The 144179-nt window shown below is 45.5% G+C and overlaps 1 protein-coding gene across 1 annotated transcript; it reads left to right on the top strand.

Annotated features, from left to right (window-relative positions):
- The first annotated feature begins 40694 nt into the window (after positions 1–40694).
- LOC121005600 (membrane-spanning 4-domains subfamily A member 4A-like) lies at positions 40695–139175 on the top strand. Its single transcript, XM_040438379.1, has 6 exons — positions 40695–40961; positions 77977–78087; positions 92437–92493; positions 110853–111029; positions 136240–136362; positions 138499–139175. The coding sequence occupies exons 1-6, from the start codon at positions 40695–40697 to the stop codon at positions 138649–138651; spliced, it is 888 nt and encodes a 295-aa protein (XP_040294313.1). The 3' UTR covers positions 138652–139175.
- Positions 139176–144179: the final 5004 nt, after the last annotated feature.

Genomic DNA, 144179 nt, shown 5'->3' with positions numbered 1-144179 from the left:
CCCTGTGATGATGTCACTACTAGAGCTGGGAGGAGTTCTCACTACTCTGTTTACTTTTGGTTTCTTTCACCACAGCTGTCCTTCATGTGTTTGATTTTCCTCTCTTTATATCACCCCTCCTCCTATGATAGGATGTGGATTATAGTTCTCACTTCAGTTGTAGCTCTGGCTTTAGTTTCTTCACTTGTAGCTATCAGTTCACTGGACCTGTGTTCTGCTGCAGCTAGCACTCCGGATATTGCCAGCCTGTCCTTGGATCCGTCTTCTCTGCGGCTGCAACACCGTCAGCTAAGTGTGCAGACATTGTTGTGTTCCTGTTTATTTTCTGACTGGATCTGAGGTGGCCACGGTTCCCTCCATATACTGAGTAGGGCACTGGTGGCCGTGCCCCTTCCACTATTGTAGGGGTTACAGTGGTCATTAGTCTTAGGCACGTGGGCATGCCTCTTTCCGCCATTTGGATCCGGGCATGTGCTTTAGCAGAATAGGGAGAGCGTTGAGGGTCGGACAGGGGTCACCCGTTATCCTCCCTAGTTCTGGGTCCAGTCAGTAGCTCTGTACTGTGTATTACTATTGTTGCCCACATACAGCCGTGACACCATCACCGCTGCCACCCCCTCCTGTTGTCGTGGATGGTAACCTAGAATTTCAGATATCCAAAATTGTTAATTCTCGTCGGGTCCGCCGCTCTCTTCAATATCTGGTGCATTGGAGAGGTTACGGTCCCGAGGAAAGAATGTGGGTTCCTGCGTCTGAGGTAAACGCCGACAGGTTAGTTCGGGTTTTTCATGCCTCTCATCCTGAGAGACCTGGTCCTGAGTGTCCGGAGGCCCCTCGTAGAGAGGGGGGTACTGTCACGAGGGTGTCGAGGACCACGCCTGACTCCGTTATACCCGGGGTCAGGAAGTCGCAGCGGTTGGCTGCTCGCTCTATTTAAGATAGGGCTGTTTTCCTTATGGTAGCTTTCTGGGTTTGCTTAGCAAACCCTTTTGGCTCACTCAGGGATCCGTAGCTCCTTCTCCTCAGCTGTTCCTTGTCCAGCACTCCCAGACCTCCTTATATTTCTCTCTCACACTTCTCTGGTTGCCAGATATAGAGCTTCCTGCCTGGACATCTATTCTGACCTTCTGGAGCTGTGTTGCTGCGTTCACTGGTAGTTGGTCCAGTACGCTACCCTCCAGATCCCTGTTGTACCTTTTTGGTTTATTGTGGTCGCCCACCTGGGTGTATGTGTTTGTATGTTTTGTCTGTCCTCTCCCTGGTGTTTCCCTCTTAGTGATAGTGGTGTGGACTAGCGATCCCACCGGCCTGTTCACTATCCAGGGCTCATATTAGGGAAAGCCAGGGTTTAGGCACGCGATCGCCGCACGGGTGAGGAACCCGTCTAGGGACGTCAGGGCAGTCAGGTGCCAGCCGCAAGGTGAGTTAGGGGTCACCACCTTTCCCTCTCCCTTGGGCAGGGCTTTTCCTGTTTTCCTCCCTGTGCGTGTCGTCGGTCATTACAGGGAGACTATAAAACGTGGCCATAACCGGGTTCCTGGGGTACATAAAGTCAAACTCGTCTTGTGAAATGAGGTTCTCTGCTCTGCTCTGCCTGCCAACAAAATCTCCCTTAGCTCAACTAAGTATGGTGCTCCTACAGACGGTTACTCCAAATGGTCTCAATGAACAGCTGAATTATTGCTGTTTCTTGTAGACAAATGCCTGTTCTTTGTGACCGTCACCACCAGTTTATTGGCAGTATTTTGTCTGTAATGCCCCTTCCCTTTAAGTCGGCAGCAATCTGCCTAGGGCCTTTATCTCTGACATTTATTTGATATTGTTTCATTGTATCATTTTTCTCACGATCTATTATGTCTATTGGTCGGTAACTAACACTTATTAGACCTTTCCTTAGATATAAATTTATCTCTGGTATTGACTCACTGTGACCTGTCTCCTTGTTTGTATCATTGTACATGAGTCGATTTTATCCAACACTGAATGAATAGCCTCGAATATCTTCAATCAGAACCGATTGTGGTTCAGAATATTCGGGTGTATTTTCGAATGTCCGATCGTTTTTACACCATCGAATATTATGAAGCAATCGACATTATAGTTGCTTCAGATTATCTTTGCTGTCTTGAATAGCCTCCGCGATCTCGCGATATCTAGTACGAGACCGCGCATACGCAGGAGTGCTATGTCAATCAGGCACTTTTCCTGCGCTCCAGGCCTCGTCCCGATGTTGCGATGGACGCATGCGCTGCGCTTAAATGCGGGCGGGCGGGTGCGTTCATTGGCCGTGGATTTTACAGATGGCAGCAGCGGGAACCAGGCATGTATTTATTAAACGAGGAGGGAACACCAGGTTAGTTGGCGTCCCATATGCAGCTATATTTACCTGGATACTGCATTATTCCTTCACCTCTTATCTATGAGGTAGCCCACGGAGGACCCGACCATCTTGGCGTACCTCAAGACCAGCTGACTGAACGTGTAATTTCTGGTCTGCAGGTTTGATCATTTCATCTAGGGATCGATCTGCTTGATTTTCTTTCATCTCCCCTGATGAACTTCCCCATGTCCTGGCAGTGAAACATGCGTGTAGGGATTTTGTTCATGCATTTTTAGGGACATACAGCATTTCAGATTGAGGGACAGGTTCCGGACGGGGTCGTCCTTATAAGGACGAGTGCCCTATGGTCAGGCTGCTACCATACCTTTAGTATCAGGGCTGACTGGCTAGACAGCTATAGGGACCATATAGGGACCCTGCACACATGTGTTTGACTGCCAGACGTTTGTTTTTCCCTGATGTTTATCCGGATATCCATACAGGATGAACAACTATCAATACATCGTGTGGTGTAGCATCTGACGACCGTCCCTGGGTACCGGTAGGACACGCTGGTTACTCAGTGCCGCCGTGCACTTTAAATTACTGTATCTATGTTTTGGGATAATCATTGGCATCATTGATTAGTGGTTATTAACCGTGTATCCCAATGTTCATCTTCGCACATTATATTTAGGATTTTTATTGGCATACTGAATTAAATGTTATGTTTTAGGATTATGCTTTCTGATTTACACTATTCCACATTGTTGGAATATATCCCATTGTCAGGTCCATCCTAGGGTCTGTAGGAGGCACGAGACAGGGGATCGCCCCTACCGGGGCGGCTATTCCGTTTGCAGGTAGGGCGGCAGAGATAGGGACATTATTAGGGATATTACCCCACACCCTATACTAATGCTATGTCTACTATACCCACCTACAATCATATGAGATCGGAATAAATTTAGCTTTATTTATTTATTTATTTTTTCTTTATTGCATATCTATATGGGTGAAATAATATTAAATAATGAATTAAAGGTTATGTTTTAGAATAGTGGTTTCTCAGTGAGTCCAAATAACTTTACCACTTTCAAATATAGTTCCCTTGGACGGGTGTTAAGTCCACTCTGTGAATTTTGAAATACACACAGGTAAGATCGTAAAGGTGGAGAAACAGGAAAATTCAGTTTCTTCTACTTTCCATTGCAATATGTATATTATTAACCATTAAAGGGTACTTGAACCTTCACTCAAAGCCCAGACGGCGTAGTAGTGCTTCTCAGAGTGCTCTATACCTTAGGCCCACATAGGCTCTGCTCTGCTTTTGCAGCATACAGAGTATGGATCCTTAAGACTTAATTTGCATATCAGAAAAATCGCTTTTTCATCTGAATGAAAAGTTGAATAAAAGAAAGAGGACACATGCAGGAATGAAGGTACTTTTTGGCACATTGCTATGTTAACAGTATTATAGGCTCAAAATAGGTGACAGATTTCCTTTAAGGACTAATATTCTGTGTGGCAGAAGCAATTTATATTTTTAGCGCAACCTGCGCTAAATTGCTAAAACTTTACAGACCCAAAAGTCCTTTTAAGGACTGTTGTGTGTGGCAGCAATATCTATGTTTAGCGCATCTTCCGCTAATCAGCGTGCAATAATTAGGCCGCTGGTGACAGCGACATTATCTGCGCTACATCTCCATTCAGTTTAATTTTTTTGCTGCTGGTGGCATTGATATTACCTGAGCTACATCTCCTGTATAACGTTAGCGCATCCGAAATATCAGTGACATTCAGTGTAATTCTTTTCGCCGCTGGTGACAGCGACATTATATGTGCTACATCTCCTGTGTAACGTGTGTGCAGGCTAAAAATATCTGTGACATCCAGTGTACTTTTTCTGTATACGGTGTCCTCTGCGGACAGTTACATTACCTGCGTTACATCTCCTGTATAACATTTGCGTATCCGAAATATCAGTGACATTCAGTCATTCCTGTGGTGGAGAGGACGAGCAAATTGGTGCAATACTAGAAGGTCCTTGTGGAAAAATTGCTCCAAAAATTTCCAGTTGACAACGCTGGCAGCAGAGTAGGTAGTTCCTTGGGCAACCGAGGAGGGGGGACGAGGGGAACACACAGCAGTACCAACAGAGGCAAGACAACACTCTCCAAGGCCTGGGACAGTTTCATGACACCCGACCAGCACCCTCACCCTGATGTGCAATCACAAGGAGAGAAAGGTTTTGGAAGATGGTGAAGGAGTACGTAGCAGACCGTGTCAGCGTCCTCAATGATCCCTCTGTGCCTTAAAACTACTGGGTGTCCAAGCTGGACACGTGGCACAAACTGGCGCTCTACGCCTTGGAGGTGCTGGCCTGCCCTGCCGCCAGCATTTTGTCAGAGCGGGTATTTAGTGCTGCTGGGGGCATAATAACTGATAAGCACATCCGCCTGTCAACTGAAAATGCTGACAGGTTGACTCTTATAAAAATGAACAAGGCCTGGATTGCCCCTGACTTCTCTACTCCACCAGAGGAAAGCGGCTGAACATAAAGGCACTTTAAATGTGTGTTTTATAATGTACTGAATACACTGTATTCCCATGCACCCGCTCCACCACAAAAAAGGGTATATGGTTCAATCTTCCTTTTCTCGTCCTCCTCCTCTTCCATCATATCAACATTCTTATTAGTCTGCCTTCGCTCCTAATATTGTAGAGGGTTAGCTCACCTGCAGGCCCTCGCATATAATGTTTTAGAGGGTCATCTCACCAGCAGGCCCTCACCTACAATCTTTTAGAGGGCCAGCTCCTCTGCAGTCCCTCGCGTGTAATGTTTTAGAGGGTCAGCTCACCAGCAGGCCCTCACCTACAATCTTTTAGAGGGTCATCTCACCTGAAGGCCCTCACATATTATGTTTTAGAGGGTCAGCTCACCAGCAGACCCTCATCTACAATCTTTTAGAGGGCCAACTCACCTGCAGGCCGTCACATATAATTTTCTTAGAGGGTCAACTCACAGGCAGGCCCTTGCATATAATGTTTTAGAGGGTCAGCTCACCAGCAGGCCCTCACATACAATCTTTTACAGGGTCAGCTCACCTGCAGGCCCTTGCTGTCACCGCCAGTTCTGTAAAAAGGTCTGGCAGACGTTCTTCTCTACCTCTTGTATGATGTTCTTTGTTTTGGTTTCACTTTCTCATCTCCTTTCCTTCTGCCAGGTGTCACTTATTTAGACTAATCGTCTTCCTTTATATTTCCTCCCATACTCCCTCACTTTGTGGTTTATACTACTTCCTGGATGAAGTGTTCACTGCTGGAGGGTGCTTCTGCTGTTTTCTCAGATAAGTCCTTTACTTTATTGTGTTTCCTTGCTGGCTTGATTCTAGGTGACCCTGACTCCATCCGTATTAAGTGCAGGGAGCCGGTGGTCGTGTCACCTCACTATTATAGGGTTTTCAGGTGTCACACAGACTTAGGTACGTGGGCATGCAATTGTCTACCATCGAGACCCTTGCATGTGCATAGCAGTCAGGGAGAGCTCTTAGGGTTTTATAGGGCTCACCTATTAGCTCCTTAGTTTGAGATCAAGCCAGTCGCTCCTTTATTCATAAGTTCCAGCTATCTGCAAACTTCACCCGTGACACTTGCATATAATGTTTTAGAGGGTTAGCTCACCAGCAGGCCCTCACCTACAATCTTTTAGAGGGTCAGCTCACCAGCAGGCTCTCACAGGTAATGTTTTAGAGGGTCGGCTCACCAGCAGGCCCTCACCTGCAATCTTTTAGAGGGTCAGCTGACCAGCAGGCCCTCACATATAATGTTTTAGAGGGTTAGCTCACCAGGAGGCCCTCACCTACTATCTTTTAAAGGGTCAGCTCACCTGTAGGCCCTTGATTGTAATGTTTTAGTGGGTTATATCACCAGTAGGCCCTCACCTACAATCTTTTAGAGGGTCAGCTCACCTGCAGGCCCTCGCATATAATCTTTTAGAGGGTCAGCTCACCAGCAGACCCTCACCTACAATCTTTCAGATGGTCAGATCACCTGCAGGCCCTCACATATAATGTTTTAGAGGGTCAGCTCACCAGCAGGCCCTCACCTACAATCTTTTAGAGGGTCAGCTCACCTGCAGGCCCTCGCATATAATGTTTTTGAGGGTCAGCTCACCAGCAAGCCCTTATCTACAATCTTTTAAAGGGTCAGCTTACCAGCAGGCCCTCACATACAATGTTTTTGAGGGTCAGCTCACCAGCAGACCCTCAACCATAACGTTTTACAGGGTCAGCTCACCAGCAGGCCCTCGCCCATAATTTTTTTCATGGTCAGCTCAGCAGCAGGCACTCACCCCTAATGTATTAGAGAGTTAGCTATGCATCAGACCCTCACCCCTAATGTTTTAGATGGTCAGCTCAGCAGCAGGCCCTCGCCCGTAATGTTTTAGAGGGTCACCAGCAGGCCCTTGCTCCTAATGTTTTTGAGGGTCAACAGCAGCCCATCAATTATAATTTTTCAAGGGTGTATGATGCCCTCCTTTATGTGTAATAAAGGATGTATTGGAGTGACGGTTCCTTGTAATTTTTGGAAGCCCTTTCACTTAGTGCCTAGGCTTTATGAGTGTAGGTGTCCAACTACCTGAACAATTGGACCACAATATAATTGAGGCCCTCCATTATATAATATACAGGTTCTATCGGAGTGACTCTTCCTTGAAATTTTTGGCAGCACTTGCACTTTCTATACAAGTAAATATATAGGAAAGAATGTTTCCTAACAATTTTTCTCTAAAATTGATTTTATCTTCGGTTTTGTGTGTATTAGTGTCAGTCTGTAAAAGTGGCGTACTACTCGGAAAACATCGTTCCCAGCAGCAACCTGGGAGTCCAAGATGCATCCAGACATCCTCCCCATGCTGTTCCCGAACCATTTCGGTGGTGTTTGCATCAATTTATGACCTTTTCGTATGAACTAGACACCCTCCTCTCTTCAGAGCAGGGGGTGCCTGGTTTAATGCTCACGTTCTACCATTGACTTCCATTGTGCTCGGGTGCTCGGTAGAGCACCCGAGCATCCCGAGGTGTTCGACCTATGCACCCAAACACCCGAGCACTTTGATGCTCGATCAACACTACTGTGGGATCCATTGCTGGTTCATTTTAATGAACGTGAGCTTGTCCACATTGGCTGTGGACAGGCGGCTGCGCTTGTCTGTGATCACCCCCCCCCCCCGCCCTGCTAAACACACGTTCGGACAATACACTGGCCGCAGGGCAGGCCAGCACCTCCAAGGCGTAAAGGGCAAGCTCAGGTCATGTGCCCAATTTGGAGACCCAGAAGTTGAATGGGGCAGACCCATCAGTCAGTACGTGTAGCTGTGTGCACATGTACTGTTCCACCGTGTTGCTGAAATGCTGCCTCCTGCTAAGACATTCCGTATCAGCTGGAGGTGCTTGTTGTTGTGGTTTTCTGACAAAGCTTTTCCACATTTCGGCCATGCTAACTCTCCCTTCTGAGGTGCTTGCGGTGCCCCAACTGCGTTGGCGACTTCTTCCTCCTCCTCTGCCTTTACCTTGTGCTTCCACTGAGCCCCCACTATCAGGTGGGAATGCCATCTGCAGCACATCTACCAGCGTGCGCTTGTACTTGTGCATCTTCTGATCACGCTCCAGTGATGGAATTAAGGAAGGCACATTGTCCTTGTAGTGGGAATCCAGCAGTGTGGCCACCCAGTAATCAGCACTGGTTAGAATGTGGGCAACTCTGCGATCGTAGCACAGGCACTGCAGCATGTAGTCGCTCATGTGCGCCAGGCTGCCCAGAGGCAAGGACAAGCTGTCCTTTATGGGAGGTGTATTGTCTGTGTCCTCTGTATCCTCCCAGCCACGCTCCAGTGATGCCCATGAGCTGCTTTGGGTGCCACCGTGCTGTAAACATGTTTCCTCCTCCTCATCATCCTCCTGCGGCGACAAAGCCACTGTTACGCTGAGCGCTCCGGGTCCCCTGCTGGTCTCGGAGCGCTCACAGCGTATGTCCCCAGGCAGCACTCCAGCGTCTCGGCGTGTGCGTCCTCGCTCTCTAGGGCGCGCGCGCGCCGGGACTCTTAGATTCAAAGGACCAGTGCACCTGTGCACTGCCCATTTATACCTTCTCCTCCCACAGCCTTCTGCCGGATCTTTGTGCCTTGTGCCTCAGAGAAAGTGTTCCCTATGATGTTAGTTTGCCTTACCTGTTGCCGTACCCGTTGCTACCGTCCACTCGCCTTTGAACCTTTGCCGCCTGCCCTGACCGCTGCTTCGTCCGACTACGCTCTTGCCTTCTCCCTGTGTACCACGCCTTATCAGTTGCCAGAGAGGTCGAGTTGTTACTAGGGGACACGACCTGGTAGTTACTGCCGCGGCAAATCCATCCCGCTTTGCGGCAGGCTCTGGTAAAGACCAGTAACTGCTTAGAACCGGTCCTCTAGTACAACCCGCGCCATCGCCTCTCTGGTGCAGAGTATTCACTACCTGTCCTGCCGGTTCGTGACAGTAAGATCCGGCCATGAATCCCACTGATGTTCCCCTGCCAAGCCTGGAGGACCTCACCACCATTGTGGCCCAGCAGGGTCAACAGCTGGCCCAGTTGACCGCTATGTTGCAGCAGCTCCTGCCTTCTCTGCAACAGCCAGCTCCTCCGTCTGCTCCTGCTGCATCACCTCCGCCTGCAGTTACCACCGGTTCCAGAATCCGTTTGTCCCTACCAGACAAATATGACGAAGATCCTAAGCAGTGCCGTGGGTTATTGTCGCAGTGCTCTCTCCACCTCGAGCTTCTGTCCGACCAGTTTCCTTCTGAGCGAGCCAAGGTAGCCTTTATTCTCAGTTTACTGTCCGGGAAGGCCCTGGCCTGGGCTACACCACTATGGGACCACGCAGATCCTGCCACCGCATCCGTCCAGAGCTTCTGCCTAGAGTTCCGGAATGTTTTTGAGGAGCCTGCCCGGGTTACCTCCGCAGAGACTGCCTTACTAAATTTGACCCAAGGAGGTTCTTCCGTGGGTGACTATGCCATTCAGTTCCACACTCTGGCCTCTGAGCTGAACTGGAACAACGAAGCCCTTTGTGCCACCTTCAAGAAAGGACTTAACAGTGAAGTAAAGGACGTTCTGGCTGCACGTGAGCTTCCTTCCACTCTTTGTGACCTCATCTTGCTGGCCACTAGGATAGACAAACATTTCGCCGAAAGACAGGAGGAACTCCTCCTTGAAAAGGAAAAAGCTCGTCCTAGACGCTTTCCTCGTCTGGCTCCCGTTTTTCCGCATCCACCTCAAGCCGCTACTGGGTTTTCCGCCGTGGAAGCCATGCAGGTGGATCGGTCACGCTTGACTCCGCAAGAACGAAGCCGCCGCAGAAACGAGAACCTGTGTCTGTACTGTGCCAGTACCGAGCACTTCCTTAGAGATTGTCCTCTCCGTCCACCGCGTTCGGGAAACTCGGTTCTACTCCACCTCGGGGCAGAATTTATCCTCTCTCACCTCCTCGACTCTTGCCATGTCCGACTATATACGTGAGAACCTACAGAGAGGATTCATAAGAAAATCTTCTTCTCCTGCAGGGGCCGGTTTTTTCTTCGTGACAAAAAAAGACGGCTCCCTCCGCCCCTGCATTGACTACAGAGGTCTTAATAAAATTACCATCAAGAACCGTTACCCTCTGCCTCTAATCTCTGAGCTATTTGATCGTCTCCGAGGGGCTAAGATCTTCACTAAATTGGACCTCCGAGGGGCCTATAATCTGATCCGTATCCGTGAGGGAGACGAATGGAAGACCCCCTTTAACACAAGGGACGGCCATTTTGAGTATTTGGTGATGCCCTTCGGCCTCTGCAACGCACCTGCTTTCTTCCAGGAATTTGTCAATGACATTTTCAGGGACTTACTTTACACCTCCGTGGTCGTATACCTGGATGATATCCTCATCTTTCCCTCCAATTTGGATCAACACCGGGTCCATGTGCAACAAGTTCTTACTCGTCTCAGGAGAAATCGCCTATACGCTAAACTTGAAAAATGTCTATTTGAACAGACCTCCCTGCCTTTCCTGGGATACATTATTTCAGCCCAAGGACTTCAAATGGACCCAGCCAAACTCTCGGCGGTTCTGGATTGGCCACGTCCCTCTGGTCTCCGAGCCATACAAAGATTTCTGGGCTTTGCGAATTACTACAGGCAATTCATCCCTCACTATTCCACTCTGGTAGCTCCTATCGTGGCCCTCACTAGAAAAGGAGCTAACCCCAAATCCTGGCCTTCCCAAGCCGAGGAAGCCTTCCAGTCCCTGAAATCCGCCTTTGCCTCTGCACCCGTTCTCTCTAGACCAGATTCCACCAAGCCCTTCTCTCTTGAAGTGGATGCCTCCTCGGTGGGAGCCAGAGCCGTCCTCACCCAGAAGTCTTCCTGGGGCAAGACTTCAACTTGTGGCTTCTTTTCAAAAACATTCTCTTCCGCAGAGAGAAATTACTCCATTGGGGACAGGGAACTGCTGGCTATTAAATTGGCACTGGAGGAATGGAGACATTTACTCGAGGGCGCCACACATCCTGTGTACATCTTCACGGACCACAAGAACCTGGCTTATCTCCAGTCTGCTCAGAGATTAAATCCCCGTCAGGCTCGTTGGTCTCTGTTCTTCGCCCGCTTTAACTTTGAGATCCATTTCCGTCCGGCTTGCAAGAACATTAGGGCAGATGCTCTGTCTCGCTCCTCTGATGTGGTGGGCGACGAGTTAACACCTCAATATATTATCCCTCCAGAACGCCTTATTACAGTCGCTCCCGTGGACCTGCGCCTTCTTCCTCCTGGCAAATCCTACGTACCTCCACGTCAGCGGCTGCGAATTCTCAAGTGGGGCCACGCCTCCCCTTTTGCCGGTCATCCAGGGGTGCTAAAGTCTCTCCAACTAATCTCCCAAAGGTACTGGTGGCCTTCTCTGGAGAAAGATGTCTCGGACTTCGTCCAGGCCTGTATGATTTGCGCCCGGGATAAATCGCCTCGCCAGAGACCAGCGGGTCTCCTCTTGCCTCTACCTGTTCCTGAAGTTCCCTGGTCTCACATCGCCATGGACTTTATTACTGATCTTCCCTCCTCCCATGGCAAGTCCGTTATTTGGGTCGTGGTGGATCGCTTCTCCAAGATGGCTCACTTTGTACCCCTGCCCGGTCTACCCTCTGCACCCATGTTGGCCAAACAATTTTTCCAACACATCTTCCGTCTCCATGGCCTTCCCAAACATATTGTCTCGGATCGTGGGGTACAATTCGTCTCCAAATTCTGGAGGGCTCTATGTGCCCAGCTCGGGATCAAATTGGACTTTTCTTCTTCGTACCACCCTCAATCTAACGGCCAAGTAGAACGGGTGAACCAGATTTTGGGTGACTATCTGCGTCACTTTGTATCCTCTCGCCATGACGACTGGCCTGATCTATTTCCCTGGGCAGAATTCTTCTACAGCTACAAACAATCCTCTGCCTCTAACAAGTCTCCTTTCTTTGTAGTTTTTGGCCGTCATCCTCTTCCACCGCTGCCGCAGTCTCCCACTCCTTCTTCTGTACCTGCCGTTGACAGTCTTGTACAGGATTTTTCCTCCATCTGGCGAGAAACCCACGCTGCTCTCCTCAGGGCTTCCGCCCGTATGAAGGTTCAAGCTGACAAGAGACGCAGATCTCCACCGGAATTTCGCCCGGGTGACAAGGTGTGGCTCTCCTCTAGGTACATCCGATTTAGGGTCCCAAGTTACAAGTTGGGCCCTCGTTTCTTGGGACCCTATAAAATAAAGAGTCGTATCAATCAATTTTCTTATCAGCTCCATCTTCCTCCCTCCCTCCGAATCCATAACTCCTTCCATGTCTCCCTTCTTAAACCTGCTATCTTTAACCGTTTTTCTCCCAAGCTTGTTTCTCCCACCCCTGTCGCCGGTACCTCCGATATATATTCTCTGTCAAGGAGATCTTGGCGACCAAGATCTCCCGGGGGAAAAGATTTTTTTTGGTCGACTGGGAGAGCTGCGGTCCTGAGGAGAGGTCATGGGAGCCGGGGGAGAACATCCTGGACCGCAGTCTCATCCGCAAGTTCTTCGGTACCAAAAAGGGAGGGAGACCAAAGGGGGGGGTACTGTTACGCTGAGCGCTCCGGGTCCCCTGCTGGTCTCGGAGCGCTCACAGCGTATGTCCCCAGGTAGCACTCCAACGTCTCGGCGTGTGCGTCCACGCTCTCTGGGGCGCGCGCGCACCGGGACTCATAGATTTAAAGGACCAGTGCACCAGTGATTGGTGCCTGGTCCAAAGGGGTTATTAAGGGTTAAGGTTGTGAGAGGCAGTGCTGACTTAATTAAGCTGCACCTGTGCACTGCCCATTTATACCTTCTCCTCCCACAGCCTTCTGCCGGATCTTTGTGCCTTGTGCCTTAGAGAAAGCGTTCCCTATGATGTTAGTTTGCCTTACCTGTTGCCGTACCCGTTGCTACCGTCCACTCGCCTTTGAACCTTTGCTGCCTGCCCTGACCGCTGCTTCGTCCGACTACGCTCTTGCCTTCTCCCTGTGTACCACGCCTTATCAGTTGCCAGAGAGGTCGAGTTGTTACTAGGGGACACGACCTGGTAGTTACCGCCGCGGCAAATCCATCCCGCTTTGCGGCGGGCTCTGGTGAAGACCAGTAACTGCTTAGAACCGGTCCTCTAGTACAACCCGCGCCATCGCCTCTCTGGTGCAGAGGATTCACTACCTGTCCTGCCGGTTCGTGACAGCCACAGGGGTATAGTGGTTGAGTGAGTGTACTAGTGATGAGGTGTCGGGGATAGTAGTACTCACAGTTAAGTTGTCCCCTGGGGCCGGCGGGCAGTGGATGGGAAGACACCACTAAATCCTCCAGGGCACTCTCAATTGCAGGGAACACCAGCCAGATGGAAGTTGAGGTGCCCTTGATGGTGTAGGTGTTTATGGTGCTTTGGTGGCTGGGCTCTGGTGTTCGTGATGAAGAGTCAGTCGTTGTAATACAATTGAACATTTACTTGAATCAATAGTCTCAATGGAGATGTTACAGTCCATCAATAAAGTGCATTCATATGGCACCAGTAATGATTCAGATGTTAAGGTAATTGTAATCCTTATATCAGTTTTATGCAATTGTCAATGGAGGGATTTTCTAATGCTGTTACTTGACAGGAAAAGACTGAGTATTTTTACTTTAAGTCCTAACTATAGCATTCTGGTACTAAATATGCTGTTTTCTACTTATCTTGAGCTATCCAATAAGGGCGTTCTCCCTCGTGGCAGGCATCAGTCTTCTGCCACATTATTTGCAGGATGCTCTCCTGAAGGATTCCGGTTTTTAGGTTTCCACTATATCCCGGAAGGGTTCTATGAATAAGGACAATTCTGCGCACTAATTATCCATTCGTGTCCCGGCACTTGGAAAGTTACTCTCAGGCACTTGTGCAGATGAGGTTCATTTAGCTAGGTTCAGCTGTAACCCTCACTAGGCTTGCTTCATATTTAGACATAGACTTATGGTCTTGTGCTTGGCTTCTATAGATAAATGTTCGCTGTACTCCCTTAGCCTGGCCATGACCAAGGGGTAGAAATAGGAATAGTAGACTACATGGTGGACGATGCCTGTTTCTCTCCTCCATACACTCTCCTCTGATACACACTCTGTACTAACTAAATTCACTTCCTGTTAACGCTCCTCCAAGATAGCACACCCCAACTATATATATTATGTGGTGCCAACACCACAATTACATTGCCAACCTGATAATAGGAAATACCATACAATGCAAATAAATACATAAATAAGCAGATGTTTAAAGTGCCCCATTTACACACAGATGTAGGACGCTGCACTCCTCATCCTCCAGAACTGTGTCCTGGCTGGATAGTTGTGTATCTGGACTCTGTTGGTGCAGGAACCCACCCTCCGAGCCCCTTGTGAATGACTGGCCTGATAACGGTGGAAATTATCCCTCTTCCCCCTCCTCTTCTTCTTGTGCCACATCTTCTTCCATCATCGCCCAAAGTTTTTCTTAAGGAGACATAGCTCCTGCGCGGTGTGGGGTTTTCCCCCCAAACAGATGAGTTTCAAAACAGCCTGCTGTCGTTTCCCCTGGCTGTGCTGAAGTTGGTTGTGCAGGTGTTACGCTGACCGGATGAGGAGGCGGTAGAGGAGGAAGCGGAGTAGAAGGAGTAGGCAATAGGAGGCAATGAGAAACGTCCTGCAATCCTTGGTGGCAGAAGGACATGCGTCAAACTACTATCTGCCTCAGGCCCAGCCGCCACTGCATTTACCCAGTGTGCAGTTAGGGAGATATAACGCCCCTGCCCGTGCTTACTGGTTCACGTATAGGTGGCTATGTGGACCTTGCCACAGATGGTGTTGCGCAGTGCACACCTGATTTTGTCCGTCACTTGGTTGTGCAGGGCAGGGATGGCTCGCCTGGAAAAGTAGTGGTGGCTGGGAACCACGTACTGTGGGACAGTGTAACAACCAGACAGCTGAGAAGCTCTGACAGGAGCCTTCCAGATCCTCCTCCTTGAGTTTCTTTCTTTTGGCTTCAGTTCCTCATCTCGTTAGTCTATCTCAGCTGTCATGCAGTTGGACTGATTGCTTCCCTTTAAGTTCCTCCCCATAATGCAGTAGTGTACGGCTTATACAACTTCCTGGAGTGTGTGTGCATGCTGTTCCTATTTCCCAGTCCTCTGCAAGATAAGTGCTGTTCCTTTATTTGTGATTTTATGTCTGCTGGATTTCAGGAGACCCTGACTCCCTCCGTGTCTAGTGTAGGGAGCCGGTGGTCGTGTCCCTTCACTATTGTAGGGTCTTCAGGTATTAGATAGCCGAGGTACGTGGATATGCGCCCATCCACCTTTGGGGTGTTTGCATAGGCTGAGCAGTCAGGGAGAGTGGCAGGTCTCATGCAGGGGTCTCCCTTTTGTTCCTTAGTTGTGGATCCAGTGAGTCATTGATTATATTGCATTGTCTTGTTTCCTGTACACCAGCCGTGACATTATAAGCTGCCAAAACCGTCTCAAGCATGGATCCGGTTTCACTTTTGGCTGAAAGCTTCCAGGGTCTTTCATTGGAGGTAGCTGATCTCCGTAAGACTTTTTCTCAGTTTCAAGTGACCGGTTCAGCTTGCGTTCATGGAGTTTGTTCTGAGCCTAAGATCTCGCTCCCGGATACGTTCTCCGGGGGTAGTGAGTATTTTGTGCGTTTTAGAGAGGCTTGCAAATTCCATTTTCGCCTTCTTCCCAATTCCTCTGGTGATGAGGAACGGAGTGTGGGGATCATTATATCGCTGCTCAAGGGTAACGCTCAGTCCTGGGCCTTTTCGCTGCCGGAGGGGGCACGGCCCCTCCGTTCAGTGGATGAATTCTTTTTAGCCCTGGGTCAGATATATGATGATCCGGATCGTATTGCTCTGGCTGAGTCTAGACTACGTCTGTTATGCCAGGGTAAACAATCCGCAGAGATATACTGCTCAGAATTTCGGAGATGGGCAGCTGATACTGGTTGGAATGATGCTGCACTCCGAAATAAATTTTGCCATGGTCTTTCAGAGGGATTGAAAGATGCATTTGCCTTTCATGAGAGACCTACCTCCTTGGATTCTGCTATGTCTCAGGCCGTTCGTATTGACAGGCATCTTAGAGAGAGAGGAGAGATCTCTCCTTCCTGTCATACTCAGTCCCGGGATAGTGCAGCGGTCTCATTCTGTGCTCAGGGGTCTCAGTCGCTGTTAGCCCCTTCTGAGCAGGAGTCCATGCAGCTGGGGTTGATTGCCTCTGACAATAGAAGATTCAGCCCGCATGGGAGGGTTTGTTTTTGTTGTGGAGGTATAAATCATTTGGCAAATGTTTGTCCCTCTAGGAGATTCAGGCAGTCTTCTGGGAGTAATAAAGAAACAAAAAGGAAAAAATCTTTTAAAAATGTTCAGTCTGTTACTATTGGCAGGGTTGAGGCGGAAATTGAAGGTTTTCCGTTTGCTTGTAGTTCCCGTTTTGTCCTGCCTGCTAGGGTGGCGCTAGAGAGCAAGAGCATTTTTTGTGAGATTTTTGTGGATAGTGGAGCAGCTGTCAATCTCATTGATCATCAATTTGCAATAACTCATGGTTTCCAGGTATGCACTTTGGGAAAGGATATTCCTGTTTTTGCTATTGATTCCGCTCCACTTTCTCAGAAATCATTAAAGGGCATAGTTCACAATATCCGTTTAATTGTGAGTGATGCTCATGTTGAGGATGTGTCATGTTTCGTCCTTAGCGGTTTGCCTACTCCTCTAGTGTTGGGGCTACCCTGGCTCACTAAACATAACCCCACCATTGATTGGCAAGCGAGGCAAATAAATGGTTGGCGTGACTTTTGCAGAGAGAATTGGCTCATGACATCTGTTTCTGAGGTTTCTACTAAGACTGTACCACCTTTCCTCTCTGAATTTTCGGATGTCTTCTCTGAGAGTGGAGTTCAGGATTTGCCTCCGCACAGGGAGTACGATTGCCCTATTAATCTCATCCCAGACGCCAAGCTGCCTTAATCTCGTTTATACAATCTTTCCCAACCTGAGAGGGTCGCTATGCGTGCTTATATCTCTGAGAGTCCGAGAAAGGGACACATACGACCCTCGAAGTCACCTGTTGCCGCTGGTTTTTTCTTTGTTAAGAAAAAAGATGGTTCTTTAAGACCTTGTCTGGATTTCAGGGAGCTGAACAGTATCACTATTCGTGACCCTTATCCGCTTCCTCTGATCCCGGACCTGTTTAACCAGGTTGTTGGGGCTAAAGTCTTTTCCAAATTAGACCTAAGAGGGGCATACAACCTGGTCAGGGTCAGAGAAGGAGACGAATACCCCTAAGGGCCATTTTGAGAATTTGGTTATGCCTTTTGGTTTGATGAATGCCCCAGCCGTTTTTCAACATTTCGTGAACAGCATTTTTTATCATTTAATGGGAAAATTTGTATTAGTGTATTTGGATGACATTTAGATTTTTTCTCCTGATTTTAAGACTCATAAGGAACACTTACGTCAGGTCTTGCTCATCCTGCGGGAGAATAAATTATACGCGAAACTGGAAAAATTTGTGTTTGCGGTTCCAGAAATTCAATTTCTGGGGTTTCTTCTCTCCGCTTCTGGTTTTTGCATGGACCCCGAGAAGGTCCGCGCTGTGCTTGAGTGCTTGAGTGGGAGCTTCCTGAGAATCAGAAGGCGCTGATGTGTTTTTTGGGCTTTGCCAATTATTACAGGAAATTTATTTTGAATTATTCCTCTGTTGTTAAACCACTCACTGATATGACCAGAAAGGGGGTAGATTTTTCTTCCTGGTCGGTAGAGGCGCGTAAGGCCTTTTCTAATATCAAGGAGAGTTTTGCTTCCGCTCCCATCCTGGTACAACCTGATATTTTGTTACCCTTCATAGTTGAGGTTGATGCTTCTGAGGTAGGGGTGGGTGCGGTCTTGTCTCAGGGTTCCTCTCCTGCCAAATGGCAACCGTGTGCCTTTTTCTCGAAGAAACTCTCCTCCGCAGAGAGAAATTATGATGTGGGAGATAGGGAATTGTTGGCCATCAAGTTGGCTTTTGAGGAATGGCGCCATTGGCTAGAGGGAGCCAGACACCCTATTACCGTGTTTAGTGACCATAAAAATCTGGCCTACTTGGAGTCAGCCAAGCGTCTGAACCCGAGACAGGCCAGATGGTCTTTGTTCTTTTCAAGGTTTAATTTTGTTGTCACGTTCCGCCCTGGAGTTAAGAATGTGAAGGCAGATGCCCTGTCACGTTGTTTTCCGGGAGGTGGGAATTTTGAAGACCCGGGTCCCATTTTGGCTGAAGGTGTGGTGGTCTCTGCTCTTTTTGCTGAATTGGAGGCAGAGGTGCAGGCAGCCCAGTCAGAGGCTCCTGATCTTTGTCCTCCTGGGAGGTTGTTTGTGCCTCTCGCTTTGAGACACAGGATTTTTAAGGAACACCACGATACGGTCCTTGCTGGGCACCCGGGGGCAAGAGCCACACTGGATCTCATCGCTCGGAGATTCTGGTGGCCTGCGCTTCGTAAGTCGGTTGAGGGTTTTGTGGCAGCTTGCGAGACTTGCGCTCGTGCCAAAGTCCCTCATTCACAGCCATCAGGTCCTCTCCTTCCCTTACCCATTCCTTCCCGTCCTTGGACACATCTGTCCATGGACTTCATAACGGACTTGCCTCGTTCCTCGGGGAAAACTGTGATTCAGGTGGTGGTGGACCGTTTTAGCAAAATGGTGCATTTCATCCCTTTTCCTGGTTTGCCCAATGCTAAGACGCTGGCGCATGCATTTATTGACCACATTGTCAAATTGCATGGTATTCCTTCAGACATAGTCTCTGATAGGGGCACGCAGTTTGTTTCCAGATTCTGGAAGACTTTCTGTTCTCGCTTGGGGGTTCGGTTGTCATTCTCTTCTGCTTTCCACCCGCAGTCGAATGGCCAGACAGAGCGCGTCAATCAGAATCTGGAGACATGAGGAGGATTGGTGTTCTTTTTTGTCTCTTGCTGAGTTTGCTTTAAATAACCGTCGTCAGGAGTCCTCTGATAAGTCACCATTTTTTGGTGCATATGGGTTTCATCCGCAGTTTGGGACTTTCTCGGGAGAGGGGTCTTCTGGTTTACCTGATGAGGACAGATTCTCCTCGTCTTTGTCATCTATTTGGCAAAAGATTCAGGATAATCTAAAGAGCATGAGTGAGAGATATAAGCGTGTGGCAGATAAGAGACGTGTGCCTGGTCCGGACCTGAATGTTGGTGATCTGGTGTGGTTGTCTACCAAAAATATCAAATTGAAGGTTCCCTCCTGGAAGTTGGGTCCTAGGTTTATTGGGCCTTACAAGATCCTGTCTGTCATCAATCCTGTTGCCTACCGTCTTGATCTTCCTCAGACTTGGAAGATCCATAATGTTTTTCATAAGTCCTTATTGAAACCTTATGTTCAACCTATTGTACCCTCGCCTTTGCCTCCTCCTCCGATTATGGTTGATGGAAATCTTGAATTTCAGGTCTCTAGGATTGTGGATTCTCGTCTTGTCCGCGGTTCCCTCCAGTACCTCGTTCATTGGGAGGGTTATGGTCCTGAGGAGAGGATGTGGGTCCCAGTGACGGACATTAAGGCCACTCGTCTCATCAGGGCTTTCCATAGGTCCCATCCTGAGAAGGTGGGCTCTGAGTGTCCGGAGTCCACTCGTAGAGGGAGGGGTACTGTCACAACCAGACAGCTGAGAAGCTCTGACAGGAGCCTTCCAGATCCTCCTCCTTGAGTTTCTTTCTTTTGGTTTCAGTTCCTCATCTCGTTAGTCTATCTCAGCTGTCATGCAGTTGGACTGATTGCTTCCCTTTAAGTTCCTCCCCATAATGCAGTAGTGTGCGGCTTATACAACTTCCTGGAGTGTGTGTGCATGCTGTTCCTATTTCCCAGTCCTCTGCAAGATAAGTGCTGTTCCTTTATTTGTGATTTTCTGTCTGCTGGATTTCAGGAGACCCTGACTTCCTCAGTGTCTAGTGTAGGGAGCCGGTGGTCATGTCCCCTCACTATTGTAGGGTTTTCAGGTATTAGATAGCCGAGGTACGTGGATATGCGCCCATCCACCTTTGGGGTGTTCGCATAGGCTGAGCAGTCAGGGAGAGTGGCAGGTCTCATGCAGGGGTCTCCCTTTTGTTCCTTAGTTGTGGATCCAGTGAGTCATTGATTATATTGCATTGTCTTGTTTCCTGTACACCATCCGTGACAGACAGCCACCGCCATAAGGTTTTTAAAAGTCTCTGTCTCCACCAGATGGAATGACAGCATTTCAAAGTCCAGGAATTTTGAAATGCTGGCATTCAGGGCCAGGGATTGCGGGTGGGTAGGGGGGTACTTCCTCTTTTTCTCCAGTGTTTGGGGGATGGACAGCTGAACGCTTCCATGGGACAGTGTGGAGATGCTTGGTGACGGTGACGGTGGTGAAGGTGGTGGTGTTGCTGCCACATCCTCTGTTTGAGGGGTGGCAGGTGCCACTGTCACTCCAGAGGGGGAGGAAGAGGCTGAGGCTGCAGCAGAAGAGGGAGCAGGAGGAGCCTGAGATCTTTCATGGTTTCTGAGGTGTGTACTCCACTGCAGCTTGTGTTTTGCATTTAGATGCCTGGTCATGCAGGTGGTGCTCAGGTTGAGAACATTTATGTCACCCCCTGAACTAACAGACGGATTAAAAATTTCCCTGTTACGGATGCAGTGCAGGTGTACCTCACACCAAAAATGGGTACATGTCACCGAACGAACTAACAGACGGATTAAATATATTAGTTTCCTTGTGACGGATGCAGTGCAGGTGTACCTCACACCAAAAATGGGTATATGTCACCCACCGTACTAACAGACAGATTGTGTCAGGGGTACAAAAATCGCTATAGGTCACCAACGGAATTAACAGCCAGATTAATTATTAGATTTCTGTGTAAGGGGTGCAAAGATGGTGCATTGCACCCACAAAAGATCGCTATAGGTCACCCACAGAATTAACAGCCAGATTAATTATTATATTTCTGTGTCAGGGGTGCAAAGCTGGTGTATTGCACCCACAAAAAAAATCACTATAGGTCACCTACAGAATAAACAGCCAGATGAGGTTACTAACACTCTCCCTCACTTCAGCTGCCTGCTTCCTGTCCCTGCACTACTCAGAGCTGATGGGCAGTGCTACACGTGATCCAGCTTGTATAGAGGCTGGGTAACATGATGCACCGGCCAATCACAGCCATGCCATTACTAGGCATGGCTGTGATGGCTTCCAAGTGCCCACAGCTTAAAAGCTTGTTGATTTGCTGCCCTGCAGCCCTTCAACAAGCTTTATTAAATGCCCGTAGACCGAACTCGAACCCGAACTTTTGCTGCAAAGTTCGGGTTTGGGTCTGGGTACCCGAACTCGCAAAGTTTCAGGTTCGCTCAACACTATTTATTACCTCTTAGTAGTTTAGAAATAAGGGTAAAACTGGCACAAAGTGAAAGTACCAGTCACGCAGTTAGAAAAACAGTTAACCCTTTGTGACTGAACAGCTCAATATTTTTAATAAAGGCCAATTGAAAATATGACTTTTAGCCAAAAATAAGTTAAATGCGATCATAAAAAAATATTGACTCCAAAGGTGTACATAGCCTTTAACCTCTTAAGGACACATGACGTACCGGTACGTCATGATGTCCTGGTACTTAAGGACACATGACGTACTGGTACGTCATGTGTTGTTCCGATCACTGCCGCCCGGCCGGCAGTGATCGGAACAAGGTGCCTGCTCAAATCATTGAGCAGGCACCTAGGCTAAATGCGCGGGGGGGTCCCGTGACCCCCCCATGTCGGCGATCGCAACAAACCGCAGGTTAATTCAGACCTGCGGTTTGATGCGCTTTTTGCAGTTTCTGATCCCCGCGGTCCCTGACCGCGACGATCAGAAACTTTATAATGCCCAAAATATATCTGTATCCCCCCCCCCCTGCACCCCTGAGTGGTTTTAGCCCGGTGGGAGGTGCAGGGGGAGGGTTACGGGCGGTGCGGGAGGCGGGCGGTGCGGCAGGCAGGATCGCCATCCCCCGCCCGCCTCCCCTTGAATGATCGTTGGTGGTTAGTGGGTATACCAGGGTGCCAGCACATTGCTGGGACCCTGGTATAAACGGCTGACATCGGTGATGCAATGTCAGCCGTTTAACCCTTTCCATACCGCGGTCCGTACGGACCGCTGTATGAAAAAGGTTAACAGCTCAGGGAGCTCCATCCCTCTCCGATCAGGGGGCTGCTGTGCCTTTGCAGCCCCCCGATGGAAGAGGGAGAGAGCTCCCAGACAGCCCCCCGACAGCCCTGTCCTTACCCTTCCCCGTCTGCGAAGTTCTGACCAGTACTGAGCAGACGGGGAAGGTTCCCATGGCAACAGGATGCTGTCTCAGGCATCCTGCTGTCCATGGTGCTGAACAGATCTGTGCTAAAGGCAGAGATCTGTTCAGACAAAGTGTAAGTAAAATACAGTACAATATATATTGTACTGTACTGTATTATACAGACATCAGACCCACTGGATCTTCAAGAACCAAGTGGGTCTGGGTAAAAAAAAATGTGAAAAAAAGTGAAAAAAAAAGTAAAAATCAAAAAACACATTTATCACTGATTAAAAAAAAAAAAAAAAAAATTCCCTACACATGTTTGGTATCGCCGCGTCCGTAACGACCTGATCTATAAAACGGTCATGTTACTTTACCCGAACGGTGAACGCCATAAAAATAAAAAATAAAAAACTATGATGAAATTGAAATTTTGCCCACCTTACTTCCCAAAAAAAGGTAATAAAAGTGATCAAAAAAGTCGCATGTACACCAAAATTGTAACAATCAAACCGTTATCTCCTCCAACAAAAATCATACCCTACCCAAGATAATCGCCCCAAAAACTGAAAAAACTATGGCTCTTAGACTATAGAAACACTAAAACATGATTTTTTTTGTTTCAAAAATGAAATCATTGTGTAAAACTTACATAAATTTTAAAAAAGTATACATATTAGGTATCGCCGCGTCCGTATCGACCGGCTCTATAAAAATATCACATGATCTAACCCCTCAGGTAACCACCGTAAAAAATTAAAAATAAAAACGGTGTAAAAAAAGCAATTTTTTGTCATCTTACGTCACAAAAAGTGTAATAGCAAGCGATCAAAAAGTCATATGCACCCCAAAATAGAGCCAATCAAACCGTCATCTCATCCCGCAAAAAATGAGACCCTACTTAAGATAATCGCCCAAAAACTGAAAAAACTATGGCTCTTAGACTATGGAGACACTAAAACTTACATAAATAAATAAAAAAGCATACAGATTAGGTATCGCTGCGTCCGTGACAACCTACTCTATAAAATTACCACATGATCTAACCTGTCAGATGAATGTTGTAAATAGCAAAAAAAATAACTGTGCCAAAAAAGCTATTTTTTGTTACCTTGCCTCACAAAAAGTGTAATATAGAGCAACCAAAAATCATATGTACCCTAAACTAGTACCAACAAAACTGCCACCCTATCCCGTAGTTTCTAAAATGGGGTCACTTTTTTGGAGTTTCTACTCTAGGGGTGCATCAGGGGGGCTTCAAATGGGACATTGTGTCAAAAAAAACAGTCCAGCAAAATCTGCCTTCCAAAAACCGTATGGCATTCCTTTCCTTCTGCGCCCTGCCGTGTGCCCGTACAGCAGTTTACGACCACATATGGGGTGTTTCTGTAAACTACAGAATCAGGGCCATAAATAATGAGTTTTGTTTGGCTGTTAACCCTTGCTTTGTAACTGGAAAAAAAATATTAAAATGGAAAATCTGCCGAAAAAGTGACATTTTTAAATTGTATCTCTATTTTCCATTAAATCTTGTGCAACATCTAAAGGGTTAACAAAGTTTGTAAAATCAGTTTTGAATACCTTGAGGGGTGTAGTTTCTTAGATGGGGTCACTTTTATGGAGTTTCTACTCTAGGGGTGCATCAGGGGGCTTCAAATGGGACATGGTGTAAATAAACCAGTCCAGCAAAATCTGTCTTCCAAAAACCAAACGGCGCACCTTTCACTCTATGCCCCGCTGTGTGGCCGTACAGTAGTTTACGGCCACATATGGGATGTTTCTGTATACGGCAGAGTCAGGGAAATAAAGATACAGTCTTGTTTGGCTGTTAACCCTTGCTTTGTTAGTGGAAAAAATGGGTTAAAATGGAAAATTAGGCAAAAAAATGAAATTCTCAAATTTCATCCCCATTTGCCAATAACTCTTGTGCAACACCTAAAGGGTTAACGAAGTTTGTAAAATCAGTTTTGAATACCTTGAGGGGTTTAGTTTATAGAATGGGGACATTTTTGGGTGGTTTCTATTATGTAAGCCTTGCAAAGAGACTTCAGACCTGTAGTGGTCCCTAAAATTGGATTTCTGAAAAATTTCAAGATTTACTTCTAAACTTCTAAGCCTTGTAACATCCCCAAAAAATAAAATATCATTCTAAAAAATAATTCAAACATGAAGTAGACATATGGGGAATGTAAAGTCATCACAATTTTTGGGGGTATTACTATGTATTACAGAAGTAGAGAAACTGAAACTTTGAAATTTGCAAGTTTTTCCAAATTTTGGGTAAATTTGGTATTTTTTTATGCAAAAAAAATAATAATTTTTACTTCATTTTTCAAGTGTCATGAAGTACAATATGTGACGAAAAAACAATCTCAGAACGGCCTGGATAAATCAAAGCGTTTTAAAGTTCACCACTTAAAGTGACACTGGTCAGATTTGCAAAAAATGGCCTGGTCCTTAAGGTGAAATAAGGCTGTGTCCCTATGGGGTTAAAGGGTTTGTCCGGGTTCAGAGCTGTTCAGGGCTGCCAACGTGCGATTGTACTCGCGCATCTTCCTATCACGCTCCAGTGCAGGAAGTAAGGTGGGCACATTGTCTTTCTACTGGGGATCCAGCAGGGTGGCAACCCAGTAGTCCGTACACGTTAAAATGTGGGCAACTCTGCTGTCGTTGCACAGGCACTGCAGCATGTAGTCGCTCATGTGTGCCAGGCTGCCCAGAGGTAAGGACAAGCTGTCCTCTGTGGGAGGCGTATCGTCATTGTCCTCCGTTTCCCCCCAGCCACGCACCAGTGATGGGCCTGAGCTGCGTTGGGTGCCACCCCGCTGTGAACATGCTTCATCCTCATCCTCCTCCACCTCCTCCTCATCCTCGTCCTCCAGTAGTGGGCCCTGTCTGGCCACATTTGTACCTGGCCTCTGCTGTTGCAAAAAACCTCCCTCTGAGTCACTTCTAAGAGACTGGCCTGAAAGTGCTAAAAATGACCCCTCTTCCTCCTCCTCCTCCTGGGCCACCTTCTCTTCCATCATCGCCCTAAGTGTTTTCTCAAGGAGACAAAGAAGTGGTATTGTAACGATGATAACAGCGTCATCGCCACTGGCCATGTTGGTGGAGTACTCGAAACAGCGCAACAGGGCACACAGGTCTCGCATGGAGGCCCAGTCATTGGTGGTGAAGTGGTGCTGTTCCGCAGTGCGAATGACCCGTGCGTGCTGCAGCTGAAACTCCACTATGGCCTGCTGCTGCTCGCACAGTCTGTCCAGCATGTGCAAGGTGGAGTTCCACCTGGTGGGCACGTCGCATATGAGGCGGTGAGCGGGAAGGCCGAAGTTACGCTGTAGCACAGACAGGCGAGCAGCTGCAGGATGTGACACGCCGGAAGTGCGCACAGACGGCCCACACTTTATGCAGCAGCTCTGACATGTCGGGGTAGTTGTGAATGAACTTCTGCACCACCAAATTCAGCACATGCGCCAGGCAAGGGATGTGCGTCAAACCGGCTAGTCCCAAACCGGCTAGCTGCGACGAGATTTCGCCCATTATTGCACACCACCAGGCCGGGCTTGAGGCTCACCGGCAGCAACCACTCGTCGGTCTGTTGTTCAATACCCCGCCACAACTCATGCGCGTTGTGGGGCCTGTCCCCCAAAAATATGAGTTTCAGAATGGCCTGCTGACGTTTACCCCGGGCTGTGCTGAAGTTGGTGGTGAAGGTGTGTGGCTGACTGGATGAGCAGGTGGAAGAAGAGGAGGAGGAAGCCGAGTAGGAGGAGGAGGCTACAGGAGGCAAAGAATGTTGCCCTGCGATCCTTGGCGGCGGAAGGACGTGCACCAAAGAGCTCTCCGCCTGGGGCCCAGTCGCCACTATATTTACCCAGTGTGCAGTTAGGGAGATATAGCGTCCCTGGCCGTGCCTACTGGTCCAGACATCTGTGGTTAGGTGGACCTTGCCACAGATGGCGTTGCGCAGTGCACACTTGATTTTATCGGATACTTGATTGTGCAGGGAAGGCACGGCTCTCTTGGAGAAGTAGTGGCGGCTGGGAACAACATACTGTGGGACAGCAAGCGACATGAGCTGTTTGAAGCTGTCTGTGTCCACCAGCCTGAATGACAGCATTTCATAGGCCAGTAGTTTAGAAATGCTGGCATTCAGGGCCAGGGATCGAGGGTGGCTAGGTGGGAATTTACGTTTTTTATCAAATGTTTGTGAGATGGAGAGCTGAACGCTGCCGTGTGACATGGTGGAGATGCTTAGGACTGAGGTGGTGGTGTTGGTGGTACATCCTCTGTTTGCTGGGTGGCAGGTGCCAACGTTCCTCCAGAGGCGGAGGAAGAGGCCGAGGCAGCAGCAGAAGAGGTAGCAGGGGGAGCCTGAGTGAGTTCCTTGTTTTTTAAGGTGTTTACTCCACTGCAGTTCATGCTTTGCATGCAGATGCCTGGTCATGCAGGTTGTGCTAAGGTTCAGAACGCTAATGCCTCGCTTCAGGCTCTGATGGCACAGCGTGCAAACCACTCGGGTCTTGTCATCAGCACATTGTTTGAAGAACTGCCACGCCAGGGAACTCCTTGAAGCTGCCTTTGGGGTGCTCGGTCCTAGGTGGCGGTGGCCAGTAGCAGGCGAACTCTCTTGGCGGTGGGTGTTCTGCTTTTGCTCACTGCTCCCTCTTTTGCTACGCTTTTGGCTCGGTCTCATCACTGCCTCTTCCTTCGAACTCTGAAAGTCAGTGGCACGACCATGTGGGGTCTATGACCTCATCGTCCCCTGCATCGTCTTCCACCCAGTGTTCCTCCCTGACCTCCTGCACACTGCAGAAAGACGCAGCAGTTGGCACCTGTGTTTCATCATCATCAGAGACGTGCTGAGGTGGTATTCCCATGTCCTCATCATCAGGAAACATAAGTGGTTGTGCGTCAGTGCATTCTATGTCTTCCACCGCTGGGGAAGGGCTAGGTGGATGCGCTTGAGAAACCCTGCCAGCAGAGTCTTCAAACAGCATAAGAGACTGGTGCATAAGTTGAGGCTCAGACATTTTCCCTGATATGCATGGGGGTGATGTGACAGACTGATGGGCTTGGTTTTCAGGCGCCATCTGTGCGCTTTCTGCAGAAGACTGGGTAAGAGATAATGTGAACGTGCTGGATCCACTGTCGGCCACCCAATTGACTAATGCCTGTACCTGCTCAGGCCTTACCATCCTTAAAACGGCATTGTGCCCCACCAAATATCGCTGTAAATTCTGGCGTCTACTGGGACCTGAGGTAGTTGGTACACTAGGACGTGTGGCTGTGGCATAACGGCCACGTCCTCTCCCAGCACCAGAGGGTCCACTAACACGACCATGTCCGCGTCCCTTACTAGATGTTTTCCTCATTGTTACCGTTCACCACAATAAGAAAAAAATTATTTGGCGAAATGTATTGAATTCAAATTCAAGCCTTTTTTTTACAGGCACCTAACACTATCTGGCTATCTATTTAGGTACCGTATTACACTAATACAGGCACAGCAGAAACCACTGATTTAGGGAATTGCTAATTTGGGAATTGTATTTCAACCCAGAACAAAAACTGTGCTTTGACGGACACTAAATAACTTGACCAGCCACAGCAGTAAACTGGGATTTAGCTGAATATAAATTGTAGGCCCAGTATTTAGGCCATGGATGGATGACAGGTATCCGTTTACGGACAGAATTACATTTGGAGATGCACGGTAGTGTGTGAAGTTATTGAGAATGACCCTATCAGCGCCTTCAATGTAATATACCCTTTTATGGATAGATTTAAACTTGGCCTGCTACAGCAGAAACCACTGATTTAGGGAATTGCTAATTTGGGAATTGTATTTCAATCCAGAACAAAAACTTTGCTTTGACGGACGCTAAATAACTTGACCAGCAACAGCAGTAACCTCGGATTTAGCTGAATATAAATTGTAGGCCTAGTATTTAGGCCCTGGATGGATGACAGGTATCCCTTTACAGACAGAATTACACTTGGAGATGCACGGTAGCATGTGAAGTTATTGAGAATGACCCTATCAGCACCTTCAATGTAATATACCCTTTTATGGATAGATTTAAACTTGGCCTGCTACAGCAGAAACCACTGATTTAGGGAATTGCTAATTTGGGAATTGTATTTCAACCCAGAACAAAAACTGTGCTTTGACGGACACTAAATAACTTGACCAGCCACAGCAGTAACCTCGGATTTAGCTGAATATAAATTGTAGGCCTAGTATTTAGGCCCTGGATGGATGACAGGTATCCCTTTACGGACAGAATTACACTTGGAGATGCACAGTAGCGTGTGAAGTTATTGAGAATGACCCTATCAGCACCTTCAATGTAATATACCCTTTTATGGATAGATTTAAACTTGGCATGCTACAGCAGAAACCACTGATTTAGGGAATTGCTAATTTGGGAATTGTATTTCAACCCAGAACAAAAACTGTGCTTTGACGGATACTAAATTACTTGACCAGCCACAGCAGTAACCTCGGATTTAGCTGAATATAAATTGTAGGCCTAGTATTTAGGCCCTGGATGGATGACAGGTATCCCTTTACGGGGACAGAATTACACTTGGACATGCATGGTAGCGTGTGAAGTTATTGAGAATGACCCTATTAGCACCTTCAATGTAATATACCCTTTTATGGATAGATTTAAACTTGGCCTGCTACAGCAGAAACCACTGATTTAGGGAATTGCTAATTTGGGAATTGTATTTCAACCCAGAACAAAAACTGTGCTTTGATGGACACTAAATAACTTGACCAGCCACAGCAGTAACCTCGGATTTAGCTGAATATAAATTGTAGGCCTAGTATTTAGGCCCTGGATGGATGACAGGTATCCCTTTACGGACAGAATTACACTTGGACATGCACGGTAGCGTGTGAAGTTATTGAGAATGACCCTATCAGCACCTTCAATGTAATATACCCTTTTATGGATAGATTTAAACTTTGCCTGCTACAGCAGAAACCACTGATTTATGGAATTGCTAATTTGGGAATTGTATTTCAACCCAGAACAAAAACTGTGCTTTGACGGACACTAAATAACTTGACCAGCCACAGCAGTAACCTCGGATTTAGCTGAATATAAATTGTAGGCCTAGTATTTAGGCCCTGGATGGATGACAGGTATCCCTTTACAGACAGAATTACACTTGGAGATGCACGGTAGCGTGTGAAGTTATTGAGAATGACCCTATCAGCACCTTCAATGTAATATACCCTTTTATGGATAGATTTAACTTGGCCTGCTACAGCAGAAACCACTGATTTAGGGAATTGCTAATTTGGGAATTGTATTTCAACCCAGAACAAAAACTTTGCTTTGACGGACACTAATTAACTTGACCAGCCACAGCAGTAACCTCGGATTTAGCTGAATATAAATTGTAGGCCTAGTATTTAGGCCCTGGATGGATGACAGGTATCCCTTTACGGACAGAATTACACTTGGAGATGCACGGTAGCGTGTGAAGTTATTGAGAATGACCCTATCAGCACCTTCAATGTAATATACCCTTTTATGGATAGATTTAAACTTGGCCTGCTACAGCAGAAACCACTGATTTAGGGAATTGCTAATTTGGGAATTGTATTTCAACCCAGAACAAAAACTGTGCTTTGATTGACACTAAATAACTTGACCAGCCACAGCAGTAACCTCAGATTTAGCTGAATATAAATTGTAGGCCTAGTATTTAGGCCCTGGATGGATGACAGGTATCCCTTTACGGACAGAATTACACTTGGAGATGCACGGTAGCGTGTGAAGTTATTGAGAATGACCCTATCAGCACCTTCAATGTAATATACCCTTTTATGGATAGATTTAAACTTGGCCTGCTACTGCAGAAACCACTGATTTAGGGAATTGCTAATTTGGGAATTGTATTTCAACCCAGAACAAAAACTGTGTTTTGACGGACACTAAATAACTTGACCAGCCACAGCAGTAACCTCGGATTTAGCTGAATATAAATTGTAGGCCTAGTATTTAGGCCCTGGATGGATGACAGGTATCCCTTTACAGACAGAATTACACTTGGACATGCACGGTAGCGTGTGAAGTTATTGAGAATGACTCTATCAGCACCTTCAATGTAATATACCCCTTTATGGATAGATTTTAATTTGGCCTGATACAGCAGAAACCACTGATTTAGGGAATTGCTAATTTGGGAATTGTATTTCGACCCAGAACAAAAACTGTGCTTTGACGGACACTAAATAACTTGACCAGCCACAGCAGTAACCTCGGATTTAGCTGAATATAAATTGTAGGCCTAGTATTTAGGCCCTGGATGGATGACAGGTATCCCTTTACAGACAGAATTACACTTGGAGATGCATGGTAGCGTGTGAAGTTATTAAGAATGACGCTATCAGCACCTTCAATGTAATATACCCTTTTATGGATAGATTTAAACTTGGCCTGCTACAGCAGAAACCACTGATTTAGGGAATTGCTAATTTGGGAATTGTATTTCAACCCAGAACAAAAACGGTGCTTTGATGGACACTAAATAACTTGACCAGCCACAGCAGTAACCTCGGATTTAGCTGAATATAAATTGTAGGCCTAGTATTTAGGCCCTGGATGGATGACAGGTATCCCTTTACGGACAGAATTACACTTGGAGATGCACGGTAGCGTGTAAAGTTATTGAGAATGACCCTATCAGCACCTTCAATGTAATAAACCCCTTTATGGATAGATTTAAATTTGGCCTGATACAGCAGAAACCACTGATTTAGGGAATTGCTAATTTGGGAATTGTATTTCAACCCAGAAGACTGGGTAAGAGATAATGTGAACGTGCTGGATCCACTGTCGGCCACCCAATTGACTAATGCCTGTACCTGCTCAGGCCTTACCATCCTTAAAACGGCATTGTGCCCCACCAAATATCGCTGTAAATTCTGGCGTCTACTGGGACCTGAGGTAGTTGGTACACTAGGACGTGTGGCTGTGGCATAACGGCCACGTCCTCTCCCAGCACCAGAGGGTCCACTAACACGACCATGTCCGCGTCCCTTACTAGATGTTTTCCTCATTGTTACCGTTCACCACAATAAGAAAAAAATTATTTGGCGAAATGTATTGAATTCAAATTCAAGCCTTTTTTTTACAGGCACCTAACACTATCTGGCTATCTATTTAGGTACCGTATTACACTAATACAGGCACAGCAGAAACCACTGATTTAGGGAATTGCTAATTTGGGAATTGTATTTCAACCCAGAACAAAAACAGTGCTTTGACGGACACTAAATAACTTGACCAGCCACAGCAGTAACTTCGGATTTAGCTGAATATAAATTGTAGGCATCCTCTTTGAAACTTAGCACTCTCTGCCCATCCCCCACCCCTTGGTGTTTTTAATCAGAGTAACAATGGAACTGGACCCTCCGTGTTAGAGTAGGTCCCACCTGATAAGAAGCTACCTTGTCGTCTGGTAGGTGGGCTCGACATATTTTTGATCAATAATATGCGCTAAGAGCTTCTTCACTGCTTTGCAGTAAATAATGGCGTCATGTATTTGACCCTGTTCACACATTCACCTGTTCGCTCAGTCTTAGCGCATTTAGTGGTGTGTTGCTACTTTATTTGTTTGCTATATATATATATATATATATATATATATATATATATATTTTTTTTTTTATGGTGTTCACTGTGCATGATAAATAATGTGATATTGTATAGTTTTAGTCACATATGGAGGGGTTTTTATTTGTTTCATCTTTTTTTCCATTAAAAAAATAAAATAAAACTTCACTGAATTCTTTTTACATTGGTTTTTATTGCCACAAGGGTACTTTGACATGTGTAGGTAATGCAGGGTGTTACGACACTCACCGCCAGGTAGATGAAGCCGCCGTTTAGTGAATAAGCCCCTTTCTCCAGAAATGCAGTTTTTAATCCAGCCGATCGTCAAACTCCCGAATGGAGCATACGAAGTGGCAACTCCCGATCAGCAATTCAGTCGAACTCCTTCCACAGCTAGCAATATACGAAAGCGCTGTCCCAATAATAAATCCCTCCACAAACGAGACCAAGCTCCGTCTTGAAAGTCAAACAGGAATGTTTTATTGAGGGCTACCCGCCCGTATTTATGCAGGTCTCCATCTGGTGGACACGCCCCTAGGGGACCAGAATGGAGACTGACACAGTACAGACATGCAGCACTACAGAGACAATACATCCCCACAAGGCATCATGGTCTCCTCCTCTCTGCCCTGGAGACACCCGAGGAGTAATCCCATTATCTCTCAAGACAGAGGGAAACCACAATACACATGTGGGGACAACAGAACAGACATCACCATTTAAACATACAATGTCACAACCCTTTTCAATACACAGACATTTAACATCCCAAAATGGCACGCATTAGACCAGGAGTTCAAGTTAGTTCAAGTCCTTTGTGAACAATGAGGCCATTAAGGTTAACTAGCAGCACACTCTTCTCCTGGGTGGCCGTCCGTTCAGTAGTTCCAATCGGTATTTGGGGAAACACACGGACAGAGGCATACGGACAGGCAATCCAGCGAAATGAAGGCAAACAGACGAACCAGCAATATAGGTCTATACAGATGGATCTGTCACACGGCTCCCCCCTTGTGGGACACTGCGGCAGACCCGACTTGACCCTTTAGCGGGTCAACTTGGGGATGACCGGACTAGGAGGTAGCAAGAACGTCGGTTTGCCGGGACAATCCATCTGCATTCCCATTCTGCTTACCGGGTCGGTAGCTGATGGTGAAGTTATACGGTTGTAAAGCTAAACTCCACCGCAGCAGTCTACCATTGTCTCCTGAGACCCGGTTAAGCCAGACAAGGGGATTGTGGTCCGTCACAAGGGAAAATTCCTGTCCATACAAATAAGGGCTTAACTTTTTCAATGCCCAGACCAGGGCCAAGCATTCCTTCTCCACTGCCGCATAACTCACTTCTCGGGGTAACAGCTTTCTACTGAGATATGCGACAGGGTGCTCTCCTCCATCTTCCCCGACTTGGCTCAGCACAGCCCCCAGTCCATACATGGAAGCATCTGTATGGACGAGAAAACATTTGTTAGGGACTGGGGCAGCCAGTACAGGGGCATTTACAAGAGCCTGTTTGAGTGCTTGAAACGCAGCTTCACAAGCCGGAGACCACAGGACCTGCTTAGGGAGATTTTTCTTAGTCAGGTCAGTCAGGGGCTTAGCAATAGTGCTGTAGTCTGGGACAAAGCGTCTGTAATACCCTGCTGTCCCTAGGAAGGCTAACACCTGGGTCTTAGTGATAGGTGTGGGCCAGTTAGCTACTGCCTCTATCTTAGCCGGCTCCGGTCTCTGGCTCCCACACCCCACTCTGTGACCCAGGTACTGCACTTCAGCCATGCCTAGATGGCACTTCTCTGGCTTCAATGTCAGGCCAGCAGCCCGAATTTTGTCCAAAACTACCCCTACATGTACTAGGTGTTCCTCCCAGGACCCACTGTAGATCGCAATGTCATCCAGGTATGCACACTCAAATTCCTGGAATCCATCGAGAAGTCTATCCACCATACGCTGAAAGGTAGCCGGGGCATTCTTTATCCCAAATGGCATGACCTTAAATTGGTACAAGCCAAATAGGGTGACGAAGGCCGACTTGGGGATAGCATCCTCGGCCAGGGGAATCTGCCAATAGCCTTTACACAGGTCTATGGTGGTCAGATAGCGTCCCCTGGCAATACGATCTAATAATTCGTCTACCCGGGGCATCGGGTAGGCGTCAGTGGTGGTCCGCTCATTGAGCCGACTGTAGTCTACACAGAACCGCGTGGTCCCATCTTTCTTAGGCACCAGGACTACAGGCGAAGCCCAAGGGCTATCGGAGTGTTCGATGACCCCAAGCTGGGTCATCTCCTGTATCTCCTTCCGCAGTCCTTCTCGGACTGCTTCAGGGATACGGTAAGGGGGCTGTCGCAGGGGGTTCTGTCCAGGGGTCTCTACCTTATGTACAGTTAGGGTAGTGTAGGCAGGCTCTTGGGAGAACGTCGCCTGCTTCTCCCACAGAAGCTGTCTTGCCTGTCCCTTCTCTGTGGGGCTTAATCTATCCCCTAGCTGTACAAGACTAGTAAGGTCAGTCTGGGAGTCCCTCTCTAACAAATCGGGTAAGGGTAAACTCTCTGTATCGTCCGCAGCAGGGGCACATACTGCAGCGACATCCTCCGGTCTCTCCTGATACTCCTTTAGCATGTTCACATGAAAGGATCGCTGGATCCTTTCATCTGAACAGCTGGCTATGAGGTAGGTAGTATCACACACCTGAGCTACCACCTTATACGGGCCCTGCCAAGATGCTTGCATCTTGTTCGCCTTCACAGGTTTGAGCACTAGCACTTTCTGCCCAACCTGGAAGACTCGCTGCCTGGCACCCCGATCGTACCACCTCTTCTGTCTCCCCTGGGCCACCTGGAGATTCTCTCTTACCATCAGGGACAGTTTCTCCATGCGGTCCCGGAGTTCCAGGACATACGGTACTATGGGGGTCCCTTCCTGCTCTGTCTCCCCCTCCCAGAGGCCTCTAATGAGATCTAGGTGTCCGCGGACCCTCCTCCCATAGAGCAACTCAAAGGGGGAGAACCCAGTAGATTCCTGGGGCACCTCTCTGTAAGAAAACAACAGATGAGGCAGGAATCGCTCCCAGTCTCTGCAAGTGTCAGAAAAGGTTCTCAACATCTGTTTGAGGGTGCCATTAAATCGCTCGCAGAGGCCGTTAGTCTGTGGATGGTACGGGGAACTAAGTATCGGTTTAATGCCGCACACCCTCCACAGTTGCTGGGTGAGCACAGCGGTAAATTGGGTTCCCTGGTCAGAGAGAATCTCCTTAGGGAACCCGACCCTAGTAAAAATTCTAACCAGGGCATCAGCAACTGTCTCTGCCTCTATATTAGACAGCGCTACTGCCTCTGGATAGCGAGTGGCATAGTCCACCATGGTGAGAATATACTTCTTACCGGATGGACTAGCCCTGGCCAGTGGACCCACAATGTCAACGGCTATGCGGGCAAAGGGCTCCCCAATGATAGGCATAGACATAAGCCTAGCTCTTGGGTGGTCCCCCCGCTTTCCTACCCGTTGACAAGTGTCACACGTACTACAATATATCCGCACAGCCTGATTAAAATTTGGCCAAAAGAAGTTCTGCATGATCCTATTGGCTGTGCGGCGGGACCCTAGATGTCCGGCTAAGGGAACATCATGCCCTATCCGCAGAATCTCCTGCCGGTATTTTGCGGGCACCACCAGCTGTCGATTCGGCGGATGGGCAACCCTTTTCTGGGACGGTTTAGGGATCCTATATAACCTGTCCCCCACCCATTCATACCGCTCCCCATCTACTCCTACCTCTCCAGTATCTGCTCTGTCTCTATACTTCTGGAGAGTCGGATCTGCCTGAGTTTCCCTCCCAAACTCCTCTGGGGAATCCCAGCTAGCAAAGGTCTGTCCTAGGGTATCAGTCGGGGAATCGGGTCTTACCTGGGACTCAGCAGCAGGTGGGCTGGTTCCAGCAGCACGGGTCTGGGCCCGGGTAGTCACTGGGTTGACATCAGCAGGTCCCATTGGAGCATAAGCAGAAACCAAAGGGGCCAGGTCATTCCCGAGCAAGACATCAGCAGGCAAGTCTTTCATAACCCCTACATTCACATGTCCAGAGCCCACTCCCCAATCCAAATGAACCCGGTCAACAGGTAGACGGAACACGGCGCCTCCTGCTACCCTCACTGCCACAGTATTTCCAGTGTGTTGGTGTTCCGAAACAAGGTTCTTTTGGAGCAGGGTCATAGTGGCTCCGGTGTCTCTCAGACCAGTGACCACTTTGCCATTTAGTCTAACGGTCTGCATGTGCTGCTGCCGGTTATCCTGCTGGGCTGCTTGTACTGGATCTGCCTCATGTAGTATACCCCAAAATTCCTCCTGCTCAAGACAGTGAGCGGAAGGCTGGGGTGGCTGCTGATGTCCGCCGGCTGGTTTTCTCCACGACTGCGCTTGGTTGGTATTGTTCAATGGGCACTCCGGTCTCTTGTGCCCCAACTGTTTCCACCCATAGCACCGGATAGGCTGAGAGTAATCCCGGGCGTTGAACCGAGCTGGCTGAACATAATTGTTCGCTGGTGGTATTGTGGGGGTGCGTTGCGCTGGGGGGTGATACACAGTAGTGGTTGGAGGTGCTGCCGGTTTGTACTCCACTCGGGTAGGAACCTTGGCTGCTGTCTGGTCTAGCCTTCGTGCATCTGTGTATTCATCGGCCAGACGAGCAGCTTCAGGTAAGGTAGCGGGTTTGCGGTCCCTAACCCACTCTCTGACTCCTGCAGGTAACCGATCAAAGCAGTGCTCCAACAAAAATACTTGCAGCACCTCTTCCCCAGTTACCGCTTGACACCCTGCCATCCAGTGGGCTGTGGTGCGGTGTACCCTGCATGCCCACTCCACATAAGAATCGCCAGCCTGCTTGTTAGTGTCCCGGAATCGCCGCCGGTACGCCTCAGGGGTGACAGCGTATCTGGCCAAAAGGGCATCTTTTACTGCCCGGTAACTTGTAATTTCCTCCTCTGGGATGGCCCGAAAAGCCTCACTGGCCCGGCCGGATAATTTCCCAGAGAGGATAGTGATCCATTCCTCTGCGGGTACCTGGTGTAAGGCACACTGCCTTTCAAAATCGTCCAGGAACCCGTCAATCTCTCCCTCCGTTTCCACAAAATGTCTAAATGCAGCAAAAGGTACCTTTCTCCTTCCATTATTATTATGGGGTACCTCTGCTGCTGCAGCTCCTCTTCCCTGGAGCGCCTGTTGTGCTGCTACTGCTGCTTGCACCTGGACCACAATATCTGCTGCAGGGTTGGGGCCAAAGTGTGCCAGCCTTATCTGGACTGCCCGGTTAAATTGTACCTCCTCGGGTGTTAAATCCAGTATGCCAGGCACATTAGCTCTCTCCGTTCCCTGTGCTGCATCCATCTCCAATAATATTGAAATAATCTCTCTCTTCTTGAGATTACTCGCTGATCGTCCTCTGCGTTCCAATATATCTTTAAGGGTAGCACGCCATAATTCTTCACACTGCATTTCCACCCTGGGATTTGTAGCTGGCCTTCTGGGCGGTGGGATTCATCCCGTTGCTTGCCACCAATTGTTACGACACTCACCGCCAGGTAGATGAAGCCGCCGTTTAATGAATAAGCCCCTTTCTCCAGAAATGCAGTTTTTAATCCAGTCGATCGTCAAACTCCCGAATGGAGCATACGAAGTGGCAACTTCCGATCAGCAATTCAGTCGAACTCCTTCCACAGCTAGCAATATACGAAAGAGCTGTCCCAATAATAAATCCCTCCACAAACGAGACCAAGCTCCGTCTTGAAAGTCAAACAGGAATGTTTTATTGAGGGCTACCCGCCCGTATTTATGCAGGTCTCCATCTGGTGGACACGCCCCTAGGGGACCAGAATGGAGACTGACACAGTACAGACATGCACTAGTACAGACACTACAGAGACAATACATCCCCACAAGGCATCATGGTCTCCTCCTCTCTGCCCTGGAGACACCCGAGGAGTAATCCCATTATCTCTCAAGACAGAGGGAAACCACAATACACATGTGGGGACAACAGAACAGACATCACCATTTAAACATACAATATCACAACCCTTTTCAATACACAGACATTTAACATCCCAAAATAGCACGCATTAGACCAGGAGTTCAAGTTAGTTCAAGTCCTTTGTGAACAATGAGGCCATTTAGGTTAACTAGCAGCACACTCTTCTCCTGGGTGGCCGTCCGTTCAGTAGTTCCAATCGGTATTTGGGGAAACACACGAACAGGGGCATACGGACAGGCAATCCAGCGAAATGAAGGCAAACAGACGAACCAGCAATATAGGTCTATACAGATGGATCTGTCACACAGGGTATCATGCTTTCAGTGGAAAACAGGTAATCTATTAGGCAGTAATAGACATATGCAGAAGGCAGAACTTGGGGCTTTCATTAGACCCCTGGTTGGCATGCAAAGGCATTGTCACCAACTATTGCATTAAAACAAAGTGTATTGATGTTCACTAAGGAGTTAAACATGTTGTTATCCATAATATCATACTTAGGCCCTTTTCACACGGGGGAGTTTTCCGCGCGGGTGCAATGCGTGAGGTGAACGCATTGCACCCGCACTGAATCCGGACCCATTCATTTCTATGGGGCTGTGCAGATGAGCAGTGATTTTCACGCATCACTTGTGCGTTGCGTGAAAATCGCAGCAAGCTCTAATTTGTGCATTTTTCACGCAACGCAGGCCCCATAGAAGTGAATGGCACTGCATGAAAATCGCAAGCATCCGCAAGCAAGTGTGGATGCGGTGCGATTTTCACGCATGGTTGCTAGGAGACGATTGGGATGGGGACCCGATCATTATTATTTTCCCTTAAAACATGGTTATAAGGGAAAATAATAGCATTCTTAATACAGAATGCATAGTACAATAAGGCTGGAGGGGTTAAAAAAAAGAAAAATATAAATATTTAACTCACCTTAATCCACTTGTTCGGGCAGCCCAGCTTCTCTTCTGTCTTCATCTGTGAGAAAAAGGACCTGTGGTGACGTCACTGCGTTCATCACATGATCTATCACCATGGTGATGGATCATGTGATGGACCATGTGATGAATGCAGTGACGTCACCACAGGTCCTTTTCCTCACAGATGAAGACAGAAGAGAAGCCGGGCTGCGCGAACAAGTGGATTAAGGTGAGTTAAATTTTTTTTTTTTTTTTTTAGCCCCTCTAGCCCTATTGTACTATGCATTCTGTTTTAAGAATGCTATTATTTTCCCTTATAACCATGTTATAAGGGAAAATAATACAATCTACTCAACACCTAACTCAAACCCGAACTTCTGTGAAGAGTTCGCGTTTGGATACCAAACATGCCGATTTTTCTCACTCGCATGCAAAACGCATTAAAATGTTTTGCACTCGCGCTGAAAAATCGCACATTTTCCCGCGACGCATCTGGGCCAAAAACATGACGCCCGTGTGAAAGAGGCCTTAGAAGTAGTATGCCAACCACTGGACTCCAAGTGAGCAATCTCCTTCCACTCTCCAGTTTTATTACATCTGTACTGACCAACCACTAGCGGTGACTTGAAGGATTATAAGAAAAGTACACAGCATGAGTAATGCAGACATACAATGCTTAAAGGGGATATTCCAGTTGATGCAAGTTATTCCCTATCCACAGAATAGGAGATATCTATTTGACCCCTATGATCACCAGAATTGGGACCCTGTACTCTGCGTTGCACCTACAGATGCAGCATGTGCACCATTGTTCCTTTCATCTTTATGGGAATTCTTGAAGCAGCTGAGTACTGTACACATCTATCTCCAGACTTCCAATACTGATGAACAGAGCGGCACAAGCGGCAGAGCGCATGCTCAACTTGCCTCTCCGTTCATTTCAGGGGGCTCAAAGGTACGGGGTCCCTGTTATCATGATCGGTTGCGTCTCACTGATCGATTAACTATACCCTTTCCTGTGGATAGTAAATAACTTGCAACCATAAAAAGGCAGTGCAACCTGCAGTCAGCATGTTATAGAGAAAAATGAGCTAAGCAGCATTAATGGGACAAGAAGTTGTAATTACACTGCACCGCCGCTGTATGGAAGACTTGTGAAAGTGCAGTGAAACTTTGAAGGTCCTCTTCAAAGTTTCACTGCACTTTCACAAGTCTTCCATACAGCGGCGGTGCAGTGTAATTACAACTTCTTGTCCCATTAATGCTGCTTAGCTCATTTTTCTCTATAACATGCTGACTGCAGGTTGCACTGCCTTTTTATGGTTGCAAGTTATTTACTATCCACAGGAAAGGGTATAGTAAATAGCAGCACTTGCACGAGCACCAAGACCTCTTCAAACAGCTGATCAGCAGGGGTCATACATCCACCAATCTGATATTGATGACCTATCCTGAGTATAAGGGTGCATTTACACGACCTTATAAATGGATCTGCACCCATTCCGCAATTTTGCAGACCGGGTGCGGACCCATTCATTTCAATGGGGCCGCAAAAGATGCGGACAGCACACCGTGTGCTCTCCGCATCCGTTCTTCCGTTCCGCGGCCCCGCAAAAAATATGGAGCATGTCCTATTCTTGTCCGTGGTTACGTACAAGAATAGGCATTCTCTAAATAGTGCCGGCCATGTGCGGTCCGCAAAAGGTGGAACGCACATGGCCGGTATCCGTGTTTTGCGGATCCGCAAAACACTTACGGTCATGTGAATGCACCCAAATTCATCAGTGTTATACCACTGCACAATCCCTTTAAGGGGTTAAGAGCTGAGACCGTCTTACAGTTGATGTTCTAGTATGGTAGTTACTGAACTCATTTTACATTTATAATTTCAGTGCCAGTGTCCACGATGTCTGCAATTAACACTGAAAATCCACCTAATATCTATGAGAGTTTAGCAGGCCAAGCTGTTCCTTACTCGAATACACCAGTTCCAACCTACCTGCAAAATGCTCCTCAACAACCCCCTCCATTTAATGGTCTTCCTTCAACACAGGTGTGGAATGCGTCCACTGTGGTACCACAATGGAGAGTGGCTAATGTAGTGACACCAAATACAGATCCATCATCTTCTTTTTATCGAACATTCCTGAAAAGCAAACCAAGAGCCTTGGGGGTAAGTAGCAGTTAAAAACAGTAAGCACCTATAGTATGTTTACATTCTTTAGGGGTTATTGCAGGATTTTATTATTGATGGCCTATAGAGTTGAGCGAACACCTGGATGTTCGGGTTCGAGAAGTTCGGCCGAACTTCCCGGAAATGTTCATGTTCGGGATCCGAACCCGATCCAAACTTCGTCCCGAACCCGAACCCCATTGAAGTCAATGGGGACCCGAACTTTTGGGCACTAAAAAGGCTGTAAAACAGCCCAGGAAAGAGCTAGAGGGCTGCAAAAGGCAGCAACATGTAGGTAAATCCCCTGCAAACAAATGTGGATAGGGAAATGAATTAAAATTAAAATAAAAAAAATAAAAATGAACCAATATCAATTGGACAGAGGTCCCATAGCAGAGAATCTGGCTTCACGTCAGCAGAGAATCAGTCTCTTCATGTCATAGCAAAGAATCTGGCTTCATGTCAGCAGAGAATCAGTCTCTTCATGCCATAGCAGAGAATCTGGCTTCATGTCAGCGCAGAACCAGTCTTCATGTCATAGCAGAGAATCAGGCATCACGTCACCCACCACTGGAACAGGCCACTGTCACACATTTAGGCCCAGGCACCCAGGCAGAGGAGAGAGGTCCCGTAACAGAGAATCTGGCCTTATGTCAGCGCAGAATCTGTCTTCATGTCATAGCAGAGAATCAGGCTTCACGTCACCCACCACTGGAACAGGCCACTGTCACACATTTAGGCCCCGGCACCCAGACAGAGGAGAGCGGTCCCGTAACAGAGAATCTGGCCTTATGTCAGCGCAGAATCTGTATTCATGTCATAGCAGAGAATCAGGCTTCACGTCAGCCACCACTGGAACAGGCCACTGTCACACATTTAGGCCCAGGCACCCAGGCAGAGGAGAGCGGTCCCGTAACAGAGAATCTGGCCTTATGTCAGCGCAGAATCTGTATTCATGTCATAGCAGAGAATCAGGCTTCACGTCACCCACCACTGGAACAGGCCACTGTCACACATTTAGGCCCTGGCACCCAGACAGAGGAGAGGTTCATTCAACTTTGGGTTGCCCCGCAATATAATGGTAAAATGAAATTAAAAATAGTATTGAATGAGGAAGTGCCCTGGAGTAGAATAATATATTGTTAAGGGGAGGTAGTTAATATCTAATCTGCACAAGGGATGGACAGGTCCTGTGGGATCCATGCCTGGTTCATTTTTATGAACGTCAGCTTGTCCACATTGGCTGTAGACAGGCGGCTGCGTTTGTCTGTAATGACGCCCCCTGCCGTGCTGAATACACGTTCAGACAAAACGCTGGCCGCCGGGCAGGCCAGCACCTCCAAGGCATAAAAGGCTAGCTCTGGCCACGTGGACAATTTGGAGACCCAGAAGTTGAATGGGGCCGAACCATCAGTCAGTACGTGGAGGGGTGTGCACAGGTACTGTTCCACCATGTTAGTGAAATGTTGCCTCCTGCTAACACGTTCCGTATCAGGTGGTGGTGCACTTAGCTGTGGCGTGTTGACAAAACTTTTCCACATCTCTGCCATGCTAACCCTGCCCTCAGAGGAGCTGGGCGTGACACAGCTGCGTTGGCGACCTCTTGCTCCTCCTCTGCCTTCGCCTTGGGCTTCCACTGGTTCCCCTGTGACATTTGGGAATGCTCTCAGTAGCGCGTCTACCAACGTGTGCTTGTACTCGCGCATCTTCCTATCACGCTCCAGTGTAGGAAGTAACGTGGGCACATTGTCTTTGTACCGGGGATCCAGCAGGGTGGCAACCCAGTAGTCCGCACACGTTAAAATGTTGGCAACTCTGCTGTCGTTGCGCAGGCACTGCAGCATGTAGTCGCTCATGTGTGCCAGGCTGCCCAGAGGTAAGGACAAGCTGTCCTCTGTGGGAGGCGTATCGTCATCGTCCTGTGTTTCCCCCCAGCCACGCACCAGTGATGGGCCCGAGCTGCTTTGGGTGCCACCCCGCTGTGAACATGCTTCATCCTCATCCTCCTCCACCTCCTCCTCATCCTCGTCCTCCTCGTCCTCCAGTAGTGGGCCCTGTCTGGCCACATTTGTACCTGGCCTCTGCTGTTGCAAAAAACCTCCCTCTGAGTCACTTCGAAGAGACTGGCCTGAAAGTGCTAAAAATGACCCCTCTTCCTCCTCTTCCTCCTGGGCCACCTCCTCTTCCATCATCGCCCTAAGTGTTTTCTCAAGGAGACATAGAAGTGGTATTGTAACGCTGATAACGGCGTCATCGCCACTGGCCATGTTGGTGGAGTACTCGAAACAGCGCAACTGGGCACACAGGTCTCGCATGGAGGCCCAGTCATTGGTGGTGAAGTGGGTCTGATCCACAGTGCGACTGACCCGTGCGTGCTGCAGCTGAAACTCCACTATGACCTGCTGCTGCTGCTCGCACAGTCTGTCCAGCATATGCAAGGTGGAGTTCCACCTGGTGGGCACGTCGCATATGAGGCGGTGAGCGGGAAGGCCGAAGTTACGCTGTAGCGCAGACAGGCGAGCAGCGGCAGGGTGTGAACGCCGGAAGCGCGAACAGACGGCCCGCACTTTATGCAGCAGCTCTGACATGTCGGGGTAGTTGCGAATGAACTTCTGCACCACCAAATTCAGCACATGCGCCAGGCAAGGGATGTGCGTCAAACCGGCTAGTCCCAGAGCTGCAACGAGATTTCGCCCATTATCGCACACCACCAGGCCGGGCTTGAGGCTCACCGGCAGCAACCACTCGTCGGTCTGTTGTTCTATACCCCGCCACAACTCCTGTGCGGTGTGGGGCCTGTCCCCCAAACATATGAGTTTCAGAATGGCCTGCTGACGTTTACCCCGTGCTGTGCTGAAGTTGGTGGTGAAGGTGTGTGGCTGACTGGATGAGCAGGTGGAAGAAGATGAGGAGGAAGCTGAGTAGGAGGAGACAGGAGGCAAAGAATGTTGCCCTGCGATCCTTGGCGGCGGAAGGACGTGCGCCAAATAGCTCTCCGCCTGGGGCCCAGCCGCCACTACATTTACCCAGTGTGCAGTTAGGGAGATATAGCGTCCCTGGCCGTGCTTACTGGTCCACGTATCTGTGGTTAGGTGGACCTTGCCACAGATGGCGTTGCGCAGTGCACACTTGATTTTATCGGACACTTGTTTGTGCAGGGAAGGCACGGCTCTCTTGGAGAAGTAGTGGCGGCTGGGAACAACATACTGTGGGACAGCAAGTGACATGAGCTGTTTGAAGCTGTGTGTGTCCACCAGCCTAAATGACAGCATTTCATAGGCCAGTAGTTTAGAAATGCTGGCATTCAGGGCCAGGGATCGAGGGTGGCTAGGTGAGAATTTACGCTTTCTCTCAAATGTTTGTGAGATGGAGAGCTGAACGCTGCCGTGTGACATGGTTGAGATGCTTGGTGACGCAGGTGGTGGTGTTGGTGGTACATCCCATGTTTGCTGGGCGGCAGGTGCCAACGTTCCTCCAGAGGCGGAGGAAGAGGCCGAGGCGGCGGCAGCAGCAGCAGAAGAGGCCGAGGCGGCGGCAGCCGCAGAAGAGGCCGAGGCGGCAGCAGCAGAAGAGGTAGCAGGGGGAGCCTGAGTGACTTCCTTGTTTTTAAGGTGTTTACTCCACTGCAGTTCATGCTTTGCATGCAGGTGCCTGGTCATGCAGGTTGTGCTAAGGTTCAGAACGTTAATGCCTCGCTTCAGGCTCTGATGGCACAGCGTGCAAACCACTCGGGTCTTGTCGTCAGCACATTGTTTGAAGAAGTGCCATGCCAGGGAACTCCTTGAAGCTGCCTTTGCGGTGCTCGGTCCCAGATGGCGGCGGTCAGTAGCAGGCGGAGTCTCTTGGCGGCGGGTGTTTTGATTTTGCCCACTGCTCCCTCTTTTGCTATGCTGTTGGCTCGGTCTCACCACTGCCTCTTCCTCCGAACTGTGAAAGTCAGTGGCACGACCTTCATTCCATGTGGGGTCTAGGACCTCATCGTCCCCTGCATCGTCTTCCACCCAGTCTTGATCCCTGACCTCCTGTTCAGTCTGCACACTGCAGAAAGACGCAGCAGTTGGCACCTGTGTTTCGTCATCATCAGAGACGTGCTGAGGTGGTATTCCCATGTCCTCATCATCAGGAAAAATAAGTGGTTGTGCGCTAGTGCATTCTATCTCTTCCACCCCTGGGGAAGGGCTAGGTGGATGCCCTTGGGAAACCCTGGCAGCAGAGTCTTCAAACAGCATAAGAGACTGCTGCATAACTTGAGGCTCAGACAGTTTCCCTGATATGCATGGGGGTGATGTGACAGACCGATGGGCTTGGTTTGCATGCGCCATCTGTGCGCTTTCTGCAGAAGACTGGGTGGGAGATAATGTGAACGTGCTGGATCCACTGTCGGCCACCCAATTGACTAATGCCTGTACCTGCTCAGGCCTTACCATCCTTAGAACGGCATTGGGCCCCACCAAATATCGCTGTAAATTCTGCTGGCTACTGGGACCTGAGGTAGTTGGTTCACTAGGACGTGTGGCTGTGGCAGAACGGCCACGTCCTCTCCCAGCACCAGAGGGTCCACTAACACCACCACGACCATGTCCACGTTCGCGTCCCTTATTAGATGTTTTCCTCATTGTTCCCGTTCACCACAATTTTGAGAATGGCAAATTTGGGAAAGCTTTTTCAACCCAGAACAAAAAGTCTGCTTTTACGGTCACTACAAATAACTTGACCAGCTAAAACAGTGCAGATTTGGTTGAATAGAGATGTGAGACCTGTTTTTTTTTGCGCTGTGTGACAGGTATAGGTTTAATCATAGAATGACACTTCTATCAGCACGCTAGCATGTGTCTTAGGTTTTTCTGAATGACACTATCAATAACTTCAATGTAAGATTTTCTTTTTGGGATAGATTTCAAGTAGGCCTGAAATACCACAAACTAGTTATTTTTTAGAATGGCAAATTTGGGAATGCTTTTCAACCCAGAACAAAAAGTCTGCTTTGACGGTCACTACAAATAACTTGACCAGCTAAAACTGTGCAGATTTGGTTGAATAGAGATGTGAGACCTGTTTTTTTTTGCGCTGTGTGACAGTTATAGGTTTAATCACAGAATGACACTTCTATCAGCACGCTAGCGTGTGTCTTAGGTTTTTCTGAATGACACTATCAATAACTTCAATGTAAGATTTTCTTTTTGGGATAGATTTCAAGTAGGCCTGAAATACCACAAACTAGTTATTTTCAGAATGGCAAATTTGGGAATGCTTTTTCAACCCAGAACAAAAAGTCTGCTTTGACGGTCACTACAAATAACTTGACCAGCTAAAACTGTGCAGATTTGGTTGAATAGAGATGTGAGACGTGTTTTTTTTTGCGCTGTGTGACAGTTATAGGTTTTAATCACAGAATGACACTTCTATCAGCACGCTAGCGTGTGTCTTAGGTTTTTCTGAATGACACTATCAATAACTTCAATGTAAGATTTTCTTTTTGGGATAGATTTCAAGTAGGCCTGAAATACCACAAACTAGTTATTTTCAGAATGGCAAATTTGGGAATGCTTTTTCAACCCAGAACAAAAAGTCTGCTTTGACGGTCACTACAAATAACTTGACCAGCTAAAACTGTGCAGATTTGGTTGAATAGAAATGTCAGGTCTATTTTTTAGGCGCTGGGTGAGAGGCTCAACTTGCCCCTGATGTAATATATGGCCAAAAAATACCCACACTGTTGATGGTTAAATGCACTTGGGTGACACAGGCTCAGCCTGCAGCTGATGTAGTATATGGCCAAAAAATAATCAGACTGTTGATGGTTAAATGCACTTGGGTGAAACAGGCTCAGCCTGCAGCTGATGTAGTATATGGCCAAAAAATAACCAGACTGTTGATGGTTAAATGCACTTCGGTGACACAGGCTCAGCCTGCAGCTGATGTAGGATATAGCACAAAATAACCACACTATCGATGGTTAAATACACTTGGTGATAGCTCGTGCTGGCGCACCACAAGTCACAAAATGGCCGCCGATCACCCCAGAAAAAAAGTGATCTAAAAACGCTCTGGGCAGCCTCAAAAAAGTGAGCAAGTCAATAATAGCACTTCAATGATCCACAGCTGCAGATCGATCACAGAATGAAGTCTTTTGGAGGAGTTAATCTGCCTAATCTCGCCCTAACGTCGCAGCTGCAACCTCTCCCTATGCTTGAATCAGCAGAGTGACGTGCAGCGCTACGTGACCCAAGCTTATATAGAGGCTGGGTCACATGCTGCACTGGCCAATCACAGCCATGCCAATAGTAGGCAAGGCTGTGATGGCCTCTTGGGGCAAGTAGTATGACGCTTGTTGATTGGCTGCTTTGCAGCCTTTCAAAAAGCGCCAAGAAAGCGCCGAACACCGAACCCGAACCCGGACTTTTACGAAAATGTTCGGGTTCGGGTCCGTGTCACGGACACCCCAAAATTCGGTACGAACCCGAACTATACAGTTCGGGTTCGCTCATCCCTAATGGCCTATCCTCTGTTTCATGTTAGCTCTGGTGCCAGAAGTCGGCGCTGGAACTACAACTCCATCCATTGTGTAGTGGACGAAGCTGGTTAATTCAGCAGTGCTCATTCATTCAATGAGAACAGTGATGCACTAACCAGCTCCATCCACAATGGATGGAGATTTGTAGTTCTGGCACCATAACTCCATCCCTTGATAATTTACCCCCTGCCGATCAGATATTGATGGCCATTGGAAAGAGGAGTTTATATGAAGAAAGGTAATTTCAAGAAATTAGAGAAACAGTGGGATTCTTGGTTGGCTAGGCCTTTTTTGGCGACCCCTGTTCCCTTTCGTCCTAACCAGCAGCACAAGTGGGGGGTATTTGCCCCTGTGAAGCTGGCCAGGACAGGCGGAATTTTTGTTGAATAAAAATTCAGCATCATTAGTAATTAATTAGTTAATTAATTCCCCCCTCCTTATATAGGCCGTCCTCCATAGGGCTAGTTGCTTTTTTTCTGTCCTGTGGGTTTGGTCAGACAGGCATGATTCTACCCAGAGTCTCTCCCCCTGTAGTTTTGGGGAGAAATTGCAAACTTTCTGCATTTATTCTTATATCTATAATTCTTCTCTTACAGGTTCAGGCAGAGGACGGCCTAAGTATGAGAGCGTCCTGGCTATGTCGTAGCCTGTAAGTTAGACAGGGGCACGCACGTGACCAGGATACGTGCAGAGCTCCCTTTCCCCCTATCCCTTCTCCGCTGCGGCCCATCCCCTCCCCTCTCTCTGTACCTTCGCCTCCGTCCACCTGTTACATCGCGTGTACAGCTCCGGTGAGTCGGACACGAAACCGGAAGTGCGTGACTGGGCACTTCCGGTCCGTGAGGTCAATTAATTGCCGCGGCAGGTTACAGTCCGATAAACATTACTATTCTGCGGGGGAGCGGGGGGAGGGCAGTACCTGGTTCTTAGGCTTGGAACTTGCCATATTTCATAAGTTGGTTCTATAGTGGGTAGCCTGGGGATTGTTGGAGGAGGAGCTGTTGCTCCCTCCTCCCTCCTCCCTCCCCTTCCTGCTATATAAGGCCAGGCTGCTTGCTAGGTCAGTGTTGCACTCAGTTTCTGTGTGCAGCTGACCTTGACTGTTGGCTGATCCGGTTTTCTTCTCTACTCTGATCAGAGGGTCTCAAGGTTGTGCTCAAATTCTTAAGGTCATGATGTCCCCTTCTCACGGAAAAGCTGCTCACAAGCAAAAACACCTGACTTGCTCCGGATGTGGCACCCCGTTACCGGACGCCTACGAGTTCCATCGGTGTCCAGGCTGTCGCCCTAGACCGGCCAATCCTGAGCCTACGGTCATAGAAATGTTCTCATGTATGAAGGAGTTCATGGATACCTCCATCGCGGAGATCAAGGGGGCGGTCTCCAATAAGAGACCTAGGCAGGCCTCTCCTGGGCCTGTTCCGATGTCCGAAGACGTGGTCTCGCTTGGCGAGGATTCCTCCTCTGAGGGAGAGGAGTCGGTTTTTTCTTTTCCAGCCAAAAAAACCCAGAGATTACTGCGCTCCATCAGGTCAAGGGACCAGGATGTCGAGCATGGGGAAGCTCCACACTCCACCGCTAGGGGGCCAAGGGCCTTCAAAGTGGACGAGTCGCTTAAAAAATTGGCGACAGAATGGAAACATCCAGAGAAAGGAGCGGTCTTAACCAAAAGGTTTAAACTTATGTTTTCCCTACAGGACGGGGACTCCCTGGATTGGGTCCCACCACCTAAGGTGGATATGGCAATAGCCAAGCTTTCCAGGAGAACCTTGGTGCCTTCCGATGACGGGAGTAATCTGAAGGATCCCCTGGACAGACGCGCAGAATGTTCGCTTAGGCGTAATTATGCTGCGGCGTCCGCCTCTGCCTCTGTGGCCATAGCCTGTACCGAAGTGTCTGACTTCATTCGCGCCCGCACTCTCAAGATCCAATCAGACATAGATTCGGGAGTCGCCAGAGATGACATCCTGGACCAGTTTAAGACTCTACTATTGGGCATAGATTTCATGGCGGATGCGTCTCAGCAGCATCTAAGGCTAGCTGCTAAATCAATGGCTTTGTCTGCTGCCAGCAGATGGCCTTTATGGCTGAAGCCCTGGGTAGCGGACAATATATCTAAGTTCAATCTGTGCAATCTCCCTTACGAGCCTGGCAGGTTGTTTGGCTCCGAACTAGACCGCCTGATGGAAAATCTAGCGGACAAGAAGGGAAAATCACTCTCTCAGCAATCCTTTCGAGGATGTGGAAGAGGCAGAGGTGGAAGATTTCAGGGAAGAGAGAGGAACCAGAGACGTTCCGAAGGTAACAAGAGGGGTAGAGGTCGCGGTCACGGGAACCGCAGGGCTGATCAATGACTCTCGGCAGCCCACCACCTACCCATCCCCACCCCCCACACTTCCACACGAATCTCTCTGCCTGAATCCTCCAGTAGGAGGTCGTTTATTTTTGTTCAAAGATTTTTGGAAGCAAACAATTCCAGATCCTTGGGTGCTGCAGGTCATCATGACCGGTTACAGGATCGATTTCATTTCCCAACCTCAGGAGAGGTTCGTCCTTACAGGACGTCTAACACCCAGCAGACAGCTGATCCTGGAGGACTCTGTACTCCAGTACATAGTCAAGGGGGCCTTAGAGAAGGTTCCTCCTCGCGAGCTCGGTCAGGGAGTGTATTCTCCCATTTTTCTTGTTCCAAAGCCGTCAGGAGATTGGCGCATGATTATCGATCTGCGTTACCTAAATCGGTTCATCAGAAAGAAGCGTTTCTGGATGGAAACCATTCGCTCAGTCCTAAACATCCTGAACCCGGCAGACGTGATGGTAACGATAGATCTGAAGGATGCTTACCTTCATGTTCCTATCTATCCGGCCCACAGGAAATATCTCAGAGTTGCTGTCTTCATAAAAGGGGTAGTGAAGCACTACCAGTTTGCTGTGTTGCCCTTCGGCATCTCCTCTGCGCCACACACCTTCACAAAGGTTGTGGCTCCTGTGGTCGCCCACTTAAGGCTCCTGGGCTTAGAAGTCGTCCCTTACTTAGACAACTGGCTTTTAAAAGCCGCGTCTGCAGACATCTTACAAGTCCAGCTTCAACAAGCTCTCCACACTCTGCAGAACCTGGGATGGCTCGTAAATTGGGACAAATCAGAGTTGGTTCCCTCTACCACAAGGCGGTTTCTGGGGTTTGTGATAGATTCACAACTAATGACCCTATATCTGTCTCCACAGAGGAGAGACAAAGTAATAAAAGCTGCAGAGTTCCTCCTATCCCCCAGACGGGTCACTATTCGGGTTCTCATGAGGATGTTAGGCCACATGTCAGCGTCTGCAGAGGCAGTGCCTTGGGCCTTGTGGCATCTTCGGCCACTGCAAGAGGAAGTCTTAGCGGTTTGGAGTCGCAAACCCAGAGACCTAGATCGGAATCACTCCATGTCTGTAGAAGTCAGACACGACTGTGGTTGCTTATCTAAACAGACAGGGAGGAACGAGATCCCGGACCCTCCTGAGGGAGGTGGGATTAATTCTATCTTGGGCAGAGAGCAATCTATCTCATCTAGTGGCAGTCCACATCAGAGGGGATCTCAATATAGTAGCAGATCGTCTAAGTCGGGGCCTTCCAGTACCGGGAGAGTGGTCCCTGAACGACAACATCTTTTCCAGGATAGTCCAACGCTGGGGGACGCCCGAGATCGATTTGATGGCAACTCGTTTGAACGCCAAAGTAAGCAAATTCTGCTCCTTGTACAACGAGGACAATCCGGTAGCGATAGATGCTCTGTCCATAACATGGAGGTTCAGGCTGGCCTATGTATTCCCTCCAATTTCCATGATACCAAGGGTATTGATGAAGATCAAGCAAGACCAGACCTCAGTGATAGCCATCATTCCATTCTGGCCAAAGAGGTCTTGGTTCACCCATCTCATGCAGATGAGTCAGGGCAATTATTGGAGACTTCCCCTAATACAGAACCTAGTGTACCAGAACACAGGTCCCTGTCTAGATCTGAGGAGACTCAGTCTGACAGCCTGGAGACTGACCGGTCCCTTCTAGAAGCTAGAGGGCTTTCGGTGGAGGTCCTGAGAACAATCTCTCACTCCAGAGCGGATACTACGAATCAGAAATATTCCCGCATATTCAAAATATTTATGCGATGGTGCACGAATAGAGAGGTAGTTTCCTCAGATACTCCTCTCTCTGATATTCTTCAATTCCTGCAGGATGGTCTAGACAAGGGTCTAAGCCCATCTACACAGAGAGCTCATGTTGCTGCCTTGTCAGCATGCCTTGGTAAACCAATTTCTCAGGACCCCCTAATCAAGAGGTTCCTTAAAGGTGCTCAGAGGCTTAGGCCCAGCATCCAGAGACCAATCCCTGAGTGGGAGATGCCAGTGGTCTTAAGGGGGTTGTGCTCCCCCCCCCCTTCGAGCCTTTGGAACAGGTAGACTTAAAATACCTTTCCCTCAAAGTTACCTTTCTCTTGGCCATAACCTCAGCCAAGAGGGTTGGGGAGCTCCAGGCTCTGGGGGCAGCGGAGCCATATTTAAGTTTTCTGCAGGACAAGGTCCTTTTAAGATTTCTGCCTACCTTTCTACCAAAGGTTCCTTCGTTTGTGAATACCAATCAGACGATAACACTGCCGGTGTTTTCTCCTACTTCTAACACTCCTGAGGAGGAGAGATTACTTTCCTTGGACATCCCAAGGGTCCTCAGAATATACTTGAACAGAACTGAGGAGTTCAGGAGATCAGAAAATCTGCTGATCGCTTATTCGGGGAACAACAGAGGGCTCAAGGTTTCCAAGCCCACCTTGAGCAGATGGATTAAAGAGGCTATTAAGCTGGCGTTTACGTCCCAAGACTTACCACCGCCATCCTTCTTATCTGCCCATTCTACAAGGGCAGTTTCTACATCATATGCGGAAAGGAAACTAATCCCTTTAGAGCAAATTTGTGCTGCTGCCTCGTGGAGTACGCAAAACACCTTTATTTCCCATTACTGCCTAGAGAGTAGGCGTTCAGAGGGAACAGCCTTTGGACGGTCTGTGTTAAATGCTGCTCGTCCATAGGTCAGCTCTCTAACTCCTGTGGGATAGTTCAACTACTTAGTAGAAAGTCCTTTAGCCCTCCCAAAATTTGTGTGAGGTTCCTTGCTACTTCCCCACTTGTGCTGCTGGTTAGGACGAAAGGGAAGCGTCAATTTTGACGTAAATTTGTTTTCCCTTAGTCTTAACAGCAGCACACAAATATCCCTCTCTCTATGCTGTTATGATTACTTGTTAAAAAAGCAACTAGCCCTATGGAGGATGGCCTATATAAGGAGGGGGGAATTAATTAACTAATTAATTACTAATGATGCAGAATTTTTATTCAACAAAAATTCCGCCTGTCCTGACCAGCTTCACAGGGGCAAATACCCCCCACTTGTGCTGCTGTTAGGACTAAGGGAAAACAAATCTACGTCAAAATTGATGCTTCTATTGCAAATCAGGACTGGATCAGACACTGTAGGCAGCAGTGATACACTTGTGCTACACATTAACGAGGTCTAAACCATTAACTGGATACATGAGCTGAGGGATGTAGGGTAAGGCTGTAAATCTTAAATAGCAGGATGAAATACGAACTGATTACAAGAGACTCCTACATTTTTGGAAAACTATATGGAGCGGGGTGGGGGAGGGAAGAAGGGGTAATATTTGCATTTGGGGTTGTACCTTTTGTACTGATCTGTTTGTATTTGTATTTTGACTATACTGTATATGTTCTTTATAAAAACCTTAATAAAATTGGTTTGACTGAAAAAAAAGATATTGATAGTCATCAATAATAAAATCCTAGAATACCCCTTTCACTGATTCATTTGTTATATTTATTTAAAGGTGTTTAATAGAAAATACAGAAAAGTAGCTAAATGTGCCTAAATGTTTCCTAGAAGATGCCACCCACTCTCAGAAGGAATTTGTCAGGAACTGCACTTACCAGGACTTGTGGTCTACTTTATCCAGCTGTGTGTTTGCTGTACCTAGTGAATAGTTAAGGGAAATGTTTCATCATAAAATGAGCTATTGTTTGAAATTTTTTTGCTAAACAAATTTTTTAAGATTTTTTGATGATATTATTTAAACAAAATTATTTAAACAAAAACCATAAAACCCTCCAGTTTCACACTGGCCACTAAGCCTAATATTAGGCGCCATTTCTTGGTCTGCATCACTTTACTGCTGTTATTTCTTTATCACTGCAGCCTCATTATATCACCTCTGTGTACAGACAACACAGGATCCACCCTCCACAATAGGTGATATCACAGCTCCCTCCTGACCTCAGTATAGGTCACAGAGCATGCCTAGAAAATTCTCCCATGGAAATCAATGAGGTCCCCTCCTGACCATTGTGTCTATGGCCATATGGCTGCCATAAAGCAATTTTCTTAAGCTTTCTAAGGAACAGCTTGGGGAAGATTGCAGACATGTTCCGAAAATAGAATAAATAAATCTGTAATCAGAAAATTAAAACAGATAAGTAAAAAAGGATATGTGTTAAAATCTGGTTTTAAATGGCAGAAAAAAAAAATCAATGACACATTTCCTTTAAAAGTGTTTTCTGGACTTCTGATAGTGATGACCTAATATCCGATCTGTGGGGGTCCAACAGCCCGCACACCCACTGATCAGCTTTTCCCTGCAGCCTTCAGCATTGGAACTAGCAGTTTAAATGGAGCTTGAAGCAGATCTAAAGAATTCAAGTAAATGGAAGCTAGAATAGGTCCGGAAGTTGCGGTGTGGAACGGAGGCATGGAACTCCACGGAAGCACTACAGAATGCTTCCATGGGTTCTCTGTCCATGCTTCCGTACCGCAAAGAATTTGTCATGCGCTACTGCAAAAGGTGCAGACCGTCGGATGTGGATCGCGGACCCCATTTAAGTGAATGTGTCCGGTTCCACAGATGGCGGCCACATAGTCGGTACCTGTGCATTGCGGACTGCAATTTGCAGTCCACAGCACGGGCACAGCTGGCACGTGTGCATGAGGCCCAAGGCTGAGTTTACATGTTCAGGTTTTTTATGCAGTTTTTAATGCCAAAGCCACGAGTGGATCATGAGTGGAGGACACGTATAAAGACAGACTTTTCTCTTTTTTAATCCACTTGGTTTTGGCTACAAAACTGCATAAAAATCTGAATGTTGTTACTCTGGAGTGTTGTACTTGGGTCCACCATCCATCTAAACAAAAATACCACATGTACAGTGTTGAATAATCCAGATCTCTCACAGAGTTCTCACAGCTCCCTGAAACACAATTTTCCCTCTTCACCATTCATGTTGTTTATTTCATAAATCAGCAAATCCCACTGAACTGCTAAATGAGAGCAGAATGTGATCTGAATGTGATCTGAGTACTGGTTTTGAAGGGATATGAGTAGGGATGAGCGAATCAACTTTGGATGAAACATCCGAAGTCGATTTGCATAAAACTTCATTCCAATACTGTACGGAGCAGGAGCTCCGATGAGCCGAAGTTATTGCTTCGCGAAGTCTCGCGAGACTTCGGGTAATAACTTCATAAATTAATTTGTACTGTAGAAAAACATTTTCCGAACTCTGGTTCGGTTCCATGTTGTACCTTGGAACCAAACACGAGTTCGGGAAATGGTTCTTTACAGTACAAATTAATTTATGAAGTTACTCGAAGTCTCGCGAGAATTCGCGAAGCAATAACTTGCAGTGTACATACCGTATAATAGTACAAAAAAGTGTAACAGTACCAAACCTGCAGTGCCAAAAAAACATACACCCAGATAATACAGTTATAAATTGTAAATATAAATACACTGCATGCAGAATTATTAGGCAAATGAGTATTTTGACCACATCATCCTCTTTATGCATGTTGTCTTACTCCAAGCTGTATAGGCTCGAAAGCCTACTACCAATTAAGCATATTAGGTGATGTGCATCTCTGTAATGAGAAGGGGTGTGGTCTAATGACATCAACACCCTATATTAGGTGTGCATAATTATTAGGCAACTTCCTTTACTTTGGCAAAATGGGTCAAAAGAAGGACTTGACAGGCTCAGAAAAGTCAAAAATAGTGAGATATCTTGCAGAGGGATGCAGCACTCTTAAAATTGCAAAGCTTCTGAAGCGTGATCATCGAACAATCAAGCGTTTCATTCAAAATAGTCAACAGGGTCGCAAGAAGCGTGTGGAAAAACCAAGGCGCAAAATAACTGCCCATGAACTGAGAAAAGTCAAGCGTGCAGCTGCCAAGATGCCACTTGCCACCAGTTTGGCCATATTTCAGAGCTGGAACATCACTGGAGTGCCCAAAAGCACAAGGTGTGCAATACTCAGAGACATGGCCAAGGTAAGAAAGGCTGAAAGACGACCACCACTGAACAAGACACACAAGCTGAAACGTCAAGACTGGACCAAGAAATATCTCAAGACTGATTTTTCTAAGGTTTTATGGACTGATGAAATGAGAGTGAGTCTTGATGGGCCAGATGGATGGGCCCGTGGCTGGATTGGTAAAGGGCAGAGAGCTCCAGTCCGACTCAGACGCCAGCAAGGTGGAGGTGGAGTACTGGTTTGGGCTGGTATCATCAAAGATGAGCTTGTGGGGCCTTTTCGGGTTGAGGATGGAGTCAAGCTCAACTCCCAGTCCTACTGCCAGTTTCTGGAAGACACCTTCTTCAAGCAGTGGTACAGGAAGAAGTCTGCATCCTTCAAGAAAAACATGATTTTCATGCAGGACAATGCTCCATCACATGCGTCCAAGTACTCCGCAGCATGGCTGGCAAGAAAGGGTATAAAAGAAGAAAATCTAATGACATGGCCTCCTTGTTCACCTGATCTGAACCCCATTGAGAACCTGTGGTCCATCATCAAATGTGAGATTTACAAGGAGGGAAAACAGTACACCTCTCTGAACAGTGTCTGGGAGGCTGTGGTTGCTGCTGCACGCAATGTTGATGGTGAACAGATCAAAACACTGACAGAATCCATGGATGGCAGGCTTTTGAGTGTCCTTGCAAAGAAAGGTGGCTATATTGGTCACTGATTTGTTTTTGTTTTGTTTTTGAATGTCAGAAATGTATATTTGTGAATGTTGAGATGCTATATTGGTTTCACTGGTAAAAATAAATAATTGAAATGGGTATATATTTGTTTTTTGTTAAGTTGCCTAATAATTATGCACAGTAACAGTCACCTGCACACACAGATATCCCCCTAAAATAGCTAAAACTAAAAACAAACTAAAAACTACTTCCAAAAATATTCAGCTTTGATATTAATGAGTTTTTTGGGTTCATTGAGAACATGGTTGTTGTTCAATAATAAAATTAATCCTCAAAAATACAACTTGCCTAATAATTCTGCACTCCCTGTAATGTTGCCACACCAAACATCCGTAGAGCCAGTGTTTCTTCAGCTTCCATTGGGCCTGTATGAGTCGGTTGACCTTTTTGTTGTAGCATGGAATAGTTTAGTAGACAATGCTATTCCATACAAAAGTATATAGCAAAAAATGGGAGTCTACTGGTGAGATATCAAACCATTTGCCTGTACAGTGGAGTATGTCACCATCTTCCATCAGAGCTGTATGTTAGGAGATTCGTAAGACCTTAATATGATGTGAACAGAGCTTAAATTGTACACATGCGTAGCACCACTAACAATATATGTGAATAGTATGGCTATATAAGAAATATGAATACATACAGTATACTAAGCCCCTTCAACATTCGATAATGCTGACAACATTAATAATAATGCTGCATAATTAGATAAATGACAACTAAAATGTTTCTTAGGCTCCTTTCACATCACCGTTTCTCCTTTCCATTCTCCGGCTCCGTTGAGGAGCAGGAGAACGGAAAGGACGGATTCTGCAGATAACTGAGACCTAACTGAGCGTAACGGAGCCTAAAGACCCCATAGACTATAATGGGGTCCGTTCACTGTCCGCTCAGAATATGATTTTTTAGCGGAGACGAAAGTCCCGACCTATATCGAGAATGGAGCCCCGCAAGTGAAGGAGGGCACACTGTGTAAGCGTTGGCTCGGCTATTTACATCAGCCCCATAGAAATGAATGGTAGCAGGGGCCGCGCATGCGCGGTACTCTCCCATTCACTTCTATGGGTAGCCAGCATGGTGGTGGCTGGACCAGAGTCCTCCAGCCACCACCTTGCGGGGCTCAATTCCCCACCGCTGAGAGCTGCACCTATAACACAATGGAGGCATATCCTAGCGATATGCCCCCATTGTCCATGATGAGACAACCCTTTTAATAGCTACATGCGTTCCCCATGTAATAACAATTCTGGAACATCTATTCTCATGGTTCTATGTCATATCATTCCTTTATTATTTCTACTAGAAGTTATGAATGGATTGCTAGCAGTATGCAGTAAGGGTACAGAGTGGTGGTAACCAGTTGGGCGTGTGTACCTGCACAGTGTGAAATTTTCAGCACTGATTGGATAGAGTGAGTCTGTGTAGGGACACCCCTTCCCCCCCGACTGGTTACCACCGCTCTGCACCCTTACTGCAGACTGCTAGCAATGTATTCATAACTTCTAGTAGAAATAATAAAGGAATGGCACAACATACAAACATAAGAATAGATGCTCCAGAATTGTTATTATATGGGGAATGCAAGAAGCTATTAAAACAGGCATGTCAGGAGAGGGGACAGGTCCTCTTTAAACTGAGCGTGTTCAACCAGCTCAGTGAGATGGACAAAAAATAGGGAAAAGAACAGCTACATAAATTTTTAATTACATGAAATTACAAAACTATTCAGATCCAGGGGATGGTTTGAAAAATGCAGAATATGATTTGGGACATAACCCTTTTAGGCCTCATGCACACAACCTTTTTTTTTTTACGGTCCGCAAAACGGAATTCCGTTGTTCTGTGATCTGTGACCGTTTTTTCTTCCGTGGGTCTTCCTTGATTTTTGGAGGATCCACGGACATGAAAAGTGAAAAAAAAACTAAGTCAAGTTTGCATTCAAAATGATAGGAAAAACAGACACGGATCACGGACACGGATCACGGACGTGGATGACTATCTTGTGTGCATTGACTTGAATGGGTCCGTGAACCGTTGTCCCTGAAAAAAATAGGACAGGTCATATTTTTTTCACGGACTGGAAAAACAGATCACGGACGCGGAAGCCAAACGGTGCATTTTCCGATTTTTCAACGGACCCATTGAAAGTCGATGTGTCCGCGAAAAAAAACTGAAGACAGAACAACGGCCGCGGATGCACACAACGGTCGTGTGCATGAGGCCTTAATCAAAGATAAGATATATGTATGCCTAAATGGTGTCCCATCCCAAAACTTGCCTACAATCATGTTGATGGAAGAACAAAAAAATCTGGCTTTTGGAGTGCAGAAAAAATTAGCTTTGCCCAAAAGAGAACAGTCCTAAAAGGGTTAAATTCAAGTCACTATACAACTAGGGTGCTTTTAAACCTCATAATGTACACCTGAGTAGTGTTGAGGAATTTTAATCGCGAATATCGCCACTTCAAGAATTCACAAATATTTTGAATATAGTGCGATATATTTGTATTCACGAATATTATAATCGCAAATTTATCGCAAATTTATTGCGAATATTGGCACTTAGCAATATCCCTAGCAACCAATAGGAAAGTTGCCTATAGGAGTAGTTTTCGTATCGCGAATTTTCCGATTGCCGATTTTCGCAAACAAGAACATAATGACTGGAGATCACGAATTCTTGAATTCACGAATATGTGACAAATATTCACCCAAATATTCGCAAATTATTGCGAATTCGAATATTGCCCTGCACTGCACCTGAGCTACTGCAGAACCTTATATTTCGCACCTGAGATTCTGGCGATGTAGGTAATTACAGGTAGGCTCCTTTTAGTAAGTTGTAATATAGGCAGTTAGACTCCAGAATTAGGCTTTGTTCACATTTTCATAAATTTTTAAGCTTTTTGGTCCATCAAAGGAACAGAAACACTGGAAATGGGATGGTGGATCCATGATATGACAGGACATGACTTGATGCCTGATAGAACACATTAGACTATAATCGGTTTGACGGGTTCTGCCTCACTGTCTATTATTTTTATAGGAAAGATAATGCTACATACTACACTATTCTTCTTGTCAAATATAATGAAATTCCCTGATGGAGTCCCTCAGCGGAATTGAGAACAGAGCCTTACTAACCAACAGTGGCTAAACCTAATGAGCAGAGAGAGCAGCAGGGAGGGAGTACAGGAGAATGTCCCACATACCCATCAGTTTTTTACTATGGACAATTTTTACAGATTTTCTGTGAATTTATGGGTAGTTGACTATTCTGATAGAAATGGCATGGTGCATCTTCATTATAGGTGGATTTTCAATGTAAATAATTAAAATAATCTTATAATACAGTGTCAGAATTGGATTATATGGGACCAGTTGCTATAGTAGCAGGTAAATCCTTAACTGGATTCTTGTTAGGCTATGAACACTGTATGTCTAGACTGTTAGGCCTCTTTCACAGGGGCGTTGCAGGAAAATGTGCGGGTGCGTTACGGGAATACCCGCAATCTTTCCGCGCGAGTGCAAAACATTGTAATGCGTTTTGCACTCGCGTGAGAAAAATCGCGCATGTTTGGTACCCAAACCCGAACTTCTTCACAAAAGTTCGGGCTTGGGATCGGTGTTCTGTAGATTGTATTATTTTCCCTTAAAACATGGTTATAAGGGAAAATAATAGCATTCTGAATACAGAATGCATAGTAAAATAGGGCTGGAGGGGTTAAAAAAAAAATAATAATAATTTAACTCACCTTAGTCCACTTGATCGCGAAGCCCGGCTTCTCGTCTGTCTCCTTTGTTGAACAGGACCTGTGGTGAGCATTAATTACAGGAAAAAGACCTGTAGTGACGTCACTCCGGTCATCACATGATCCATCACCATGGTAAAAGATCATGTGATGGATCATGTGATGACCGGAGTGACGTCACCACAGGTTCTTGGCCTGTAATGAATGTTCACCACAGGTCCTGTTCAGTGAAGGAGACAGAAGGAGATGCCGGGCATCGCGATCAAGTGGACTAAGGTGAGTTAATTTTTATTTATTTATTTTTTAACCCCTCCAGCGCTATTTTACTATGCAATCTGTATTCAGAATGCTATTATTTTCCGTTATAACCATGTTATAAGGGAAAATAATAATGATCGGGTCTCCATCCCGATCGTCTCCTAGCAACCGTGCGTGAAAATCGCACCGCATCTGCACTTGCTTGCGGATGCTTGCGATTTTCACGCAACCCCATTCACTTCTATGGGGCCTGCATTGCGTGAAAAACGCAGAATATAGAGCATGCTGAGATTTTCACGCAACGCACAAGTGATGCGTGAAAATCACCGCTCATGTGAACAGCCCCATAGAAATGAATGGGTCGGTATTCAGTGCGGGTGCAATGCGTTCAACTCACGCATGGCATCCGTGCGGAATACTCGCCCGTGTGAAAGGGGCCTTAAGGTATTTGATACCTAAGACTGATGCAAAAAGTATGAAAGCTAACATTTGAGGAAAATAAAAGGAATAAAACTGAATAAAACAAAGCCATATTGAGATTGTAGTATGGTTATATCTACAGTCAGTACAGAGATTTTTCTGATGATCTTGACTTAGCTGGACCTGCAACTGTAAAAAGAGAGTATTCACTACTTCTAGAGGAAAGACAGTTTCACCACCAGCAAAAAGGTTTTGCCTGCATAGTGGGTACCAGCTGGCAACTAGAGATGTCGCGAACATAAAATTTTCCGTTCGCGAACGGCGTAAACGAATTTCTGCAAATGTTCACGAACGGGCGAACCGGGCGAACCGGGCAAACCGCCATAGACTTCAATAGGCAGGCGAATTTTAAAACCCACAGAGACTCTTTCTAGCCACAGTAGTGATGGAAAAGTTGTTTCAAGGGGACTAACACCTGGACTGTGGCATGCCGGAGGGGGATCCATGGCAAAAGTCCCATGGAAAATTACATAGTTGACGCAGAGTTGGATTTTAATCCATAAAGGGCATAAATCACCTAACAATCCCAATTTTTTTTTGAACAATGTGGTTTAAAACATCCAGTGTGTGTATACGATCAGGTATGATGTTGTATCGATCAGGTAGTGTAAGGGTTACGCCCGCTTCACAGACATTGACAGACCAAACTCCCCTTTTAATGCGCCGCAAACAGTCCATTTGCCCAACCGCAAACTTCCCATTTGCACAAGGTTGGATACCAAGCTAGCCATGTCCCGTTGATGTCATTGAAGGTTTCTTCCTCCACCCAGCCACGTACAACACCAAGGGTCCCCGAAAGGTGAATTGAATAGATTTTTTGAACGGGGAGATGGTTAAAAAAATGCTGGCTCCCTCCCCTTTGTTTGAATCCACGCCACGGTCACTGCTTCTGCGCCGTGCAATTTACTGTCACACCCGTGAATGGTATTTTCTGTAGTACTATTCTCATCAGTTCAATCCCTGTATAGTCCCCAATCTGGGATCCATTTATTAAATGGATTTTTCGAACGGGGAGATGGTTAAAAAAACGCTTGCTCCCTCCCCTTTGTTTGAATCCACGCCACGGTCACTGCGTCTGCTCCGTGCAATTTACTCTCACACCCGATATGAGTGGTATTTTCTGTAGTTCTCTCTTCTCATCAGTTTAATCCCTGTTACGTCCCCAATCTGGGGTCCATTTATTAAATTGATTTTTCGAACGGGGAGATGGTTAAAAAAACGCTGGCTCCCTCCCCTTTGTTTGAATCCACGCCACGGTCACTGCGTCTGCTCCGTGCAATTTACTGTCACACCCGTGAGTGGTATTTTCTGTAGTACTATTCTCATCAGTTTAATCCCTGTATGGTCCCCAATCTGGGGTCCATTTATTAAATTGATTTTTTGAACGGGGAGATGGTTAAAAAAACGCTGGCTCCCTCCCCTTTGTTTGAATCCACGCCAGGGTCACTGCGTCTGCGCCGTGCAATTTACTCTCACACCCGATATGAGTGGTATTTTCTGTAGTTCTCTCTTCTCATCAGTTTAATCCCTGTTACGTCCCCAATCTGGGATCCATTTATTAAATGGATTTTTCGAACGGGGAGATGGTTAAAAAAACGCTGGCTCCATCCCCTTTGTTTGAATCCACGCCACGGTCATTGCGTCTGCGCCGTGCAATTTACTTTTACACCCGATATGAGTGGTATTTTCTGTAGTTCTCTCTTCTCATCAGTTTAATCCCTGTTACGTCCCCAATCTGGGATCCATTTATTAAATTGATTTTTCGAACGGGGAGATGGTTAAAAAAACGCTTGCTCCATCCCCTTTGTTTGAATCCACGCCACGGTCATTGCGTCTGCGCCGTGCAATTTACTCTCACACCCGATATGAGTGGTATTTTCTGTAGTACTATTCTCATCAGTTTAATCACTGTTACGTCCCATATCAGGGTGGGATTGCCTTTTGTGAAAAAAAATTTAGGCCGGTTACCTTCGACTGCCTTCATAGTGACAGACCAAACTCTGATACACCAAACTGAATTGATTTTAGGAACCGGGAGATGGAAAAAGCAGCTTGGTCGGTCCTGCGCGTGCACGGAGCAATGTGCTGTGACACCCTATATGAGTGGTGTCTTAACTAGTACTATTCCTATCAGTTTAATCCCTGTTACGTCCCCTATCCGGGGACGTGTGTCGAATTGATTAACCATTGTCGAATTAACGAACCATTACGACATCCTGAAATAATTTAGTTCTGAGCTTTGTACTTGCTTTGTATTGGAATTGATGGGGATTTTTTAAATTGTCTGCATTATTTCTAATAAACTATTAAGAGACTTTATTATGATTTTTTCTATTTTATGTATTAAAAACCCACACATACAACTTAAAAATAAAATAAAATGTATGTTTTTTCTATGAAAAATTATCCAGCCGATCGCTTTTGGTCTGATCATAATGAAGCAATGGCCTTATCATTGGGCAACATTGCCAACACACTCATAGAGGTGATGATCGCTTCATTGTGATACGCAAGCCCCTTCACCACAACAAGGTAATGATCACGAAGGGTAATTGACACTTGTATGTGCCTTTTTTTTTGTTTTGTTTTTGCAGCCACAGTGCAGCACCGGAGGCCAGAAAAATTAGGCATGTACACATGCCTGAAAAATAATGTTATTGTTGCAGCCGCTGTTGTAGCAGCGGCCGGAAAAATTGATGTTTTCAAGGCAGAAAGGTGACTAAAACATTGCGGCTTGAACCCTAGTTGGTGGCTGAGAATTCACGAAAGTCATCCGGTATGCAAACATTAAATACAGCAGCGTGGGGACCATTTTGAGGCCAAGGCATGTCATCAGGCCTTTTGTTAGTCAAACGTATCCCCCACTGTCAGTCCCTTCGGGATCTATGCCTCATTCATCTTAATGAAGGTGAGGTAATCAACACTTTTTTGACCGAGGCGACTTCTTTTGTCAGTGACAATGCCTCCTGCTGCACTGAAGGTCCTTTCTGATAGGACACTTGAAGCGGGGCAGGCCAGAAGTTCTATCGCAAACTTGGATAGCTCAGGCCACAGGTCAAGCCTGCACACCCAGTAGTCAAGGGGTTCATCGCTCCTCAGAGTGTCGATATCTGCAGTTAAGGCGTGGTAGTCTGCTACCTGTCGGTCAAGTTGTTCTCTAAGGCTGGATCCCGAAGGGCTGTGGCGATGTGTAGGACTGAAAAAGCTCTGCATGTCCTCCATCAACAACACATCTGTAAAGCGTCCTGTCCTTGCCGTCGTGGTAGGAGGAGGATTACTTTCACCTCTTCCCCTGTTAGATTCCCGTTGTGCTGTGACATCCCCCTTATAAGCTGTGTAAAGCATATTTTTTAGTTTTGTTTTGAACTGCTGCATCCTTTCTGACTTTGGGTAAGTTGGTAACATTTCCGCCACTTTCTGCTTATACCGGGGGTCTAGTAGCGTGGCCACCCAGGAGAGGTCATTCTCCTTCATCCTTTTTATACGAGGGTCCCTCAACAGACATGAAAGCATGAAAGACCCCATTTGCACAAGGTTAGATACCGAGCTACTCATTTCCCGTTCCTCGTCCTCACTGATGTCATTGATGGTCTGTTCTTTATCCCAGCCACATACAACTCCACGGGTCCAAGATAGGTGACAACAACGAGCACCCTGGGATGCCTGCTGTGGTTGGTCTTCCTCCTCCTCAAAGCCACATTCCTCCTCTAACTCCTCTTCCAGCGTTGCCGCAGGTCCGGCAAGCGATGATGACAAGGCTGTTTCTGGTGGTGATGGTGACCACAACTCTTCCTCTTCCTCTTCACGCTCATCTACAGCCTGATCTAGCACTCTTCGCAGGGCACGCTCCAGGAAGAAAACAAATGGGATGAGGTCGCTGATGGGGCCTTCAGTGCGACTGACTAGGTTTGTCACCTCCTCAAAAGGACGCATGAGCCTACAAGCATTGCGCATGAGCGTCCAGTAACGTGGAATAAAAAATTCCCAGCTCCGCAGAGGCTGTCCTAGCACCCCGGTCATACAAATACTCGTTGACGACTTTTTCTTGTTGGAGCAGGCGGTCGAACATTAGGAGTGTTGAATTCCAAAGTGTCGGGCTGTCGCAAAGCGCCTCACTGGCATGTTGTTTCGGCGCTGAATGTCTGAAAAGTGCGCCATGGCCGTGTAGGAACGCCTGAAATGGTCACACACCTTCCTGGCCTGTTTGAGGACGACCTGTAAGCCTGGGTACTTAGACACAAAGCGTTGTACGGCACATGTGACAACTTGCCCAAATTCAATGCCGCCAACAAATTGCTTCCATTGTCACACACCACTTTGCCAATCTCCAGTTTGTGCGGGTCAGCCACTGATCCACCTGTGCGTTCAGGGCGGACAGGAGTGCTGGTCCGGTGTGGCTCTCTGCTTTCAGGCAAGTCAACCCCAAGACAGCGTGATACTGTCGTATCCGGGATGTGGAATAGCCCCTGGGGAGGTGGGGGGATTCAGTTGATGTGCAGCCAGATGCCGCAGCAGAAGAGGACTCAGCCGAGGAGGTTACGGAAGAGGATGGAGTAGGAGGAGTAGAGGAGGTGGCAGTAGGCCTGCCTGCAAGTCGTGGCGGTATCACCAACTCCGCTGCAGAGCCACGCATTCCATGCTTGGCAGCTGTTAGCAGGTTGACCAAATGCGCAGTGTAGGTGATATACCTGCGATGACCGTGCTTTGCAGACCAGGTATCAGTGGTCAGATGGACCCTTTCCCCAACAATGTATGCCAGAGATGCCATGACTTCCTTTTCAATCACTGAGTAGAGGTTAGGGATTGCCTTTTTTGAAAAAAAAAAAATTGTCCGGGTACCTTCCACTGTGGTGTCCCAATAGTGACAAATTTTTTGAAGGCCTCAGACTCCACCAGCTGGTATGGTAAAAGCTGGCGGGCTAGGAGATCCGTCAAGCCACATGTCAGGGGCAAGGGGGTGACTCTGTGACATTGGTTTCCTACGCTCAAACATTTCAGATGAGATGAAACTGCTGAAGGTGAGAGGCGGAGTGGCAGGTGGTTGAGAGGGGGCAAGGAGGACAGCAGTGGTTGATGTGGCTGAAGATGCTGGACCAGGAGGAGGATGGTGGCTTTGAGCTTGTGTGCTGCTTCTACTCGTCATCATGTGTTGATCCCATAGGCGTTTGTGATGTGCGATCATGTGCCTTCGCAAAGCAGTTGTACCTAGGTGGGTGTTGGATTTCCCATGACTCAGTTTCTTTTGGCACAGGTTGCAAATGGCATCGCTGTTGTCAGAGGCAGACACACAAAAAAAATGCCACACTGCTGAGCTTTGCAATGACGGCATTCTGGTGGTGGCAACAGCATGTGTTGATTGGCGTGCTGTCTGGCTGACCCCGGTTGACGATACATGCTGTCTGACTGTGCTACTAGCTCCTTGCGACGACCTCCCCCTGCTTCCAACTTGTCTCCTCCTTCTCTCTGTCTCCCCTTCTGAACTTTCCCCCTCTTCTTCTTCTCTTCGAGCAGGCACCCACGTGGCATCCACGGACACATCGTCATCATCAACCACTTCACTTGTATCTGACACCTCAGCAAAGAAAGCAGCAGCGGGTACAACATCATCATCATCATCACACTGTACATCCATGTGTGTAATGCTGCCTGACTGAGACATATCCCTGTTATTTCCATCCTCTGGCAATAATGGTTGCGCATCACTAATTTCATCCAACTCATGTGTAAATAACTCCTCTGAGGGATCAAGTGAAGCGGCTGTGGTGGCTGTGGTGGTAGTGGTGGTAGAGGCGGCGGGCGGGAGAGTGGTAACTTGAGAGCAGGTGACCAAAGCTGAGCTGGAGGAGGATGGTGCGTCAAAGTTCTTAGCGGAAGCTGTTGAAGATTGGGTGTCCTGTGTAAGCTAGTCAAATATTTTCTCTGAATTTTTGGGGTTCAGGGTACGTGGCCTCTGAACACTGGGCATTATTCCAGGGCCAGTGGAAATCACAGCACCATGACCTCGACGGCCCCTGCGGCGTGGCCTGCCTCTGCCTGACACACACTGGCTTGCAACTGAGAATTTGAGTGAGTGACACCCTGAAACGGTATGAGTGGACGCCTAGCCAGTGGCCACAATACAGTCTGTGTGGGCCTGACACACACTGGCTTGCAACTGTGATTATATCACAGAAAAAGTAAAATATAATTATTTTTTTTCTTCGAGGTATTTGTGAGTGAGTGACACCCTGTAACAGAATGAGTGGAGGCCTAGCCAGTGGCCACAATACAGTCTGTGTGGGCCTGACACACACTGGCTTGCAACTGTGATTATATCACAGAAAAAGATTAAATAGAATTTTTTTTTATCTGCGAGGTATTTGTGAGTGAGTGACACCCTGTAACGGTATGAGTGGAGGCCTAGCCACTAGCCAGTGGCCACAATACAGTCTGTGTGGGCCTGACACACATGGGCTTGCAAATGTGATTATATCACAGAAAAATATAAAATATAATTTTTTTTATCTGAAAGGTATTTGAGTGAGTGACACCCTGTAACGGTATGAGTGGAGGCGTAGCCACTAGCCAGTGGCCACAATACAGTCTGTGTGGGCCTGACACACACTGGCTTGCAAATGTGATTATATCACAGAAAAATATTAAATAGAATTTTTTTTATCTGAAAGGTATTTGAGTGAGTGACACCCTGTAACGGTATGAGTGGAGGACTAGCCAGTGGCCACAATACAGTCTATGTGGGCCTGACACAAACTGGCTTGCAAATGTGATTATATCACAGAAAAAGATTAAATCAAATTTTTTTTTATCTGCGAGGTATTTGTGAGTGAGTGACACCCTGTAACGGTATAAGTGGAGGCCTAGCCACTAGCCAGTGGCCACAATACAGTCTGTGTGGGCCTGACACACACGGGCTTGCAAATGTGATTATATCACAGAAAAATATTAAATAGAATTTTTTTTTATCTGCGAGGTATTTGTGAGAGAGTGACACCCTGTAACAGTATGAGTGGAGGCCTAGCCAGTGGGCACAGTACAGTCTGTGTGGGCCTGACACACACGGGCTTGCAAATGTGATTATATCACAGAAAAAGATTAAATAGAATTTGTTTTTATCTGCGAGGTATTTGTGAGTGAGTGACACCCTGTAACGATATGAGTGGAGGCCTAGCCACTAGCCAGTGGCCACAATACAGTCTGTGTGGGCCTGACACACACGGGCTTGCAAATGTGATTATATCACAGAAAAATATTAAATATAATTTTTTTTTTATCTGCGAGGTATTTGTGAGTGAGTGACACCCTGTAACGGTATGAGGGGAGGCCTAGCCAGTGGGCACAGTACAGTCTGTGTGGGCCTGACACACACTGGCTTGCAACTGTGATTATATCACAGAAAAAGAAAGAAGAGACAGAGGGGATATGATAGAAACTTTTAAATACATAAATGGAATCAACTCGGTAAAGGAGGAGAGCATATTTAAAAGAAGAAAAACTACCACAAGAGGACACAGTTTTAAATTAGAGGGGCAAAGGTTTAAAAGTAATATCAGGAAGTATTACTTTACTGAGAGAGTAGTGGATGCATGGAATAGCCTTCCTGCAGAAGTGGTAGCTGCAAATACAGTGAAGGAGTTTAAGCATGCATGGGATAGGCATAAGGCTATCCTTCATATAAGATAGGGCCAGGGACTATTCATAGGATTCAGATATATTGGGCAGACTAGATGGGCCAAATGGTTCTTATCTGCCGACACATTCTATGTTTCTATGTAAAAAGATTAAATAGAATTTTCTTTTATCTGAGAGGTATTTGTGAGTGAGTGACACCCTGTAACGGTATGAGTGGAGGCCTAGCCACTAGCCAGTGGCCACAATACAGTCTGTGTGGGCCTGACACACACGGGCTTGCAAATGTGATTATATCACAGAAAAATATTAAATAGAATTTTTTTTTTATCTGCAAGGTTTTTTCTGTCACACCCTGTATGAATGGTGTGCACACAGTACTGTCTGTGACTGAGCCTGCAGCCTCTCACACACGGACAGGCAACTGCAATATATATATATATATATATATATATATAAATTAAAAAAAAGCTGACTGATGTACCAGCCCTGAAAAGGGCTTTTTGGGGTGCTGTCAGGACGCTGTCCTTACAGCAGATGAGTCTGTGGACACAGAACACTGCCCTAGCTAACGCTTTCCCTATTGAATCAGCAGCAGCACTGTCCCTCCTCTCACTGAGAATGCAGCTTCCGAATTAATCTAAAATGGATGCTGTCCAGGAGGTGGGAGGGTCTGGAAGGGAGGGTCTGCTGCTGATTGGCTGGAATGTGTCTGCTGACTGTGAGGTACAGGGTCAAAGTTTACTCAATGATGATGTATAGGGGGCGGACCGAACATCGCATCTGTTCGCCCGCCGCGGCGAACAAGCTATGTCGCCGGCAACTATTCGCCGGCGAACTATTCGGGCCATCTCTACTGGCAACCTACAATGTTTTGAATTGACCAAAAATGCACACAGTATTAACTCTAACCAGTTAACAATCTACACCAGAATTCCATAACCCTTTGATTGTTTAAAGTGTATCTAAATGTTCAGATAACTTTTCAGAATAAGCTGCTGTACATGAGTGTACATGAGTATGTCAAACCATTATATAACTGGTATCTAGCATTTTTAACAGTTTTCTCCTTTGTATGCTGCATCTCTAATTTACAATTGTGTTCGGATCGGCTCATGTAAGAACTCACCCTACCTATCTCTACCTAATAGCAGCAGGATTTTGCTGACACTGCTGTAGAAGGGCAGCCTAAGGCTACTTTCACACTAGCGTTCTGCTGTCCGCTCGTGAGCTCCGTTTGAAGGGGCTCACGAGCGGAGCAGAACGCTTCCGTCCAGCCCTGATGCAGTCTGAATGGATGCGGATCCGCTCAGACTGCATCAGTCTGGCGGCGTTCAGCCTCTGCTCCGCTCGCCTCCGCACGGCCAGGCGGACAGCTGAACGCTGCTTGCAGCGTTCGGGTGTCCGCCTGACCGTGCGGAGGCGTGCGGATCCGTCCAGACTTACAATGTAAGTCAATGGGAACGGATCCGCTTGAAGATGACACCATATGGCTCAATCTTCAAGCGGATCCGTCCCCCATTGACTTTACATTGAAAGTCTGAACGGATCCGCTCAGGCTACTTTCGCACTTAGAAATTTTTCTTAGTTATTAATGCAGACGGATCCGTACTGAACGGAGCCTCCGTCTGCATTAATATGATCGGATCCGTTCAGAACGGATCCGATCAAGCGCTAGTGTGAAAGTAGCCTAAAGGGGGCAACCCTAATATGAAGTGCCCTAAAAAAGGGGGCGTTTGGGAGGGCTGAAAACCCAGTTGAGCCGTCCTCTGGCTATGCGCTCGCCGGTATAAGTAAGCGGTTGGCCCCGCCTCACCTCCCACAAATACGGCAATCATATTGCCTAACACTTGTGCTCGGATCGGCTCATGTAAGAACTCACCCTACCTATCTCTACCTAATAGCAGCAGGATTATACCGGAACTGTTGTAGAAGGGCAGCCTAAAGGGGCCAAAAATAACAGACCATAGATGTAGCAAATATGTATATTTATGACACATAATTACATAACCAAATCTTCAAAGGCAAGTGACAGTTCACGATGAGGATCTGGAATATAACGAGTATAGCAAACAGAATTCCATCGACCCAGCTTTTTAATGATATAAACCGGTACATTATGCTCAGAAGCAGCTGAAGCTGCGCCAATACGAAATGAATGACCTGTAATTGACAAAGCGTTAACTCCTGAATTGGCCAACAATATGCGGATACACTTCAGGAACGTTTGAATATTCAAAGGTGCAGCCTCCAACCTAAACAAGGGGAAATCAGACAGTTGATCGAGATACTGGCAATACCAATAATGTTGAATACCAGCGAGGTACAGTTTAATAGTGCTATGCTATGCTATGAGAGTGGCAAAAGGCAACAAATGAGAATAGGTTAAATATAGGCACCTCTCCCGCAAGCGGGTAGGTATGTTTAAATTTACTAAACAAGTGCCAGGCCGTCTTATATGTCCTAATGGTATTAGTGGACAATGATTTAGCCATAAGGCTTCTGGCTACAGCGAGATGTGCAACTAATCCATCAGCAACTGGAAATGACGAGGAATTGGCGTCGGCAAACGAACTGCGCCCGGAAAAACCTGAAAAAAGAGTTGAAGATTAAGCCGAGACAAAGCATCCGCTGCGACATTGCACTGCCCACTAATGTGTGTGCAAATGAAGTGAAAATTATGTTGTAAAGACAGCCAAATGAACCTTCTCACAAATGACATTATCTGTTTCGAACCAGATCTACCCTTCAAAAGGATGTCAGCCACTGCCGCATTATCAGTCAGAAATAACACTGTATGGTTCCTCCACTGTTTACCCCATACTAGCACTGCCCCACTATAGGATAAATTTCAAACAACGGGGAACACTGAGAGAAGCCTGGGATAATCGCAATCTCCGGTGGCGAGGGACCAGCAAACCAATTCTTTCCATATATTGCGGCAAAATACTGCCGGAGATGCATCTGTGTAAACCACCGGAGATTGATTAGAGACTACCGGAATAAACAGCAAGACTCCATTTCAATGTGACAGAAACCTGTCCCACATTAATAAATCAGCAACGGCCTCTTGATCCAAATAAACTGGACTGTCCTGACTTTGGGCACAAGGGAGCAAAACAAGAAGTCTAGAAATAAAGGACCTTCCTTGGGGAATAATGCGCATAGCGAAATTCAGCATACCTAAAAGAGACTGGAGATCCGCCTTGGTAGTAACCCTAACCTGTGCCAATCTATGTACGACCTCCCTGATCCTATCTAATTTGTCTAGCGGGAGACTAGCTTGCATCTGAACAGTATCTAAACGAATACCCAGAAATGTAATTAAGGTACTAGGCCCTTCGACCTTGTGCGGAGCTACAGGAACTCTAAGATCTTCAAATACCGTACGCAATACCTGTAAGTCTTGAGGCTCTTGTAACGGGGGCTCAATCAAGACAAAGTCATCTAGGTAATGAATGACATGATTGACACAGAAAGTGTTTGACAAAACCCAATGCAGGGCGCTAGCAAACTGGTCAAATAACCATGGGCTAGATTTCGACCCAAACGATAATTTACTAAAAAAGAAATACTGCCCTTGCCATCTGATACCATGCCACCGCCATAAGTCTGGTTAAATGGGGAGTAGCTTAAAAGCATCTATAATATCTGCCTTAGATAACCAGGCTCCTTTACCTAACCTAAGTATGACCTGAATAGCTTCATCAATAGACGCATACTTCATGGAAAACTCTTCTGACGGAATCAATGAGTTCAAACTAGGTATGGGTAAGGAATGTGGGGCCGACAATCATAAATCAACCTTTTTTTATTAGAAAATTTGCCGGACACCACCCCAACCAGATTAATCCTCCAACATTCATATGGGGGCTGCTTCAAATGGCCAATTGATTTTCCCCTATCTAACTCCATCTGAATTAACTGTGAAATAGCCTCAGGGTCTTTGACGACAATAAATTACTGCACTCATATGGGTATTGAGAGAGGGCGAGCATACCCGTATGAAAACCGTTAACTAAGCCATTGAGTACAAACTGTACCCAAGCTGGGTCTGGATGAGCGGCTAAGTGACAACCAAGGAGTTCCACATTCACCACGCTTAGTCATGCAGGATTATTGCCCTTTTGAGGGCAAGAAACCCAGAGACTAACCTGCTAACTGATGGGCCCGGAACAGCGCTAGACTGGAAAGGTTCCGTTGTGTAATTAATATTAGAACACCACCCAGCAGTATGGGCGTAGGAGTTACAAACCGTACAGGTTGGGGCTTAAAGTCCCGCAAAATCGCGACAAAATAGCTCCGCATCAATATTAGACCAATCAACCATATACTGACACTGTGCAAGAGCAGCTGCTGCCTTAGCCGAAAATGAGCGGTGATAGTCGTAGAATGCAGTACCACCAAATTTGTATCCTAAATCTACCACTTCATACATATAGAGGTCTAACTCCTCCCTCCTAAGTGAGCTAAGCTTACAAACCACGTCCCGAAACAAGCTAAAGGCCAACACAAACTCTGCAATATTGAGCTTTCTATTCAATCTAGCATCGCTAGATTTCAGTATCACCGAGTCCTCGGTCCTATGGTCTTGTTATCTGGGGCTTCATGAGTAGCTATGAGAAGAGATGCCAGATTAACATCTTTCCCTTCAAGGATTTCTTATCGTATATTAGTGGGTATGAAATGGGAAGATGCAATAGTGGGAGTAGGACTCAACCCACCAGGAGCACTAAATTGTGAAATAGTGGCCACCGTCGTTGTCTGCCCCACCAAGCCAGATGCAGCAGTTCTAGCTTCGACTGTGTCCAGCCTAGCCTGAATGTCAGACATTGAAGAAGCCATCGTATTAATGACAGCGTGTAGCTGAGTAAGTTAAGCCTGGATGGTATTCATGGACAACACTTCCTGGCTTGGTGCAGCCGAATCCGTAGAGAGAAGACGGTAAAGTTCTGCCTTTCTAGCTGAGGCTGGGAATGGGATTCCCTTTTTTAATAATTCTGCCCATTAATTTCGGGATGGTCCATGAACTCAACGATGGTACTGCACCTCGTACTGATTGCAGATCACCACTGTCGCAAGAGGAGGATGAGGCCTTAGCGAGAAATTCTTGAGACATCTCCCTACTAAAAGAGATAAATAAATCAAGTGACCAAACCGGCACCCTAAATGACAAGCACCGTGCAAACACTGAACAACAATATACCTACACCTTAGTATGAATGATGTATAGACAACCGCCACCTACAGCCGTGACTAGATTCATGTGGTCGTGACAAGACTAATGACCCTGGACGTGGACTACAGTCGTGGTAGCTTACCATGCTGAGCCTGTAGTCATGATGGAACTTGAAATCGAGTCTGAAGACAGACATATCAACGCTGTGCCTGTAGTCATGATAGGACTTCACCTCGAGTCTGTAGTCGTGACAGACATTGCACTGTTGCCTGTAGTCGTGACAGGACTTCACATTGAGTCTGTAGTCGTGACAGACATTGCACTGTTGCCTGTAGTCGTGACAGGACTTCACATCAAGTCTGTAGTCGTGACAGACATTGTACTGTTACCTGTAGTCGTGATAGGACTTCAGATCGAGTCCGCAGTCATGACAGACATGGCAATCCCCCACCTGTAGACGTGACAGGCCTCCAAGCTGCGCCCTGAGTATTGCGTAATCGTGGACCTGTATGTGCCAGGACGAGACGCTGGTGCCTGGGGTGACCAAAAAACGTGCCTGTAACCGTGACAGGATCTGTTTTTGTTTTTTGAGCTAACACCATACTTTATTGGTAACGCCATGATAGTGGGCCAAGACTGTAGGTCCAACGACCCAGATTCGTGATATGTGGAACTTTTAGCAGTGGCAACAGGAAGCCTAGTGCCTATAGATGAGGTGAAAAATGGCGCACCCGTGAAGAAAAGGCCCCAGCCTTACACCCCTGACCAGCAGCTCCATCAAATAGTATAGCAAGCCAAAGCCCCTAAGTAGACTGACAACATCCTGCCATAAACGGCATGACCGTACCTACCTTCTGATTATACGTAAGAGATAGAACTGCAGCGCACAACTAGTGTAGCTGACCGTTCCACGGAAATGAAAGAGAAAAGACAACTTACTATCTAAGGACGTAGCAAATAACTAAGGGGTTGGGAGGGCTGAAAACGCAGTCGACCCGTCCTCTGGCTGTGCACTCGCCGATATAAGTAAGCGGTTGGCCCCGCCTCACCTCCCACAAATACGGCAATCATATTGCATAACACTTATCTCTGAGTTGGTGGTTGAAGACTAGCTCGCCCCCATAGACTATAAGTGACAGCGGATTCTGCTTCCTAACTGTCACTCCCTCAAATTCACTTAGATCCACCATACAGGGAGTGCAGAATTATTAGGCAAGTTGTATTTATGAGGATTAATTTTATTATTGAACAACAACCATGTTCTCAATGAACCCAAAAAATTCATTAATATCAAAGCTGAATATTTTTGGAAGTAGTTTTTTGTTTGTTTTTAGTTTTAGCTATTTTAGGGGGATATCTGTGTGTGCAGGTGACTATTACTGTGCATAATTATTAGGCAACTTAACAAAAAACAAATATATACCCATTTCAATTATTTATTTTTACCAGTGAAACCAATATAACATCTCAACATTCACAAATATACATTTATGACATTCAAAAACAAAACAAAAACAAATCAGTGACCAATATAGTCACCTTTCTTTGCAAGGACACTCAAAAGCCTGCCATCCATGGATTCTGTCAGTGTTTTGATCTGTTCACCATCAACATTGCGTGCAGCAGCAACCACAGCCTCCCAGACACTGTTCAGAGAGGTGTACTGTTTTCCCTCCTTGTAAATCTCACATTTGATGATGGACCACAGGTTCTCAATGGGGTTCAGATCAGGTGAACAAGGAGGCCATGTCATTAGATTTTCTTCTTTTATACCCTTTCTTGCCAGCCACGCTGTGGAGTACTTGGACGCGTGTGATGGAGCATTGTCCTGCATGAAAATCATGTTTTTCTTGAAGGATGCAGACTTCTTCCTGTACCACTGCTTGAAGAAGGTGTCTTCCAGAAACTGGCAGTAGGACTGGGAGTTGAGCTTGACTCCATCCTCAACCCGAAAAGGCCCCACAAGCTCATCTTTGATGATACCAGCCCAAACCAGTACTCCACCTCCACCTTGCTGGCGTCTGAGTCGGACTGGAGCTCTCTGCCCTTTACCAATCCAGCCACGGGCCCATCCATCTGGCCCATCAAGACTCACTCTCATTTCATCAGTCCATAAAACCTTAGAAAAATCAGTCTTGAGATATTTCTTGGCCCAGTCTTGACGTTTCAGCTTGTGTGTCTTGTTCAGTGGTGGTCGTCTTTCAGCCTTTCTTACCTTGGCCATGTCTCTGAGTATTGCACACCTTGTGCTTTTGGGCACTCCAGTGATGTTGCAGCTCTGAAATATGGCCAAACTGGTGGCAAGTGGCATCTTGGCAGCTGCACGCTTGACTTTTCTCAGTTCATGGGCAGTTATTTTGCGCCTTGGTTTTTCCACACGCTTCTTGCGACCCTGTTGACTATTTTGAATAAAACGCTTGATTGTTCGATGATCACGCTTCAGAAGCTTTGCAATTTTAAGAGTGCTGCATCCCTCTGCAAGATATCTCACTATTTTTGACTTTTCTGAGCCTGTCAAGTCCTTCTTTTGACCCATTTTGCCAAAGGAAAGGAAGTTGCCTAATAATTATGCACACCTAATATAGGGTGTTGATGTCATTAGACCACACCCCTTCTCATTACAGAGATGCACATCACCTAATATGCTTAATTGGTAGTAGGCTTTCGAGCCTATACAGCTTGGAGTAAGACAACATGCATAAAGAGGATGATGTGGTCAAAATACTCATTTGCCTAATAATTCTGCACGCAGTGTATAGGACATTACAGAGAAGTATGGGGCAGTAATGAATATAATAAAGCAGTTGGGGTGAAATCTAACACTTATGGTACTATTAGCTGTTGAATCTGCTAAATCATATCTGTATTGTCTGGTCTCTCTGCACTCCGCTCCCCTCCACATAGATGTAATCAAATCCTTCAGTGAGAACAGTCAATCTTGGTCGAACAACATGGATTTCTCACAAATTTGAAAGCTAAGGTTAGTTTAGAAAGAGGGGAGGGGGGCAGAAAATAGCACTAGACAAGGCTAGTATATGTTGCAGAGTTTCTTATAGTCACCTGTGCTATTGAGTTATACAAAGTTGTGTGAAAGTATAGCGACCATTTAAGAGCCACATTCAAAGCTATCAGCAGGCTTTGAGCCATATTAGTTATTAAAGATAAAAATGTCTTCACAAAGTGTGGAAGTGGTCAATATTCTAATGTGAGAGTTGTGCCAATACAGAGACTGACATATGGTTCTAACCTAATAGATAAGTATCAGTTGTTTGAATGACCATTACGGTTCTGACCGGGGTGCTAAGATGTTGAAATGTTTTAACATAATATTTGTTAAATACAGAGAAACCACAAGTAAGGGACCAGTTAGTCACATATGGCTTCCCTACTGGTTGATCTACACAAATTGATAGTGACACAAAACAGAGATTGTGTTAGGAAGTACTAAGGTCACCATCCGGACCACAACCAGTGAGCCCCAATACTGTGTCAGTTTTCTCAAACCACTCCAGGTGGTAGGAAGCTAAGGCTAACCCTAGGTTCTTCATCAGAGCCTTCTTGATGGACTTTGCTACTAAGGACCTAGGTTATATTTGGGGAGTCGGTAACAGAAGCCTGGTGCAGGCACAGTAGTGCCAGCCCTTCCAGAATGACAAAGGAGGTACACAGAGAAGTCAGCAAGCAGGATAAAACCAGGAGAGACAGACACAGCGATGCAGTAAACAAGCAGTTAATCTAAAGACAGGAGAAGATCAGTTACCAGGAGAGTCAATATAAGAAGGAGCAGCAGCCACAGGGTTAATTCAGAAACAAAAACAAGTCAGTAGTCAGTTCGCCAGGAAAGTCAATAGGATATCACACAATATAAAGTCCTGATATAAACAAATTTAAAGTCAAGTTAATCAGGAATTAGCAGTCTTAAATCCCCTGCCTAGCTCTGGGTTTGGCTCGGTTTTCTGTCACACTGATAAGTTGACCAGCTGGCCCTTGGCTGGTCGGCATAGCAATCCTCTCAGCACAGCAATGCATAGTGGTTTGGCCCGATAAAGTCCTGGCTTACTATATGTAAAAATAGGTGGTGTTGGCTAAAATTTAACATCTTTTCTTTCATTCTTTTTTTTTTTAGATTGTATTGATTGTTTCCTCTATCTTGGAGATTGGCTTGGGAATTGGTTTGGCTTTCACAAATTTCACCATAACATTACCAAGTGGTATTCCTTTTTGGGGGACAATTTTTGTAAGTACCATCATTTCTATACTGTAATGTATTATATCAAAATAAATCTACAACAGGTGGGTATTATTGCTCCATGGTCATATGATTTAGCCAAATATCTGAGGTTTGGTACAGTTATAAATAGCTTTAATTTTAGGTGACTCAGGTTATAGTAGTCCTTACCTTGTGAACCTGGAGGTACTGTTGTAAGACAGCATTACCTGTTAACTGTACTTACAAGTAATACAAATATATATTCAATATCAGGTACTTCATGAACATTCTAGGGTGTGGCTCCTAAAGTTATCACAGATGCCAGAGTCCTCACAGATAAAACTAAATAATTAATTGAATAATGAGCTAGATGATTATTATAAACTTTAGGAATAGTCATTTTCTTAGTACCAATTCATGCTGAATCTACAGTTTAGTAGGAACCAAAAAATTCTATAGTTCTTTTTGTTGTACCATAGTGGACTATTACTCTTTGTTATTTACTGCTGTGGTATTCAGTATGAAGAGAACCTCTCATAACGAAGGTGGAGTATAACTTCTTGAAGATGCAAAAGTATTTACTAAAATAAACATGTCAGAAGAACTGACGTCCTCCTTAAGTGGGGCAGTCTCACTATGACACTTGTTTTTTAAGTAAAATCAGCCTGGAAATTAATTAATTGCTATGGGATTATCTAGGTCAGGGATGGGCAACCTGCGGCTCTCCAGCTGTTGCAAAACTACAACTCCCAGCATGCCCAGACTGTCTACAACTATCAGCCTACAGCAGGGCATGGTAGGAATTGTAGTTTTACAACAGCTGGAGAGCTGCAGGTTGGCCATCCATGATCTAGGTGATTTTACTTATATATCAATAGAAGCTGTAGTATTTCACAGTGCCCATTCACATGAATATAATAATAATCTTTATTTATATAGCACCAACATATTCTGCAGCGCTTTATAATCTAGAGGTTCATGTTAAAACAGAATCATACATTAGCTGGCTACTGGCATTACAGTGATTGGCTGGCCGGAACGCGTCATAGGGTGCTATATAGCACCCAATGATGCGTGTTCGGCTCTTTCTAAGTCAGGGAGAGCTGAGCATAGAAAGGGACAAAGAGTATAGGATGTGTAATTGAATTTAATTTTTCTACAAAAACATTTCATAGACCCAAAAGTCCTTGTGAGGAATATTGTGTGTGACAGCAGCAATATATGTTTGTAGCGCAACCTGCGCTAAATTGCTCAGTGTAAGGCTACTTTCACACTAGCGTTCGGAGCGGATCCGTCTGATGTTTCATCAGACGGATCCGCTCCGATAATGCAGACGTTCGCATCCGTTCAGAACGGATCCGTCTGCATTAAAACTTAGAAAATTTTCTAAGTATGAAAGTAGCCTGAGCGGATCCGTTCAGACTTTACATTGTAAGTCAATGGGGAACGGATCCGCTTGAAGATTGAGCCATATGGTGTCATCTTCAAGCGGATCCGTCCCCATTGACTTACATTGTAAGTCTGGACAAATCCGCTCGCCTCCGCACGGCCAGGCGGACACCCGAACGCTGCAAGCAGCGTTCAGGTGTCCGCTCACTGAGCGGAGCGGAGGCTGAACGCTGGCAGACGGATGCATTCTGCAGCGTACTCAAGTTGTGTGCAATAGGTGTTTCTGGGTGATGTAGTGCAATATACACTAACCTGGTACGGCTGACTCTCTGCAAGGGCAGGTGATGGTATAAGATGTTCGTGACGCCAGTGCCAAGTAAACGGTGGCACGCCGTTTGCGGATAGCAGGAATAAATTGAGGAACACGTGGTATTAAAACAGAACTCCAACTTTAGTAGTTTTCATGCAGAGACAATATTGGAATCGCAGTTCCTTGGCATACAGTCGATTTTGCAATACGGTTGATGCAGGCAATTACAGCTTGAGCAAGGTGATTACAGAGTGTTGACCACAGGACTTGCAGTACGGGAGCTTGCACTCTATTTCTGTCTGATCCTGGAATATAGCAATTCTTCACCAAGGCCCAATAACCTAGTTCTGGCTTTATATCCTTGGCTATAGCTTTAGAAAGTACCTCCTCTGTTATTTTGAGTACCTCTTGCTTCTCTGCACTTTGCCTCTGTCTCTCTCGGCTTCCTCAGGCTCTTTAGCTAAGATATTCCTGTTTCTGCATATGGGAATTCAGGAGGGAATCTTCTCCTGGACAGCAGGCTTCAGGCCTGGACTTGTCTCTGACATTGTCTAATCTCCAACTGTAGCTTACAGACACTAGACTCCGTCTGCCTTCTACTTCCCTGACTGGGCCTTATATAAACTAGGGCTCCCTAGCTCCCTCTAATGACTAGAAGCTGGAATGACACCCCTAGCAGGCCTGTACATGCAAGTGTCATAGTAACAGGGAAACACATAGCATTACATTACATTTTATAAAACTGACATATAACAACTTCCCCATAATTAGGAGGGACGACAGCACACCAAGTGACATTTTGGTAGTGACGGGTATTACAGTTCCCGTACACTACATACCCCACTGCTTTAAGCTGAGTACGACCTCGTACTCCATCATGGGTCGCCCAACTGGAATCTCTACCTGAAATAGAAAATAGAGACATGCAGGCATACATACATGTAATTCATCTGCATTTACATTTACATCAGGTCCAATTGGCAAAGGTGAAGGGTAGTGACAAGGGGCGTCGTTCTCTTCTCTCAGGATAGTGAATGGAACGGGGGCGCTGACCTGGCACAGCGTAACATTATAACCAGGATAGTCCATGACAATGAATAAGTCCATAATAGAACAGCAAAATGGATAAAACAGTATAAAAGTTCTTGGAGGCTCAAAGAACAAACATGAGTCCGTACCCAGGTTATTTTCCTATTAAATCACAGAGGCTCTCATGCGGTGGAGTCCATCTCTGGGCACATTTCCTTTAAAAGAGCAAAAATCTCAGAGGCTCAGGTTCTTTTGAGTCTGTCTCCGGGCACGGTTCCTTAGTATCAAATTGCACAATAAAAGGACAGCAAAGACAAGTGCTGTAATACCCCTGATCAACCTGAAAAGGGGGTGAAGGGTAAAAGGTGCAACTAAAGGAACAGGCACAACTTGGCGTGGGGTAGCAAAAGCAGGCAGGAGATCCTGGAAACAAACGTGGCCTTGCTGACTTTGTGATTTCAGTGGTCAACACCTACCACTGAGCCGTGGACAAACTGGCAGCCGCAAGAAAGGACCAGAAACATAGGACTCCTGTCCTGGAAGGGTTAATACCCTCATTCATTGAGGAAATAAATCAAAGGCCTAGCAGGCTGATTACAGTGGCATATCATAACCACTTGGCTCCGCTGGCAGGTATCGTCTGTAGTATTCTTCTACACGAGGGTGTGCCCACATAACAGTGTCAGGGGGCAGCTGTAGAGTAAAGGGGCCCCTAATAGGTATTGGCCCCATAGGCCTAGGGGTGAACCCTCTGGTGGACCGTGCCGGTCCTGGCATGATCACTGCAGGGTGTAACGTGCTGGGCACCGCCGCAGCAAGCGGTCCGGTGCTCTGGGTGCAGCAGTTTACGGCAATCGCGGGTCCGGTCTGGGGCACTGATGGAGCGGTGGCAACAGAAGGTGGTCTACGGGTGGTGACAGGCACCCTTACCTCATCCTTCCTTGGCGGTGTCCGGATCCTGGCGGTGTGTATCTTGCGCAACTCCCGCAACTTCTCCTTCAGCCGGACGATCTGCTCACCGATGCTCTCTGTGTCGGAGTCGCTGTCATCTGCTGGCGCCGCCGGCGCAGGTACAGTCACCGATGGTGCGGACTCGGCCTCTGCAGATTCTGGCGATGCGTCTGGTCTCCGACCCCTCCGGATGTTTTCAAAGGTAGCACTAAGTCCTTTTAACTGTTCCATCTCTGATATGGTCTTCTCCCGACGAGGCAGCTCGGGGGAAGGATAGGGGCTCACCCATTTCTCCAACACGGTTGGCTGCCAGAAGACATTGGGCCCAATGAAGGAGCACCGCTCCTGAAAGGCGTGATGGGCCGGCTCTGGAGAGCGTTCCGGTTCCCGCTCGCAGCCAGAGTAGTCTTCTCCTTCTTCTGCCTCCCAGTCCTCAGGCGCTCGTTTGGGACGGGTCACGGCAGTGGCATAAGGGCCTCGCAGGCTCTCGGCAGGGGTGTATTCCACTTCCTCTCCCTCGCGGAGGCTATGCTGGTAAGAAGGGAGGTAGTCTCTTTTGACAGACCTTCGATTCACATAGAGGTCTCTGCCAGTAAGATAGTCTTGGATGAACCCGTAGCCACGGGATTTGTCAAATGACAGCACCACTCCCTTTCTCCTTTCCAGGCGGGGTTGGGTGTACGTATGCTTCTCATGTATTGTCTTAGTTAGTTCCTCATAGAGGATTTTGGTCTTTGTATTCCGCTTTATAGCGGCCTCTCGGATCTCCGCCATCAGGGAGGACCATTTGAAAGATGGTTGGAAAAAGTCTCTCCACGAGCCATAGTAGGGCTCGGGTTCTTTCTCCCTTGGGCGGCAGGCGGGTTGCTCCGGTCCCGGAGCGTAGGCCGGTGGAGCCTCCTCTGGCTCTACACCAACATCAGGCACTTGCGGTATTTCAGGCGTCGACATTGCAGCACAATGATGCTCACTTTTCAACATGCTCGATCCTTCTGAGGAGAGCGATAGGGTCGCGTCAATTACAGCAGCCAGCTCCTCCCACTGCACTGGGAGGCCGCCCCCCAGGTATTCCAGTATATGGAAGGCGGTGTCCATGCTGGCAGACATGCAAATGTCCAGATAAGCAGTGGCACCTGACCTTGAACTCCTTCCCGCTCTTTCCTCAGAAAGGCGCCAATTTTTCCCGCCTTTTCGGGATGAAGATGACGCAGCAGTAAATTCAGCAAGCTCAGCGGCCATTTTTAGCAAGAAACGCTGTCTGTTCACTGACAGCAAGCAGGATTGTAAAAAGTCCACAAAACCACACTCCAATGTGGCGATTTTCTTCCTCTTGGTAGCGCAACACTGCACAGCGCTCTTTAGAGGTTTTAGGAACACTTTGGGTAGAATTTTCAGTCCACAAAGTCCACTTTAAATAAACAGGCAAATTGTCACTTTGGTCACAGGGCAACTGTATAAGGCACAAAGTTCACGCTTCTTGCACTAGAAAGCGTGCGTATCCTGTTCGTGACGCCAAAAGAGAGGTGCAGCGTACTCAAGTTGTGTGCAATAGGTGTTTCTGGGTGATGTAGTGCAATATACACTAACCTGGTACGGCTGACTCTCTGCAAGGGCAGGTGATGGTATAAGATGTTCGTGAAGCCAGTGCCAAGTAAACGGTGGCATGCCGTTTGCGGATAGCAGGAATAAATTGAGGAACACGTGGTATTAAAACAGAACTCCAACTTTAGTAGTTTTCATGCAGAGACAATATTGGAATCGCAGTTCCTTGGCATACAGTCGATTTTGCAATACGGTTGATGCAGGCAATTACAGCTTGAGCAAGGTGATTACAGAGTGTTGACCACAGGACTTGCAGTACAGGAGCTTGCACTCTATTTCTGTCTGATCCTGGAATATAGCAATTCTTCACCAAGGCCCAATAACCTAGTTCTGGCTTTATATCCTTGGCTATAGCTTTAGAAAGTACCTCCTCTGTTATTTTGAGTACCTCTTGCTTCTCTGCACTTTGCCTCTGTCTCTCTCGGCTTCCTCAGGCTCTTTAGCTAAGATATTCCTGTTTCTGCATATGGGAATTCAGGAGGGAATCTTCTCCTGGACAGCAGGCTTCAGGCCTGGACTTGTCTCTGACATTGTCTAATCTCCAACTGTAGCTTACAGACACTAGACTCCGTCTGCCTTCTACTTCCCTGACTGGGCCTTATATAAACTAGGGCTCCCTAGCTCCCTCTAATGACTAGAAGCTGGAATGACACCCCTAGCAGGCCTGTACATGCAAGTGTCATAGTAACAGGGAAACACATAGCATTACATTACATTTTATAAAACTGACATATAACAACTTCCCCATAATTAGGAGGGACGACAGCACACCAAGTGACACTTTGGTAGTGACGGGTATTACAGTTCCCGTACACTACAATTCTCAGTGGATCCGCCTCTACTGAGAATGCATTGGGGCCAGACGGATGCGTTCGGGGCCGCTCGTGAGCCCCTTCAAACGGAGCGCACGAGCGGACACCCGAACGCTAGTGCGAAAGTAGCCTAAGGGAGAGCTGTGCATATTTTAAGCACATCCTGAGCAAAATACTGTGTAATAGGCCGCTGCAGACAGTTAAATTATTCGCACCACATCTCCTGTGTAGATTGTGCGCATCCCTAAACTATCTGTGAAATCCAGTGCAATTTTTCCGTAGACTTTTTCTCCTGCGGACAGTTAAATTATCCACGGCGTATCTCCGGTTTAAAGTGTGCGCATCCCTAAAATATCAGTGACATCCAGTGCACTTTTTTTTCAGTAGAGAGTGTCTGCTGCGGACAGTTAAATTATCTGCGCAGCAACTCCTGATTAAAATGTGCGCATCCCTAAAATAACAGTGACATCCAGTGCTCTTTTTCCGTAGACGGTGTCCGCTGCTGACAGTTAAATTATCCGCACCACATCTCCTGTGTAAAGTGTGTGCATCCCTAAAATATCAGTGAGATCCAGTACACTTTTTCCGTAGACGGTGTCCCCTGCGGACAGTAAAATTATCTGCGCCACATCTCCTGTGTAAATTGTGCGCATCCCTAAAATATCAGTGAAATCCAGTGCACTTTTTCCGTAGACTTTGTCTCCTGCGGACAGTTAAATTATCCATGGCATATCTCCTGTTTAAAGTGTGCACATCCCTAAAATATCAGTGACATCCAGTGTACTATTTCCATAGACGGTGTCCGCTACTGACAGTTAAATTATCCGCAGCTAGTGTTGAGCGGACACCTGGATGTTCGGGTTCGGCAGGTTCAGCCGAACTTAAAAAAAAAGTTCGGGTTCGGGACCCGAATTTGACCCTAACTTGAACCCGAACCCCATTGAAGTCAATGGGGACCCAAACTTTTGGCCACTAAAATGGCTCTAAAATAGCCCTGGAAAGAGCAAGAGGGCTGCAAAAGGCAGCAAAATGTGCTTAAGAGCATGGCAAATGCTCTGCAAACAAATGTGGATAGGGAAATTAACCACTTGCCATCTGGGCCATTTGCCCCCTTCCTGACCAGGCCTAATTTTGCAAAACTGACATATCTCACTTTATGTCGTAATAACTTTGGAACGCCTTTACTTATCCAAGTCATTTAGAGATTGTTTTCTCGTGACACATTGTACTTCATGATAGTCATAAATTTGAGTCAATATATTTCACCTTTATTTATGAAAAAATCCCAAATTTACCAAAAATTTTGAAAAATTCGCAATTTTATAAATTTCAATGTCTCTGCTTTTAAAACAGAGAGTGATACCTCATAAAATATTTATTACTTAACATTCCCCATATGTCTACTTTATGTTGGCATCATTTTGGAAATGTAATTTTATTTTTTTAGGACGTTAGAAGGATTAGGAGTTTAGAAGCAATTCTTAAAATTTTTAAGAAAATTGCCAAAACCCACTTTTTAAGGACCAGTTCAGGTCTGAAGTCACTTTGTGGGGCCTACATAGTGGATACCCTCATAAATGACCCCATTGTAGAAACTACACCCCTCAAGTTACTTAAAACCGATTTTACAAACTTTGTTAACCCTTTAGGCGTTCCACAAGAATTAAAGGAAAATGGAGATCAAATTTTTAAATTTCACTTTTTTGGCAGATTTTCCATTTTAATCCAATTTTTTCTTTAACACATCGATGGTTAACAGCCAAACAAAACTTAATATTTATTACCCAGATTTTGCGGTTTACAGAAACACCCCACATGTGGTCATAAACTGCTGTATGGGCACATGGCAGGGCGCAGAAGAAAAGGAACTCCACATGGTTTTTAGATGCCATGTCCCATTTGAAGCCCCCTGATGCACCCTTACAGTAGAAACTCCCAAGAAGTGATCCCATTTTGGAAACTAGGGGATAAGGTGCCAGTTTTATTGCTACTATTTTTGGGTACATATGATTTTTTGATCATTTATTATAACACTTTATGGGGCAAGGTGACCAAAAAATTGGTTGTTTTAGCACAGTTTCTATTTATTTACAGCGTTCACCTGAGGGGTTCAGTCAAGTGAAATTTTTATAGAGCAGATTGTTACGGACGTGGCGATACCTAATATGTATACCTTTTTCTTATTTATTAAAGTTTTACACAATAATAGCATTTTGAAACAAAAAAAAAATGTTTTAATGTGTCCATGTTCTGAGAGCTATAGTTTTTTATTTTTTGAGAGATTTTCTTATGTAGGGGCTCATTTTTTGCGGGATGAGGGGACAGTTTTATTGGTACCATTTTGTGGGACATACGCGTTTTTGATCACTTGGTGTTGCACTTTTTGTGATGTAAGGTGACAAAAATCGCTTGTTTTGACAGTTTTGTTTTTGTTTTGTTTTTTTTTTGTTTTTTACGGTGTTCACCCGAGGGGTTAGGTCATGTGATATTTTTATAGAGCTGGTTTTTACAGACGCGGCAATACCAAATATGTCTATTTTATAAAAAAAATTCTATTTTAAATTTTTTTTTTTTATTCCTTACTTGGGGATTTTTTTTTTTTTTTTAACACTTTATTTAATTTTTTTTTATTTTACACTTTTCGTCCCCCATAAGGTCATACAAGACCTCTGGGGGACATTTGCTTCACTTTTTCTTTTTTTTTCCACTGTTGATTTCTCCTGTAACTGGGGCTGACATAGTAGCCCCAGTTACAGGAGAAATGCACAGATGGCGTTGCGCAGTGCACACTTGATTTTATCCGATACTTGGTTGTGCAGGGAGGGCACGGCTCTCCTGGAGAAGTAGTGGTGGCTGGGAACGACATACTGTGGGACAGCAAGCGACATGAGCTGTTTGAAGCTGTCCGTCTCCATTTCAAAGGCCAGTAGTTTAGAAATGGTGGCATTCAGGGCCAGGGATCGAGGGTGGCTAGGTGGGAATTTACACTTTCTCTCAAATGTTTGTGAGATGGAGAGCTGAACGCTGTTGTGTGACATAGTGGAGATGCTTGGTGACGGAGGTGGTGGTGGCACATCCTCTGTTTGCTGGGCGGAAGGTGCCAACGTTCCTCCAGAGGCGGAGGAAGAGGCCGAGGCAGCAGCAGAAGAGGGAGCAGGAGGGGCCTCAGCCCTTTCTTGGTTTTGAAGGTGCTTACTCCAACGCAGCCCGTGTCTCGCATGTAGATGCCTGGTCATGCAGGTTGTGCTAAGGTTCAGAACATTAATGCCTCGCTTCACGCTCTGATGGCACAGCGTGCAAACCACTCGGGTCCTGTCATCAGCACATTGTGTGAAGAAGTGCCATGCCAGGGAACTCCTTGAAGCTGCCTTTGGTGTGCTCTGTCCCTGGTGGCGGTGGCTAGTAGCAGGCGAACTGTTTTGGCGACGGCTGCTCTGCTTTTGCACCCTGCTCCCTCTTTTGCTACGCTGTTGGCTCGGTATCACTACTGCCTCTTACTCTGAACTCTGAAAGTCAGTGGCACGACCTTCATTCCATGTGGGGTCTAGGACCTGATCGTCCCCTGCATCGTCTTCCACCCAGTCTTCCTCCCTGACCTCCTTTTCGGTCTGCACACTGCAGAAAGACGCAGCAGTTGGCACCTGTGTTTCGTCATCATCAGAGACGTGCTGAGGTGGTATTCACATGTCCTCATCAGGAAACATAAGTGGTTGTGCGTCAAGAGTCTTCAAACAGCATAAGAGACTGCTGCATGACTTGAGGCTCAGACAGGTTCTCCGATATGCACGGGGAAATATCATTGTAGATTCTGTCGGCTACTGTGACCTGAGGTAGTAGGTTCAGTAGGACGTGTAGCTGTGGCAAAACGGCCACGTCCTCTCCCTGCACCAGAGGCTCCACCAACACCACCACCACGACCATGACCGTGTCCCTTATTAGATGTTTGCCTCATAGTTAGCGTTCACCAAGCAAAGTAAAAAGTGGTTGAGTCTGTTAAAAATAATTATCCGCCAATATTGCACTAAATATTTTTTTTTAACTCTATAGGACAGCGGTATTTGTGGCCTAAATTTCACAGTAACTTATGCACCTCTAATCTCAGATGTGCAGTATATAAAACAGTGGGTTTTTTTCACCCAGTATGCCAAAGCCGTATTTCTGGCCTAAATGTAACACTCACTTATGCACCTATAATCACAGATGTGCACTATATGAAACAGAGGTTTTTTTATTCTCCCAGTATGCCCCAGTATGCCAAAGCAGTATTTCTGGCCTAAATGTAACACTCACTTATGCACCTATAATCACAGATGTGCACTATATGAAACAGAGGTTTTTTTTTTTCACCCCAGTATGCACCAGTATGAGAAAGCCGTATTTCTGGCCTAAATTGAACAGTCACTTATGCAGCGATAATCCTAGATGTGCACTATATGAAACAGGTTTTTTTTAACCCCAGTATCTCAGAGCAGTATTTCTGGACTTGCAGACATGCAGATATCCTGTTCGTTTTTAGTAGTAGTTGGCTCAGGGCAGGCTTAAATCAATTGTGCACTGCCCCCACAAAACACATTTGCTGTTGATCGCTGAGTAAAGAAGCAGTTCTTTATAAGATTCCTCCCTGATCTCTCCCTCACAGCAGCTGCAGCCTATCCCTACACTAATCAGAGCAGAGTGACGGGCGGCGCTATATGACTTCTGCTTAAATAGAGGCTGGGTCACATGCTGCAGTTGGCCAACATCAATCAGGGTTTCCGCCAGCACCTATGTTAGTGGCTCCAACCCCCACTTCTGCTCCTCCGCCTCCACTTCCACCTCCAAATTATCAGCGTGAGTCGATCATCAGTTGGTAGCTGGTAGCAGTGTAGCACTGCAGTGGGGAAGCGGCAATAGGCCGTGCTTAAGCTGATATGCTTAGGGGACAAACAGCACACCGCTGCAGAGTTGTGGCAGGGGATTAGAGACCAGACTGAGCTGTGGCTCTCACCACTCAACCTTGAACTAGGCATGGTTGCGTCTAATAATGGCCGTAACACATCCCATGCCTAGCCCACGAGTTCAACCTTGTGGTTCAGCGGTTTCTCAAAACCTACCCCATATGGCCTGAGCTACTGGTGAAGGTGCGCTGCGTGTGTGCACATTTCCGCAAGTCACCGACAGCTTCAGCCGGTCTGTCAACGCTGCAGCAGTGCTTGAAATTGCCAGCTCTCCGGCTGTTGTGCGACTCGATCACGTGCTGGAATTCGACGTTTCACATGTTGGCCAGGCTTTGTAAGCAGCAGAGGGCAGTAGTGGAATACCAGCTGCAACATGGTCGTCGCCTTTCCAGTCAGCTTCCGCTATTCACAAGCGAGGAGTGGGCATGAATGTATGACCTCTGTGAGGTTTTAAGAAACTTTGAGGAATCAACACAGATGGTAAGCGGTGATAACGCTATTATCAGCGTAACCATCCCACTTCTGTGTCAACTCAAATTCTCGCTGCTCACAATTAAGGACGACGCTTAGCATGTGGAAGAGGTGGAAATGGGGGAAGACATTACACAGGGTGATAGCCAGACCACCCTCAGTTCGTTTTCTCTGTGCGAATTTGACAATGAAGAGGAGGAAGAGCAGGAGATGGTTGCCTCCGCTACAGAGGGTAGTACCCATGGAAGTTTAATTCCATCTGTTCCGCGTGGGTGGGCAGAAAAGAAGGAAGAGGATGAGGAGATTGAGAGTGATCCTCCTAATGACGACAGCGAAGTCTTGCCTGTTGGTACTCTGGCACACATGGCTCACTTCATGTCAGGCTGCCTTTCTCGCGACCTGCGCATTATAAGCATTTTAGACAACACGATTACTGGTTGTTCACCCTTCTCGACCCCCGCTACAAAGAGAACCTCTTATTTCTCATTCCTCTGGTGAAGAGGACAAGCAAAATGGTGCAATACCAGAAGATCCTTGTTGAAAAATTGCTCCAAAAATTTCCATCTGACAACTCTGGCGGCACAGTCCGTAGTCCCTTGCCAACCAAAGAGGGGAGACAAGAGGAACACATAGCAGTTCCAACAGAGGCAGGGCAGCACTCTCCAAAGCCTGGGACAGTTTCATGAAACCCAGCCAGCGCCCTCACCCTGATGCGCGGCCTAGTGTCACAAGGAGGGAAAATTTTTGGAAGATGGTGAAGGAGTACATAGCAGACCGGGTCAGCGTCCTCAATGATTCCTCAGTGCCTTACAACTACTGGGTGTCCAAGCTGGACACGTGGCACGAACTGGTGCTCTACGCCTTGGAGGTGCTGGCCTGCCCTGCCGCCAGCGTTTTGTCAGAGCGGGTATTTAGTGCTGCTGGGGGCATAATAACTGATAAGCACATCCGCCTGTCAACTGAAAATGCTGACAGGTTGACTCTTATAAAAATGAACAAGACCTGGATTGTCCATGACTTCTTGACTCCACCAGAGGAAATTGGCTGAACATAAAGGCACTTTAAATGTGTTGTTTATAATGTACTGAATACACTGTATTCCCATGCACCCCTTCCAACACAAACAAGGGTATATGGTTGAATCTTCCTTTTCTCGTCCTCTTCCATTATATCAACATTCTTATTCGTCACATATCATGCCCTCGTATATATACCCTTCGCATATAATGTTTTACTGGGTCAGCTCACATGCAGGCCGTCGCATATAATTCTTTAGAGGGTCAGGTCCGCTGCAGGCCCTCGCATATAATTTTTTAGAGGGTCAGCTCACCAGCAGGCCCTCACCTACAATATTTTACAGGGTCAGCTCACCTTCAGGCTCTTGCATATCATTTTTTAGAGGGTCATCTCCCCAGCAGGCCTACACCTACAATCTTTTACTGGGTAAGCTCACCAGCAGGCCCGCACATAAAATCTTTTACAGGGTCAGCTCACCAGGAGGCCCGCACCTCAAATCTTTTACAGGGTCAGCTCACCCGCAGGCTCGCACCTCAATTCTTTTACAGGGTCAGCCCACCTGAAGGCCCTCATATTATTTTTTTAGAGGGTCAGCTCACCTGCAGACCTGCACAAAAAATCTTTTACAGGGTCAGCTCACCAGCAGGCCCGCACCTCAAATCTTTTAGAGGGTCAGCTCACCAGCAGTCCCGCACCTCAAATCTTTTACAGGGTCAGCTTACCTAAAGGCCCTCGCATAAAATTTTTTAGAGGGTCAGCTAACCTGCATGCCCTCGCATATAATGTGTTGCAGGGTCAGCTCATCTGAAGGCCCTTGCATATAATTTTTTACAGGGTCAGCTCACCAGCAGGCCTTCATCTACAATCTTTTACATGGTCAGCTCACCAGCAGGCCCGCACCTAAAATCTTTTACAGGGTCAGCTCACCTGCAGGCCCGCACCTAAAATCTTTTACAGGGTCAGCTCACCTGCAGGCCCTCACCTAATTATACATAATAGGTAATTTGCGCGCATGCTTCCTTGCTTCTTGGATGTGGTAGCCATAGCTGTTTCTCAGGCTCCCTCTTCGGAATCGAACCATAATTCCCCCATCACCCATGGTCTACATGGTTTGGGCTAAAAATAACATCGAAAGTTGATAGGGCAGACATCTGTAATGTAATTTTTGCCAGCCCTTTCACTTAGTGCATAGGCTTTATGAGTGTAGGAGTCCCACTACATGAACAATTGTACCACAATGTGAATGAGGCCCTCCTTTATGTGATATACAGGTTGTATCGGAGTGCCTCTTCTTTGTAATTTTTGGCAGCACTTGCACTTTATATACAAGTAAATATACAGGAAAGAATGTTTCCTAACAATTTTTCCTCTAAAAAAGATTTATTTTTTTGTGTGCGTATTTTTGTCTGTAAAAGAGGCGTACTATTCAGACAACATCGTTCCCAGCAGCGACCTGCAAGTACAAGATGCATCCAGACATCCTCCCCATGTTGTTCCAGAAACATTTCAGTGGTGTTTCCATCAATTTCTGACAGTTTCCTATCAACCAGGCACCCTCCCCTCTTCAGAGCAGGGTGTACCTGGTTTACTGCTCGGGTTCTCCCATAGACTTCCATTATACTCGGGTGCTCGGTCGAGCACCGGAACATCCCGATGTGTTCAGCCCGAGCCCTTCGAGCACCCGAGCACTACGGTGCTCGATCAACACTAGTTAAGAGTTTATTTACATATATTGTGGCCCCAGTTTTTGTAGACTGTGATGTTGGTTTTTGATAATTATTTATACTCTTTTTTTTCTGGCCATATTGAACAGATGTAAACTTATCTAATGATTTTAACTAGAAGTTTTTTTTTACAGTACATTATCGCAGGAGCTCTGACCATTGCGGCTCAATCTAAACCTAACATCTGCTTGGTGAGTAACTTGATAAAGATTATGCATAGACAATGTCAACTGATCCAAGTCAGGGTAGTAATTATTATTCTGTTCCCTCTGGACCATTGATGATCATTTGGTGGTTTTTCTTGAGCAGTGTCCACAGTGAAAGTTTTCTTACCCAGGGTGAACTTACAGTGAGAGCTGCAATTTTAAAACACTAAAGGGGCATTTTGAAGGGATAGTAATTTATACACAGGGGCGTAACCACTGCTGCAGTAGCTGCTATGGGGCCCGCAGTGGCAGGGAGGTCCAGACCATAATGCATATCTCCCAACTTTCTAAATAAACAAAAAGGGACACATCGTACGGCGGAAAATTTCTTCCACACTTTTTCCAACTTGCAGGATAACAGGCTGAACTGGATGGACAGATGTCTTTTTTCAGCCTTATAAACTTTGTTACTATGTTACTAGGCTACGCCTCTAACTCCACCCAAAACATAACTATGCACCTAATCCCAACTAGTCCTCTTAATGCCCCCACATAGTAATTATTCCCCCTACATGCCACCTAACAGTATTTATGCCAACAATGTGCCCCCTCACAGAAATTATGCCCAGCTGTTCCCCCATTAATATGTCCAGAAGTGGCCCCAGTAATATGCCCAGCTGTTCCCCCATTAATATGCCCAGCAGTGCCCCCAGAAATATGTCTAGCTGTGCCCCCAGTAATATGCCCTGTTATGTACCCCCCATTAATATGCCCTGCTGTGCCCCCAGTAATATGCCCAGTCATGTGCCCCCAGTAATATGCCCAGTCATGTGCCCCCAGTAATATGCCCAGTCATGTGCCCCCAGTAATATGCCCAGCTGTGCCCCCAGAAATATGCCCAGCTGTGCCCCCAGAAATATGCCCAGCTGTGCCCCCAGTAATATGCCCAGCTGTGCCCCCAGTAATATGCCCAGATGTGCCCCCAGTAATATGCCCAGTCATGTGCCCCCAGTAATATGCCCAGCTGTGTCCCCAGTAATATGCCCAGCTGTGCCCCCAGAAATATGTCCAGCTGTGCCCCCAGTAATATGCCCAGCTGCGCCCCCAGTAATATGCCCAGCTGCGCCTTCAGTAATGTCTAGCTGTGCCCCCAATAATATGTCCAGCTGTGCCCCCGGTAATATGCCCAGTCATGTGCCACCTGTAATATGCCCAGCTGTGCCCCAGGTAATATGCCCAGTTATGTGCCCCCAGTAATATGCCCAGCTGTTCCCCCAGTAGCATGTCCAGTTATGTGACTTCAGTAATATGTTCAGTTATGTTATGTGCCCCCAGTAATATGCCCAGTTGTGCCCCTAGTAATATGTCCAGCTGTGCCCCCAGTAATATGTCCAGCTGTGTCCCCAGTAATATGTCCAGCTGTGTCCCCAGTAATATGTCCAGCTGTGCCCCCAGTAATATGTCCAGCTGTGCCCCCAGTAATATGTCCAGCTGTGTCCCCAGTAATATGTCCAGCTGTGCCCCCAGTAATATGTCCAGCTGTGCCCCCAGTAATATGTCGAGCTGTGCCCCCAGTAATATGCCCAGTTGTGTGCCCCCAGTAATATGCCCAGTTGTGTTCCCCCAGTAATATGCCCAGTTGTGCCCCCAGTAACATGCCCATCTGTGCCCCCAGTAATATACCCATCTGTGCCCCCAGTAATATGTCCAGCTGTGCCCCCAGTAATATGTCCAGCTGTGCCCCCAGTAATATGTCCAGCTGTGTCCCCAGTAATATGTCCAGCTGTGCCCCCAGTAATATGTCCAGCTGTGCCCCCAGTAATATGTCCAGCTGTGCCCCCAGTAATATGCCCAGTTGTGTGCCCCCAGTAATATGCCCAGTTGTGTTCCCCCAGTAATATGCCCAGTTGTGCCCCCAGTAACATGCCCATCTGTGCCCCCAGTAATATACCCATCTGTGCCCCCAGTAATATGCCCAGATGTTCCCCCCATAATATGTCTAGTTATGTGCCCCCAGTGATATGTCCAGCTGTGCCCCCAGTAATATGTCTAGTTATGTGCCCCCAGTAATATGTCTAGTTATGTGCCCCCAGTAATATGTCCTGTTATGTGCTCCCAGTAATATGCCCAGCTGTGCCCCCAGTAATATGCCCCTCACAATGTGCCCCTCACAGAAAGTTAAAAAAATCAACACCACATACTCGCCTTGTTCCTAGCAGCAGCAGTAGGACATCGGCTGCTCTGGTCTGTGGAAGAGGCGGAGCCAAGGTTGACTGCCGACCGCCGTCCGCCCCCGCACAGACAAGAGGTGTGGAGAGTCGGCAGGGGGGAGGAATGATAAAGCAGGGAGCTGATGCCAGCTCTCTGCTTCATCATAATACACAGGCAACTGTATCTGCTTCCTATGGAAATCGGGACAGCTGCCAGAAAGTGGGACATAGCTCCCTCATACCAGGACAGTGGGACAGCCACTGCAATCTGGAACTGTCCTGCCGGATCTGGGACGGTTCAGAGGTATGCCATAATGTATGTCTGTTATCCATTACAGCTGGGTGTAAGGCCCTGACTAGCAATATAGCACTCGGCCCGGGCCTGCGCTTGTTAAACTAGCTGAGTAAGGGTGCCTTCACACATGGCAGATTTTGTGGCAGAAAATTCTGTGACTGAAAATCAGTTCCATTCATTTGAGCACATGGATTTCTGCAAGCCCCATTAAGGTGAATGGAACAGATTTTCAGTCACATCATTTTCTGCCACAAAATCTGACATGTGTGAAGGCACCCTAAAGGCATTGCGAGTGGTAGACGCTCATAAGGTCCTGATGCTAGCATCAGGAAGACAAGTTATGCAGGTCTTAAAGCCAGTGCCAACTATCTCTTAATGTTGGTGCGCTGCTCCACCTCATGCAGCTCCACTCCAGACAGGTACCTGGGACGCAAACAGTGATATGGGCTGGCTATGGTAAGAGGCTATTGATAGGGACATGCTGTGAGCCCATACAATATAATCCCTCTATATAATATACCCCCATCATACATTATAACTATCCATTATCACATAGGCCCCATAACCCTCCATACATTATAACCCCCAATACATTATAAGTTTTCATCACTGCTGGAGCATTATTTGTACAGATAATTTCTTGAACAGCTGAGCCCAGGTTTGTCCTCCTGCAGCTCAAGGATGGCTGGGGAGAGGCAGAGCGTGGAGCTGTGCCTGCTGTTCCATGCCCTGAGTAAGAGGGCACTGCATCTGAGGAACACGGACAAGGACAAGATAGTGCATAGTACAACTCACATGTTCTGTATGTTGGGGCTGAGGGAGTTGTATTGTGTACTGTGAGGGGACATGTACGTATTGTGGGGTTTCGCTCTTGTAGATAGGGTAAGCAGGCGCAGTACAGAGGCAAAATACAAGTTCTTAACTTGTGTTTATTCAAACTTGAGGCAATTGCACAAAACAGTACGTAACTTTGCAGTCTTGGTGTTAATTCCGATACAATGGAAAGTTCATATAACACAAGTCACCTTGCTGGCAGTTCTGCCTCCAGTAGTCCACAGCAGGCTTTTGGGGGCCTGTTTCCTCCAGCACGGCACAAGGCCTCAGATCCCCAAAACAGAGACATCTCTGCTGAGCCCAGCTGCCTATTTAAGGACAGCCAGGTGCTGCCAAAACCCGGATCGGCACTTAAACTCCAGTCCGGTATATGACCTCACCTGGCTGGAAACCAGCCCAGCCACACATGCTGGGAGTAAAATGCCTGCCTTGCCAGACACAACCCCTCACTGTGTCACATACCCCCCTTTGTTCAACCCTGAGGGGGTGGACACACGCCAGACAATGCACCCGGGACAGGACACCTGCGTTTCCCTGCAACCGGCCTGCTCTGCGTTCTACAAAGATCTTAAAGTTCTGCAGAGACAAAAACCATCTGGTGACCAGGGCATTCCTGTCTTTGGCATAGCTCATCCACTTGAGAGGGGAGTGGTCGGTCACCAGGCAGAATTTTCTCCCCAACAAATAGTAGCAGAGAGACTCGAGTGCCTACTTGATAGCCAGGCACTCTCTCTCCACTATACTGTACCTGGTTTTGGCTAGGGTGAGCTTGCGGCTTAGGAAGCCAACGGGATGCTCCTCCCCGTTGACTTCCTCAGACAGTACAGCACCGAGGCCTACTTCGGAGGCATCCGTTTGTACCACCAACTCCCTCTGAAGTTGGGCGTAACCAAAACAGGTGACCCACACAGGGCCGACTTCAAAGCGGCAAAAGCCTCTTCCGCCGATCATCCCAGCGAACCATCTCTGATTTTTGTCCCTTCAAGAGCCCTGTCAAGGGCGTGGCTACAGTAGCAAAGTGGTGAACCAACCTCATATAATAGCCCACCATTCCCAGGAATGACTTTATTTACCTAGTGGTGACAGGTCGGGGCCAATTCCGTATCGCCTCTATTTTGGTCACTTGGGATTTGGTGACTCCGCGCCCAATGACATACCCCAGGTACTTAGTCTCTTCTAACCCTATCGCACCTTTTTTGGGGGTTAGCAGTTAGGCCATCTTTCCAAAGGGAGTCCACTAAAGCCTGCACTTTGGGTAGGTGACTTTCCCAGTCGGTACTGTGGATGACAATATCGTCCAGGTAAGCCGAAGCGCACCGACGATGTGGACTAGGCACAATGTTTATTAGTCGCTGAAAAGTGGTGGGGGCGCCATGCAGACCAAAGGGTAAGACCTTATATTGATACTGCCCCTCAGGCGTGATAAGGGCAGTTTTCTCTTTGGCAGCCTCCATTAAGGGCACCTGCCAGTACCCTTTAGTGAGGTCCAAAAGAGAAAAATACCGGGCTTGTCCTAAACTCTCGATGAGCTCATCCACCCGGGGCATGGGATACACATCGAATTTGGAAACCTCGTTAAGTTTTCAAAAGTCGTTACAAAACCACAATGTCCCGTCCGGCTTGGGTATCAATACTATAGGACTGGCCACTCACTTTTTGACTCCTTAATGACGTCTAGCTGCAACATTAGCTGCCCCTCCTCCGATATGGCTTGTTGCCGAGCTTCGAGTACCTGGTATGGTTTGAATCAGACTTTTGCCAAAGGCTCAGTGACAGTCATGCTGGATTATGGAAGTGCGTCCAGGGAGGTCCGAGAACACGTCCGTGTTTCGACTAACAAACTCCCTGGCCTCCTGAGTCTGTTTAGAGGAGAGGCTGTCAGCAATTTTTACTGTGGCAGCTGCGTCTCTTGCATCAGACAGAGGGGCCGGTACCTCTTCTCCTAGAAAATCCGGCCACGGGCTGTCTTCTGCACAGGTTTCCCTATTTTTCCATGGTTTGAGTAAATTCACATGGTAAACCTGCTCTGGCTTTCGCCGCCCTGGCTGGTGTACCTTGTAGTTTATATCTCCAATTTTCTCGAGTATCTCGTAGGGCCCCTGCCATCTAGCCAGGAACTTACTGTCCACGGTCGACACCAGAACCTGATTACCCGGGTTAAAGATCTGGACCCGAGCCTGCCGATTATAGACCCGACTCTGGGCTTGCTGAGCTGCCTCTATATGCTATCGAAGGGTGAGAACCCAGTAGAGGCCTGAGGTACCTCTCGCACTGCGAACATGAGATAGATCCCAGTCCTTCCCATCTTTAGACACTACCTTTTCAACATATTTTTTAATGTTTGGTTAAATCGTTCTACCAGACCGTCCGTTTTATGTGCAGCAACTTACAGAGTTCTCTAATCATCACCTTGGACATAAAAGGGGTCCCTTGATCCGTCAGAACCTCTTTAGGTAGTCCCACTCAGGAAAACATCTCCATTAACTCCTTAGCTATGAGCTTGGCCAAGGTATGTCGCAGTGGCACCGCCTCTGACGGACTTCGGTACTGGCCTATGAGGTCCATAGCTATTCGGTCAAACGGTACTTCGATAATCGGGAGAGGTACTAGGGGACTATGGAAATGTGGCTGGGTGCTAGTTATCTGGCAGGTCGGGCAAGACTTACAAAACTCTGCCACTTCTTTGAATATGCTGGGCCAGTATAACTGCTGTAGAATACGATCCTGAGTTTTCTGCAGCTCCAGGTGACCCCCAAGAACGTGTTGGTGGGCTAGATCTAACATAAGCTTGCGATAAGCCTTGGGGACCACCAACTGTTCAATAGGCTCACCCTGTAGTTGGCTTACCTGATACAACATATCCTGATGAACCAAAAAACAGGGAAACACTGACTCTGTCCCAGGTTGTTGTGGTTCACCATCTGCTATTAACACCTTTTCCCAAGCGTGGGATAGGTTTAGATCCTGACATTGGGTGGTACCAAAATTATCCCCAGAGACATTGAGGTCTGCCAATTCAGGACCCGGTTGCAAGTCCTCCACGTCTCCCACCATCACACTTAGAGGTATTGTCTCCCCCTCTTCCACCGAAGTGGTGGTCACCCCTACCGCTGGCCCTTCAATCTCAGGTTCCAAGCGTTTTGGTCTCCCCCCTGAGCCGGGCCACTCTGCTAGAATTACCCCTGTCTCATGGGTATCAGTCACTCTCATAGTAGGCCACAATGCCTGGAAGCCCGGGAAGTCTATCCCTATTATAAGTTAGTAGTGTAAATTTGGGGCAACTGCCACTTTGTGAGTCCATCTGCCAGCCCCTGTGGTTAGAGACACCAGGGTGGTGGGATAGTCTTTTAAGTCTCCATGGATGCACATGACCCCAACTTTCTGGCCAGTATACTCTGCTGACCGTACCAGGGGAGCCCTTACTAGGGACACCAGACTCCCTGAGTCCAGCAGCGCCTTCGCTGAAGTGTCTCCTACCTCTACCTGATACAGGTGGTCTAGAGTTTTTGGGGTACCTGCTGCACACAGCTTCCTGGCATATAGCGACTGACGGTAGCTATAGTTAGTATCCATGGGTTCCACCTGATGGGGACAGACAGCTCTTACATGGCCCAGCTCCTGACAACGCCAGCAAACTATTGGAGCCAGGTCCGTAGAGGGTACACCCCAGGTGGGTTTAGTTGGTACAAGTCGCCGGGTCTGGGATGAAGATTTATGGAGTTTGACTGCCCCCCTCCCAAAAGACCCCCTTGTAACAGTATAAGTAGCCTCGTAGCGCACCATCAGGTCTACCATTTCTAGGGCGTTGCCAGGAGACACCTGGCCGATCCAGTGTTGGAGAGGGGGTGGCAGAGCCCTCCAGAACATATCAGCCAATAATCTATCCAGCATAGCCGTGGGACTCAGCACATCAGGCTGTAGCCACTTTTGCAAGAGGTGGATTAAGTCATAATACTGGGTCCTCACAGGCCCAGCCGGCATAAACCCCCACTGATGTACCCGCTGGGCCCGGACCAACACATTCACCCCCAGTCTTGCCAAAATCTCACCCTTTACTTTTTGATAGTCGGCCGCTTGATCGTCTGGCAAGTCGAAATACACCCGCTGGGAATCAGATGGCAGGAATGGAGCGACGACCTCAGCCCACTGGTCACGGGATAGCTTTTCCCTGATGGCCTCTTTCTCGTACATCGCCAGGTAGGTTTCGATGTTGTCTGCGGGGGTCATCTTAGGAATCGCGGCACGGACTGCTTTCCGGGCATTGTGGACTCTTGGGGTTGCTCCTGCTGTCTGCAAAGCCATCACGTGTTGTAGCAGCAACTGGTTAGCCTCCTGCTGCTGCTTATTAGCCTTGCGTTGCTGCAGGTTTGTCCCTCACTGCTGCATATTAGCCTCCATGAGGGCCTTCACAACAGCCTCTATTTTGTCGCACTGGTTGTAATACAGCTGGTTTAATGTACGACATACAACTGTGCCTGAAAAATGCAGAAACCAAAAATATTGGCGTTCACGCCAGCCTCACTGCTCTTGCCCGCATCCTCCACCAATTCACTCTGGTAGATAGGATAAGCGGGCGCAGTACAGAGGCAAAATACAAGTTCTTAACTCAAAACGTTCTCAGTTCTGCCTCCAGTAGTCCACAGCAAACTTGAGGGGGCCTGTTTCTCCAGTATGCGGCCTTTTCTAGTTACGTCCCTAGATGAGGAGCAGAATGACGCAGAAGAAATATAGTAGCATTACGCATCTCGCCAATGTTCCTCCTCTGGCATTCCGATGTTAACTGAATTTCTGCTGGTCTCCACTCTCTGGTCTCAGCTTGACACACAGGAAACAGCAGGAGATGCCTGCTCAGTTAATCCCTTGCTGAGGCTGGTCACCATTAGCATACTTACCAATGTTTCCGTTGGTAAAATCAGGCATGTAAGCCCGCGCCCTGGGACCACCCTAATACCGTCCTGGAAAATCCATTTATGGGCAGGTTTGTGCTAGTCCCGTCCATCGCTAATTTGCCTGGACTGTCTCTGAAAATCAGTCCAACCAAATTTGCGACAGTTGGCAACTATGCATTAAGGTAGCCACTTTCATAGCCCCAAAAAAGGGGACATTCTAGGCCATGACCCTTGCCTACGGCCTCACCAGCCACCCAACTAAGCTACGTCCCTCGCACAGTAACTGGAAGTAACTTAGTATGTTAACCCCTTAGTCTTTTCCTCCCTAGCACTGCCTGGCCTGCTACTGCTCTCTGGTTTGGACCCCCCCTCATGTGCAAACACAAAACACAAAAAAGTTGATTCGCTCATCCCTAGTTGCAACCATCCTGCAATCCAACAGTGGTGGCTGTGCTTGCACATTATAGGGAATGGTGCCAGCCTCTATGGTGACTGCCCTCTATGGTAGGAAGTGCACATAGGCACCCATATGCAGCAGCTCTAGCCCCGCCCACCTTGTATCTGCACTGTAGGGGTGGCCGGAACCTCTGGAAATGAGCAGTATATAATGTGATGCAAAAAGGAATCAATCCAGCAAAGGAGGCAATATGGATAATAACAATACATTAGCAATTGGCTTGTATTAACTTTATCTACATGATAAATGCCATTTGCTGAAGTGAGACAATCCTTTTAAGGGCTGATGGTAAGAACTTATTTACATATACTGGGGGCCCAGTTTTTGAGAGGGGGACCCCCCTCCCCTTGTGCAAACACAAAACAGCCCCTGCTTCTTAGCAAAGAGGGACCAATCTGACGTTCTGCCCCTAGTGTGCTGTCCTGAACATTATACAGGCTGTTGCCTAATGTCAGTCTGGTCACTGGTGAGTCACTGTATGTTGATGAACTCATCAGTTCACTGTTGATCTAGCTGCTGGTCAGCCGCATTAGAAGTAGGATCACATGTTCTTTGGTGCCGACAAGAAAAAGGAAAAGACGGCGCAAAGCCAGTGCCGTTTGAGGCTCACAGTCAGCACTGAGGTCTTCTGATAGAGCCTTCTTGGACTGTCTTTCCCTGGGCTGCAGTGAGAGGAGACTTGTGGGTGGAGTAAGTTACAGCTGCTTTTACTGTCTGTACTGACTGTGAACCGCCTGCTATTTTTTTGTCTGTCACTCTGCAGAGCCACCTTAGCAATTGACTGAGTGCCTTGACTCACTGAGGCACAAAAAAAAGGAGGACTCCTGGGCATGCGTCCTGATGAGTATCGGGAGCCAGGAAGCTGGACTGTCTGGCCTAAAGACGGACATTTGGCCAGCCGAGGCACCACTGCAGCCATAAATTGGCAGAGTGGGTGTGTCCAGCCATTTTCTGCCTGTCAAGCCTGGTTCAGGAAGCAGAGACTAGAAGTGATCCTCTAAGTTTTGAAAGTGTTTTTTTCACCATTCTACCCCTTATCTAATAAAAAAATATAGTCCTAGCATCTGTCCTTCCTAGATTCTTTTCAAAATCTGTTTATTGTTTTCAAAGTAAGGTAGAATAAACATCACAACAGAGGAAAGGAAATAAACTCGCAGTGTCAGTACATAAGGTCATGAAGGCAGAATAAAGGCCGAAAATGGTACAAATTGGTACATGAATTTGTTACAATCCTCAATTAAAGTAAGCGGAGTTACAGAAATTTTGACATAACAGGTCTCGAGACTCTAAAACTAGTAGAACACTAGAAACATGTAACTAGAGAAGGGCAGGAAGGAATAAGAGACTTGGGGGGGGGGGGGGGGGGTTGATGAGGAGAGAAGGGGGTGGCACTGTCTCCTGGACAAGCCCAAGGAAACTGGTTTATTGTAATATATGAGAAGGGACAACTAGGTTAGTTGTGTGTGTTTCCTTCTTAGATTCTACTGTAGAGAAGTCACAGTGAGTATACTCAAGGTAAGAAAACAAGGTCTCATTTCAAACCAAGTGTAAATTGTACTTTGCATAAGACCAGTTTCACATGAACATAATATGGGTGCGTATGCCGGCCCCTGTGTGGGTCTAATCATCTAAAGTACAGCATAAGTACAGTCCTTATGATGCTGTTACTTTGGCTGATTAGACCCTTAGTCAGGTCAGAATTTGTGCTGCAGCATGGGTGTAGAAATGGGCCTGTATTTCGCTTGTGTGAAATTGGCTTTAGAGAGGTATAGTTTGCCTTACTCTCGACCATCTCTGGATTGTAGAAATAAAAGTTTACACTTCATGAATGTATGCCTTGTGTTGTCTCCTGATCTTTTTATATTGATGGTCTATCCTCAGTGTAGGCCATTAATCAAGGCCAGACTGCTCATTTGGGGACACTATAACTACGGGGGGCACTATAACTATTGGGGGCACTACAGGGGGACATTTTAACTACTGGTACTACAGGGGCATTATAACTACTATTGGCAATACATGGGGACACTAACTATTGTGGGCCCTACGTGGGAACATTATAACTGTTTCCTGAGGCGATGTGAGGTAATTCAACAAACTTTATTCAGACACAAACAATATGACAAAGGTTAACAACTGTCATATCTATATAGCCTACAGGTGGCAGTAAACATGTTAACATGTATAACTCCTAACATCCTCCCTTTCTTGTGAAATCAAGTAATATATAACATAAGATGATTGGATACCACAATACATTCCAAAGGTGACAATGTTTTTTATAATGTATCTAGCATACAAAATCCTTATATCTTGTTGGTGTTCTAATAACCCTAGTTCTAGTACGTCTTGGTGTGGCAGGAGCTTCACATTGTTGCATATGATCATCCATCCCTGTTTCTTCGGGAGTTGTCTCATCTGGAGATGTACCTGGTGTAATCACTTCACTTATTTCAATGTCAGATTTGTCATCTGCAGGCCTCAGAAACTTCCTATTTCTTCTGTACAACTGTCCATTTGCTTCCACTTTATAAGATCGTGGAGCAACTTTCTCCAAACGAATACCTTGTCGCCAAATTTCATCTGTTGACGACGGTGATGGTTGTATTCGCACTGGCTGACCAATGCTTAGTTCAGGAAGTTCCTTGGCTCCTTTATCATAATATGCCTTTGCTTTATTGCGTCTTTCAGTTAGGTTCTCGACCACTCCTTTTATAACCTTTGGAAACAGCAGTTTCTGAGCAGTCGGAAGTAAAGTCCTGGTCCTTCTTGACATTAGCCGTTGTACAGGACTACTGCTGGTGCCTTCTGATGGGGTATTTCTCCAGTCAAGAACCCTTTCCAGATATCCTTGTCATCTCGTTTAGCTTTCTTTATGAGTGTTTTTGCTATTTTTACAGTAGCTTCAGCTTTACCGTTGGACTGACTGTGATATGGGGATGATGTAAGATGTTCAAATTCCCACTCTCTACAAAATCGTGCAAACTCTGAGCTGACAAACTGTGGTCCGTTATCTGTAATTACAGAATCAGGGATTCCATGTCTGCTAAAATGTGCTTTGCAACAATCTATAATTGTTTTAGAGGTGGTATCAGAAACTAAATCAATTTCCCAGAAATCTGAATAATAATCAACAATTATTAAGTAATCTTGTCCTGTTAAGGAAAATAAGTCCATGCCTAGTTTGCTCCAGGGTAGAGTGGGCAATTTGTGAGTCATCAGAGGTTCTTTTGTTTGTTTACGCATATACTCATTGCAAGTGTTACAGTTCTTTATTGCCTCTATAATCTCTGGGCCCATGTGTGGCCAAAAGATGACATCCTTGGCCTTGCGAAGGCATGCTTCTATTCCTAAGTGGCTAGAATGAGTCCTCGCAATCATTTCTGGGTGCATGTTTTTTGGTATGATGACTCTGTGTCCTTTATACAGAATTCCATTTTGTATGCTTATCTCATCTCTAAAGCCCCAGTAGTCCCTGATACAAATCGGTATTTTTTCTTTTTGGTCTGGCCATCCTGTAAGAACAGTAGTTTTTAATGCTTGCAAGACTTCATCTTGTTCTGTGAACTTCTGAATTTGTTGTAGGCGCAAATCAGACACTCTTAGATATTCTGCAAAGTTTATCTCTTCCAGTTCCTTAGAAAAGGCATCCTCTGATTGCATCAAGAAAATCTCATAATCTGGGGTGTCCTTGTCCATTGTTCTGTGAGGTAATGCTGCTCTTGATAAGAAGTCTGCAATATACATTTCTGATCCTTTTTTGTAAACCACATTAAGGTTGTATTTTTGCAACTGTAGCATCATGCGCTGTAGACGTTTTGGTGCTACTAGGAGAGGTTTTTTAAAAATGCTCTCTAGAGGCTTATGATCAGTCTCAATGTTAATAATATTTTTTCCATGTAAGTACTGATTAAACTTCTGGCATGCATATACAATGGCAAGACATTCCTTTTCAATCTGGGCATATCTTTGTTCTGTTGAAGACAGTGTACGTGATGCAAATGTCACTGGCTGACCTCCTTGCAAAAGTGTTGCTCCAAGACCTTTTTCACTGGCATCACATTGGACTGTTACTTCTTCATTGACATTGTAGTATCTCAAAACTGGATGTTTAGTAACAATATCTTTTATTTGCTTGAGGGCTTCATCATGGCTGGATTGCCAGGCCCACAAGCTGTCTTTGTCTGTCAGTCTGCGTAGTGGTTCACATACATCCGAAAGATGTGGTAAGAATTTTGAAAGGTAGTTTACAAACCCTAGCAGTCTCTGAACTGCTTGTACATTGTCAGGCTTTGGTACCTCTAAAATTGCTCTGACCTTTTCTGGATCAGGACGCAGGCCTTCTGCTGTGAGTAAATGTCCCATGTATGGTACCGAAGATAGCCTCAATCTCAGCTTCTTTTTATTGAATTTTAGGTTCAGCTTTCGTGCTCTCTCTAAGAGTCCAATCAAATTCTTGTCATGATCCTTTGTGGCCTCCTCTGTAGTGTCACCACAGCCATACACCAATATATCATCTGCAATAACTTCCACTCCGGGCAGGTCTTCTACTGCTTCATGTTGTCTACGTTGATATTCTTCTGGTGCAGTAGCAATCCCAAAAGGGATGTGTAGCCATCGGTAACGCCCAAAGGGAGTCCAGAATGTAATGAGATAACTGCTTTTAGTGTCCAGTTTTACTTGCCAGAAGCCATCCTTAGCATCTAAGACAGAAAATACTTTTGCATTTGTTAAACTTGGTAGGATTTCCTCTATAGTGGGCATTGGATAATGTGAGCGTTTTAGTGCTTTATTTAAGTCTTTGGGATCAATGCATATTCGCAGCTTGCCTGGTTTCTTAACAGCAACCATACTACTTATCCATGTCATAGGTTCTATGACCTTTTTTTATCACTCCCAGTGTCTCTAATCTCTCTATTTTCGCCTTTAAGTCTGCTTTAAGTGGAGCCGGCACTCTACGTGGTTGGTGTTGAACAGGAGGTATTGCTTCATCTATTTCTAGGTGATACTCTCCAGGTAGACACCCTAGTCCTTTGAAAATGTCTCTATATTCAGTTGTGATCATTTCATAAGAAAAGGGTGTTGTAGTTGTTTGCTGGCCATCATGTAATAATACATTATGTTCTACATTCAGTGTAAGGAGGCCCATTTTCTGACATGTTTCTGCTGAGAGAAGTGGTTTGTGTTTACCTTGGACAACTTGGAATTGCAGTGTATATGTTTTATCTTTATATGTACAATTTAGATTACATTGGCCCATAGGTATCATATAGTTATCATTGTACCATTTTAATTTGACATTACTCTTCTGTAATGTTGGCTTTCCTTCTTTAACAATTTTGCAATAGTCTTTGTATGTCATAAGGTTGCAGGTGGCCCCACAGTCTAACTGACAGTGTAACCTTTCCCCTGCTTCTCTGCCAATGCTGAGTTCTAGTGGTACAAACCACTGTGATCCTGGACTGCTTACTGCTCCTATTTGATGAATAATAGTGAATACTGATTCTTCTGAGCTGCTGCTCTTGATCTGTGCAGCCATATGTATTCTGGCATTTGCTTTCTGCCTGCATACTCTAGAAAAATGGTTTTGCTTTTTGCATTTACTGCAGGTTTCTCCATATGCAGGACAGTGGTCTCTGCCCCAGGGGTGGTTGTTTCCACAGTATCTACATCTGATTTGTTTTTACTTTGCTTTCTTTCATGGGCTTTTTATATGTTTTAGCAGTATAATGTACAGCTTCAGTTTCACTTTTGCTTTCTTGCATTGCTTGTATTTGCATTTCTGTAAGTTCATGGCTTCTACACATGTCAATGGCTCTCTGTAGGTTCAGGTCTGGTACTCTGAGCATTCGCTTTCTAGCATTAATGTATTTTGATCCCAGAACTATTCTGTCTCTGATAAGTTCATCATGTAATACTCCAAACTCACATGTAGCGGCTAGCTGCCTCAGCCTAGTCACATACTGATCTATAGTTTCCAATGGGCCTTGGTTTGTGGTATTGAATATGTACCTCTCATAAATGATGTTACGTGAAGGCATAAAATGACTCTGTAATGCATCCAGAGTTTTCTCTATGTCCTGCTTGTCGGCATCAGAGAGTGAGAGGTGCTGATAAATACGCAGACAGTCTCTCCCCATCACTGAGCGCAGTGTCGCTATCCTTACCTTGGGGTCTTTCTTATCAAGTTCACTTGCCACCTCATAATCTTCCCACTGGGATTTGAAATATGTCCAGTTAACTGCCAGGTCCCCTTTACAGTCCATGGGAGACGGCACAGGGAAGTTGTTTGCAGCCATTTTCTGTAACACGGTGTGTCTCTTATTCATAAATTACCAGAGAAACAATTCTTGTTGGTCTTTTGTTCTGATATTAGGACTTTAGTGGTTTCTAAAACACCAAAGCCCTCTCCACTTCTGACACCATGTTTCCTGAGGCGATCTGAGGTAATTCAACAAACTTTATTCAGACACAAACAATATGACAAAGGTTAACAACTGTCATATCTATATAGCCTACAGGTGGCAGTAAACATGTTAACATGTATAACTCCTAACAATAACTACTGAGAGAACTACAGGGGGACTATATGTGGGAAATTATAACTACTCAGGGCACTATATAGAGCATTTTAACTACTAGGGTACTATAGAGGGGACTTATTACTATGGAGGGGCTCTACAGGAGGCCTTATAGAGGGGCCTAATTACTACTGGGGGAATTTAGGAGGCTTTATCACTACTGGGGGCACTTTAGTGGGTCTTTTTACTGCTGAAGATACTTACAGAAGGCTTATTACCATCGGGGACACTAAAGAGGTGCTCTTTTACTACTAGTGGCACTATAGGGGGCCTTATTACTACTAGGGTACAATATGGAGGGCATTATTGCTAATGAGGGTACTCTCATGGAACATTATCACTGTATGGGGCACTATTAGTAATGAGGGAAATCTGGGAGAGAATTATAATTGGTGGGAGGTTTGGGAGCACTATTATTTGGTTGCTAACCCGCAGTGAAGTGCAGTTCTCTGTATAGGGTTTAAAGGGTGAAGCCTTATACCAATCCAGTTAGTTGGTACAGTGGGATCACACTTGCTAATCTGTAACTAAATATGTATAGTTTCCATCCAAATATGCCATTAGAACTGAGGTGGGGAAGGGGCAAAAACATATTTCACAATTACCACACAGCCAGTGGGTCTTTTTTTTTTTTTTTTTAAGCAAAATCTGGCCCTGCCATCAATAATAGATTGGTGGGGACATGCCTGACAATCAGCTGTTTGGCAGTTACTCTGGTGTTAGAAATAGGCACCATAACTGTTGGATCAGCGTTGCAGTAACCAGCTTTGTCCACTACACATTGGACGGAGCTTTGGACCCTATTTCTGATGCCAGACCTAGTCCCCAACATCCTGATGTATGGGGAGTTAATGTGCAATAGGCTATCTGTACACATATCCCTCGTTGCTGTCATGGCCGGTAAAAGGAGCGATTTATCAGAGTTGCAAAAAAGAATGATAATTGACTTTCGGGCTAAGGGTGGCAAAATTTCTGAAACTGCGTAGTTTGTGAACTGTTCTCGTGCTGCTGTGGTGAAAGTGAGCAGACAAATTTCACCACTATGAATAAGCGACGTGGAAACTGCAGAACACCAGGTGCCATTGATGTGAGAGGTGAATGTCTGCTTCAAAGGTGCTCAAGGGTGGACACAATACAGTGGAGCAGCTCATCACCAAAATTAACCAGGGGGCTTCCAGACATGAGTCTAAAACAACAGTTTTACTGCGCATGGGGCTCCGAACTTGACGGATAGACACTGCATCTTTTCTAACATAGTTGCATCGCCAAAAAAAGTTTTAATTTTCGCAGCAGTATTAAAATTGGACCTCCACTAATTGGCATGGGGTTTCTTTCTACAATGAGTCTTGTTTTCTGCCTCATCGAATGGATGGAAGTAGGTGTGTCATGTGTGAAACATCAGAGAACAGACACCTTGCAACCATTTTCTGGGAGCGCACAAGCTGGTGGTGGCACCGTTATGGTCTGGGGAATGTTTTCATGGCATTCTCTGGGCCCACTCATTCATGTGGAAGGCACTCTGAACCAATTTGGGTAGAATACATCCTTGCATATCACATACAACCATACATGCTGATTGTCTTCCCTGGGACAGAGCAAGACAATGCGACATGTCACATGACTAGAAATGTCTGACATTGTTTGGAAGAGCATGACCAAGACTTCCCAGTACTACCCTAGCTATAATACCCCAGACTTGAAATTAAGCATCTGTGGGACTGTGTTCACTCCCCTGTGCACCCTCCAGCAGTTGTGGGATGCACTGTAGTTGGCATGGTTCTAGATAACTGTGACAACCTGCCAGGACCTGCAAACGGTGGCTACTCTGGATATTAGCTGGTGGTCATAACAATGTGATTTGACTGTGTATAAAATAATAATAACTCTATTATTTTCATAGCCTCACAAAAAGTGTTTAAACCACATACGTAAAACTGCTGATAATTGTTTTTTTGAAAAGTTAAAAAGGTTTTACAATCACAGACATGAAATACTAATTGAATTCACAATGCTGGGACCTCATCCAATCCTAAGAACAGAAGTGCTGGCCCATGTAAAACTGGCCATACACATAAGGCTTCGTTCACATCACTGTTCAGCCTTTCCGTTCTCCTGCTCCGTTTAGGACTAACTGAGCCGAGGAATATACTTTTGTCTCCGCTTCAAAAATCTTCATCTGAGCGTAAACCTAACAGACCCCATTATAGTCTATGGGGTCCTTGGGCTCCGTTCGGCTCAGTTATTTGCAGAATCCGTCCTTTCCGTTCTCCTGCTCCTAAACAGAGTGATGTGAACTAAGCCTAAGATGTATTGTCCAAACTTGAAACCCAGGAAGTTTAGCCAACTATCTAATGTGTATGGCGGCTTCCTGACTCTCCCCCCACGGCTGATATTAGAAGAGATAAGAATTGGACACATTTGATTTCTACTGCTCGTCTTTTTGTTCTCAGGATGTAAGCTGCAACCACAGGTGTATGGCAGCGGCCTTTTCTCTGCTCCATTACAAATGAATGCTCAGCGGAGCCGAGTATGCATGGTAGGATCAGGAGAGATAGCTGTTGACCCAATGAGCATTTTGTCAACAACTGTGTCTTATGTATGTAGAAATGGAGAGGAAGAACAAAGAGAAGGGCGGCACCCACTGGTGAGTGCCGCCCTTCTTTTTGCTCTTCCTCTCCATTTCTACATACCATGAGACTTATATTTTGGGGCAGAGCACCACGTTCACTGGCTGTACTTGTTGACAGAGTCGCCTATCATTCCGTACATTCCCAAGCCATACACAGCCGTGCTGCCCTGCTCTTTTCTCTTTGTTTATTTTTGTGGTGTGTATGGTCAGCTTAACTCCAGAGGATGAGTCCAATTGTCTGTCTCTTTCCATAGATCCTATTCACTATGACGTACAATGATTGAACATGCATAGTCACCTGTTGATTGGTAGACTGGAGACCTCCATTGATGAGGTTTTGAAATATCATAAATGTCTGTGATAAAAAAAACACTATTAGCAATGACAACAAAAAATGTTTTTTTGCCTCTGCACTTATTATGGAATTCTGAAAGCTATGAGACAACAGTACTACTTTGAAGGTCAAATACAAAATCTATGTTTTTACCCATTGAATTTTGTTTCAACAGGTAAGAGGATCCCTCTCCTTAAACATCATCAGTTCCATCTTTAGTGGGATTGCTATAATCCTAAATAGTGTTGATCTTGCAACCCTCCAATGCTATTTATATTACTATGGCAACTATGGTTACTATGGTTACTATAATGACTATCTAAATAAGTACAGAAGATGTCTACAACTACTTGTAAGTTATCATCACCTTTAATGCAGATAAAACCATTAAGAGAACTAGAAAAAAAATTCTGAAATGAATCCCTTATAATAAAGTTTCTTTACTATATCTTCTGAGGAACCAGACAAGTGCTGGATTCTCAAACATCCTGAAATGAGTTTTAATGGTAGAGAATGGAGATCTTTAACGAAAAACAAGAAGTCCTCTGAAATTTTGTCTAAGATATAAAAAAATTCTTAAAATCAGGAAGCTCTATATGGGAAACCTATGGTTGGCTACCCTAATGGACAAATGTAACATGGTGGATTAAAAAACAATTAAGTTGGGCATAGATGTAAGATTTTATCTGATCTGGTGACAATCTCTTAGACCTCAACCATAGTAGTGAACCAGAACAGAATGTATATTACATGTAACTTTACACAAGCTCACCAATCTCATCTAGCCTTATCTATTGGACAGTCAGGTACTCTACATAGACATCAATGTAAGAAGCTTGTCCATAGAATGAGCTTTATGAAAAATTGTCAGCAGATACACAACAACCTGTGGCTTTCCACAAGATATTTCTATGTCCTTTGGTGTGATAGGTAAAATACAGTACAAGGGTATATGCACCACTACCTGATTATAAGGACCTAATAAGGTCTGTCCGCAAACATGTTTGCTGGAAAATGTGAAGCCAGTGGGGCAGATATATCAATCCTACTGAACCTGGATTGTGTCTTAATTTATGCCAGAATTTTTGACACACACTTGCTGTACCAACTGTATGAAATGTATGCGCCACAATTTTCTTTTATTTCAACATGCTAGACACAATTTTTTCAAACAACGCGCCACGTTTATCTGTCTCTACTTGCGCCTTTGATGGATGCTTTAGATAAAACTATACCAGTTTCAAGGTGGTATAAAAATGGTTCTGCTAGTACAAAGCCCTAGGCACAGGGTGTTGCTCATAAAATTTTTTGTGGTGCATTGTGTCACATCTAGCCTTCCCCGCTTTATTTAACCGCCTCCGGACCGCCTAACGCAGGATGGATTCAGGTCGATTCAGGCACCTTCACGCGCTGGCGCGTCATCTCGCGAGAGGCGGGATTTCCTGTGAACGCGCGCACACAGGAGCGCGCGTTCACAGGAACCAAAGGTAAATGAGTGGATCTGCAGCCTGCCAGCGGCGATCGTTCGCTGGCAGGCTGTAGATGCGATTTTTTTTTAACCCCTTAAAGGTATATTAGATGCTGTTTTGATAACAGCGTCTAATATACCTGCTACCTGGTCCTCTGGTGGTCCCTTTTGCTTGGATCGACCACCAGAGGACACAGGCAGCTCTGTGTAGTAGCACCAATCACCACAACACTACACCCCCCCCTGTCACTTATTAACCCCTGATCACCCCATATAGACTCCCTGATCACCCCCCTGTCATTGATCACCCCCCTGTAAGGCTCCATTCAGACGTCAGTATGTGTTTTGCGTATCCGCGGACCCACATCCGCGGACCCACGGATCCGCAAAACACATACGGACGTCTGAATGGAGTCTTACAGGGAGGTGATCAATGACAGGGGGGTGATCACCCCATATTAGACTCCCTGGTCACCCCCCTGTCATTGATCACCCCCCAGTAAGGCTCCATTCAGACTTCCATATGTGTTTTGCGGATACACGGATCCGCAAAACACATACGGACGTCTGAATGGAGCCTTACAGGGGGGTGATCACCCCATATACACTCCCTGATCACCCCCCTGTAAGGCTCCATTCAGACGTCAGTATATGTTTTGCGGATCCGCGGACCCACGGATCCGCAAAACACATACGGACGTCTGAATGGAGCCTTACAGGGGGGTGATCACCCCATATAGACTTCCTGATCACCCCCCTGTCATTGATCACCACCCTGTAAGGCTCCATTCAGACGTCAGTATGTGTTTTGCGGATCCGCGGATCCGCAAAACACATACGGACGTCTGAATGGAGCCTTACAGGGGGGTGATCACCCCATATAGACTCCCTGATCACCCCCCTGTCATTGATCACCCCCCTGTAAGGCTCCACTCAGACATCCGTATGTGTTTTGCGGATCCGCAGAACACTGACACCGCGGATCCGCAAAACACAGACACCGGCAATGTGCTTTCCGCATTTTGCGGATCCGCACATTGCCAGAACTATATAGAAAATGCCTTTTCTTGTCCGCAATTGCGGACAAGAATAGGACACGTTCTATAGGCTCTACAAAAAATGCAGTGTTCGCCCGATTAGGCCTGATCTTGTACGCACACTTGTGTTCAGCCCGACCCACCGCAGTGACAGAATTTTTTTTTCTGATCACTGCAAAAACACCGTAAAATCGCTGCGGCGCTATAAAAAGATCACTTTTGAGGTGCATGGCGAGTTCATAGAAGATAAAAAAAATTATCTTGTCCAGCGCTTTCTTGGCACTTTTTGAAAGGCTGCAAAGCAGCCAATCAACAAGCGTCATACTACTTGAACCAAGAGGACATCACAGCCATGCCTACTATTGGTATGGCTGTGATTGGCCAGTGCAGCATGTGACCCAGCCTCTATTTAAGCTGGAGTCACGTAGCGCTGCACGTCACTCTGCTCTGATCAGTGTAGGGATAGGATGCAGCTGCTGCTGTTAGGGCAAGATTAGGTAGTGATTTACTTACTGAAGTGATCGATGTACAGCTGTGTATCATTCAACCTCTGCTATTTAATTGCTCACTGTTTTAAGGCTGCCCAGAGCGTTTTTCAGTCACTTTTTTCTGGGGTGATCGGCGGCCATTTTGTGTCTTGTGGTGCACCAGCACAAGCTTCCAGCAAGTCCATTTAACCATCAATAGTGTGTTGTTGTTTTTTGCTATATCCTACATCAGGGGCTTTGGTGTCCTTGCTATTTTATTGAGGGGTAAAATACAATTGCCAAAATAGCAGTACCCTAAATCTGGTGTTTCAGCTGTGGCTAGCCAATTGTAATACTGTCTGCTGTCTGGCAAAGGATATATTTTTTTCTGGGTTGAAATACAATTCCCAACTTAGCAATTCCGTAAATAATTGTTTTCTGCTGTATCAGGCCAAGTTTAAATCTATCCATAAAAGGGTATATTAGATTGAAGGTGCGGATAGGGTCATTCTCAATAACTTCAAACGCTACCGTGCATCACCAAGTCTAATTCTGTCCGTAAACGTATACCTGTCATCCACTGCCTAAATACTAGGCCTACAATTTATATTCAGCTAAATCTGTGGTTACTGCTGTGCCTGGCAAAGTTATTTAGTGTCTGCCAAAGCACAGTTTTTGTTCTGGGTTGAATACAATTCCCAACTTAGCAATTCCCTAAATAATTGTTTTCTGCTGTATCAGGCCAAGTTTACATCTATCCATAAAAGGGTATATTAGATTGAAGGTGCGGATAGGGTCATTCTCAATAACTTCAAACGCTACCGTGCATCACCAGACGCGCTACTGAGAGCATTCCCAACTGTCACAGGGAAACAAGTGGAAGCCCAAGGCGAAGGCAGAGGAGGAGCAAGAGGTCGCCAACGCAGCTGTGTCACGGCCAGCTCCTCTGAGGGCAGGGTTAGCATGGCAGAGATGTGGAAAAGTTTTGTCAACACGCCACAGCTAACTGCACCACCACCTGATACGGAACGTGTTAGCAGGAGGCAACATTTCACTAACATGGTGGAACAGTACGTGTGCACACCCCTCCACGTACTGACTGATGGTTCGGCCCTATTCAACTTCTGGGTCTCCAAATTGTCCACGTGGCCAGAGCTAGCCTTTTATGCCTTGGAGGTGCTGGCCTGCCCGGCAGCCAGCGTTTTGTCTGAATGTGTAATTAGCACGGCAGGGGGCGTCATTACAGACAAATGCAGCCGCCTGTCTACAGCCAATGTGGACAAGCTGACGTTCATAAAAATGAACCAGGCATGGATCCCACAGGACCTGTCCATCCCTTGTGCAGATTAGACATTTATAACTACCTCCCCTTAACCATATATTCTTGTACTCCAGGGCACTTCCTAATTCATTCCTCTTTTTTTAATTGTACCATTATATTTTGGGGCAACCCAAAGTTGAATGAACCTCTCCTCTGTCTGGGTGCCGGGGCCTAAAAATATCTGACAGTGGCCTGTTCCAGTGGTGGGTGACATGAAGCCTGATTCTCTGCTTTGACATGAAGCCTGATTCTCTGCTATGGGACCTCTCTCCTCTGTCTGGGTGCCGGGGCCTAAAAATATCTGACAATGGCCTGTTCCAGTGTTGGGTGACATGAAGCATGATTCTCTGCTATGACATGAAGCCTGATTCTCTGCTATGGGACCTCTCCACATTTGTTTGCAGGGGATTTACCTACATTTTGCTGCCTTTTGCAGCCCTCTAGCCCTTTCCTGGGCTGTTTTACAGCCTTTTTAATGCCGAAAAGTTCGGGTCCCCATTAATTTCAATGGGGTTCGGGACGAAGTTCGGGTCGAGTTCGGATCCAGAACCCGAACATTTCCGGGAAGTTCGGCCGAACTTCTCGAACCCGAACATCAAGGCTCAACTCTAGTCACAAGTTAGCGGAAATAGATTTTTTTTATTTTTATTTTAATTTTTTTTTATTACAAAGTCTCATATTCCACTAACTTGTGACAAAAAATAAAATCTCACATGAACTCACCATACCCCTCACGGAATCCAAATGCGTAAAAATTTTTAGACATTTATATTCCAGACCTTCTCACGCTTTAGGGCCCCTAAAATGCCATGGCAGTATAAATACCCCACAAGTGACCCCATTTCGGAAAGAAGACTGAGGGGCATATTGAGTCCATGAAAGATTGAACTTTTTGTCACAAGTTAGCGGAAAGGGAGACTTTGTGAGAAAAAAAAAAAAAAAAAACAATTTCCGCTAACTTGTGCCAAAAAAAAAAAATACTTCTATGAACCCGACATGGCCCTCATGGAATACCTTGGGGTGTCTTTTTTCCAAAATGGGGTCACATGTGGGGTATTTATACTGCCCTGGCATTCTAGGGTCCCTAAAGCGTGAGAAGAAGTCTGGAATCCAAATGTCTAAAAATGCCCTCCTAAAAGGAATTTGGGCCCCTTTGCGCACCTAGGCTGCAAAAAAGTGTCACACATGTGGTATCGCCGTACTCAGGAGAAGTAGGGCAATGCGTTTTGGGGTGTATTTTTACATAAACACATGCTGGGTGAGAGAAATATCTCTCTAAAATGAGAACTTTGTATAAAAAAATGGGAAAAGTTGACTTTTACAGAGATATTTCCCTCACCCAGCATGGGTATATGTAAAAATACACCCCAAAAAGACATAGCCCTATTTCTCCTGAGTATGGCGATACCACACTTTTTTGCAGCCTAGGTGGGCAAAGGGGCCCAAATTCTAAAGAGCACCTTTAGTATTTCACAGGACATTTTTTACACATTTGAATTTCAAACTACTTCTCACGCATTAGGGCCCCTAAAATGCCAGGGCAGTATAACTACCCCACAAGTCACCCCATTTTGGAAAGAAGACACCCCAAGGTATTTCGTGATGGGCATAGTGAGTTCATGGAAGTTTTTATTTTTTGTCACAAGTTAGTGGAATATGAGACTTTGTAAGGAAAAAAAATATATAAAATCATAATTTTCCGCTAACTTGTGCCATAAAATTTTTTTTTCTAGGAACTCGCCATGCCCCTCACGGAATACCTTGGGGTGTATTATTTACAAAATGGGGTCACTTGTGGGGTATTTATACTGCCCTGGCATTTTAGGGGCCCTAATGCGTGAGAAGTAGTTTGAAATCCAAATGTGTTAAAAATGCCCTGTGAAATCCTGAAGGTGCTCTTTCAAATTTGTGCCCCTTTGCCCACCTAGGCTGCAAAAAAGTGTCACACATGTGGTATCGCCATACTCAGGAGAAGTAGGGCTATGTATTTTTGGGGTGTCTTTTTACATATACCCATGCTGGGTGAGATAAATATCTCTGTCAAATGACAACTTTGTATAAAACAATGGAAAAAGTTGTCTTTTAGAGAGATATTTCTCTCACCCAGCATGGGTATATGTAAAAAGACACCCCAAAACACATTGCCCAACTTCTCCTGAGTACGGAGATACCAGATGTGTGACACTTTTTTGCAGCCTAGGTGGGCAAAGGGGCCCAAATTCTAAAGAGCACCTTTAGGATTTCACAGGACATTTTTTACACATTTGAATTTCAAACTACTTCTCACGCATTAGGGCCCCTAAAATGCCAGGGCAGTATAACTACCCCACAAGTGACCCCATTTTGGAAAGAAGGCAACCCAAGGTATTTCGTGATGGGCATAGTGAGTTCATGGAAGTTTTTATTTTTTGTCACAAGTTAGTGGAATATGAGACTTTGTAAGAAAAAAATCATTTTCCTCTAACTTGTGACAAAAAATAAAAAGTTCTATGAACTCACTATGCCCATCAGCGAATACCTTAGGGTGTCTACTTTCCGAAATGGGGTCATTTGTGGGGTGTTTCTACTGTCTGGGCATTGTAGAACCTCAGGAAACATGACAGGTGCTCAGAAAGTCAGAGCTGCTTCAAAATGCGGAAATTCACATTTTTGTACCATAGTTTGTAAACGCTATAACTTTTACCCAAACCAATAAATATACACTTATTGCATTTTTTTTATCAAAGACATGTAGAACAATAAATTTAGAGAAACATTTATATAGAAATGTCGTTTTTAAAAAAAAAAATTACAACTGAAAGTGAAAAATGTCATTTTTTAAAAATAAATTCTGTCAATTTCGATTAATAACAAAAAAAGTCAAAATGTCAGCAGCAATGAAATACCACCAAATGAAAGCTCTATTAGTGAGAAGAAAAGGAGGTAAAATTTATTTGGGTGGTAAGTTGTATGACCGAGCAATAAACCGTGAGTGAAAGTAGTGTAGTGCAGAATTGTAAAAAGTGGTCTGGTCATTAAGGGTGTCCTTCTGACAGAAATAGCTAAAATGACAATGAAAGGAGAAGTTTTCATTATGGGAGATTTCAATCTTCCAGATATAAACTGGAGAACCAAAATAGCAAGTTCTACCAGGTGTAGAGATATTCTAAATTCCCTACTGGGGTTATCTCTACAACAAGTGGTTGAGGAGCCAACCCGGAGGGAGGCCATTTTGGATTTGGTATTCACAAATGGGGATTCGGTATATGATGTCATTGTAGGCGAAACCTTGGGATCTAGTGATCACCAGTCAGTGTGGTTTAATATAAGAACTGTGAAAGAGTCCCACCACACAAAAACAAAAGTTTTAGATTTTAGAAAAACAGACTTTGAAAAATGAAATTAGTCATAAATGAGTCCTTATCAGACTGGAACGGATTACATGGAGTCCAGGAGAAATGGGACTACTTAAAAGGTGCATTATTGAAGGCAACAGAAAATTGCATTAGACTTGTCAGTAAAAGCAAAAAAAGGAAGAGACCACTGTGGTACTCAGCAGAAGTGGCCCAAATCATTAAAAATAAAAAGCTAGCATTTTGTAATTATAAAAAAAAAACAGAGCAATGAAGATAAGGAAATCTACAAGATTAGGCAGAAAGAGGCCAAGCAAGTTATAAGAACTTCTAAAGCGCAGGCAGAAGAAAAACTAGCTCAGTCTATGAAAAAAGGGGATAAGACATTCTTCAGATATATAAATGAAAAAGGGAAATTAAAACAAGGAATAACTAAATTAAAAAAAAAAGACGGAAGGTATGTAGAAGAGAATAAAGGGCTAGCCGACTGCCTTAATGAATACTTCTGTTCAATTTTTACAAAAGAAAAAGAAGGAGAAGGACCTCCACTAGAAAGGATGACTAATAAATCGTTTGATGCATGTGTCTTTACAGAGGAAGATGTTCTAAGTTTGCTGTCTAAAGTGAAGACAAATAAGTCACAGGGGCCTGATGAGATACACCCAAAATTATTAAAAGAGCTTAGTGGTGAGCTGGCAAAACCGTTAACAGATTTATTTAACCAATCATTAGTAACAGGAGTCGTCCCGGAAGATTGGAAATTGGCAAATGTCGTGCCCATTCACAAGAAAGGTAGTAGGGAGGAATCGAGCAACTATAGACCAGTGAGTCTGACATCAATAGTAGGCAAATTAATGGAAACCCTATTAAAGGATAGGATTGTGGAACATCTAAAATTCCATGGATTGCAAGATGAAAAACAACATGGGTTTACTTCAGGGAGATCATGTCAAACAAATCTTATAGATTTTTTTGACTGGGTGACTAAAATAATAGACGGTGGAGGTGCAGTAGACATCGCATATCTAGATTTTAGTAAGGCTTTTGACACTGTCCCACATAGAAGACTTATCAATAAACTGCAGTCATTGAGCATGGACTCCCATATTGTTGAGTGGATTAGGCAGTGGCTGAGTGACAGACAACAGAGGGTTGTAGTCAATGGAGAACATTCAAAACAAGGTCATGTTACCAGTGGGGTTCCACAGGGATCTGTACTGGGACCAATTTTGTTTAATATCTTCATAAGTGATATTGTAAAAAGCCTCGATGGTAAGGTTTGTCTTTTTGCTGATGACACAAAGATATGTAACAGGGTTGATGTTCCTGGAGGGAAACGCCAAATGGAAAAAGATTTAGGAAAACTAGAAGAATGGTCAGAACTCTGGCAACTGAAATTTAATGTGGATAAGTGCAAGATAATGCACCTGGGGCGTAAAAACCCAAGAGCAGAATATAGAATATTTGACACAGTCCTGACCTCAGTATCTGAGGAAAGGGATTTAGGAGTAATTATTTCAGAAGACTTAAAGGTGGGAAGACAATGTAATAGAGCAGCACGAAATGCCAGCAGAATGCTTGGATGTATAGGGAGAGGTATAAGCAGTAGAAAGAGTGAAGTGCTTATGCCGCTGTACAGAACACTGGTGAGACCTCACTTGGAGTATTGTGCGCAGTACTGGAGGCCATATCTCCAGAAGGATATAGATACTCTAGAGAGAGTTCAGAGAAGAGCTACTAAACTAGTACATAGATTGCAGGATAAAACTTACCAGGAAAGGTTAAAGGACCTTAATGTATAGCTTGGAAGAAAGAAGAGACAGAGGGGATATGATAGAAACTTTTAAATACATAAAGGGAATCAACTCGGTAAAGGAGGAGAGCATATTTAAAAGAAGAAAAACTACCACAAGAGGACACAGTTTTAAATTAGAGGGGCAAAGGTTTAAAAGTAATATAAGGAAGTATTACTTTACTGAGAGAGTAGTGGATGCATGGAATAGCCTTCCTGCAGAAGTGGTAGCTGCAAATACAGTGAAGGAGTTTAAGCATGCATGGGATAGGCATAAGGCTATCCTTCATATAAGATAGGGCCAGGGACTATTCATAGGATTCAGATATATTGGGCAGACTAGATGGGCCAAATGGTTCTTATCTGCCGACACATTCTATGTTTCTATGTTTCAAACAAATGATGATGTCATCCAGGCTGAAAGGCAAAATATTGGCCCATTCATAAAGGGGGGAGGGTTGGAACAGCATGAACAGCATGAGGAGACCACAGAGTGGCCCAATGACAGGGTCTGAAGGTGGTGGCAGCATCAGGAGGCCACATAGTGGCACAATGACAGAGTCTGGAGGTGGTGGCAGCATGAGGAGACCACAGAGTGGCACAATGACAGTGTGGAGGTGGCGGCAGCATCAGAAGGCCACAGAGTGGTACAATGACAGAGTGTGGAGGTGGCAGCAGCAGCATCAGGAGGAGGCCACATAGTTGCCCAATAACCGAGTCTGGAGGTGGCAGCAGTATGAGGAAGCCACCGAGTGGAACAATGACAGAGTGTGCCCCCCTGATGCAACCCTAAAGTAGAAACTCCATAAAAGTGACCCCATCTAAGAAACGACACCCCTCAAGGTATTTAACCCCTTCCCGACCGCAATCTGTATATATACGTGATAGCTGCACATACCCCGTGCAGCTACCACGTATATAAACGTCAAAACAGCTGTTTAATCCAAGCGCTGCAAAGCGCTTGGATTAAAGCTTCTGCCCGAGCCCTGCTGCTGTCACGGACAGCATACAGTCTAGTAATGCCGGCAAGGGACCAATCAGAGTGGCCCCTTGCCGACAATCGATCCGATTGGTTAGTCTGTGCAGACTAACCAATCTGATCGCGGCAGTGAAAAAAATGCCGGTCTCATGCTCTGATCTGCGCTCTGCAGATCAGAGCATGAAATCAGGTAGGGTCCTCATAATACCCCCCCATCTGTGCCCCCGATCTGTGGCTGTGCACCCCATCTGTGCCTCTCCAAGCCCCCCCTTGTGTCCGCCTGAGCTCATCTAGAGGCAGCTGCCCTGATGCGGTCCGCCTCCTCCCCACCCCATGCATTCATTCTCACCCGCCCCTCCTGCCCCAGCCTCCCTCAATATGGTGGCCATACCCCCCCGATCCCCCCCTTTCCAGCGCTGCCCCAGAACCCCCCCGATCCCCCTGCTGTGTGTGATGGCGGCGGCTCCATTACTGAGCCGCCGCCATCAGCAGAGAGTGTCAGCTCTATGCTGACACTCTCCTGTAACCCCATAGATGCCGTGGTTGCGGCATTTATGGGGTTAATAGAGGGAGGGAGCTCCCTCTCTCAACCATCGGGGCTGCAGCGCTGTGATTGCAGCACCCGATGGTTGCCATGGCAACCGGACGCTTTGCAAAAGCGTCTGCTGTTGCCACCTACAGGGCATTACAGGGCATCTAATAGTATTATACTTTGCAATGCAAGAGCATTGCAAAGTATAGTGCAGCCATCAGCCCCACTGGATCTTCATGATCCAAGAGGGACTTGATAAAAAAAGAAAGTGAAAATAATAAAAATGAAAAATAAAAAAATAAATAAAAATGTAAATTAAAAAAAGAATATGCCTTTTCCTATAAAATAAAAAAATTAAAAAAATTAAAAAAATACACATATTAGGTGTCACCGCGTCCGTAACAACCGTCTCTATAAATATATCACATGATAGACCCCGTCCGATAAACACCATAAAAATTAAATTAAAAAAACTGTGCCAAAAAAGCTATTTTTGTCACCTTACATCACAAAAAGTGCAACAGCAAGCGAACAAAAAGGCTTATGACCCCCAACATAGTACCAATCAAACTGTCACCTCGTTCCACAAAAAATGATACCCTATTTAAGACAATCGCCCAAAAAATAAAAAAAGCTATGGCTCTCAGACTATAGAGACACTAAAACATAATTTTTTGGTTTCAGAAATGCTATTATTGTGTAAAACTTAAATAAATAAGAAAAAGTATACATATTAGGTATTGCCACGTCCGTAACGATCTTTTCTATAAAACTATCACATGACCTAACTCCTCAGGTGAACGCTGTAAAAATAAATAAATGAAAACTGTTCCAAAACAGCTAATTTTTGGGTCACCTTGCCCCATAAAGTGTAATAATGAATGATCAAAAAATCCTATGTACCCAAAAATGGTACCAATAAAAACCTCACCACTTTCTGCAAAAAACGAGCCCCTGCACAAGACGATTGGCAGAAAAATAAAAAACATATGGCGTTCAGAAAACCAATCCAGCACAATCTGCCTTCCAAAAACCGTATGACATTCCTTTCCTTTTGCGCCCTGCCGTGCACCCGTACAGCAGTTTACGACCACATGTGGGGTGTTTATGTAAACCGCGGAATCAGGGTAATAAATATTGAGTTTTGTTTGGCTGTTAACCCTCAATGTGTTAAAGAAAAAAAAATTATAAAATGGAAAATCTGCCAAAAAAGTGAAATTTAGAAATTTCATCTCCATTTTCCTTTAATTCTTGTGGAACGCCTAAAGGGTTAACAAAGTTTGTAAAATCAGTTTTGAGTAACTTGAGGGGTGTAGTTTCTACAATGGGGTCATTTATGGGGGTTTCCACTATGTAAGCCCCACAAAGTGACTTCAGACCTGAACTGGTCCTTAAAAAGTGGGTTTTGGAAATTTTCTTAAAAATTGTAAGAATTGCTTCTAAACTTCTAAGCCTTCTAACGTCCTAAAAAAATAAAATGACATTTCCAAAATGATGCCAACATAAAGTAGACATATGGGGAATGTTAAGTAATAAATATTTTATTAGGTATCACTTTCTGTTTTAGAAGCAGAGAAATTGAAATTTGGAAAATTGTGAATTTTTCAAAATTTTTGGTACATTTGGGATTTTTTCATAAATAAAGGTGAAATATATTGACTCAAATATATGACTATCATGAAGTACAATGTGTCACGAGAAAACAATCTCAGAATGGCGTGGATAAGTAAAAGTGTTCCAAAGCTATTACCACATAAAGTGACACATGTCAGATTTGTAAATTTTGACCTGGACACTGGGGTATCAATGACCCTTGGTCATGAAAGGGTTAAAACAGATTTTACAAACGTCGTTAACCCTTTAGGTGTTCCACAAGAGTTATTGGCAAATGGAGATGGAATTTCAGAATTAAAATTTTTGGGCAAATTTTCCATTTTAATCCATTTTTCCCAGTAACAAAGCAAGGGTTAACAGCTAAACAAAACTCAATATTTATTGCCCGGATTCTGTAGTTTACAGAAACACCTCATATGTGGTCGTAAACTGCTGTACGGGCACACGGTAGGGCGCAGAAGGAAAGGAATGCCTTACGGTTTTTGGAAGGCAGATTTTTCTGGACTGTTTTTTTATTTTATTTTTTTTATTTATATTTTTATTGTGAATTTTCAATTACAACATGAACAGGGGAAAAGACAAAGGTACCAAGGTAACGGCACGCAGGCCTTGCATTAGTAGTCAAAAGTACAGGATGAATACATCACAACAATTTTGTGAAAACAATTTTGTGTAAACATCATCAAAATTTAGTGAGTAGACCAATAATCTGACAAATTTGAGTGAGATGGGCAGGAGGATATGTGCAGAGGAGAGATTTAAAAAAATATCACTAGGAGGAGCGAAGATTGACTGAGCAACCCTTTTGTAGGGATCCTTTCATGGAAGATATATAGAGCGATGTGTTACAGATTAGTGATTCATTTTGCAATAACTCACTGCGCACAGGAGCTATTTGTATTCCCTAAGATTTTTGGAGCTCTATAACTAGTCCATAGGGACCACTTTTTGAGAAAAGCCGTATGAGAACGTGCTTCCCAGGAGGACAGCTCCTCAAACCTGTATAGTTGATCCATTTTATGGATCCATTGTTCCCTAGTGGGTACTGTGGGTTGTAGCCAGAGTTTAGGGAGTAAGAGACGGGCCGCTATCAGTAATTGTGTGAAGAGGAAGGGTATTTTTAGATGATCCTTTCCTTGGGGGAGGGATAGGAGTGCAATCTGTGGGGATGGTTGGACCAAAGTGCCACAAATCTTGTTTGCAATTGTGAAAATCTCGCACCACCATTTATAAATGAGTGGGCAAGTCCACCAAATATGGAGAAAGGTCCCTTTCGCCCCAAGGCACCTCCAGCACGTGTCCGAAGCAGATGCAAAGTATTTTGATGTCTTATCTGGCGTGTTGTACCATCTGGTGAGAATCTTATAACTATTTTCCTGAATTCGGACACAGCGGGAGGCACGATGGGGAGAATCAAGCAGTTTGGGAAGAAGTTCAAAAGATATGCTGGTGTTTAAGTCTAATTCCCATTGTACTACAAATGAGGGCTTGACTATCAGAGTATGCTGCCGTAGTTTGCTATACATCTGTGAAGTAAGCTTCCTGGGTGCGGGGTGAAGGGAAATCAATGCTTCAAGCCAAACCAAAGGACGCATTAGGTCACCCAATTTAATATGTTGAATTAGGTAAGCTCTGAGATAAGCAACAGCAAGAAAGTCTCTCGGGTGAGGATTAATCAACGCGTTTGTGGCTTCCAAGTCCATCCATTCGCCCGTGGGTTGCGCCAATGAAGCTATAGGGATTGATGAGGCCATCATACCTGAGGAAGTCGAAGTTCTCAAAGTAGGTGGGGCCGTATTTAAAACATCTTTTACTGATAGTAGAGGAGATGGGAATGGGATGTAGCAATGGGAGCAGGAGAGCCATCTCCATGCCTCAATAGTAGCTTTGATGATTGGGTAGTGCGACAATGAACCTGGAAGGACCTGTTTACGACCTAGAAGGAGTGCTCTAGCTGTACTATTCAAGATATCAAGTTCAATTTTCACTGTTGGTGAAGATAATAGAGGGTGTAACCAGGCTACTGCACGGGAAAGAAGAACAGCTTTGCCATATAGTTCTGGGTCTGGTAAGCCTATTCCTCCCGCGGGTTTAGCCCTGGTAAGGAGATTTAGAGAGAGTCTCGCCTTTTTATTATTCCATATGAAAGACCTGAACTTTTTAGTGATAGCATTATAGTAGAGTTTTGGGACAGGTATGGGTAGAACTTGTTGTAGGTAGGTAAGGCGGGGGAGTATTAAAGATGAGAGGAGGTTTTTGCGGCCAAACCAAGACAAAGTTGGGTTAGAACGGGCCAAGTTGTCAATGGCTTCAAGTAGTGAGTTTTTTAAAGGTATATAGTTGAGGGCAAAAAGGTCCGATATTTCGGGGCTAATCTTGACCCCTAAATAGGTTATGGTAGGAGAGGACCAATTGAAAGGGGAATTTACCATCAATTGTTGTTTAATTGTGTGAGGAATGCCTACACAAAGGACTAGCGATTTGTTGGCATTTATTTTGAAGTCGGAGATGTTGCTATACTTCTCAAGGTGACTCTGGATAATAGGTAAGGAGATCTTTGGATTGACCGTCATCATTAGAACATCATCCGCAAACGCAGCAATTTTTTGTTCCCTACCTCCCAAACATAGACCTACAATCTCCTGGTCCAATCTAATAATGGAAAGGAGCGGCTCTAAAGCCAATATAAATAGTAGAGGTGATAAGGGACATCCCTGGCGAGTCCCATTTCTAATAGGAAAGGGGAGGGATAAGTTCCCATTAACCAGGACCGCGGCTGTTGCTTGCTCGTACATGGAGAAGGTGGCTTGGACAAAAGAGTCAGGAAGGCCAAATCTCAACAGAGCGAGTTTTAGGTACAACCAGTTTACCCTATCGAATGCTTTCTCCGCATCCGTACTGAGGAGAAGCAAAGGCGAAGATATCCGTTTGGCATGACAAAGGGTATTTATGACCCTAGTAGTATTGTCTTTGCCTTCTCTGTTGCGGATAAAGCCCGCCTGATCTCCATGTACAAGTTGAGGTAAAAGGATAGCTAGTCTATTGGCTAACATTTTGGCCAGGAGTTTAAGGTCTATGTTCAGGAGGGATATAGGCCTATAGTTAGAGCACTGTTTAATATCTTTTCCCTCTTTAGGTATGAGGGTGATGTGGGCCGTAGTCATGTCTCTAGATAAAGGGATTCCTAGGAGTGTCTGATTACAAACTTCTAAAAGGTGAGGGAGAAGGATCTCATGGAAAGTTTTGTAGTAAGATATCGGAAAACCGTCCGGGCCTGGGCATTTTCCAGAAGGGATTTGATGCATGGCTTTTTTAAGATCATTCAAAGAGAAGGGTGTTTCTAGTGTTAATTTCTGTTTGGGTGAGATGGTTGGAGTGTTAGACGCCTCCAGGAAAGCTAAGATGGCAGAGGTATGTGTTTCTGGGGTAACCTTTGCAGGGAGATTATAAAGGTCGTTGTAGAAGGATCTAAATTGGGCCGCGATCTGACTAGCAGAGAAGATAGGTCTCCCTGCATGTGAGGATAGCTGATGGACAAAATTAGAGGATCTTCTCCCTTTAATCCTATTCATTAAAAATTTTGTGGCTTTGTCTCCGTGTGCATAGAATTTATGTTGGGAATTCATGTAAAATTTAGCCGCTCTAGTTGACAATAAGGATCTAAGTTTAGCTCTAAGTTCTGAAAGGTCTTGTAATTGGGAATCGGAGGAATCTTTTTTATGACTAGATTCAATTCTCTGTATGTTCTTTAGGATTTCATCTATTTCTTTTTCTCTCATTTTTTTCTGGTGGGAGCCAATATTGATAAATTGACCTCTGATAACAGGCTTGTGTGCATCCCATAGGGTGTTTACAGAGATATCAGGACTTTTGTTCAGTGAGAAGTATTCAGAGATATGTTTGGAAATTGAGTCTATTGACTCCGGGTATCCCAAAAGGGATTCATTCAAGCGCCAATTGAAGCATGAGGGAGTTTAATTTGGGGCAGCTAGTGAAATAAATATGGGTGAGTGGTCTGAAATATGAATGGAACCTATTGATGATTCTTTGCAAAGATGCAAATGTTCCTTAGAAATAAATAAATAGTCGAGTCGGTGATAGGTACCATGCATTGGAGAGAAGAAAGTATAATCTAATGTATTAGGATGGTGAGAGCGCCAAACGTCTATCAGGTGAAGATTCCAGAAAATGTTCCTAATGGTTTTAAGCGATTTGTTAGATAGGGACGATTTGCGTGAGGAAATGTCAGTTTGTGGATTTATGGCCACGTTTAGATCTCCCCCCAAAACTACTATCCCCTCTTTGAACGGTTCAATAATAGAGAAGATATTAGAAATCCAGCGAGAATGGTTAGAATTGGGAGCATATAAATTAATAAAGGTGTATTTTTGCGGGCCTATGGTACCCTTGATCAATATGAATCTTCCCTCGGGGTCTAAGATTTGGTCTACATATTTAAAGGGGATCTTTCCCTGGAACCCTATACTAACTCCACCAGAGGCTGATGAGCTGCCCCCACAGTGATACCAGTTTGAGTAATGGGAGAACCGCATGTCTGGATAGTGATTAAAACGGAAGTGTGTCTCCTGAAGGAATACCACTCCAGCTTTAGCCTTTCTTAAAATGGCAAAGGCCTGACTCCGTTTTGAAGGAGAGTGAAAGCCCTTAACATTATAAGAAGCTATAAGTAAGTCAGCCATTGCATGTGTGGTATGTGGCGTTACCTTGTAGCTGAGGAGGCATCCTCCAGGAGAGAGCAGGCGTGTTAAGATGGTCAGTCAGATGGTGTGATACAGGAATCATATGGAGGAAGGACCCATACTGCACTAAAGGAAAAGACAGGTACCTTGGGAAAAAACAGGGGTAAGAAAACAGCACAAAACATATTAAAACATAAAATGAAAAGGAAACGGACATCATAAAGTATGTCATAAGCAATAAGGGGGTAACTGGTCTATAGACCGATATGGAGAACGTATAACGCCCAATGAAGAGCTTGGAGGAGGCAAAAATGGGTGTTGCCAGCAGAAATTATAAACAAAATTTGGTATGAGATCAAAATAACAGACATGTTAGATTAAATCTATCAAATGACAGCATTACTGAACAAGTATAAATGAGAAGGCACTTGACCAATTATTGCTCTTGAGACAGGCTTCTAGGGGTGAGTTGAAGGTTTCTTTTCTTAGTACGAGATGATTTCGGGGTACGTATCACTTCGAACGGGACCACTTTAGGAAGGTCAGGAAGATCACGCAAATCTTGAAAAAGTTCCCAGTTTTCTATGGGTAGCGGTGAAATATTCAGCAAATCATAGACTGAGATAAGATCCGAAAAAGAGGAAATATTTGCTCTTTTGCCAGCGAAGGAAAAGGTAATTCCAAAAGGGAAGGACCAACGATACAGGACCTTGTTGGACCGGAGCCAATCTGTCAGCGGCTTAAGGGCCCTGCGCTTTTTCAGAGTTGAAGGAGCCAGATCCTGGTATACTTCCAGCTTTGAATCTTCATAAGACAGGTCAGGTTGGTTTCGTGCAGCTTCTAGAATGGCGGTTTTTACCTGGAAATTCAGAAACTTGCAGATGATGTCCCTGGGAGGTTCTGTGGGTTTAGGTTTGGGTCTCAAGGCTCTGTGCGCCCTTTCTATGACAACCTCCTGTGGGAAATCCGGTCCCAGCAGCGAACCGCTTATTGTGATTATGGCTGTTGTAATGTCCCCAGGAAGGACCGATTCAGGGATTCCTCTAAACCTCAAATTATTTCGGCGCCCCCTGTTCTCTTGATCTTCTAATGCGCTGTGGAGATCATTAAGGTAGGTAGAGCAACGGTGGAGAGAGGCCGATACTGCAGACTGGTGATTCAGGGTTGCCACTTGGTATGATTCCAGGGACTCCACCCGCTCCCCGATGTGTCTCACCTCCTGCCTGCAGGCTGTAAGCTCCGTTAAGATAGGCTCCATAATCCTGTTGAGAGCGCGGTCTAAATACCTTCTAGTAAGCGGTAAGTCAGTGCAAGCCTGGGCGTCCTCGGATTCACTTTCTCCCTCCGATTGTACAGGAGCGCGCTTCAGGGCTTTGGGCTGCGTGGCCGGCGCCATCTTGGGCTCTCTGGCAGCGACCGTTGCTGCAGCCTTTTTCAGGAATTTCTCCATATCACCTCCAGATATCTGGCCTTTGGAGGTAGCAGGAGGATCACCTAGTCTGGGGTTCCCGATTTTGACCATTCTTGCCTCTGTGCGCTAAGTATAAATGGCGTTAGGGACGTATCTCCTTGCAGAGCTCAGAACTATGCGGCCATCACTGTCCGGCGCTAGCTCCGCCCCCCTGGACTGTTTTTTTTTTACACCATGTCCCATTTGAAGCCCCCCTGATGCACCCCTAGAGTAGAAACTCCAAAAAAGTGACCCCATTTTAGAAACTACGGGATAGGGTGGCAGTATTGTTAGTACTAGTTTAGGGTACATATGATTTTTGGTTGCTCTATATTACACTTTTTGTGAGGCAAGGTAACAAGAAATAGCTGTTTTGGCACCGTTTTTATTTTTTGTTATTTACAACATTCATCTGACAGGTTAGATCATGTGGTATTTTTATAGACCAGGTTGTCACGGATGCGGCGATACCTAATATGTATACTTTTTTTTTATTTATGTAAGTTTTACACAGTGATTTTATTTTTGAAGCAAAAAAAAAATCATGTTTTAGTGTTTCCATAGTCTGAGAGCCATAATTTTTTTCAGTTTTTGGGCGATTACCCTGGGTAGGGTATGATTTTTGCGGGATAAGAGGATGGTTTTATTGGCACTATTTTGGGTTGCGTGTGACTTTTTGATCGCTTGCTATTACACTTTTTGTGATGTAAGGTGACAATTTTTTTTAATTTAGCGATTTAGTGATATTTTTATAGAGCCAGTCGATACGGACGCGGTGATACCTAATATGTATACTTTTTTTTTTATTTATATAAGTTTTACACAATGATATTTTTTTAACAAAAAAAAATCATGTTTTAGTGTCTCCATATTCTGAGAGCCATAGTTTTTACAGTTTTTGGGCGATTATCTTAGGTAGGGTCTCATTTTTGTGCGGGAGGAGATGACAGTTTGATTGGTACTATTTTGAGGTGCATATGACTTTTTGATCGCTTGCTATTACACTTTTTGTGATGTAAGGTGACAAAAAATTGTTTATTTAGCACAGTTTTTATTTTTTATTTTTTACGGTGTTCATCTGAGGGGTTAGGTCATGTGATATTTTTTCAACTTTTTTTTTCACTTTATTTTTTGTCCCACTTTGGGGCTTGAACTTTTGGGGTCTAATCCCTTTACAATGCATCCTAATACTTCTGTATTGGAATGCATTCGCTGTATGAGTATTACTCATACAGCTTCCGGCCTGTGAGATCCAGTGGGCTGGATCTCACAGGTTTGTCACCGGAAGGCAGCGCGATGCCTCAGGAAAGCATTGCGCTGCCTTCCACAAATCCTGTCAAGACTGATGCAAATGTGGTATCGGCTGCTCATCGAGCCAGATACTTCTGGGGGAACCTGCCTAGCATGAACAGGCTTCTGGTAGCTACAGACAATGAGAAGACAAAGCTTCAAGATAACTTGGAGCTCGGAAGAGTCGTGTAGTTCATCAAGATTGAAATCATAACTACCAGCCCCTGGTCTCTACGTCAGGGAAAACCTCACGAGTTCCCAGGCATCATGGATGGGCAGGAGGACATCCTGTGGTGCATGGAGATGGAGAGGGACTTCGTATCCCCCCCGCACTCTATGGACGTCTCAGAAATAAACCGCTGCTCCCGACAGCAGCTCCTGGGAAGGTCATGGAGCGTCCCCGTCATCCGGCATCTATTCGCCCCGCTGAAGGATTATTTTGAAAGTGTGTAGAAGCCACACGGGACCCCGACACTGCAGATTTTTTTAATGGAGACATCATGAAGATTTTACCGCATGTAACTACAGCGCTGCACAAATTAAGTTTTTCGACCGAAATACGCCACTAAAGATTTTCTGCATATAACGGCAACAGTAAAGGCTGAATAAATTTAGTTTTTTGACCGATATACGTCACTAAAGATTTTACCGCGTATAACTACAGCGCTGAACACTGAATAAAATTAGTTTTTGGACCGAAATACGTCCCAAAAGGTTTTACTACTTATAACAGCAGCGCTGAACGCTGAATAAATGTTGTTTTTCGAAAGAAATACGTCAATAAAGATTTTACCAAATATAACTGCAGAGCTGAACTCTGAATAAAATTTGTTTTTACAACCAAAATACATCAATAACGATTTTACCACATATAACCAGGGCCGGCCTTTGGGGTGTGCGGGCTGTGCGGCCGCACAGGGCGCCATAGCAACAGGGGCGCCGGGCGGCAGACAGCTCGCAATGTAATATGCAGCAGGCGAGGCGGCACTTGTGTTCTCCCTCGGGGCGGGGCCCCCGCCCCCTCCATCTCCCCCTCCCCTGTCTGACCTGATTCCTCCTCCCCTGTGTCTGACCTGTCACCTGATGATCCTCCGTGCCGTGCGTCTGGCACGTCTGCACCATTTCACAGTTCACACTGGCCAATCAGCTTTTCGCAGCGCAAAGATCCTGCTGCTGATTGGCCAGTGTGTAGGACTGGAGCAGCAGGTGCTCCGCTCGCATCCCGCTTGTTCCTGTGTCACTCACCGCGTCACGGTCTGCCGACTACAGCCCGCCCCAGCCCAGACAGACTGAAGGACTGCTCCGGAGACTGTCGAACCGGACTATAAGGTAAGTTACCTTATAGTAATATACATGCACTAGAAAACTGATCCATACCCTGCCCAATTTAGCAAAGTGGCAAGATTGAGCAAAAAGTCACAATTGTTTGAGCAAAACAAAGCTTGTGCAAAAATGTGTGGCTTCTTAGTGCCACAATTCTGGTGCAGGGGGAATGATAAATCTTCCCATTGTGTTTTCTAGCACCTTCTGAACTATGTTATAGGCACAGGTGCTAACATTGTTGTGCCCATGGAGGGAAAAGTAGGGTAAATTAATGATGGCACACCAGGGCCGGTGTAACGTTATACTTCCCTACTTCGTGAGATTTCCCTACTCTCGTCACTTCCGGTCGCACCAGACATGACGTGAGGAGGTGTTCAGCACCGCGCAGGCGCACAACGACGGGTTAGGGAAATTTCACAGCAGAGTGCGCATGCGCTGGGAGCCTCGTCAGCGGTTAGGATAGGGAAAAATTATGGGCCAGTACACAGGTGCGGTGATCGGATGGATGTTCTCAGCTGGACACCGGCCGACACTGCACATGCGCTGGGAGCCTCACCAGCGGTTAGGGTAGGGAAAAAGCACTGGCCCGTACGTAATTTTTCCCTTCCCTAACCGCTGGTGAGGCTCCCGATGCATGCGCAGTGTCGGCCGGTGTCCAGCTGAGAACATCCATCCAATCACTGCGCCTGCGCACTGGCCCATAGTTTTTCCCTACCCTAACCGCCGGCGAGGCTCCTGGCACATGCGCACTCTGCTGTGAAATTTCCCTAACCTGTCGTTGTGCACCTGCGCGGCGCTGCACACCTCCTCACATAATGTCCGGAGCGACCGGAAGTGACGAGGGTAGGGAAATCTCACGAAGTAGGGAAGTATAACATTACACGGGCCTTTGGGGTGTGCGGGCTGGTAACTACTTGGTTGGATAGACAGCCAGCCTATGCCATGATGCCAGCAACAAGCAGTTTGTTTTTTTTTGGGGGGGGGGGGGGGCCACAAGGTTAGCTCGCACAGGGCGCCTGAACACCTAAGGCCGGCCCTGCATATAACTGCTGGGCTGAACACTGAATACATTTTTTTTTCGACCAAAATACGTCAATAAAGACTTTACACATATAACTGCAGAGCTGAATGCTGAATAAAATTAGTTTTTCAACAGAAATACGTCACAAAAGGTTTTACTACATATAACTGCAGCGCTGAACGCTGAATAAATGTAGTTTTCAGACCAAAATACCCCACTAAAGATTTTCTCACATATAACGGCAACAGTGAAAGCTGAATAAATTTTGTTTTTCGACCGAAATACGTCACTAAAGATTTTACCGCATATAACTACAGCGCTGAACACTGAATACATTTTGTTTTTCGACCAAAATACGTCACTAAAGATTTTATCACATATAACGGCAACAGTGAAGGCTGAATACGTTTTGTTTTTTGACCGAAATGCGTCACTAAAGATTTTACCGCATATAACTGCAGCGCTGAATGCTGAATAAATGTTGTTTTTGGACTGAAAAACGTCAATAAAGACTTTACACATATAACTACAGCGCTGAACGCTAAATAAAATTAGTTTTTAGAACGAAATACGTCCCAAAAGGTTTTACCACATATAACTGCAGTGCTGAACTCTAAATAAAATTTGTTTTTCGACTGAAATACATCACAAAAGGTTTTACCACATATAATTTTAAAAGTGAACGCTGGATATATTTTGTTTTTCTACTGAAATAATAATAACTGCAGAAGTTAAATGCGTATATATTTTTCATTTTGTACTGAAATAGGCCACTAAACTCTTTTAACCACAAATAAATGCAACAGTGAAGTGCGTATATTTTTTCCTTTTTGTACTGAAATAGGCCACTAAACTCTTTCAACACAAATAACTGCAGAAGTGAAATAGAAACATAGAAACATAGAATGTGTCGGCAGATAAGAACCATTTGGCCCATCTAGTCTGCCCAATATACTGAATACTATGAATAGCCCTTGGCCCTATCTTATATGAAGGATGGCCTTATGCCTATCCCATGTATGCTTAAACTCATTCACTGAATTGTCAGCTACTACTTCTGCAGGAAGGCTATTTCATGCATCCACTACTCTCTCAGTAAAGTAATACTTCCTGATATTACTTTTAAACCTTTGCCCCTCTAATTTAAAACTATGTCCTCTTGTAGCTGTTTTTCTTCTTTTAAATATTTTCTCCTCTTTTACCGTGCTGATTCCCTTTATGTATTTAAAGGTTTCTATCATATCCCCTCTGTCTCATCTTTCTTCCAAGCTATACATATTAAGGTCCTTTAATCTTTCCTGGTAAGTTTTATCCTGCAATCCATGTACTAGTTTAGTAGCTCTTCTCTGAACTCTCTCCAGTTTCAATATCCTTCTGGAGATATGGTCTCCAGTACTGCGCACGATACTCCAAATGAGGTCTCACTAGTGCTCTGTAGAACGGCATGAGCACCTCCCTATTTCTAGTGGTAATGCCTCTCCCTATACATCCAAGCATTCTGCTAGCATTTCCTGCTGCTCTATGACTGCCTACCTTTAAGTCTTCTGAAATACTGACCCCTAAATCCCTTTCCTCAGATACTGAGGTTAGGACTGTATCACTGATTTTATATTCTGCTCTTGAGTTTTTACGCTCCAGGTGCATTATCTTGCACTTATCAACATTAAATTTTAGTTGCCAGATTTTTGACCATTCCTCTAGTTTTCCTAAATCCTTTTCCATTTGGTGTATTCCTCCAGGAACATCAACCCTGTTACAAATCTTTGTGTCATCAGCAAAAAGACACACCTTACCATTGAGGCCTTCTGCAATTTCGCTGATAAAGATATTAAACAATATGGGTCCCAGAACAGATTCCTGAGGTACCCCTTGGTAACACACCTTACCATTGACTACAAACCTCTGTTGTCTGTCCCTCAGCCACTGCCTAATCCATTCAACAATATGGGAGTCCAAGCTCAAAGACTGCAATTTATTAATAAGCTGTGGGACAGTATCAAAAGCCTTACTAAAGTCCAGATAAGCGATGTCTACTGCACCTCCGCCAACTATTATTTTAGTCACCCAAACAAAAAAATCAATAAGATTAGTTTGACATGATCTCCCTGAAGTAAATCCATGCTGTTTTTCATCTTTCAATCCATTGGATTTTAGATGTTCCACAATCCTCTCCTTAAGCATGGTTTCCAAATGCTTATATATTTTCTTGTTCCACAGATATAAGCTACTAAAGGCTTTTCAATATAGCACTTGCACCCCAATAACAAGAACAAATTGCTGGAATGCCAGAGCTGTATAATGGCTATTTGGATCCCCAAATAATGTTTCCCTGCACTTGTAAATCACTTTTTTTTTCACAATGAGGTTTTTCTAGCACTTTCCCTAGTAGTGACTTCAGATGTCTCTCCCTGCACTAAGATGCTGTGAAATGATTCCTCCCTATCGTTTCCCTGCACTTATAAATCGCTTTATTTTTTCACAATCAGGTTTTCAGTATAACTTTCCCTAGCGCCTGCAACGTCTGTCCCTGCACTCCGAACACTGGAAAATGTCTGAATCCAAGATGGCTGCGGGTATTTATAGGTTGTAACCTTCCCAGAGTTCCTTGTCCCATGTCCTCACAAGTGTAGCCACCATTGTAGCCGCCATTTTAGGAAAAATTGCGATTCGTTATCATGAAGCGCGAGGAAATTCGGATCGAATTCCACTTCGTCAGCTTTGATTTGCTCATCTCTAGTTATAACGGAAAATAACTGAATTCAGAAGACGGAATTCAAAATGGAAACTTTTAGAGGCATTCCGTCATAATAGAGGTCTATGGGCATGCATAACGGAACTGTCTGGTTTCCGTTATGCAGGACGAAAAAGAAAGTTTGGAGGTAACAGATTCTCTTTAAGTCCTAATATGTCTATGTACAAGGTGTACATAGCTACTAGTGTACAGATGTGTACTTGATTACTAGTTTATGTGGTCAGTGGTGTGCTAGATTACTAAGCATGACTAGTTGGAAATAAGTGACAATAATAAAATACAATATTAATGTAAATAAATGCACATAATATAAAATATTAAAGAAAGTATGGTAAGGGTATAGGCTTGTATGTGGTTATCTAAATCAGGTATTGCATGATGAATAATAAAGAATTATTAATTGTAATGGTGTTTGTTATATAAAGTATGGCAGATTCCAGTCTTGAAGTTTTTCATAGATTAATTTTTGGTTTTGTGTTTGCAGCCCGCTACTTACGCATTGCAATCTATTCTTCTTGTGATAAATTTGCTGATATTCTGCATATCTTTCTCCGTCTCAATTTTCGGATGCCGTTCACTGTGCAAGATATCTTCAAATAGCCCTCAGGTGAGTCCAGCATGCACACAAGATAAAATCGGTGGGTATCCAGTAAGTGTTCACAACATTTTCTGTACTGAGAGCCTGGGCTTACTGAAGAAACAGACATTCGATTTTATTGAAGTAGTTCTCAGCCCTGGTCCATGTGCCCTAGTAGGATATACACACATCACAAAGAGATGATCTGCTTGGGACCCTTCTCTATGGCTTCATAAGATAATGTCTTTAATTCGTTATCTTGCTATAATGTAACTGTATATCTTCAGTGCTCAAGGAGTGTACAATGTGAGCTCTGAAGCTCCCTCTGTCTCCCGGTATCTTCTCCAGCATGCAATGCAATTGTTGGTTGGCATTCAGTTGCCATGGCACCCAGGCCTGCCATGTTAGGACTCATTACATCCTGCCTCTGCTAGAGTGTATAGGATGCTCGTAAAATTGCAATATGTTTCAATACGGAAGTAGTGCCGAGTGGTTGTTATGACAACAGAGGGGCCTAGTGAAGACTTCCAGGCCTGCCATCCTACTACTGTTATTGCACCATGCCAGAGGCAGACTGTAGTAGATAGAGAGAAGCCAGAATAAAAAGTAGCTAAGAATGGAAAGCTCTTGCTCTGTCAATCCCAGTTTGTCCATGGCATGGCCTTATCTGAATGGCTGGCATGTAATGAAACAGTTTATGGCTGGTTGCATGTTATCACTATGGCTTCTGAATCCTGACTTGTGATAGAGTCAGCTTCAAAACTTGGTTGTCTTGTATTAATGAGACAACTCATTTAACTGTACAGATTATATGGCCAATAGGGAAAATAATGAATGTATGTCCGTGCTATCAAAATCAAAATGATCAAGAAATTGAAATTTCTTATGATGGGAAATGCATTCAACATTCTTAATTAGTTTTATGATGAATGGTATAATTCCTATCTACTATGTCATTTCATAGTGTAGTAAAAAAATAGTTTGACCGCAGAAGAGGATGATCTCTACATGTATACCTTCATCAAGATTGTTCCCTTTAAGAAAAAAAAAAAACTAATTTTGTACATGCTTCACACAAATATAATTCTTATCAATAGATAACAAGTGGGTGTTCCTCTGAAACCTGCGAAAATATTTGAGCCCCCACCTGCATGACCCATCCTGACCCACTCTCCAAAGGACATGTACACGGCCACAATTATATCCCACATTTAATAGCATAATTTTTAGTTAACGTTTCACACACATTTACCAAATTCAACTTGAAATGGGACTGTCTTCCTTTGTAATTTTCTGCAACTTATTGTGACAGAGTCTAGGCCAACCAGTAGATCTTCTGCTGGCAAATACTTAGTCTTTCTTTAGTCTTTCTGCTCCACAAGGAAAAGTTGTGATATGACATCCCTACCCAACTCCCCATTATTCACTTGTTCCAGATTTGTGTTGGGAATTTTTTTTACATACACCCTAATCACACACAACAGTATGTGTCCTAGATTTTGACTGCAGGTCTAACCTCAGACTTCACTCTTTGCAATGCAAAATGTTATGTTAAAAGAGACCGGTAGCACATTAACAGATAACAGATTTTAACTAAGATTATCAACGCAAAATCTCTTGGAATTGGATAGGTTAGTGAAAACATTTCCGAGTCAAGTAAAATGTGCCCTGTGATTTTCTCCTATTTAAGCTCCAATGTTGTCCTGTGCCACATGTACTGGTCCATAACCAGGCAAGCAGGAGCTGAGAATGCTGGGAACCAGCTCTGTTGATAACCTGTGAAAGGCATGAAATCACTATTACTGATATGGAAAGCTAGGATCAGGCACATAGTCATTAACAATGCTGTACAAAGAAAGGTATACACAGGTATATACTGAATAAATAGACATACAGTATACCACATATCTAAACACACACACCATACTTGTCTACATTTGAGTAGTGGCATTAGGGAGATTCCCAAAACTAGTGTTAGGTGAGGCCCTCCATTTACATAGGTCCAAGGCCCCAAACACTGCCAACCCAATGTGTTTGAATTGTACGTTGTACATATGATTCCTTCGTCATGCTCCACAAGTAATACTGATCCCAGACTCCAAACCTTTCCTCCCTTATTGAACTTTACTCATGCTTTACTGTACTTACTGTTTTCTCTGATTGTAGGTATATTTGATCCAAAATGATCTTGTGGTATCCATGAATCCTTCTACAGTTCCAGCCACAGGATTTTCTCAGCCATTTGCTCCAGCATTTGCACCACCCCAACCACCAGCACAATATGTGTTTCAAGGAGTCAAAGCTGTACCAATGTCATAATCATATATTTAAAAAAAGTTGATGCCTGTTTTTCTTTTTCCAACTCTGTGAACTGTGAAAATAACACACCTGTTTTCCAGCACTCGGTTCTGACTCCCTACCAGACTCTCTGCACTGCATTTCTGGTTGCCATCTGTCAAATTACGCATAGATCGGGTCAGCAGTGATGTCCCCCTAGTCAAATGTGCTGCCTGGGGCTATGTCACTTCTGAGGCCAGTCATTGGCTGCAGCAGCACATGTGACCCTATCCATGCAGGCAATTTATATGCAGAGACCAGAAATGCAGTGCAGAGAGACCCAGAATTAGAGAGCCAGAGCCGAGGGCGGAAGTATGTTTAACTTTTTAGGTCCTGATGACTGGGGGTGAGATTTAATAAAAACAAAATCTTGGACAACTCTTTTGAGGGGTAACATAATTTCGAATAAAATATAAGAATTAAAATATATTAGCTGATCACTTGATTTGGAATTGGAGTATGAAAAGTATGGAAGTAGAGCTGAAGTTGAGGTGTACTGTGTTTTAAAAATTGAAGTTATCTATCTATCTATCTATCTATCTATCTATCTATCTATCTATCTCCAAAATTTATCACAAATAAAGATAATTAAAAAAAAAAGAGCTATGATCAATGCATTGCTAATATTATTTGGTAGAATTTATGGGGAAAGTCTTCAGACCCTTTTACATTATTTTTTTTTACATTTTGTTATGTTGCTGCCTTGTACAATTTTTTTTTAAAAAAATCAAGTTTTCCCCCATCAATCTACTCTCAATCACCTATAATTATAAAGTAAAAACAGAATTTTAACATTTTTGTTAATTTATTTTAAAGGAAAAGCTAAAATTTCACAATTTGACACTTGAATATTTGCTCCCTTGATCATCTTTGAGATGTTTATACATCTTAATTGGAATCCATCTGTGGTAATTCAGATGATTGGACATAATTTGGAAAGACATGGCCCTGTCTAAATAAGGTAATAATTGGGGTTGAGCGAACCCGAACTGTAAAGTTTGGGTTCGTACCGAACTTTAGGATTTTTGGACCCCGGACCCGAACCCTAACATTTCCGTAAAAGTTCGGGTTCGGGTTTGGTGTTCGGCGCTTTCTTGGCGCTTTTTGAAAGGCTGCACAGCAGCCAATCAACAAGCGTCATACTACTTGCCCTAAGAGGCCATCACAGCCATGCCTACTAATGGCATGGCTGTGATTGGCCAGAGCAGCATGTGACCCAGGCTCTATATAAGCTTGAGTCACATAGCGCTGCACGTCACTCTGCTGTTACAGGTGTAGGGAGAGGATGCTGCTGGACTTGTGATTTCAGGGAGAGCATAGGAGAGAATCTAACTCAGCGATCTACAAATAGTTGTGTGGGTGCAGGGCACTATCGTTTTACCCTGCCCTGAGCTCAATGACCAAAAAATACAAACTTTTAGAATTCTATTAGGTGGGTGGCGGCGGCGGCCATTTTATGCATGCTCAATGCACCAGCACTGCATCTGAGCTTTTGGGACATTGCAAATCACAATTTTTTTGGGGAAAACTGCAACATCTGGATTAGTCAGTGTGCAATTTAAGGTAGAAATACACCCATCATTTTCTGGGGTTTTAAAAACACACTATTTCCTTCAAAAAACAGTATTTTCCAGATCTGCAAATGTTAAAGTTTAATATATACAGTTTTCATATTCTGTTAGCAAAAAAAGACTTTTTTGGCAATCTACAACATCTGTATTAGTCAGTATGCAATTTAAGGTAGAAATACACCCATCATTTTCGGGGGTTTGAAAAACACACTTTTTTGTTCTCCAAAAAACAGTATTTTCCAGATCTGCAAGTGTTAAATTCAAGTTTAATATATACAGCTTTCATATTCTGTTAGCAAAAAAAGACTTTTTTGGCAATCTACAACATCTGTAATAGTCAGTGTGCAATTTAAGGTAGAAATACACCCATCATTTTCTAGGGTTTGAAAAAAACACAATAAAAAAAATAACAAAAAACTGTATTTTCCAGATCTGCAAGTGTTAAATTCAAGTTTAATATTGTGACAGAGTGTCTGGAGAAGTAGTGGACGGGGGTCTATGTGTGCCCAAGATTCCTCACTTCTGTCATTTAAAAGCAACCAGGGAAATGTTCAGGAGAGGTCTCTGCAATTCGGGTCTGCATAAAACCTGTTTTTAGGGCCTGTGTTGCTGGAGTGGGGAGAGAAGGGTGGGCCCCACTCCATCCAGACAGTCCGGGTTTTGGGCTGTCAGGTAATTATTCCTCAGGTGTGTTAGCCTGATATAAGGCTGAGAATGCAGACACAGCTCTCCTTGGAAATTGGAGGATGTGGTTAAAGCTATGTTGCAAGCTGTTGCATCTCAACAGGAGGCTACCCGAGTGCAGCGGGAGGCTACCCTAGTACAGCAAAAGGCGCTGGAGGAAACAGCCCAACTGGAGGCTGCACAAGAGGCGCAAAGAAAAGACCGAGAGACCTTAGCAGTTGTGGTGCAGCAACTTACCAGTGTCGCTGGACGGGTCCCAGGTATGGCAGAGGCCCCTCATGCCGCCATAAGGGCTAGTCCCTTTCTGCAAAAGATGACAACCGCAGATGACGTGGAGGCCTACCTGACCACCTTCGAAAGGACTGCCGATTGAGAGGGTTGGCCAAAGGCACAGTGGGCCGGATTGTTGGCCCCCTTCCTTTCAGGAGAACCCCAAAAGGCATATTTTGACCTGGAGAATCATGATGCTATGGACTATGTTATGCTAAAAAAGGAGATCCTTACACGCCTTGGTGTTACTCTTTCGGTCCGTGCACAGCGTGTGCACAACTGGGACTACAGTATGGATAAACCTCCACGTTCCCAAATGCACGACCTCATACACCTGACCAAGAAGTGGTTGCAGCCGGAGTTCCTGACAGGCCCTCAGATGGTGGAACGGGTTGTGATGGACCGGTACTTAAGGGCCCTCCCCGTTACCTTGCGCAAGTGGGTGAGCCATGGTGACCCCAAGAATGCTGACCAGATGGTGGAGATGGTGGAGATCTCCATGACTACCTGGTAAGACTGTTCTAAGGGAAAAGGGGGCTAGCAGAAGTGATATATCTGTGGGTGCAAGTGGAGAGACTGGAGGCCCAGGCTCTAGAAGCTGGCAAGTAGGGATGAGCGAACCCGAACTGTATAGTTCGGGTTCGTACCGAATTTTGTGGTGTCCGTGACACGGACCCGAACCCGAACATTTTCGTAAAAGTCTGTGTTCGGGTTCGGTGTTCGGCGCTTTCTTGGCGCTTTTTGAAAGGCTGCAAAGCAGCCAATCAACAAGCGTCATACTACTTGCCCCAAGAGGCCATCACAGCCTTGCCTACTATTGGCATGGCTGTGATTGGCCAGTGCAGCATGTGACCCAGCCTCTATATAAGCTTGGGTCACGTTGCGCTGCACGTCACTCTGCTGATTGAAGCATAGGGAGAGGTTGCAGCTGCGATGTTAGGGCGAGATTAGGCAGTGATTAACTCCTCCAAAAGACTTCATTCTGTGATCGATCTGCAGCTGTGGATCATTGAAGTGCTAATATTGACTTGCTCACTTTTTTGAGGCTGCCCAGAGCGTTTTTAGATCACTTTTTTTCTGGGGTGATCGGCGGCCATTTTGTGACTTGTGGTGCGCCAGCACAAGCTATCACCAAGTGTATTTAACCATCAATAGTGTGGTTATTTTGTGCTATATCCTACATCAGCTGCAGGCTGAGCCTGTGTCACCGAAGTGCATTTAACCATCAACAGTCTGGTTATTTTTTGGCCATATACTACATCAGCTGCAGGCTGAGCCTGTGTCACCGAAGTGCATTTAACCATCAACAGTCTGATTATTTTTTGGCCATATACTACATCTGGTGCAGGCTGAGCCTGTGTCACCCAAGTGCATTTAACCATCAACAGTGTGGTTATTTTTTGGCCATATACTACATCAGGGGCAAGTTGAGCCTGTCACCCAGCATCTAAAAAATAGACCTGACATTTCTATTCAACCAAATCTGTACTGTTTTAGCTGGTCAAGTTATTTGTAGTGACCATAAAAGCACACTTTTTGTTCTGGGTTGAAAAACTATTCCCAAATTTGCCATTCTCAAAATAACTAGTTTCTGGTATATGAGGCCTACTTGAAATCTATCCCAAAAAGGATATCTTACATTGAAGGTACTGATAGTGTCATTCAGAAAAACCTAAGACACACGCTACCGTGCAGATAGAAGTCTGATTCTGAGATTAAACCTTAACCTGTCACACAGTGCAAAAAAAAACAGGTCTCACATTTCTATTCAAGCAAATCTGTACTGTTTTAGCTGGTCAAGGTATTTGTAGCGACCGTAAAAGCACATTTTTTTTTCTGGTTTGAAAAACTATTCCCAAATTTGCCATTCTCAAAATAACTAGTTTCTGGTATTTGAGGCCTACTTGAAATCTATCCCAAAAAGGATATCTTACATTGAAGGTACTGATAGTGTCATTCAGAAAAACCTAAGACACACGCTACCGTGCAGATAGAAGTCTGATTCTGAGATTAAACCTTAACCTGTCACACAGTGCAAAAAAAACCAGGTCTCACATTTCTATTAAAGCAAATCTGTACTGTTTTAGCTGGTCAAGTTATTTGTAGTGACCGTAAAAGCACATTTTTTTTCTGGGTTGAAAAACTATTCCCAAATTTGCCATTCTCAAAATAACTAGTTTCTGGTATTTGAGGCCTACTTGAAATCTATCCCAAAAAGGATATCTTACATTGAAGGTACTGATAGTGTCATTCAGAAAAACCTAAGACACACGCTACCGTGCAGATAGAAGTCTGATTCTGAGATTAAACCTTAACCTGTCACACAGTGCAAAAAAAAAAACAGGTCTCACATTTCTATTCAAGCAAATCTGTACTGTTTTAGCTGGTCAAGTTATTTGTAGCGACCGTAAAAGCCCTTTTTTTTTGTTCTGGGTTGAAAAACTATTCCCAAATTTGCCATTCTCAAAATAACTAGTTTCTGGTATTTGAGGCCTACTTGAAATCTATCCCAGTGGAGTAAACACCTTAAAAACAAGGAAGTCACTCAGGCTCCCCCTGCTACCTCTTCTGCTGCTGCCGCCTCGGCCTCTTCTGCTGCTGCCGCCGCCTCGGCCTCTTCTGCTGCTGCTGCCGCCGCCTCGGCCTCTTCCTCCGCCTCTGGAGGAACGTTGGCACCTGCCGCCCAGCAAACGGATGTACCACCAACACCACCACCTGCGTCACCAAGCATCTCAACCATGTCACACGGCAGCGTTCAGCTCTCCATCTTACAAACATTTGAGAGAAAGCGTAAATTCCCACCTAGCCACCCTCGATCCCTGGCCCTGAATGCCAGCATTTCTAAAGTACTGGCCTATGAAATGCTGTCATTTAGGCTGGTGGACACACACAGCTTCAAACAGCTCATGTCGCTTGCTGTCCCACAGTATTTTGTTCCCAGCCGCCACTACTTCTCCAAGAGAGCCGTGCCTTCCCTGCACAAAC

The sequence above is a fragment of the Bufo bufo genome, chromosome 6, assembly GCF_905171765.1.
Source record: "Bufo bufo chromosome 6, aBufBuf1.1, whole genome shotgun sequence".
Classification (NCBI taxonomy): Eukaryota; Metazoa; Chordata; class Amphibia; order Anura; family Bufonidae; genus Bufo; species Bufo bufo.
This window is presented reverse-complemented; position numbering and strand designations above follow the sequence as displayed.

What these genes read in the sequence shown, in the direction of transcription:
- LOC121005600 (XM_040438379.1), top strand. Translation starts at nt 40,695, where the DNA reads ATGTCTGCAATTAACACTGAAAATCCACCTAATATCTATGAGAGTTTA. An exon ending in CTTTTTGGGGGACAATTTTT is followed by an intron (nt 78,088 to 92,436) that starts GTAAGTACCATC and finishes TTTTTTTTACAG; the next exon opens with TACATTATCGCAGGAGCTCT. An exon ending in TATCTTCAAATAGCCCTCAG is followed by an intron (nt 136,363 to 138,498) that starts GTGAGTCCAGCA and finishes CTCTGATTGTAG; the next exon opens with GTATATTTGATCCAAAATGA.